General features: G+C 44.3%; 3 protein-coding genes across 12 annotated transcripts; 2 read left to right on the forward strand and 1 right to left on the reverse strand.

Annotated features, from left to right (window-relative positions):
- Positions 1–227: 227 nt before the first annotated feature.
- Positions 228–100,434, forward strand: VPS53 (VPS53 subunit of GARP complex). 9 transcript variants are annotated; one of them, XR_013348235.1, is made up of 24 exons: positions 228–323; positions 6,141–6,221; positions 7,424–7,473; positions 8,334–8,400; positions 30,704–30,790; positions 31,085–31,200; positions 32,461–32,580; positions 38,744–38,822; positions 41,369–41,512; positions 42,183–42,325; positions 43,070–43,211; positions 45,872–45,973; positions 50,456–50,550; positions 56,984–57,226; positions 58,969–59,116; positions 60,217–60,299; positions 64,477–64,555; positions 70,328–70,476; positions 76,443–76,512; positions 82,096–82,233; positions 85,548–85,652; positions 86,067–87,884; positions 92,428–92,527; positions 93,082–93,115. XR_013348235.1 is itself a non-coding variant. In XM_077836402.1 (23 exons), the coding sequence occupies exons 1-22, from the start codon at positions 240–242 to the stop codon at positions 86,235–86,237; spliced, it is 2,496 nt and encodes an 831-aa protein (XP_077692528.1). In that variant the 5' UTR covers positions 228–239; the 3' UTR covers positions 86,238–86,281; positions 87,746–90,280. The 9 variants fall into 9 exon arrangements, 4 of the variants coding, with proteins under 4 accessions (XP_077692528.1, XP_077692527.1, XP_077692529.1 ...); XR_013348236.1 differs by lacking the exons at positions 92,428–92,527; positions 93,082–93,115 and adding an exon at positions 100,385–100,434; XR_013348237.1 differs by lacking the exons at positions 92,428–92,527; positions 93,082–93,115 and adding an exon at positions 90,588–91,924.
- Positions 97,969–102,940, forward strand: RFLNB (refilin B). Of its 2 annotated transcripts, none has more exons than XM_077836405.1 (3): positions 97,969–98,161; positions 100,362–100,494; positions 102,100–102,940. In XM_077836405.1, exons 1-3 carry the CDS (start codon positions 97,969–97,971, stop codon positions 102,428–102,430), a joined length of 657 nt encoding a protein of 218 aa, XP_077692531.1. In that variant the 3' UTR covers positions 102,431–102,940. The 2 variants fall into 2 exon arrangements, with proteins under 2 accessions (XP_077692531.1, XP_077692532.1); XM_077836406.1 differs by having other exon boundaries at positions 97,969–98,157; positions 100,385–100,494.
- A 4,169-nt stretch (positions 102,941–107,109) lies between these two features.
- LIAT1 (ligand of ATE1) lies at positions 107,110–111,062 on the reverse strand. Its single transcript, XM_077836735.1, has 2 exons — positions 110,828–111,062; positions 107,110–107,639 (listed from the first exon to the last, which is right to left on the reverse strand). Exons 1-2 carry the CDS (start codon positions 111,060–111,062, stop codon positions 107,110–107,112), a joined length of 765 nt encoding a protein of 254 aa, XP_077692861.1.
- Positions 111,063–142,687: the final 31,625 nt, after the last annotated feature.

Below are 142,687 nucleotides of genomic sequence, written 5' to 3' on the forward strand. Positions count from 1 at the left end.
CTCCCGTGCTGCCTGCCCCTCCCCCTCTCCGGTGCTTGCACTGCCACCTTGTGCCCCATCCCCCTCACGGCCCTTCCCGCTCCTCGTCACTCGCGACCCCATCCCCGCCCCCAGGCCAGTGCCCCCAGGCCCGCGGCTGCCCCGCCCCCGAGCCGGGCGCCAGCAGGCGGGGCGGCCGCTGGTTGGCCGGAGGCCTCCGGCGTCCCGGCGCTCCCGGAAGCGGCGCGGGGCAGGCCGGGATGGAGGAGGACGAGCTGGAGTGTGTGGAGGAGCTGGAGGCCGTGCTGCAGCTGGCCCCTGAGGTGCAGCTGGCCATAGAGCAGGTGAGGGCCGGGCGGGGCCGGGGCTGAGAGGGGCGGGGCTCCTGGCGGGGCAGGGGCGCTTCCCGCGGGAGGGGCTGGTGGGGGGCAGGGGCGCTCTCCCCTGGGGGAGTGGGGGGGGGCCCTCCCCTGAAGGGGCTGCGGGGCGGGGCCGCTCTCCCCTGAAGGGGCTGCGGGGCGGGGCCGCTCTCCCCTGAAGGGGTTGGGGGTGGGGGGCAGGGACGCTCTCCCCTGGGGGAGTTGGGGGGGCGCTCTCCCCTGAAGGGGCTGTGGGGGCGGGGCGGGGACGCTCTCCCCTGGGGGGGTTGGTGGGGGACAGGGGCGCTCTCCCCTGAAGGGGTTGGGGGTGGGGGGCAGGGGCGCTCTCCCCTGGGGGAGTTGGGGGGGCGCTCTCCCCTGAAGGGGCTGTGGGGGCGGGGCGGGGACGCTCTACCCTGGGGGAGTTGGGGGCAGGGACGCTCTCCCCTGAAGGGGCTGGAGGGGGTGGGGGGCAGGGATGCTCTTCGCTGGGGGGGACGCAGGGGTGCTCTTCTCTTGGATGGGGGCTGAGATTCTGGTGGAATCTTAGATTAATTTATCATCATTCAGGTAGTATTAACTTTCCTAGTAAATGAATGTCTGTCCATGCCTCAGCCTTTCCCCCCTGTTGCTTCAGGCCTGGACTGTAGAGGGAGCCAACCTGGTGTGGTTTTTATCAACCATTATAGGCTTAAGTGAACCACAAAAGAACCCCCTGGCTGATTTGGATCTTGGCGAAATATCGCCCTGTCCCACCCTTTCAAAGGAGGCCATTGGTTTGCAGAGACATGCTTCAGGGCTGTCGCAACCCTTTTCAGTGAGCAGCCCACACAGATCCTTCTAGAGCCAGAGTCCTCAGCCTGTGGTGAAATCCTGGCCCTGATAAATGCAGTGGCAAAATTCACATGGACTTCCCTTGGGCCACGATTTCACCCTTGGTGTCTGAACAGGAACCTGTCATAGGTGAAAATCTAGAGGCAGGGAATGGGAGCTGCCTCACAACACATCACTCAGATGATCCTCTTGGGTGTTAAAGTTAACAAGTTAAGTTGCAGACTTTCTTTGAATGAGCTAGAGGGGATGATGGAGACTGATGCAGCTGCAGGGATGCACGGCACCTATCAATAAGGAAGGCAGCAGCATTTCTTTGTCATTGTTCTTGTGGGTGTCGTTTATGCTGTGAGGTTAATGGTTTTTTTTTGTTTTAAGCAATATCCCTGACACTTTGGAATCTTTTCATGGGATGGGTGGAAGAGAGGAACTTGATGCTGAACAGTTGAACCATTTTCACTGAGAACCTTGAGAGCAGCTAAATTAATCCTGAGGTCTAATGGAAACTGGAATTTGGCTGTAATAATAATACTTTGCATTTCATAGCTTCGTAAATGCTAAGGCCAGAAGGGATCATTATAATCATCTAGTCTGATTTCCTGCATGACACAGACTAAAGAACCTCATCCAATATTCTCTGAGCTATAGCATATTTTTTAGAACAGTAGCCAGTCTGGAGGATCCACCATGTCTCTGAGTTGTTTCAATGGATAGTTATTCTCACTGGTAAAAAAAAATAATAATAATTGCACCTTACTTTTGAATTTGACTCACTTTAGTTTCCAACTACTGGGTCTCGTGCCTTTTTCTGCTAGTGACACTTTAAAGGAACTTAAAGTGCTTACAAGGACTAAGTTAAAGGAACAGTATTAATTCAAATTTGGCCCCACATTTAATTTTTTTTAAAAAAAAGCTCTAAAGCCAATGGCAAATGTTCTTATAAATTATAAAAAGCAGTGAAAATGGTTGTTTTAAAACAAATATTTTGCTCCATTGTTGGAAATTCAATCAACTACAGCACTAAGAACATGAGAATGAAATTGGCTATAAACAAAGGTGCTACTGACTGTCAGTGGCCAAGCTGAGAGTAATGGAAAAAGTTAGCATCCCAGGTAAATAAATTTGTTTATTGCATATGACTTTAAAGTTGAAGACTTCAGGTCTTGCCTGTGATGTATCATAATCCCTATGTTAGAGATGGAGAGCCACCTAGAGACCACAAAACAGCAGACTGTTAATCTTAGTGAGAACTTTAATTCCGTCAGGGTGGTGAGATTTCTTTCCTTTTCCTCACAAAAACATTTTAAATTCTATATGGAGAGTTAAGATGGGGAGTTTTATATGGAGATTGACTTTGGTCTAGTGTCTGGGATCAAATCTGTTCAATGTAATCACAACATAAGCAGAATTTCCCACTGCTTTGGGCCAGTAAAGATTGTTTAGGGAACTAGACAAAGTTTGTAACGTTTTTGTTAAACTGTGCATATGTAAATCTCCACTTTTGCTATAACCATAATATTTTTTTTACATGTTGCTATAGTCAAATGGTTCTAACAGGGAGACTTTGCCAATCTACTGATTGGTTCCATGTCCTACTCCTGGTGGAATTCTGCACAAAATATTAAATTCTGCACCAAAAATTAAAAATTATGCGCACAATATTTTAAATTTCTGCAAAATTTTCCACATTTTATTTGTCAAAATAATGCAATATAATCATGCCAGTTTCAATTATTTTGGCAGTTTATTTAAACTACAATACAATGGATGGAGAATGGGAGTGGGGAGCATTGGAAGAAATCCCCAAACCCCCTTGCCTAATAGTTTTGACCCTTTATTTCTAGTTATTAGTCAACAAATATATGCAGCCATATGCTCAGTGTTACATCACAGGCAACTAAACAGCAAGAGGGGCTTGGAAATCAAACTCACAATTTATATTGGCTACTGACCATTTCCAGAAAGGTAAATACCAAACAATTCATGGAGCACATTTTGACAGGAATTTTTTTCAGTCCAAAAATTTAGACCATTTCCAATCACTAAAGCACCATAGGCATTTATAAAGCCATATTTTCCTTTATACCACTCTGGCAATGTAAAAGAGCCTTAAAACTTTTACATCTGTTTTATACTCCTGGGGGAATTCACAAAAACAATGGGAACAATTCACTAAGCAGGCAGGTTGTTACATTCTGCTCTGTCCCATGCCTACCTCCCCAGAAACAACCCAAAGCCCTCTTCTCCACGCCAAGTGTGCCGCAATAGCAAGCAAGCGGGACAGAGTGCCTCTCTCTCTCACACGCATGACTGCTCAGCCTTCCCGCCCCGTCCTAGTGATGATTTATGTCTCTATCTGCTGCTCCAAGTGCCTGAACCAACCTGCCTGCACTGCCAGGGAGGGGCTCATGACCGCTCTTGTGGGCTTTCCTTTGCTTCCCTGTCAGAAGCCATTTTTCTGTGGGGAAGCAAAGAAATCTGTGGGGGACATGAATTCTGTGTATGCACAGTGACGCAGAATTCCCCCAGGAGCAATATCCAGAACAGTTTATGGTCCAAGGACTGCGTGCAGAATAGCAAGTGACCTTGAGGTAGAAAGGTTCACAAAGTGAGTGACTCTCCTGGAGTGTTTTGAAGGAGGCAAAGGAAAAAGGGTTTAGCAAATATTAATTACAAGGCTGTGCTGGGTGTGGGGGATTGCATGAAAGGAGGCACAGAACCGGGAATAAACAAAGGATGGTCTTATGGTTAAAGATGGGGTTCAGAAATCTGAGTTCAAGTCCCAGCTCTGCAACAGGCGGATGAGGGGTGGGGAAGATGCTGGATTCATTAGCTAATGCATAAATTGTAATGTTGTTAGGCTTGATGGTTCAAGTGGTCTCCTCCAGCACTACCCCTGCATCTTAGTGAGCAAGCCACACAGGGTTTTCTGATGCTGTGTCTTGTAAATAAAAATTTTGATTTGCTGATTTAAAAAAAGTCAGTGTAAACTTCAAAAGATCAATATAAAATAATGATTTTTAGCTCCCCTGGGATTTTTTATACCAGGCACCATTAGCTGTAAAGGCTGATATGAATCAGCAGAGGAGGCAGGCTGTCAGGGATAGCAAGGGAGATTTCACCATTCTGCTGCACTAGAGAATACCGCAGTGAAGTAACATATTCATCTTTCCTGCAACTTTTCTGTAGCGGTTGAGGAAGCTTGACCCAGGCTGCTTCCCCTTCTCTACTGTATTATGACCTCCTGGATATTTAGTGTCTCCTCTCCCCCCATTACCCTTATTACAAGCCAGAGATGCTATACTTTTTTCATAAATATTGTCTTAGTTTTATGTGGAGCCTTTTCATCACCTCTCCACCTCGTTGTCCTGTAGTACTTTGCTGGTCTAGTGCTTAGGGGCACTCAGTTCGATTTCACTGCTCAGTTCATTTGTGCCCCTGCAATGTTGCCAAACTTCACACTCAGCTTACAGTCCTACTGGCTTTTCTCTTCAAATGCTCAGTCAAATATGCTTAGCTGTGTGTCTGCTCAGTTACGTGCCCAACCATAATCCCCTCCACACATCCTGAATATGATGGACATGTTTAAATCTCCCGGAATCTATAACTCTCCTTACAGCCATTGCCAACCTTCATCTTTCATAAGAACTATGGGCACTGTCACTGCTTGCCACGAGAAACAGCAGACGGTAGCAAGACAGACTCAGTTAGTCATCAAACTGCAGTTGCCAGCTAGAGTAGGAGTCTGAGACAAACTGAGTTTTGTGTAGTTTTTTGGCAAGACTATTAGCTATTGCCATTGATCTGTTGTGCTATCTCTAAGTGTTGCCCAGTAGAAGATCAGGGAGTCAAGCCACCTGGCTTTTCTGTTCCTGATTTTGCCACTGATTTGCTGTATGATATTGGAGAAAATCATTTAATCTCCCTGTGCCTCAGTTTCTAGAGTGCCCCAAGTTCCTCAGCTGAAAGGTGGATAAATGCCATATTAATAGTAGTGAGGCCCTCTAAGTTACAATCCTTTCAGAGATACTAGATTTTCCCTTTGAAAAAAAGCATATCAAATTTAGATACTCGATGTGCTAAGCTAGCAAAAAGTTTGAATTGAAGGTTTTGTGTAGGACTTTCTTTGGCCTAATGCAGCTGCCTCTCGCCAGCTTGGAATGACTAGAATGACGCACACGGGTGACACTGCACAATGGCTGATGTGATTTACTGTATGTCCAGGACGTGGTTTAGACTGGGGAGGGAGGGATTGATGGCTGCATGGCATAGAACAGACATGGTAACTGGGAAGGTAATACATCATATATTTATGATGGAGGAAAAATAATTTAACAACCTTACTTGGATCATTTGAGCACCCTCTGAAGATAGATTAGAAAGAGTTGCTGCTCTTTTCTGGGATAATTAGATCATTTAACAGATTGATCCTCTCTCTCTTTTCCATGTTTGCCTGGTGAAATCTAGGTCTCCATGGATCTGGTTTGACCATTTTCTTAATTCATCGTGTTTTATATTACAAGTTTGTGGAAGAAAACGTCTCATCTCTCACCAGATGGCCCTACCCAAGAGAAGGGCATGGTCTCAGCGTGAGCTTTTAATTTCCAGGCAATGATGAAAACATGAACATCATTTTAGATACATAATTAATAGTTTCTGTCTCTTGGGAATTTGTAGCACATGATTGATTGTGCTGGTATTGAATCTCAGGATGTGCATATATATTACATCTGTGTTTACCCAGTCTGATAAATGCAGGAATTTTAATAGCACAAAGACTTCCAGGGGTGTAGTCACAAAAACTATTTATTCTCCATTGAATAAAGGCCTGACTACTCTCCATGCAGACCTGTCAGGACCATGCTGTTAAACATAATCCCATGTCTGTGTTTTAGTTATTAAAATAACAGATATAGTTTAAAGTTACAGATGATCAAGCTGATATTTTGTGTTTCTTTCTCCACTCTCTAGGTGTTTCCCAGCCAAGATCCACTGGACAGGGCAGACTTCAATGCTGTGGAGTATATTAATACTCTCTTTCCAACTGAGCAAGTAAGTCAAATGCTTGGGGTTCTGCTGTCCCATGAGCCATGGGGTAATCTTAATGGTGACTCAGTGTGTAAATCACCCTGCATGTCCATAGGAAGACAGGTTTAAAAATATACCCAGGGCTTCTTTCTAAAGAGCAGCAAAATTATGACTTTCAGAGGCAATTACTTCTTAAACTCAGACCTAGTGACATAGAATGACAGTCTCCCAACGTGCTAGCTGCAGCTTCAAAGATAATGAAAATTCCATTTTGGTCTCTAGAAAGAAACAGTTTCATGGTGCAAGGGTCGGTCTGTTTTTGCAGCTGAATTTCAGATCCTGCTGGATCAATATACTGGGAGGCCCAAAGGATTCTAGCCACACCAGGGATGTTTTGAACGTGAAGCGTCAGAAAGTCCAGTCACAATCAGACTAGATTTTAAAACCATCGTTTCCTTTCAGGGATAAGGAATGGAGATCTAGTGGGGTCAAATCCTTCCCTAGTTCCAACCCACGAACTAGGCTTGGCTTGGGGTTGGGAGGTCTGTTGAGATGGGGAGGTCCCTTCTGCAGCATAACAGACCTTGGGTGAGCTCCTGAAAACTTGCTGGAACTTCCTAGATTCTGCTGCGTTTGGGTCAACTGCAGCAGCAGAGCAAGCGGTAGGATTTTTCCTTTTAGTTGCTTCTGTTCAACTTGTTCTGCTTGGTTTGCTCACACCCAGATACCAGTCAGGCATCCTTCATTGCCAGGTATCCGTGGATCTCAGGCATTCAGGGCCCATTGCATTCATCTGGAGGTTGCTGAAGTTCAAAGTACTGTATGGTTGAACCCTACCATACTTTGATCCTATTTGCTCTTTGACTGCGTTATCCACTAGAGGTCACCATCACCTTTCCCTTTAACTGCTTCCTCTGAGGGAGGATTCGTACAATCGCAAAGAGAAGTTGTAGTTGTACTCAGCGTGTTTATGCATGTGCAGGGGCGAGTTGAAGAGTCATTGGAGTCTGTAGATCTGGCTTCTGTTCCAAGCTCTGTCACTGACCTCTACATGACCTGAGCAAGTCGCCAAATTACTTGGTGCCTCAGTTTCCCTATCTATAAAAGGGGGATAGTGCTATGAAAGAAAATGCCAAGTGTTATTCAAAGGGAGGTTTGATTCTGCGAACTGCGTGTATGTACTGAAAAAACATTTTTCTTTTGAAAAATTGTTTTTTATCTTGCAGTCTTTGGCAAACATTGATGAAGTTGTGAACAAAATCAGACTGAAAATAAGGTAAGTAGCACTCTGTTTCCTTTCATTGTCACATAGATGGGAAATGGCCATATGGTCATTAGACTTAATATATTTCCATTAAAGATCAATCTTTGCACTGCTGCTGGTTCTAACTCATTTTATTTGAAGCTAGGTAGTTTTATGCTTGAAATGTAAATATCTTTGAAGAAAGAGTTGGGCAGAGGTTTAAAAAAAGAAAATATTTCTAGTACATTTTATAATTTAATTAAATTTTACATTCAACTCTTTCCTATAGTGTATGCCACTCAAATAACATAGCTCTAACGCAGTGTTTCTCAACCTCACAAAAGACAACGGTGGGAATCGTGGGGCACTGAAAAATGTGTTACAATGCTAAAGCAAAGAGAAACAAAACTCCCAGAATAACTTGGGTGGCCAAAACCTTCTGTGTTGGTGAGATCAAATGTCGTAGCTGCAGTAATAGTTGTAGTGCACAGACTTTATTGTCGTCATTCTTACGTTTGCTATAAAGGTAAGGATAACAAATGAGGGGGTTGTGAAATTTTGTTTACTTAGAAGAAAGGTCTTGTCTACCTGAAAGCTCTGCTCTAGTCCAGGAGAACCAGAAAGGGAAACTGCCCAGTCTGATACCATTGGCCAACTGGTGTGAAATGCAAAAAGTGAATTGGATTTTGAAACTAATTTTCATATTTTGACAATATTCATTGTTGTTGCTGATAGCCGAGAGACTATCAGGTGTTTATGAAAATGTCAGTTTTATGTTGTCAGCACCATTTAAAAACAAACCAAGCCAGGTACAATTTTTTTTTTTTTTTTGGTGCACTGGTTTTCACAAACTATCTGTTCCTTATGCTGACACTGTCTGCTTTTCCCTAAAGGAGGCTGGATGACAATATTCGAACAGTAGTGAGAGGACAGACAAACGTGGGACAGGATGGCAGACAGGTACATGTGTCTTATATCACATAAAATCCCAAGGCTCTCTTCTCCCTCTGCTATGGCATGCAGAAGTCTCATAGATGCGTGGACTTTAAGGTCAAAGGGGACCATCATGGTCATTAGTCTGACCTCCTGCACATTGAAGGCCACAGAACCTCATGCACCCATTCCTGTAATAGACCCCAAACCTCTGGCTGAGTTACAGAAGTCCTCAAATCCGGGTTTAAAGACTTCAAGTTACAGAGACTCCACCATTTACACTTGCTTAAACCTGCAAGTGACCGTGCCCCATGCTGCAGAGGAAGATGGAAAACCCCCACCAGGGTCTCTGCCAATCTGAGCCCGGGGGGAAAATTCTTTCCCGACCCCAAATATGGCGATCAGTTAGACCCTGAGAATGTGGGCAAGACCTGGGAAAAGATTCTCTGTAGTAACTCGTAGCACTCTCCCATCTAGTGTCCCATTGTAGAGATGCTACTAACATCTGGCACACACATATGTAACACTGTATATACCACGGAGAATGAATACACTAAGTCATATTGAAGAGTCACTTACAGGACAGCTGTTATTACTATCTTCTGATTAGCCTATGGAAGGGGGCAAGAGAGAAATTGAGTTTAACGAAATCAAAACAGAAACATGATGCTTGCAGTTGTCAGTCTTTGAAGTTGATTCCAGAGGTATAGGAGTAAAGCAAATAAAAACAGGCCCGCTGTTAAGTGGGAGTGGATAGCTCAGGGGATTGGTACTAGGATATGGAGCCTTTTAACCAGGTCACTTGTTGGAATGTCCCAGGTCATTACTGTCTGATCGAGTGGCCCCCATGAAATGAGATGGCAGGTTTCAGTTTATTCCCTATTTGACAAGTGTCCATACCCCAATACCCAGAACTTAATAGCAAGACACAGGATATAGTAGCCATGAAGACTGAACTACCTTCTTACCCGTTGATGTGATTCAACGTTGAGGCAGCTAGCAATGTTTCTGCATGTCCTGTAGCTGTTTTATGGGTAAACAGGGAGCTTCCATATCAATCCAGCACCTTCCATGAGCATTACATTTAGTATTAAGAAGAGAAAACAATGTTTAAAAAGTAGTACTTGGAGACGGGACTGCCTTTCCCCCGCTAGTAAGAACTTTTGGATGTATTTTTCAGTTTTTTCCCTCAGTACAGTTTTGTGTGGGTTTGCTCCTTTCCTTCTCACGCACACAGTGACAGACTCTGTTGAAAGCCTCAATCTGAAGTGCACCTGCTTGCAAAAATCTACCATGATGAAAGAATAACTGCATAGCAAATAAAAGCACTTGAGCCCATGTGCTAAGTGATGAAAGATGAGCTGTCCTGCATGGAAAGGACACAGACCACCATGAAAACATATTCAGTTTGCCACTCCCAATAGACTGATCTTCTAGTTTATAGTCACAAATAAAAGAACCTATACAAGTAGGTCTTATGAACTGTGGACTGAGCCCAGAGCTAGGAGCCAAGGACTTCTTGAGTTCTCCTCCTTTTTCCGCTACTGATTCTTGCTGTGGTTTGAGTAAATTATTTAACCTCTCTTTACTTCAGTATTAGCATCTGGAAAATGGGGGTTGTTTACCTATCCCAGGAGGACTGTTTAACATTGGTATGGTTCCCTGAGCACTAAATATTACCGAGTCAGGGACAGATATCATGATGGAGACTGGAGACTATTCCTAGTATAAGAGAAAATGTGAAAGACAGCCTGGGTCAGGAGTGAAGTGGGGGGCCAGCAGAGTGGTCAGGAGAAGGGTGTCAGAAGAAATGAGATCAGAAATACACGTGGAAGGGGAGTTGTTGAGGCTGAGGAAAAGCCAGTGCAGCAGATAGAGAAGAGGGTTGAAACGTGCTCAGGGTGACAAAAGTGGGACAGATGGTTTTGGCAGCAGCTTCTCGGACAGACTGAAGGGTGGAGGGCTGACCGGGAGAACACAGAGAAGAGGAAGAGAGTGTAGTTAAGGAGAGAAATGATTAGAGCATGGCCTAGGATTTTGGCAGGTCCAGAGGATGAATTTGACGAGGGACACAAAATAAAAGGAGCTGTTCCCACATGGTGACAAAAGGCCACAGCTCAGCAGAGTATGTCGGTGCTGAGCATCAGTGGAAATGCTGGCTGTGGAATCCTGTGTAGAGAAACCTTTTGCAAGAACCGCTGGACAGAACTTAAAGAGGATGCTTGGGTTTACCAGGGGAAATGATGACTTATTGGGTGAGTTTCCTAGGCTGTTGGCGGATGTGTACTGTGGAGGTCCAGCACCCTCCATGTAAATCTCTGCCTTATATGTCTCACATCCTTGAGTTCCTTAGAAGGTCACTGTGCCATATTGAAACAGTGCAGGCATTGGCCAGTACCCTGTGCACACTTGAAGGGTAAATATTGTTGTGAAGCCCCTAGTTAGTTTGCCTGTTAAGGGACTAATTAAAATTCCATCAGAATAAAACCATGGAATACTTACATGTGTGTGGCATGTTTATGCAGAGCCCCTTTGAAGTAGCTTAGTGCAGTATTCAGGCATGAGCGTTTCCATGTTGAATCACTTTACTGCTGTTCAAGGTAATAGCACTTTATTTTACTGAACGTAACCAGAGTGTGTCATGTTAAAGGCAGGTACTCATCTAGAAATGCAACTAAGCTTGTAATCCTTTCAAAGAGTTTGAAATACTGACACCAAGAAATTGTTGAAAGCATTATTCTCTCTCAAGGATCTGTGTGTATTTTAAAGGATGTATGCTTTCCTCTCTGTCTGTACAACGTACATGTATATATGTGTGCACACATGTTTTATACATGGATTGCTGGAACAAAGCTGTGTCAATATTGGGAAGGGCAGACCTAGAAGTATAAAGCTTGCAGAAATGTCAGTAATTCCAGGCCTCAGATGTTTGTAGGTCAAAGGGTACTGCAGTTGAGCAGGTCAGATTACAGAGAGAAAGTTGTGAATAGCATTTCAGTTAGAGATGGAATTTTGCATTCATCTCCCCAGAACCCAGACAGAAAGGAAACACAGAAGAAATAATTGCTATTCCTGGCCTCTCCATAGTTCTCTCTTTCTCAGTGGCTCAGGATGCAGGCGAATGGAGAGAGAGGCCATTTCAGATAATGACCTTGTTAATAGTTCGTGTGGGTGAAAATCTTGATCTTTAGCACTGGCTGTCTGTTCTTTTGCTGAAGGGAGCCTTTGTTTGACTAGCGCATGTTCAGTGGAAATATGGATGCTCAGAAATGTTAAGTTTTTTTTAGGGCAAGAGGCCCAGCTTTTCCCTCTTGGATGGAACAAAGGAAGAGTTTAATTTTCCAAAGTATTGTAAGAATTTGTTACCAACAAGTGAGGCACATCTAAGAAAAACAGATGCTCAGCTATGGAGAGAATCAATGCCATTGTAAAGAGAGTGGAACTTTTAAAAAAACAGCAGCATGCTTCAGGAGCAACAGCCATGCTGACCAGGAAACCCTATTTATCCCCTTCTGTCTGGATCCTATGTTCTGTATGTCATCTGAATTCTCCAACAATTATATTTTTCCTGGCAGAAATTTCCCTGTCTGGTGATTCCGAGTGTCTTCTCATTCCTTATCACCCATTTTTTAGTTCATTTTGTCTTTTGGGTTTTGCTGGAAATTGATGCATGTGTAGAACTGGCAGCTACTGTGTAACCTTTTTACTTGCTAATCTATCTCTTTCCTGCTGTGCCTTCTCCTCTCTACTCCCAGAGACCAAGCCGTAGCAAACCATTCCGTGCTGCTTATCTAGAGGAGAGTTTCCCTTCACTGGTGTGTTGTTTTTAATTTACGGTGTGTGGCAGATGCTGTAACCAGGTGACAACAGTCTACTCTGTGGAGCCGGGCTTGGTTTGTGCATGTTGCTGGAGGGATGTATAAATCTGTCAAAAACTTGCTTCGTTCCTGGATTGCGGGTTCTTCTGCATGTGTGTTTGGAGAAAGCATTTAATACTTCGTGAGTTTACTCAGTCTGTAATGTTATGATTAGGGAGACAGAGGTGTGTCTGAGCACAGGCTAGAGAGTCAGGAAGTTGTGAGTTCTAATCCCATCTCTGATACTAATTCACTCTTTGGCCTTGAGCAATTTACCTAGTCTCTCTGCATCAGTCTCCTCATCTCTGAAATGGGGATAATATCTGCCACACTTCCTCTACACTTTTCTCTAGCACATGGGACTGTCTTGCTTTTTTCTTCTCCAGAGGTGGTGTGGCACGCTCGAGTCCGATGATGTGCTTACACTCTGCATTTGACTCCTTTCTGAGTGTCGGACCATTTAAATAAACATAAGAATTTAATAAGTAACATTTTAAAATAACATTCTCTTTATGGCAAGACTCGGTCTCGTAGACTTTAAGGTCAGAAGGGACCATCATGATCATCTAGTCTGACCTCCTGTCTGAGAGCATGACAGGTCTGACCCAAATAAAAACTGTTGTTCCATTTGGACACTTTTGCAGAGTGCTTTCCTTACTAAAGAGGAACTTGGCTGGCAGAGAGTTTGCAATTCACTAATCACGTTTTGTATTTTGAAGCCAAACATTAAAAATATCCACAACAAGAACACTTAAACCTCAGATACCATGTCCCGGTTGTAATGATTTCGTAGCAGCTGAGATGGCCATCTTGAGTTTAGTACACAGCATGCTAGAGTGGCTTTAAAGAAGCCACTCCCATCTCTTAACCGTATAACAACACGTAGGTGACCAGAAGAAGCTGTTCAGGTCTGTCATGTCCACAGAGAGGTAGCCCAGTGTCATATTTTTAGTGCCAGTTGTAGTAACACGGGTTCTGATGCTGCCAGGGGCTGAGCAACTGCTGATTTCTGTGGGCCTGGAGGATACCTTGTAGAATTGAGGGTAAATCACTGTTTATAAAAACACCCTGGAAAGGCTTTGATCTTCTTTCCAAAGAAATATAAACCCCAACAGTGATGCTAAAACAACATGAAAGGTTTTATTTGAGCCAACAAAAGCCAGGAGGAGGTGCCAAGCGGCACTCTGCCCTGAAGGAGGCAGTTCACTGTGGTACGAGTTATTTACGTATGGTTGGGAGCGGGCAGAATTGTGGATACAGAAGTTTATTCTCCCCTCTGTTTTTATTAAGGGGAGTGACATGTACATTGCTGGAGGTGAGAAGAATATTCAGAAATGTAACCGTTGTCTTTGCGTTTCCCATCTCTCTTCTGCATAACTTGGCTGCTGAATGAGGGAGCAGGAGTCTGGAGCCTTTCATTTGTAGGTGGCTGGTTCAGATCCTTTCTATTTCAGTGAGAGGGGCCACTAAAGAGCTGAGCACAAGCAAAGTGAGGGTGCTCTTTTTTATTTGCCAACTGCATCTTCCCCTTCTGTCCAGGAGGGGGGAGCACAACATTGCTTTTGAGAACAGGCTAGCATTTGGTTTTGCTCATCAGCTGGTGGAAAAGAGAGAGTCTGGGAAAGGTATGGTCTGTACAGTGTCTTAGATTTCTCACACGGGCTGCAGAAAGCACAGATGCTCCCGATCGTGGGTCTTCGCCTACAGCAGGAGGGTGTGCTCGCAGTGCAACATCAGGCCTTGAGACAGAGTGAAACACAGGACCAGGAGCCAGGAAGTATGGAGTTCTAATCCCATGTCCAACGCTAAGAGCCTCTGTGCTATAAGCAGGTCACTTAATCACTCGGTCTCAGTCTCCCCTTCTGTAGTACGGGGATAATACTACTGTGCTTCCCAGGGCCATTGCACACATTAATGAGTTTGTCAAGCAGATGAAAAATGCTGAATTTTACTCCCTTTTAAACGGAGTGCCCCAAATGTTTTATATTACCCAAAGGAAAAAAAAATAGTAAGATGGTTGAAAATAAGTGCTTGAATTTAAAATTAAAATGAATCAAATGTAGCATCAAAGGAACCATTTAAACAGCTTTACAGGCTGGAGTGCTCCATCTTCTCCATATAGTATAACATTTCCCAGTTCAAAGCCATCTGCATTTTTGAAGTTTTGCCCTAGAATTTTCTACAAATGCAAAGGCCTTTAAATAGTCTGGCTCATTTGGCTTCCACTTTCTTGTGTGATATTTTTGTGACGTCTGTAGGCAATGCCGTGAACTTCAAAAATTAACTTGCTAATTACCTCTTTATGGGGGAAAAACAACGGCTGTGGGTGGAACGTTCCATAGCAGGGTGAAACTTTCCTTGGGAGTCCCAGACATCAGCTATTTCTGATGCCTTGGGAGAGGCTGGGTATGCAGAAGCTGCTGTGGGTCAGTTGTAACAATACGTAGTTAGGGCTGTGCCTGAATTTTGTATCGAGCCAGTGCTGTAGATCCCCCTTTAGAGTTTTCTCAGATCTGACATGGGAAAGGAGCTTACACTGCCCTTGCTCAAAAGCTAAGTTCCAGTGACTGCACATTTTCATATCTGCCCCAGGTTACGGTATGGGTAGTTCCCATTGCTTTTCCACTAAGCATTTAACATGTTGTGAGTACATTTCTAATTTGCTGCCAGTTAGTCCAGTTTATTACCAAAGCTTCTAAATATGTGAGCTATAATTTGTCTGACAATCACTGACTTTTTTATAATGTTCTTTTGGCCTGAGCTGCTTCACCCATTCCCTCAAACTCCCTTTCTGTAATTTATCCTCTGTGTTTTCAGACTATAATTTAACTCTTTTTTTGTTCCATCTCTGCAGCCAGAACATTTGCAAGCTTGAGTTATTAAAGGACAGGCAACTTGAAATCTAGTCCATTTCAAAATTACTTAGAATTAGTTTCACATCCAAGCCTCTCTGCCAATGTTTGTGGTTTTACTATTGAATTTCTTTATTTAAAATCCTCCCCCCCACCCCAACTTCCTGACCTTCACAAACAACAAGGGATACAAGGAAATTATTGAAACTGATGAAACAGGTTGTCTTTTATAGGGAAAAAAATCTTTCCTTCCCAATCTTTTGTTATAGTGATGATAGGTTTTACTGTTACAACAGTAGATGAAATTTTCAGATGGATGTGTGAATTTGTTTTTAAGTTGCTAGTGTTTTAAATTGCTTTAAGAAAAACAAAACGTAATTTAACCTAGAGGATTTCCTAGCACAATGGGGCCCAGTCTAATTGGCTTCTAGGTCCCAGTGCAATATAAACGTTAAATAATAAGAAAAAGGAAGTGGACCTGTTCTGGACAGGGAACAGCCTTGTCCATTTTTTGGCGGGTGAAGATACTAGTTTGGTAACTCAGTTGGCTTTGACTGGCTCCCAGATCTCTTTTTTTGACTCATAATATTGGAAATATGGTTAAGGAAAACATAGGAGTGCAGGAAAAAAATGGCAGCTGCTGGTGTTAATAAGAATGCAAGTAAATTCTTGCTGTCAAGCTTGCACCCAGCTCAGCAGTGGACACTTTAATTAGCTGTCTGGTACTTTCATAAACAATGCTGCAGATAAAGATAAATGTGTAGCACCCTTGCCGCTGGGGGAAGGTTAGCAATGCCTTCTCTTCCCAAGCCATGTGTACAGTGTAGGATCTTGCTATGTTTAAGCCTGTGAAAGGAGGAAGATGGATGCATCTGGTGTAGAGAAATACCCACAACTCTCTTGGGTTTGCCAAGATCTTAGACTGATGTGCATTGGATACTTACCCTCACTCAGCTATTTCAATTGAGATCAGAGAGGACTTTACCGAATGGATGCAGGGAGGAAGGGAATTGCATATGGAGATTGAGCAGAGGAAGTGAGAGGTGAAAATGATGCAGGTGCCACTAAGACCTCCTGCAGCCTAAGAACGGGGAGGGAGCCTGGAAGGTGAGGATAAGGCCCCAATCTGGCAAAGCACTTAAGCCCATCTGTAATTTAAAGCATGTGAGTAATCCACTGAAGACAGTTTTGCATAGGCTAGTTGTGCCCTCAATCTTGCTTCCTGCCACCTAGCCATTGTCCAATGCTTGTTCCCTCCTTCCTTAAGCTTGGTCCAGCAAAACACTGAAGTGCGTGAATAGTTGCTTTGAAGTCAGTGAGATGGCTAATATGCTTAAAATCACAAATATGCCTAAGTGCTGGGCTTTGGACAACAATTGCCAGGCAGGTAGACAGCTAAATTGGGTGTACAGCTAGGCTAGGCAACAAAGTGCTCAGGTTACTGTCACTTCATCCTCTCTATCTCCCAGTGCCCACCCATTTATTTGTTTTACCCACGTGTTGTGTCTTGTGTTTAAGAAAAGATTTTCGGCATTTTGGGGTAGAGCCTATCTATTTACTTAATGTTTTGTGCAGTGCCAAACACAGTGGGGCTGTGATTCCTGATCAGGGCCTCTAGAGGCTACCAGTATAGCAGGTTAGCTGGAACAAGCAGGCTTTGAAGAGTCCTGTAAAATCATCAGCCTGTTAGCAACAAGTGTTTAAGCCTGACATTTTAAATAATATCATTTGTAGGCTTTTCTTTGGCACAATCGCTTTAATATCTCCCATGCCTCTTATGTAGAACACTCTTCTATCATGAACCATTCAACATTCTTGTCTCCTGTTTTTCTCTACAGAAACCTTTATCCTGATTGTTAGCAGGCAAAGGCGAATATTCAGGATTTTTGTGTGGAGTGTGTGTGGGTTGGGGTGGGGGGAATGCAGATTTAGGGAATGTCTTAAGCTCTGTGTGTAAGTTTAAAAAAAACCAAACCCACATTTCTTAAAACTCAGTCCTTGTGATTAAAGTCACACAGAGTTCTTAAGCTTTTGTAGCCAATGAATAATAAACAGAAGTCAAGCTGCCAAAATAAATCAAACTTAAGATTCATTTAGACTCATTTCTCTAGCAAGTTACGGCAGTTGGATGGTCTCTCTTCCAAGCTGCAGGAACACAGTAAGCCTTTCTAGTCTAAAACACGCTTATTGAAAAGGGTTTTAGGCAAATGGCATGCCAAGAAGAAATACTGTTGTTTATTATCCTTTTGGACATTGGCCATTAAAACTGGCATCTGCAACTACACAAGGAGATCAAGCATAACTTTTGCCATGTGCTGCGTAGCCAAGTTCAGAGGAGAAGCAAGTCGAAGCTTGACCTTTTCTTGTGCTTCGATATCATAAGTGGGTAAATGCAGTTTGTCACCATCCTGTAGCTCAGTGGTTCTCAACCGAGGGTACACTGACCCCGAGGGGTACCTCCTGAAAGACCTCTGCGTCCATCAACTCATCTAGATATTTGCCTAGTTTTACAACAGGCTACATAAAAAGCACTAGCGAAGTCACTAAAATTTCATACAGACAATGGCTTGTTTATACTGCTCCATATACTGTATTATACCGTAACGTGCATATATGCACTTTATGAAACATGCATGCCTTTTATGTCATTTACTGATGCATGCAAACATGTTAATGAGATTGTTGTCATGGTGTGTATGTGGCTGCGATGTAAAAATGGATAGATTTTTTTAAAACGAGGAGCTGGAAGCAATAGAAGTGGCGACAGTGAACTTGTAATTCACAGCCTCCCAGAATGACAAGGCTCACAAGTGAAAAACAGGTTCAAGTATCACACTGAAATGTAAGTTCAATATTTATATCCCAATCAATTTATTTTTCACTATAAGGTAAAAATGAAAGAAAGCAATTTTTTTGTAATAGCATGCTGTGATGTACTTGTATTTTTATGTCTGATTTTTATAAGCAAGTAAGTTTTAAGTGAGGTGAAACTTGGGGGTATGCAAGAGAAATCAGTGTCCTGAAAAGGTACAGTATTCTGGAAAAGTTGAGAGGCACTGCTGTAACTGTCCAGGGTGTGGCTCGGGTCGTGTTTTGTGCTGGCAACAGGCAAACTTCATTCCCAGATGGACCCAAGCCCGGAGTAAGTTACAAAACAAGATCTTGCTGGGTCGGAGCTGGTGCTGTTTGCCTCACGCCAGCTGCATGAGAAGTCCACTCCAACAGTAAAAATTTTGACAACAGGCAGGAGTTTGAAGCTTGGTTTCACCATGCAGTTCCCCTCCCCCCCCCATGGGGAAACGTTTATTCCAGCCATTATGTTCACATACCTAGAGCTGAAGATCCGTCAGCATTTCCATTTATAAATCCCTATTTTCAGGGTTTGTAATGCAGCTGTACAATCATAGGCCTCAACCCAAGAGTGGATTTATTTTACAAAATCTGAAAAGGATTATTTTGGTCAGTTTTTGGACGTACACAATGTGCAAACCAAACATGGCTCTGATTGATCAGATGTGATTTGGTGGGAACAACCAAAATGCTGAGTTCTCAAATGGACTTTACAGGCATATAATTGACAAGGGCCCTGCCCTAAGGAGTTTACAGGCTAGGCAAATTTGATGCACAAGATTGCAGTTCAAATAGGGAGGTGCAGGCCATGTTGGAGTGGAGATCAGGTTTGTTGAATCTGGAGGAGTAATGGAGGTCACTGAGTTCAAGAGATAAGGGCAGCTCTCTGGAGCATAGTGGGTGGAACAAAATGAGGCATGGAATGGCATGTGGGAGGTGGAGACAAAAGGTTTAGAGAGGAACAGGAGCAGCATGGTGGGGGTAAAGACTCAACACGTATTCTAAAAAAAAATTAGATCCAGAAGAGAGAATTGCAGCTTGTCTACACAGGGAATTTATCTGTATCATTATACAGGTATGGTTATTCTGGTAAAACTCCTTGTCTGAAGACTTTTATTCCGGAATAGCGTCCACGTGGGGGTGTTATAGCAGTAGAATTACAGTGGAATATTTAGACTGGTATAGTTACGCTGGCCATTTTCCCTGTGTAGACAAGCCCTCGTCCACAGCATGTTACCTCAGTGGCTCATGATACGTCTACGCAGAAAAAAAAAAAAAACCCTCTGCATTTACGAGCTTGAGCCTTGGTCAAGTGATTTGGGTTTGAGCTGCAGAGCAAAAAATAGCAGTGTAGATGCTCGGGCTGGAGCCTGGGCTCTGAGACCCTCCCTCCTTGCCAGGGCTCCAGTCTGTGCTGCTGTTTATAGCCTTGCAGAGTGAACCCGAGTCAGCTGAACCAGGCTCTGAGGCTCTCTGCCACGGGTGTGTTTTGCTATGTAGACCTATCCTTGCTCTAATAATCTGGAGGAGTTTCCAGTCATTCAGGGCTAGGCTGTAATTTTACAAACAGCCCTGAGTAAGGCGTGGGGAGTAGCCACACCTAAGGAGCAGTCGGGGAGCCAGCTGTGGTTCTGAGTCACAATTCCTCCCCTGCTCCCTGAGAAAGGAATAGGTCACTTTGCCCCTTCGTCTGGAGCAGTTTACTCCCCATCGTGTGCCTGCCTGGCAAGTAGAGGGAGATGGAGCTGCGACTCCACTCTACCTGCTCTCAGTGGGGAGTGATGAGGGAGTAGCCGTTGCAGCCAGTCTCTGACCTGGGGTCGAGTGGGGCTTTGCTCCCTTGTGCAGCTAAGTGTGGGCTGTGACTATCTAGCCCTCATCGCATACTTACGTGATGAAGCCATAATAGTCACTGTGCCCAAATACAGTGACGTTAAGGGCTTTGCCAGGAGCCTGAGGCACCTGTCTAATTGCTATAGCGATGGGCCACAATGTTTCAATCCCAAATCAATGCATGTCACTGTGACTTGGCTTATGTGCGCGTAAGCAATACAGTGTTGCAGGTGAGTTCACGGTCTTGGGTAGCCATGCTTTACCACCCCTTTGACTCATCCCTGGGCCCCCAAGTCAGACGTAAGGAGTCATCGATGCTATAGAAAAGGACAGCTCTGAAAGGCTTTTGGGTAAATATGGGAGTAGAGGTGTTATACCTCATTATGTCGCCCCAAACAATATGGAAGATCGTCTTCTGTTTCAGATCTCATGTGCCTGTCAGTCCTGGCCTGCCTGTTTAACACCCAGGCTAGACTTCTAACCACAACTATGGATTTTCTCTTTTTTTAGGGGGAGGGAAGGGGGTACAATTTGAAGCTTGATTCATTATTAACATAGCTTTTAAAGCTGGTTTGTTGAATAAAGTCCCCTGCAGAGCCCTCTTTTTGGCTGAAAACTGGATTCTGTTTGCAGCAAAAGGACTGACGATAGAAACCCATGTTCTGTGCAGGTGAGATTGGAACTTAGTTGGCTTTGCACATAAACTACAGAATTGTAGTAGCAACATAGCATTTTGTGTGTCCATAGCACCCTTCCCCTGAACAGGCTAGTTTGCTTTGCACCATGTGAGATAAATAGGTACTAGCCCCAATTTCCAGATGGGGACGCTTCGGCATCTAGAGGACAAGTGACTTTCAGAAGGTCTCACGCACAGGCTGTAGATAGCAAGTACTAGAAGCTGGGAATCCTGATTCTCAGTCCAATGCCTTACTCACAAGAGCATCCCTCCACCCATAGATTGACTGTGCAGGTTTTTTGTGGGGTACAGCCAAATATTTCTCAAAGGGGCAGGGGAGAGAGTTATGTTTTAAAGTAGTACATGTCCCCGTATAGTCAGCAGCAACAGGGTATGTGCCCCAGATGGGGGAAGCTTAGATTTTTTTCTTTTTTAAATTTTTTAAAGCGGCTGAAATTATTTGCATTTGGAACGCTTAGGCCGTGTCTAGACTAGGAAAATAGGTAGTGTTTGAGCATGTGTAGGCTGTTTAAAACCTTTCAAAACCATGTCAATTGGTAAGTGGTCACTCCTAGTGGCGAGAGGGCTACTAGGATCAGGTACTCCAGTGATAAAGCCCTAAGGGCTTGTCTACTTAGTGAAAATGACCAGCACAACTATAGCAGAATAGCTGATTCCACTATAGTTAACGCCAGTTAATCTACTTGTGAAGACAAGCCCTGGGAGAGCAAGCCTGGGTCACCTACAGCCAGCTAACAAGCCCTGGGAGAGCAAGCCTGGGCCACTTACAGCCAGTTTTAAAGCTGGTAAACTGAGTCCACGGGAGGTGCAATGTCCTGTTTAAAATCATGTCCGCTAATGCATATTAGCCAACGCGTTTTCCAGTACAACCTATTTTCCTAGACATGACCATGGACTAAGTGATGAGGGGTTTGTGTGTGGAGGCTGAGGTAGAGGCTTTCAGCAGAATAAATTGTAGGCATAAGAAATAAGTGGTCAGAGTTTCTCCAAACCATGCTCCTGTTTTCCCGAGGCTTGACTGTATTTCAGAGCAACTTAATCCTAGATTGTGTTTATCTTTGATGCAATTCTGACAGCATCCTCTAACATGAAATCCTAACAGAGTATTTTTTTGCCATTTCTCAAACTGGAGGGACTTGCAGGTATGAGACCTTAATAGAATAAATTGTTAGCGTGGTCACAGTATACAAAAGTCTCTTTGAAAGTGCTGCAGCTGAGGCTTTTTTGGGTTGTTAGATGGGAATTTATTTTTAACCATGCTTGAGGTTTTCATTGATTTCAATTGTAAGTGTGGCAAGGAATGAAAGAAGACTTAACTCTCTGCAGTTGAACGGGGAGGTTTCCAGAAGTTCAAAGCTCTCAGTATCCCAACCACAGCCCAATTTGTAACATGAAGGATACGTTTGGACTCTAAGAAATTGGGCAGATGTGTCAAGTGTCTATAAAATACTTAGCGCTGGGCAGTTTTCCAATATGAGTAATAACATCCAGTGGAAATGTATATTAACTAGAAGCAAATAAAACCAGCAAGTTTTTATTCCACACCAATCAGCATGTGGAAGTCATCTAAGTATTTTAACCATTATTACTCAAGAGGGGACAGAACAAAGTGGATCCTAGTGGCCCTCAGGCCTAAAGTTTCCTAAGCAAGCAACCTATCCTAGCACATTTTTTCTATCCCCAATTAAAAGTTGTTCTCTCATAGTGCACAGACCTCGTATAGTTCCTTTTGTCTGAGGGTTTCCGAACCCCTAAATATTTAGCTGAGCTCCACAACAGCCCTGGAAGGGTGGGTAGGGGGTGTTCAGAGATCACTGCCTGATCACCACCCCTGAAATGTCGCCACGTCACTGGTAGAAAAGTGGCAGCTGTTCAATAGAGCACAGCAACTCTGCCCTCCTTTTTAGGGTGGAGGTGAAGATGACTACCATGTCAATTTGGAACTGCAAGAGGAATTCAGACAGGTAGAGCGTAATTCCCTGTGTTGGATTTCGGGTAGGATGCTATGGGTAACACCCCTACTCCTGCACATAAGTGCTAGAACATCCTTTAATTGCCATAAGTGGCAAGAAAGTTGGTTTTAAAGGAACACAACCATTCAAAGTTGAATTGATTTAAAAAAGGTCAGTAGTGTCGGGTACTGCTTGACTTCCCCTGCCAGTTATGGTTTTACAATCACATTTTCATCTCTTAAAAATGTTTTTCTGTCCTTCTTTGCTATGCAAAACACCCAAAACCAACTCATTAACAAGGGGAAACAATGTAACTGACTATACTCAAAGTGATCTTATGGTTACTTATAACAGTACTGAGGTCTGGTCTACCCTATTGACATATACCAGTTTCATGCCCCGAGCAACATAGTTATACTGACCTTAACCCCCCGTGTAGACAGCGCTATGTTGGTGGGAGAGCTTCTCCGGGTGATACAGCTGCCACCTCTCAGGCAGGTGGATTAACTACGCCAATGGGAGAGCTCTCTCCCGTCAGCTTAGAGCGTCTTCAGTGAAGCACTACAGTGGTGCAGCTGCACTCATGCAGTGTTTTAAGGGTGGATTTGCTGTAAGTAAACAAATCTTTTTCAGACAGTGTCATCTTTCGTTGTGTGTGTGTTTGTGGTCAGTCTCTCACTCTCCTCCTTATGCACTAACCAAATACTGCAACATTTTGGTTTCAGTTGCTACAGGCAGTCGTTTAAATCCAAACAAACTGTTGTCATCATCATCAGAACAAAGCTTCATGAAAATGTTGTTAAGCTTTGTCAAGCAAACCAAACCTTTATTTTGTGTCAACACCAAATTTTACATCTAAACTACCAAATGGTGCCCCATGACTTAAAAAGCGTGGAACAGGTTTTCACACAGCTTTTCTGTTGGCAGGTTTCTGTGTGTGTCTGAGTGAAATGTTATGTTATCTCTCTTCTTAACTTAAAAAATTTCAGAGGTACAAAAAAAATGCCAAACATGCACAGAGCTCATCAATTAACTAGGTTTTTCTAGGTCAAAAAGAAATATGCAGCCCTCCGGCACCATTGAATCATTCAGAGCTACTACTGTGTTGTTTGAAGATTATGTTTTAAGGGGTAAATGAAGGGGTTTGAAGTAAGCGTTAAGAAATCAAATCAATATTTATTACCAATTTCACTTTGTACTGGTGCTCCTGAAATTTACAACATTGTCAAGTTTTGTTGTTGTTGGGCGGAGGGATAGCTCAGTGGTTTGAGCATTGGCCTGCTAAACCCAGGGTTGTGAGTTCAATCCTTGAGGGGGCCATTTAGGGATTTGGGGCAAAAATTGGGGATTGGTCCTGCTTTGAGCAGGGGCTTGGACTAGATGACCTCCTGAGGTCCCTTCCAACCCTGATATTCTATGATTTACAGTTTTGGAAACTTGTACCTTGTTCTAAAAATTGCAGTATAAAACTTAAACCGAATACCAGCTGCTATTCCTGTCTCTTCTCTTCCCCCACATCCCAACCACATTGTTCATCAAAACAGCAGGAGTCCTGAGTTCTTTAATTCATAAAACAGGGCCAGAGCTCATGTTGTCCAAACTGTGGCTCTCCAGAGCCCTTAAGTAGGTAAAAGTAACAGATGCTGGCACCACATGATGGTAGCTGTTGACCTTTTTTTTTTTTTTTTGGCTGTTAAAGTGTCCGCGGGCAAAATCCTGGTTTAGTTTGGTCAGCATTCCAGTGACAATTTGTTAGCTTTGGAGCTTGCCATTGGCTTCAATGCTCCATCTCCAACGAAGTGCAAAATAATAATCAAGGGAAGTATTTTTTCAAACATAAACCACTTTGATCCTAAAGGTTTTCCCGGTTTAAATATTTGACGTTCTATTCTTTTATTGCTTCTTGTCCCATTTCTGAGACAAGAGGCGCTGGGGTATCCCAGAAGTATGAAAGAGAGAATTTATTGTACATGAGCAGGGAGAAACTCTTTTCAGGGAGTATGCTTTTTCTGAGAATAAAATATGCAACAAGTGTTTGGTGTTTAGTAATTGTGAGTTGACTGGTAATTATTACGGGTACTCCCATGTTCGTGATTGGGAATATTTTCATCCCAATGAGATGAAATGGAAGGGAGATATTTTTATCTCCATGAATGGGGATTTTTATTTATAAACCCCCTTTGAACTGAGATGACGTTATATCCCCCACCATCTTGTTCTTCTCTGGAATCAAACTCTTTGGGATCAAACCAAGCAAGCGATGAGACTCTGCAGTGACAGTTAAAGCATCAGCACATCATGCACTTCTTTGCAGAACACGTTACAAATACTGTCCTTCAAATGAAATAACCTTGATAGATGGTTGGAGGTCTGGGAGTGCAGATTGGAGGCTGTGTGTCAAACCCAGACGAATACTACTGCTCTTACATTCTCTGTCCAAGTTCATGCTTTAAAAACTAGTTATCACTGAACAGGATAGCGTTTCGACAAAATACAGTGTAGGTGTTCGTCCCTTTTCTGGACTGATTCTGTTGAGTTTTTCAATAACTTCCTACTGTTTCAGGGAAGCCTTGATGTATGGTTTATAGAAAATCCCACCCAAGAGACAAGCAGTGGATAACAAATTTGGCAGGAGTAAGGCTAGCTGATCCTGACTCTGAAGGGTGGGTAACCCTTCTCTCCTTTCACCATCTCCTAATAGTGACTAGGTTTGACCAAATCTTACCAAGAGCTTGATAACAGATTTCGATTTTAGTATAAGATGCTGGCCCTTTTCTTGTTGCCTGTTCAGACCTTTAGAAAAGAACCTCTGGTAGCCCCCGCTCCTGCTAACCCTTATGCACATGTTTAACTTTGAGCTAGAGTAATTTGGGGCTATTCACGGTAGCAAAGTTAAGCATGCATGTAACCACTTTCAGAATCAGGACCCTAATGGTTAACTTTTTAGAGAGAGGTCTGGCTATTTTTTTATTTTTTTCCACTGCTTTCTCCAGTTATTTTTGATAACTGAAGTGGACAGGACTTCAAAGAGAAACTTGTCATTCCAACACCATATATTTTGTCTAAGTACCATAGAGTAAAAATAACAAAGCAATCTTTAACTTGGGAGACTGATGGCGAGTAATACTGCTTAGACCTCGCATAGTACTCTACAGCTTTAAATCACCAGCCACACATTCATTGCTAATGTGCTTTGCAGAGGTCACCTTATGGCAAGCTGCCAACTTCTTAAAAACTCGTATCAAAGCAACCTTTATCAAAATACCTCCATGTTAGATGCAAGATGCGATTGTGTGCAAGATGGGATGTTGGCAGGGGATGAAGGCAGAATTAAGGCGGCTTGGGTGGCTGTGAATTTTCCTGCCTTCTAATATTTGTCCTCTTATTATAATGTAAATATGGAATTTTTGGCTTTCTAACCTTGTATGATTTTTGAGAAAATGCCAAAATTCTCTTAAATAATTGATACCTCAGTTTATTGAAGCTTTTTTTTGGTCTGTGAATTTTAAATAATGAAAATGTAACCCATGTGCAATAAGAAAACAGGTAAGGGTTGGATATCGTGCTCACATTGAAAGGCATCGTACTGATTTGAATAGCCACAGCTGGACTACCTGCAGAGTAAGGTGCTACTCAGTTTGAGTAAATGAGGCAAATCGTGGTTTTATATGATGCTGTAAAAGACTTTTAGAAACACTGATTAGTAATTAAGGGCAAGAAAAAATCTTTCGATATTTGTAACAAAAAATAAAGGACTTTCCCATAAAACTAGTTACAAAAGCTCTTTACAAAGCATATCTAGAGCAAATATCATGTACCTTGCAATAAGTTGTGTGCAACCTTGAATGTCTAGAACCTGTTGTACTAAGCATGGGCGTCTGTCAGTTAATGCACTGGGGTTGTCATTTAACTTCATTGTGAAATGTCATTGGTGTTTGCCCATCCCCCGTGATAGCCACTGATGAGGCTCTGAATGGAGCTCAGTTTAGCATCTCCTACCAAATAATTATATGTCCCTAAAGGCTAAATTTGTTTTGGGTGGTCCAAGGTCTAAATAAGTGTCATGACAGTACTCTGAATGGAGTAATCGAGCTGTGGTGCTTCCGTGGGAGCTAATTTAATCTCTTGGCCAGATCTGGCCTCTGTATCTCTTTATTTAGAGCTCTGTTTTCAACATCCCTCTTGGCTTGAAATACCAGTTAGTGGTAGCAGTCAGTGCTGTGCTGAAACAAAAGGAAATGTAACAACTGGCCTCTGTGAGGGACTTTGGGTTGACTTTTTACAGGCCTATCCAAGTCTCAGAATATGCAAGAGCATCACTTTGGTAATGGTCTGTTTAATAGCTGAAGTTGGGATCTGGTACCTATACAGAGACTGTGGTTAAATAAGTTGGAGAGAGAATTCTTTAGTTTTGTTTTTAAACCACATGCTTTGGAATGGATATGGAATAAAAGGCAAGATTTTATTATAAAAAGAAACTAGGGCTAAGAGCCAAACTCTTTTTCTCCTTCTCACACACATGAATAATTAAGCAAAAAAAAAAAAAAGGAAGATGTCAATTGCAGATGAGCAATGTAACTATCTCTGTAGGATGTACATTCACTTCACTAACTGAACGTGTTGGATGACTGGCTAAGGGACGTTAAATAGATAAAAGTTAATGCTCACATGATTCTGATACTTCCGATGAGACCTTTTTTCCCCTCTGGAAAGTGAATTAAAAAATGTTCTCCAACTTAGTCACATTTATTATAAAAAGTAAACCATTCCAGCAGGAGGGGAAAAAAAATCCTTCTGCCAAGTTGGTCTTCCTTTTGATCTTGGAAACACAAGATTTTGATAAATGTATTTGTTTTTTCAAGGAGTATGTAGCTACAATAATATCCTTGCTCATGGGATTCGATATAAAGAGGGGGATGATTAGAAGCTTACTTAACAGCAGAAGTCAAAGGGAGCTGGGGATGGAGATGTTATCAAGATGGAAAGGGCTTATTTGTTGAATTACTTTGCAGGTTAGTTTTAGGACATCCGATCGGGTGGCTTTCTCCCCCTCACATACACAATTCACACCAGTTGTGTTGGGGTTTAAACTTACTTCCTTTGTGTGGTTTGGTCTTATTCATGTAAGGAACTGAAAATACCACACACAATCCAGCCCTCTGTCTATCGAGAGTCATTCCCACTTTCCTTATGGTGAGATATTGAACTACCTGCAACAGTGAATCGACAAAAGATACTTAACGTTTTCAGCATGATCATAAGGAGGTTTTCAAGCAAACACTTCCACCTCTGTGCATAATTTTATATATTCAACTAATTTTTTGTGTGTCATCTTTGAACTGAGATTGCTAGGTTGCATATCCTATCAGTACAAGATATCAAAACCAAGGAAAAGAAGAAGGTAAGTCATTCAACAACCCGTGTACAAGCCATCTTTTTGTTCCCCTTCTCAGCTTCAGCTGCCTCCTCTCCACAATCTACAGCCCACTTACCACTAACCTTCTCCTGAACAACCATATACAGATGAAACTCTAACCATAAATACAATTCAACAGCAGGTGTACACATAAATTTCAATTCTATAACTTGAACATAAAAAATGTAATACCAACTCATGAGTGATCAAGACATAGAAAATGCAGTTTTCTTTGGAAGAGCTATTGTGCCAGATTTGGAAACCAAATTCAGTTATTAAAATGTGAAACAGAAGAATATTAGTCATGCTTAAAGTACAGATCTCAACACAGACTGGCCATGGTATTACCCCTGTAATACAGCAGCAGTAAGGCTAAGGACTTTTACAGATAAGTATGTAGATAAGGTCGTGCCCTAGAGTCCACAGATGGAAGGCTGAGATTGAAAGCAAAGTGACCGAGATGTGGGGTTTTACATTCCTTCATTCCATAACTTTTAAGTTTTCCATTTAGGTTTATTATCTTTTTTGCTAGCACTTCTTTGGAGGAAGAGCTGATGCTTTCCGGCCTTTGGCAGAAGTGTGATTTATGGAGGAAGGGAATTTAAGTGAGGGAGGGTGTGAAAATAGGAATGATTTGAATGAAATTGTTGTAAATGAGCCCTTCAGGTCTGCAGATGATGATGGAATCGCAGATAGCACATAATTACAATCACCATCGGATGCGAAAGGAACTGGATAACTTAGGCCAACAAATGTGAATGCACTTCATGACAGAACAACCCACAATGCTTTGAAAGTAAAGAATTGGTTATGCAGCACAGTGATCAGGAAAAGATTTGGGAGAGATGCCATTGAAACCAGCTGCTCAGTGTACAGTAGCAGCCAAGAAACCTGGGGCAAGTTTCCTCACTGGTGTGAATCAATGTGTATGCTGGCTGAGGATCTTGTCCTCAGGTGGCTTGTTTTGCATAAGACACATGTACAGATGTATTTAAAACCTTAATTAAAAGTTCTTAGAGCTCACTAGGGCCTGATCCTGCTCTACTGAAGTCAAATAGTCTTTCTGCTGGTTTCAGTGGTATGTGAATTGGTCCCTTACTGCATATATGCAGTAGTTGCTTTACAGAGTTACCATACCATGGTGGATTCAATTTGTCTAGTCAAATTCCCAAATGTGATTAAATCATAATGTGGCTGGAAGCGAATTTTTACAGCTGATTTATAAATGTCTGCAAACAGGTTTGTCGTTGAAGTGCTCTCGCACCCTTAACTGTAGCAATGATATGGATGAGAATGCTGTCATCTCTCTCTCTCTCTCTTCAAGAGAGATGCTAATGTATGAGCTTGACTGTGAATCTTATTCTTACCCTGCAAAGAAGCTGTTGCTCCGTCTGCCTCTGCTCACATTTCCCACTGTGGAAATCTCTGAGAAGCATGGAAGGAAGGAAGGAAAGGAGAAATTTCTCTCCTTTCACTATAACGTGTTAAATATTTTGCCACACATTTTTTCCTTGAAACAATGGACAAAGTATGATGACTTTCCCTATGTAATATTACAGTGCAGATCCTGGGAAAGCTCTCTAAGACACGAGGCCCTGTGTGAGTTTAGATTAGGAGGTGCTTGTAACCCAGGTTCAGCAGCTAAGTGGCTTTGTAAAAATAAAACATGGTTTGTTCTTTTTTTAATTTAAAATTTATGGGCAGTCTTGGGTTTTTATGCTGACTACTTCTTTCCTTTGCTGTCAGAAGTCAAGCTTTGTTGTTGTTAAAAAAACCAGGAACCACTCTACAGATAGCTATGCATCCTCATATCTGTCAGTATCACACTGTGTTACTTACAAAAACAGAACGGGAACCTGGAAATGAGAGAGCCTCAATGTGCTTGATGTGTTCTTAATAGTTTCCCTATGTTGCTGTATGCCTCGCTCTGGGCTACACAAATCTCACTCTCCTTGGGGGCTGCACTCCTTTTGTTGTTTCTCTGTTATAGTGCCGTGTAGCATGATTTTGGTGCATTGGCTGGGGGGGGGGGGGTTCATTTTATTTATTATTTGTATGACAGTATTAGCTAGAGCCCGGAACCAACATCTCCCCCGATTGTGCTAGGTGCTGTTGGTACACCTGGGAAGAGACAGTATTGCTCTGAAGAGCCAACATTCTAATTAAACAAGAGTTATAAGGGATAGAAGAATTTTATATTTAAATATTATCCCCATTTTATAGATGGGGAACTGAGCCACAGAGACACTGAAGTAGAAGTCTGTGGCAAAGCCAGGAATTAAACATAGATTTCCTGAGGCCTAGGCTAGTGTGTTAACCACAAAGCCTCCTTCCCCCTTCATTTAGGAGACTTATTCATTTAGCAAACATGGCAAGTTCAGTTCCTCTGTCCCCCTAGGTAACTCACTTGATACCTTTTTCATATCACTTTTTTTGGTAGAGTAGATATTTTCTTCTCCTGATCCACTGTAAATATGTGGATCAGTGGAGGTTTTAAGTGTCTTTCCAGTTTCACTAGATGGGTGGAAAATATTCTGGTTTTCTTAAATAGCGTGACTTTCCAGTTTGTAATCCATAGAGACAAACTCTTAGAGCTCTTAATTCAGGCACTTAGAGTCTGTTATAAAATTCATATTGAGCCATCGACCACAAAGAATAAAATCCTATCCAATTTATTTTGAAAAGGTCTTGGGAAAAATTCCTTGTCTCAGGTCTTTCTATTAAACCTTGGGACAATACAATTGTATATTGGCCTCTGATATACAGATTGAATGTTATGTGTTGTAAAAATGCTACAAAATTTGCACTAGGGAGCAACAGCATAGTTCCTTTGATGATGGAAACTGAGTATGAATCTTTTCCTTCTCTCTCAGGCTCTTGAGGAGGCCCAGAAAGCCATTCAGCAACTCTTTGGTAAGATTAAAGATATCAAAGACAAGGCGGAAAAATCAGAGCAAATGGTGAGTGGCAGTTTCTTCCTGGCCTTTAAGGGGAGTGGGAGATCTTCTTTTGTTCTCAGCATTTGTGGTTTGTCCACCCTAATGGTCGCATATTGGTAGCACATGCTATGGAGAGTTCATTCTGGCTCTAGTTCTACATGCTGTATGTAGGTTCTGAACCCTTGTCCCTATGTTAATGTGGCTGTAGAAGCTAGCAGGGTTCTAATTCCAGAGGACAGGGCCTGTCACATCCTCTCCTTACAATTTGCTGTGCTGGCTTGGATGTTTAATCAGTCTCTTCTTTTTAATCCCTAGGTTAAAGAAATCACACGAGATATCAAGCAACTAGATCATGCCAAACGGCATCTGACCACCTCCATCACTACCCTCAATCACCTACACATGCTGGCAGGGGGTGTGGATTCACTTGAGTAAGCCACAGGAACTTTCACTGGCGCTTTTATAAATATGGGGCTCTACAGCTGTATTGTGGAGTACTGGGCAGCATTCTGAATAGTTCTGCATTAGCCGATTCTTATTCTTCCAGGGACCGTGTGCTCACAGAATTAGCAATCGCTATTATAAATACTGTTGGCAGGTCCTTTCTGCATGTATCTGGCAGGTCCTGCAATCCCTGTCTCATATGAATGGGAACTATTGTTGCACCCTTGGACTCTTGAGTTGTGTCACTGAAATCAGCATTAGAGGACCATAGTTGCTATGTTGGTGAATAATGTTGTTCCATTCAGTTGGATTTCCTAATTCTGAGTGTGGGCTTTACAAATTAGAGCATCCCTCAAGTGGTATTTGAGATTAGTGAAATTTATCTATTTCTTTAGTTGTTTGCATTTCTAAGGTGCCCACCACTACTGTGTGCAGGTGCTGTTACATAAATTATGAAGTATGTTTAATGGCCCTTCAAGAGAAGGGAACCCAGTTCTTCTCTTCTGCCTGCATTTTGAAACTATGCTTTATCAGTAGTAGTCTCTAGTTGGTTTGCTTGAGGAGCATGCTGCTGGGGCAATCCACAGGTTTCACTTGTTGATCAGATGAGTTTTGCAAGCAACTGGAAAGTTGCAAGACAAGGGCTAGGCCTGGTTTGCATGGTAGTAAATTACCCAGATGAGAGCTTGCTGCACAGAACCTCATGTTTCTAGGCACTTATAGTTTAAACCCAGCCTTTCCAGCTGTACAGAGCCTGAAGAATGCAGAAAAAGAAATAATTCAATTTGACTTTTCCATCATTTGCTCATGAAAGACATTAACAATGAAGTCAAGGCCAACCACTTTTCATTATAATTCTCTTCCCTGTGAGGCTCTAACTCATACTCTTCTGGGATGAGAAATAGCTTAATTTGGGTCAATATGACAAAATAACATTTACTGCCTTCAAACCCGTACTGTTAAGTTGATGCATTCAGTAGTTTACATGTTCTTTGCCAAGAGTTACTTTTGACGTCTGTGTTTTTGAAGTATTATTAGCTGTACGCTGTCTCCGTTTATTTTAGCATCAGTTAAAACAAATTCTAATGCTGCAGCGGAATGTTAATGAACGTTTGTGTATTTTAGAAAAATAAATTTCAGTATGCGTTGCTGTGACCCAGAGAAGGATGAGGTAATCTATGGAATTGCCACCCAAGATCTGCCCTTTACACTGAGCCTGGTTTTATAATCTCTGATTTCCTCTTCAGGGCTATGACCAGGAGGAGACAGTACGGGGAAGTTGCCAATCTCCTGCAAGGTGTTGTGAATGTGTTAGAGCACTTCAACAAATATATGGGGATTCCACAGATACGCCAGCTTTCCGAAAGGTAAAATGATCGGTCTTTGTGCCCTTCACATGCCTGCGGGGAAAGGAAGTTAGAAAATGCATTGCACAGGGTAACTTTTCCAAGAATTTAAAGGCTGGATATATTCTTTGCAATTTATATCCAGCCAAAATGGATAGTTTAAAATTGGATGCAACTGGTTCATCTTTTTAACAGTCCATTTTATTCATAACAATGATTATTATGTATACAATTCACAAATGACCTGGGCTTCCCATTGCCTGGCTTTTAATAGGCATAGTAATTAATTTATTTACAGTGAACATCATTTTATGTGACCTCATAGGAATCTGTATTTGTAATAAACCCAGAGCTGATCTTTTCCACCACTTTCTTAGCCTTGTTTCTTTGGCCCAGAAGCATAACACAAAGTAGAAGATATGTACATTTAAAACAAAATAATGCTCGGGGCCGGTTTCTGCCCTGATTTCCACCTGACTTCAATGGAGTTGCACAGAGTCAGGGCGAAATTTTTCCCCATAGTGTTGAGTCTAGAACTTCATGTGCTGATTCCCATTGGTTCATGCAGCGGGAGTCGTCACTTTATTTTCCCCGAAATAACCAAACAAGGCTATTCTGAATCTACTGAGTTTTGTATGGTTTCCACCTGAAATTGGCCCCACTTGGCTCTGAGCTCAGCAATTGAGGTTTGCAGCAACCACCCCATCCAGGAAAAAGATAAATGGACAAAACATGCCTGGTTCTGCTACGAAACTTTTTCACCCAGCTTGGTCATGGTGCTGTTTTTCTGGAATCGATTGAACAACAGAATCCGAACTAGTGAGCTGAGCTTGTGGTCTTTCTCTACACTGCTGCATGGGATACTCGGCCTTGATCTCTGGTTCTAGTCTCTTCCTGAATTAGCAGTGTATCTTGTCACCCAATACCACCGCCTTCTAGCTGATTAAGCATTCATGTTGAGTGACCCACCCGGGCGTTCTTGGGGTGGGATGGCTTCAGTTGGGAATTTGAGGATGGGGCTGAGAAAATGGCTAGGAGACAGCTAGCGTGTTTTACCATCCCCTCACTCCTTGGTGGGGTTAAAATGAACCACACTGTGTACAAAACTGCCTGAGAAGGTGCTAAAGGCAGAGCCAAAGAATCAAATTTAAAAGTGTGCTGTTAGCATTCATGCAGGGGATGGAGTGACAATGTTTTCATGGTAATGTGAACTCATAGACTTTAGCCTAATGTTTGCTTTTTGCATGCATGTGACTGCCATTCTCAGATATCAAAGAGGGGGCTTGGTATAGGAGAGGGGCTTGGCGGAGCTCTGCAGATACAGTGTTTAGAATGGCTTTCGATGGCGTCCTTCCTAGGGAGAGCAACTAGCTGTCCAAGGCAGTATAGGATTGCAGGCAGTATTGATGTCATTGCTTTAGTGTGTCTGAACACTGAAAACATAGAGGTAGAATCTGGCAGCTCCTCTGTACTGCGCTGACCCTTCTGCTAGAAAACCCAGTGGGGATGCATGTGTTCCACCCCAGTACTGCTCCCCTCAAAGTCTGTGGAGACACCTGGGAATAATAGGCATGTGCCCTGGTTTGACAAAGCCCTTAAACACAGGCTTAACTTCAAGCACTTGCTTAAGCTACTTCATAGTCCAGGGAGTTTTAAGCAAATTCTTAAATGCTTTACTGAATTAAGGCCATGGTCCATGTATGTGCTGTACCCCAGAAATAGAAAGCATGCCCTTTTTCTTCTACATTGCTCCTGCTCTGCACAGTACCAATCTGATGGGAGCAGGGAGCTGTGGATGAGACTCTTGCTGGCCATTACACAGCCACGCATTAATGCTGCTTATGCATCTAATATATGTAACTGCTTATGCGGTGAGCCAGAATTTGGCCCATGGTTCCTTTGCTAATGTGCAGCCATTTATTTTATAGTGGCTTGGACTGTAAAATGAAACCTTTTCATAATGCCGGTAGAAGACACACTGGTATCAAGTCCTACCACAAAATCTGGTAGGGGCCGGGAAGAAAACCTTTCTCTGTTTTACTGCCTCTCTAAGATAAGGCTATTAGAAGTGTAGGGAAAGTCTGTTCTTACTATTTTTAAGATCCTGTTTGTGGGATTTTCCTTTCTCTGTTTAGACAGTTACAGATGCACCATCTGGTAAAATTAGAAGTGGTTGTTTGTGGGGTGAAAGAAGAGCTACACCCAGCATGTTGCTAGGATCTCGTTAGTACTTGACAGGCAGCAAATTATTGTGAAATGATTTATTGTTCTGTAATATCTGATCTGAGGTTGATTACACGTGTCCATATTCCAGCATGATTTGGATTTTTCATTTCTTTTCTCTTTCTTGCTTAGAAGTGTTTTAATTATTAACGTAACATTGAAGAAGAGTTGCTTAGCTTTAGCACTGTTTTCATCCTTTCAAGTTATTGTTTTTGGTGTACCTGTTCGTTTGTTCTTTGGATTAACAATCAATGCAACCCAAAGTGGGTTGAGGGGCCTTGCATGTTTGTGAAATCAAGCAATCCCTCTTAAAAGTAGAGTTGGATGAAGAACTACAACAACAATAATAATAATTTGAATATTTTATTTGTTAAATTGCTACATCATGATTTGACTAGCTCTCTTGTTCAGGGTGAATGAGATGAAGCCAAATGTGAAAACTTGGGAAAGAAAAGGGACAGCTGAACACTACTGGGTGGATTGCTGCAAGTAATATGGTTTTAATTTAAGTTCTTGCTGCTTGATGTTGCCAAATTTAATTGTATGTCATTTAACTGTTGTATTTCTACAGTCCTTTGTAAGTAACTCACCAGGTGCTTATAAGAGATTTGACTGGATCCTCTTCTATTCAGGTTCTTGTACCGATGCTTTATATGGATCTATTGAGCATCAGATTTTGCATTCAAATTCAGCTGATATTTTTTCCAGCCATGCTTCTTAAAACAACTACTTATATGGTGTATTAAAGGATTACAGTAAACAGAGATACTGTTATCTCTCATTTCTGCTCTGTTTTCTATCTGCGGAGGGAGAATATAATTAGTGGTGAGAAACCCACCCATGAAAATGGTTTTAAAAGATTTGCAGATAGTGAGGGGAAAAAAGCCTGGAAAATATTTAGAAGAGACATAATTATAAGTCTCCCACAGAAAAACAGGCTAGTTCAGCCTCTTTTTATCTCAGCAGGCTGCCAGGAGCAGTCTAATATTTCTGGTAGCTTTGGCAAAAGGAATTGTGGTTTCTAGTAATTTACTGTTATTTGAAACTTAGTAAAGTTATTTAAAAAAAAAAAAAGAAAAGAAAAGTAGAGGGCTAGAAGAGAAATAAAGTCTTTGCTAATACACATGTAGCCAAAGGTTGAAGGCATGTGCGAGCTGCCATAGCGAAATGCCCAGTCCGTGTTATTTAGGGTCAAGGTGGCTGCTTTGTGGCGGTCCCAGCACTTGCTGGGAATCAGGTAAAGGGAAGTTGTCAGCATAAAATTAGCACTAATAAACCGCCAAAACTGAGTTAAACTAGCAACATCTGGAATGGCTAAAACAGCTGAAATTTTTCATTTATTTATATTTTACCATCGATGCTATTGGTTTCGTCTTTGCATTTCAGCTTGGGCACTGAAACTAGACAAGGCCGTAGTTTTGCAAACATGTGCTCTGTTCACATGCAGATAGGCCTGGGACTGCTAAAATGAGTGAAGTCACTCAGATGTGTAAGTGTAGCAGGACTGAGGCCTCACTCACTTCCTGTTTCCCTGTATTAATATTTTAAGTTTGTCACAATGAGGGGAATGTTTACATAAAGTATCACAAAATCACACCTGTCATCCTTGACTTCTTTTTTTTAAAAGGAAGAGATTTCTGTTTGTGTTACATTTCGTTAAAATCCATTTTAAAGCTTTGATTCAGCAAGGCACATGTATGACTTTCAGCATGTGAGCAGTCATTGGGACTACTCACTTGCTTAAAGTTAAGCACATCCTTAAGTACTTTTCTGAATTAGTGCCTAGAACAATAAATCTCAAAAATGGGTCTATAACTACTTCACAGCCTCTTTAATTCGTTCAGCTTTTTAGAAGCCAGTAGTTCTCCTAATCTGAGGTTCCTTTGTACTTTGTATTTCAGCTGGAGTCAAATGCTGATATTACTGTATCCTGTCAAATTTAAGGAAACGGGAATTACAGCAAACAGGTCCACATGTTCATATCAAGTCTCTTATTCACATGGCTCCAGACATGTTCTGAGGCCAAAAGCTTGCTTATTTGTTAGTCCATTAAAAGATGCTGCTTTCTCAATCCACAGGTTTTTTTTCTTGAGGTTCAAGAGGTCTGATCCTACAGTCTTTTCTCACGTGAATTACTTGTCTGACTTAAGCAGGGTTACACCCACGAGTAAGGGCTGATGAAGTGGGCCTCTCTATTGCTACAATTTCCCCCCATAGTTTTATTATATTAATATAATTCCTTTAATATCTGGACTAGAGCTGGTTGGAAATGTTCTGACCAAACAGAGTCAGGCAGCCCTGGGAAGCAGCTGGCTTAGAGGAGTCCGAAAGCCTTGGGTCTACAGTGCAGCATGGCAATGCTGCACTGGAACCATAGACCCTGCCAGCCTGGGCAACAGCTGACTGACATTGATGTGAATCTGGTCAAGTTCAGTCAGCTGCGGCTGGCATTCTGGGGAACATATTTTGTTTCAGAAACACCTTGAACTGGTGTTTCCAAAAGGATTTTTTTTTTCCAAAATTTCAAGTTCTCAGGAAATTTCAAAATTTGGTGCAAGCCAGAAATCCCAAATTTCAGCCAGCTCTAAGCTTGACCACAAAATAGAAGCATGAATGTAGATCTGAACCTGAAGTAGTGTTTAAACTTTCAAATAGCACTGGACAGCACGGAACATAATTGAGAATTGCATTCAACATTGGAGGTAGAAAGCTTTTTGAAGGAAGATCCATGTAAGTGAATCAGGGAAAAGCAGATCATATTGTGAGAGCAGTACTTAAATACATACACACACACACAAAATCTCACTGTAATTTTTACTGATATGGATTTTTCTGCATTTCGGCACCTAAGGGAAAATGACAGTTAAAGAATCCCACTTTGTTGTTGTCACTTGTTGCATTTCAGCTATTGCTGGAACTGAACTGGGAAGATTAAAGAAGCAAATGCTTCTTAGATGTGGCTGGAAGGTCTTTTTAAACAATCCAAATCCACCCTCAATAAACATTTAAAAAAAAAATCCCAACTGCTCTTACTAACGTATCTGTGTCTATGGAAAATCCACTGTTTTGTATAATCAGTTTTAGTCCTTAAAGCAGTTCCAGTACAGTAAAAAGTGATGGAAGGTTTCAAGGGTTGCAAAGGGACTTAAGTGCTTAGCTATTTACTTTGGCACGCTCCAGAATGTGTAGGCATTTCCATTTCTCTAAAAGAATCAATTAAGCCCTGTCAACTTTTATTTCTGAAAGTTAGAAGCTTTGTTCTCTCAGCTAAGTCAAACAAAAGATGGATCTTGTATATGGCTCTTTAAAGAAAACAAAAGATTGAGTTGTTTAAACATTTCCACCCTCTTCAAGTCCTAGCTCTTTCATTCTCCTAAAGAAATAAAGGACTTATGTGTGACTGTAGCCAAAGGATACTTGAATGGAGGTATTTAACAATAGGTCAGTCCACCTGGGAGCTGTGAATAATTCCGCTCTGGAAACAGAGGTTTTGTGAAGCCTTTTATATCTTAAAAATATACTTTTAATTAAAATATCAATGGTGCCCATGAATATAGAGGCCTAGATTGTCTGCTTGTGTAAACTGGTATAGTTCCATTGGAGTTAAAAGAACTACTGATTTATACCAGCTGAAAAACTGATCCAGAATGACAGCACTAATTTATAGTGGGGGGGGTTTAAAATCAAGCATTTCTTCCATTAGAACTTAATAAACATTGTCACAGCACTAACTTGTTAGCCAGATGTACTTAGCAAAAAAAATAAAAATCCCACCTGATCCGGTTTTGATGAAATAGCCTACATAATGTGGATATGACTTTAAATTATGCCAGGTTTTTGTGTATTTTCATCTAGCTGCTTGGTTTGAAGAGCATGTTTGAGCAACATTTGTAGATTTCAAACATAAAACAACTAGTTGTAATTCCAGGAACAAAGTAATTGTTTGCTCTTTCTCTGGCAGGGTAAAGGCTGCTCAAAATGAGTTAGGACAACAAATCTTGGCAGATTTTGAAGAAGCTTTTCCTTCCCAGGGCACAAAGGTATTGTGGCTTTTTTCTCCCTCTAATGAACAGTCTGTTGTTCAAATGAAATGTCAAATATAATCATCATGGGGTTTTATTTATTATTTGATCTATGTGCGACTTCTTTTGTTTTAGGAGATATTTTAGAAAGAAACCTAGTCTCCTGAGTGTTAGTGTAATGCGTATAGTTTTTCTTACTGTTTTCCATCAAGTAAATGTATGTAAATAGGATGACATTCAATAAGGATAAATGCAAAGTACTCCACTTAAGAAGGAACAATCAGTTGCACACATACAAAATGGGAAATGACTGCCTAGGAGTACTGTGGAAAAAGATCTGGGAGTTATAGTGGATTATGAGTCAACAGTGTTACACTGTTGCAAAAAAACCAAACATCATTCTGGGATGTTTTAAGCAGGAGTGTTGTAACAAGACACAAGAAGTAATTCTTCCGCTCTACTCTGCGCTGATTAGGCCTCAACTGGAATATTGTGTCCAGTTCTGGGCACCACATTTCAGGAAAGATGTGGACAAATGGAGGAAGTCCAGAGAAGAGCAACAAAAATTATTTAAAGGTCTAGAAAACATGACCCATGAGGGAAGATAAAAAAAATTGGGTTTGTTTAGCCTGGAGAAGAGCAGATTGAGAGGGGACATAACAGTTTTCAAGGACATAAAGGATTGTTACAAGGAGAAGGGAGAAAAATTGTTCTCATTAACCTCTGAGGATAGGACAAGAAGCAATGGGCTTAAATTGGAGCACGGGCAGTCTAGGTTGGACATTAGGAAAACCTTCTTAACTGTCAGGGTGGTTAAGCACTGGAATAAATTGCCTAGGAAGGTTGTGGAATCTCCATCGTTGGAGATTTTTAAGAGCAGGTTAAACAATCACCTGTCAGGGATGGTCTAGATAATACTTAGTCTCTTCCCCATTGCCAGTCCCTGGAGCGCTATAAAAATGAAAACTCCACTATGCTGCAATGAGCTGGTACGTTCGTGGATACTAACAAGCAGAAGTCCAGCAATAATTTTGAATTACTGCTTGCTCTGTGGAGAATTTGGATTCCTTGCACAGGAGGAGCTAACTTTGTCTTCCAAAGTACCACCACTGCTCCTTGACCATATACCTAATAAATCATTTGCCTTGTCTCTTCAGTTTCATTGCCCGGGGATGTGACCCATGAATACAACAGAGTCTCATAGTTTCATGGTTTACTTTTAATGTTTGAAATGGGCACCTGAAGGTGCAGTTAATGTACTAGATTTTTTCGTTCTCTGGACGCCTGTTCTCAAATCTGGCTTATTTGTCAGAAACAAAATGGGTCTTGTACTGAGACGGTTAGTCCACATCAAAGATCATAGCAGTAGCAGATCCTGGTAAGAAGCAGTTCACAAAGTGTATTGCAGGTCATGATCGAAATGTGATGGCAAGGCTGTGTAAAGGAAGCTTTCACAGTGACAGCCCCCCAGTCTCTGGCTTCTGATCACTGTTGTCACTATTGCTTTAAAGAGCTCTTATTTTTAATTTAAAAATTCACTTCTAGGGTCAGATCCTCAGCTGGGGTCAGCTGTTATAGCTCCATTGAGACCAGCAGAGCTGCACTGTTTTATAGATCTAGGCCACAGTTTTTATAAGAGGTAACAAAATTGGGACAGGCACTGTCTTTTTGTTCTGTACAGCACCTCCCACAGTGGGCCAGGACTGGCCTGCTAGGCACTATGGGGATGCAAAAGATGGTGGTAATAGATGTAACAATTCTTAGATTTGGCTTACAACTTCTTGCTTATTCTTCCTGCAAAGCCTAGAGTTCCCTGTGAATAACTACCTTGTATTATAAAGCATCTTACATGCAGATGGGCCCCAAAACACTTGAGAAATGTTACTAAGCCCTTGTTCAAGTATAGGGATCGCTTTGCCCATCACTGCACTGGTGGAACGCAATGAATGTTTAAGAACAGGGATTGCACAATGGCAGCCTTACTTCAAGCTCATTGAAATCAATGGAGAGGCTTTGAAAGAGCCCCTGAACAGAGTAACTCTGTGTCCACTTGAAACTCCACTGGGGGATGGGATTTTACTGAAGATGCTTCTAAGCGACTGTGATGTTTGCGGTCTTGTGCGGTAAAGCTGTGGTATGTGCCAATATCGACCAGCAATCAAATAACTTTCTAAATGTTGAAGCTTTGATCAACTCCTGTCTGCTTTTTATTTTTATTTTCTATTTTGGCCCTCCGTGCAGCTGGGAACAAGGTTGCTTGTCCCAGGATTGCTTTGTTAGTCATCATTCTTTAGAGAATTATTCTGTGTATAGTGAAGGGCTTAACGAAAATGGTGTGCTGAGCTGGCTGTGCTTTGCTGCAGGTTGCTGAGAGATATTTCATTGTTCATCCACCAGAAGCCAGATACCTAAGCATCAATAAGCTGGGGCAGCAGCAGTGGAGGGAAAAGGAAACTAAAAGTAGAGGACAAAAACAAGATGAAGCTGCAAAACCCAGTAGATTTTGCAATTTCTCCTTTAGGCTTTTTGGCTAGTAAATCTTTTGTTCTTGTTTATTTTGACAGAGGCCTGGCGGACCCAGCAACGTCCTCCGTGATGCCTGTCTAGTTGCTAGTGTCTTAGATCCCAGAATCAAACAGGAAATCATCAAGAAATTTATTAAACAACACCTCTCGGAATACCTGGTACTTTTCCAGGAAAACCAAGACGTAAGTGGAACACAGCATGCTACGGTTAGATTTTGTGTTGCAAAAGAAATGGATTTTGCTTTGTTGGCAGCTACTAATTTCATATTTTCCCAGCTTGATTTTGTAATATTTGTTTCTGAACTGTGTCAGAGATGAGTAATGACTTAATGATGTGCTATTGAGTGGATGATGATTTAGGATGTGGTCTTGTGCTGTACTTTTTCCTTCTACACAGCACTATCAAGGATCCTGCAGGCAACTGGTGGCCCAAGTGCCAGAGTTGGAAAGCCAGCTGAAAATGGGAATTCAGGAATTCCTGAGTTCTAATCCCACTGACTTCCTCTGGGGCTTCAATTCTCCTTCTCTAAAACGGGAATAATATGTACCTTGCACCAGAGTGCTGGGAATAAATGAGAGAATGGGTGAGATTTTCAAAAGCACCTGAGTGATTTAAGAGCACAGCTGCCATTGACATTCAGTAAGACTAGTGCTATTAAGTCACTTCAGCATGTCTGAAAATCCCTCCTGTATTTAAGCAGTCTGAAGATGTGCTAAGTATTATTTTTGTTCAGTTCCATTTGACTTCAAGTTTCTTAGCCCCACTTCTTCTCTAAAGCCACTAGAATATACTTAGGCAACATGTCTAAATATTAGCAGCTGCAGGCTGTACAGTGTTCTTCATCTCATTCAGGTCGCCTGGCTAGATAAAATTGACCGACGCTATGCTTGGATTAAACGTCAGCTGATGGACTATGAGGAAAAGTACGGGCGGATGTTTCCGCAGGAGTGGTGCATGACAGAGCGCATCGCCGTTCAGTTCTGCCATGTTACGAGGTGAGCACAAACGCAGCTCATCGTGCTTCCTAGCATGGTGAATTTTGCTAAGAGGGCATACTGTAGCAATCCATGTTTTTCGCTGAGTTGATGGCAGATTTGTAAGATTTTAAAATGCTGCTGTTTAAATGTCTTTGTAGAGTGGTTACTGCCCGTGACTTACAAAGAGAAAAAAATGCTGTTTAGGTGATAATCCTGAGAGAGAATTACAGAAATACATTGAATACACAGATATTGATATAAAAGGAAAAGCCAACCTTCCCTGCAGCAGAGCTGTAGATAAGTAACGAGCCTGGGAAGCCTGGGACTGCCATCTCACAGAGCTAGCTCCTTGAAAGCCAATTCCCCCAGGAGACCGAAAAGTATGCGCCAGCCAAGGTCCCCAAAGCATTTGTCCCTGCTGCTGTTCTCTGACCCCAATTATAAGCACTGCTCTCACCAAAGCTTTGTTACTGTAGGGTTTTCTGGCTAAGAACAGTACATTGGATGTTAGGGGCTGGTGTCCTGTTACGCACAAACCTCACAACAACTGTGGGTATGAATTCTGAAACCTAATCTGTATGGGAGTTTAGCAGTTAAATGAGAATGGCTTAGGAATTAACTTGAATTTAGTGACGAGAGCTGGCTCGCTATAGGAACTGGACCGAGTTACGACCATAAGCTTCAAATCTGTTTCTTAATATGTACATAAGTAATTGATCTCTTCAAGCACGAAATCACATCCTTCATTTCCCTCCCTTTCAGGACTGAGCTTGCTAAGATCATGCGCACAAGAGCTAAAGAGATTGAGGTGAAATTGCTTTTGTTTGCCATTCAGAGAACGACCAACTTTGAAGGGCTGATGGCTAAACGCTTCTCGGGGTGCACTCTGGCTGATGGGACCGTGGTAAGGAAACTTCTAAAGAACAGCCCTACAGCCCTAGCAGTTACGGGAAGAAACTCCCATCCTCAGCTGTAACTGGGGCAGTGAGGCGCTATAAAGGATACCTTTTGAAAGCCTCTGCCCAAAAGATGTTAGCCTGGATTGGAGAGCAGAGAGTTTTTGATCCTAGGTACTCCACCTGGGGCACAGAGAACCCCCTTCCTCCCCTACCTCTTGAGGGTGCATGGTTATCCTACTTCAATTCTCCTGTGCCTCTTTAATTAAATTATAGCTGAAGCCCCTTTGTTATGAAGAGCCACCACATAATTATACCACAGTATATGCATCATGACACAAGTTTCTTGCACGCTGATACAACATCATAACTGAACATTTTCCCCTCTTCTCAGTGCTCCTTTCCAATTACTGCATGGAAAACGTCCCATCCTGCCTTAGCCGTGGGGTTTACTCTTATTTGCTGGGGAAAGTGGCTTTGGGAAAGGACCCTGGCAGCTTGCATGCGGCCTTGTCTCATTTCATTGTTCCGAGCTCTGTCTGTTACCAGCATGTCCATTAGCTTAGGGAGTGTTCCTGGGATTGTCACTCTGATTTTTCTGCCTGGAATCTAAGATGAGCAAGTGGAGTGCTAAACACATGCTGCGTAGACAGCACAAATTCCAGATGTGGCTCAAAGACCGCAGGCTTGAGGAGCGCTGCTCCGCAGTGTTAATCTGCGGAGGCCTGTTTGGACTCTTATCTTTGAGGAAGCTGTATAGGTGTAATGGTTTCCATCAGGACCCACTGTGATGGATTGAACCATTACTATTTGCTGTAATGCAGTGGATGGTGCCAATTAAAGGGGGAGTTCTTTAACACTTCCTTCAGTTGATTGATTGGAGAGTTCTTCACAATCTGATTTTCATTTTCTCAGAATATTTATTATCCAATGTGCTGTTAATTAGCTGACTGCATTGGGTTGTTCTCATTCTCCCTTCAGAAACAGGATGCACGGAAGCAATTGTAATTGAAGAACAACAAAAGAGGAGAGAAGGGAGTTTGAAATAAAGAAAATTAATTTCTTTTCCTGGCAGCCTTTCTCTCACTTCTGATTCTATTTAGGGACCATGAAGCCTGGGATTGCTGTCATTTGAACTCTTTTTTAAACACAAAACATAGCATGTAATTATATATGGGTATACGGACAATACACAGTGGAGATGAGTGGCAGAGGGGAGCCGAAATACAGGATTTGCTGCAGCAGTACTGTTCTGTAGTTAACTGTTGTGTCAGCAATTCTGTGCAAGGCAAGACTTGGCCAATGGAGCATGTGGGCCCCTTTTGAATGGTAGGAGTGTAACCAGTAAAGACTCATTCTGGCTTTGCATACTTGGTCGTGTTTCTGTGAGTTACAAGGAACTTGCAGAGGTTTTCTGTCTGAGGGGTGGACAGATGGTGACGCGCCACCTCACTTTCTACTAAGCCCGCTGTAGACCAGTGGGCAGAAACCTTAGCTGGCAGCGATGAACGATGCTGTCAGGAGCAGCAGAGTTTAGTCCCTTTTCTTGGAGCTTTTGTGCACAAAAGATTCCAAATAAACCCAAGAACAGAACAATACATCCCAATTGCTGGAGCCCTTTCTAGCTTCTTAGCCTGCTGCGGGGGAAAGGACACTCGAGCTAGCCATGCCACAGCCACTTGCTCGCTACCTTTCTGTGTCCACCCCCATTACTTACATGGTGGGCAGATCTCTGGGTTACCCCCTCATGCACTGGGGCTTGCTACATTATCACACTCACATACCACCTGTGATTTGCCCCACAGCACAGTCTGTCCTGGCTGGCTAAGCCAGTTTGGAAACCATGTGACTGGAGTCTCACATGGGTATTTCCCTCCCCTGCCCCACCCCACCATCTCTATATTTCCACCTCCGTGTGACCAAGAAGTGCTCTTACAGGGCAGCACTCGAACGGAAGCCACTCTGCTCCCCTTCCCCTAGCAGGCTCTTCACCCTCTCCAGCCTCTTAGTGCCTCCACAGCACCATTCGCTTGTCGGCCAGTAAAGACCACGTTGCCTCTAGCTCAAACGCTGCTTCTTCCCTCTTGAGTGTTTAGCACCAATTCTGGGTTCTGCTTCTAATGCTTGATGGAGCAGCGAGCAGAGTTTGGAGCCCTGAACTGTGACCCGCTGACCACCCAGCTTGCTAGCTATTAAAGATCCCAGGGCTAATTTTGGGAGAGTAGGAATTTGTTGTGGTGGTGTTAGCCAGAATTTCCCTTCCTGGGGTGTATTGGCAGATTGGGGAGCCCAGCACTGGAACAGAAGGGCATGCTGCCTGTCAGGAGTGAGATGCATTGATAGAGCAGTGGAGGAGGATGGGGGAGACTCTAGTTGTAGCCTAGCAGGAGGTCAGGATGGAGGTGCTTGGCAGTACGCCTCACCGTCAGTCTTTCACTTCGTTGAGCTTTGAATTCATTTCTGCGTTTTTACAAAGCAGACCTCTGGCTGATACTTGCTTTCGATGTTCTGTGGTCATCCGTGATCTGTAGATTTATTCCCATAAGACAATCGGGCAGGGAGGGGAGACGCAGATAGGGCTTAGGAAGGCAAAGCGAGAATGCAGCAACGTGGCTGATGTCCCAAAAGGAAACTGTCTCTCCCTTTACTGACTTTCTTCTTTTAACAGAAAAAGGCAGAGCTGCCACCTCCCTCCACCAACCCATTTCTGGAAGATGAAACTGGGACAGAGACGGACGAAACTGTGATAGAGAAAGGCGATATAGACAGAGTAAGTCTTCCAAGTTCCTTATCTGCAAACAAAAGAGTCCCAGTTCCTGAGACTCTCTGGAAGTCCCTAAGCTTTTTTTCCAAATCTATTTGAGAAGTTCATTGTCATTGCCACATGCTGAGCATGATCTTGGTCCAACAAATACTTTACAGCAATGGTCCCTCACTGGACACATCTCCCCATGTGACTTCAGGTCATAGGTGTTCACTTTATTGAAACAAACCCGGTTTTACTCATCCAAGGTAGGGAGAATGAGCTGGGTTCTAGTCTACCTTGCATGTCAGCAACCTGGTCAGCAGCTGAAATGTAACTGCAGAACCCTTACTGACAAAAGGCACCAGAATATAGTTGGGTTTTCAGATCCTAGATGATATTTGCTGTGCTGGCCATTTGAGAATCATATTTTGCTTTGTCAACTGGGCAAATTAAACCTCAAATCAGTGAATGAGAATAAATATGGGAAGCTCATTATGTGTAATTTTTCACTTTCGCTCCAAAAAATATGAGTGGAGGGATTTTTATATCCTGTTTGTTTGTTCTCCATTCCCTCTCCAGGGATGGGAAAGCGAAGCACTTATGTAACACTTTGCATCTTTAGAGCACTATACAAACAGTAAATGAATGTGCTGGAAGTGGTATTCTTTGTTTTAATAGACACCAATCTCAAAGCCAACAAGCCGCTTTATTTTGCTTGATACGGTTGAAGGTTGCAGAGCGTTAATTGTGAGCTGCTTGGGGCAGGGACCATCTTTTTGTTCTGGTCCTGCTCCGTGCCTGGGGGTCACTGAAATGCAAATAATTTAATAATCATAATAAAGAAAGTCCTAAAGCAGATATTTTTAAAAACAAGGATTTGTTCCTCCTGGTGGGATATTACCTTGATGGCCTTGGCTATCAGGAACCTGAGTTTGAGCCCCACCTTCCTGAGCTTGTTAGGGGCAGGAAATGATCTGGAGGTAGGATGTTGTGGGCCAGGGAGGTCTGAGCATGGTGTGTCCTTTGAGAATGGCCCTTTTTACCAATGGGAGGTGTGGGCATTGACTCGTTCCTGTCTACCCTACGCTGGCTAGGAGAAAGCCAGCCACGAGGAAAGGTGTTGGGGAGGGAGTAAAGTGTAAGAAAAACTGAGGGGATTCTCAAGGGCGCCAGAGGGCAGGCGAGGGACTAAATGAACTGCAGAACCATCCCCTGTTTTTAATGAACAGCTGAATGTACTAACTTGTCAGAAGGCAATTCAAGTATTTCTGAGCAGGGAATTGTCTAGTTCCCAGCATACAAGGAAGCTGGTTTCCTTCCTGGCATCAAGTCTGGGCCAGCCCCGTCGTGCCATTCCCTGTAGTGCTTCTTGTGAGGCAGGGAGCCCCACTTTTGGCATTCCCCAGATTACTATCCTTGAGAACGGCACCACGATTGGCTGGAGCTGAGAGTGCACTCAGCAAAGCCCCGCCCAGCTGAGGCACACCTGGGAAGGAGGTTTGCCTCCTAGGCACCACTTGGTGACTAACACTTGCACATTAGTGGCAGAGCCTCGTATATTTCACTCGCCTTTGCTGGCAGGAGAGGAGCAGAAAAAGAAGAGGGTGAAGGTGGAGGGGGCTGGGAGGTAGAAAGCCTCTAAGATATTAGTGCTGATGACTGAGGACATGTGTAAGTGGAAGAGGGCTACTGGGGGGGCACAAGAGTGAGGGGAAAGAAATCAAAGAAATCCACGTTAAAAAGAAACCCTTCTGGTGATCCTAGCAGTTAGATTTAATCTGTTTACTTTGGATAGTAATAAAAGGAAACTGGGCCAGCTGCAGACCTCCTTACTGTGACAACAGTAACCTTTTATTATTCCATCAAACTCCAGGAGGAAATAGCTTAAACATCTGCAGCTCTTGGACAGCATTCATGCACTCTGAAATACTGCTTCAGTGCTACTGTTAGAAGATTTAGTATTCTGTCTCTCTAAGCAATGTGGGGTGCAGGATGATGCAGAGAGAGAGAGAGACAGCACACACAATCTCTGCTTTAATCCAGCTCTTCCAGCCACAGGAACGGTAAACATCACTAGACTAGTGAATCCCTGATTCCCTGATGCACAAGGTGGTCCTGTCAGAGCTCCCGTTCCAGAGACCTCTGGGAATGGTGTGTTTTAGAAATGCCACCCATTGCTTTCTTCCTGAAGCCGAGGAATGTACACATCCAGCTGGATTGCATAGGCGTTGGCAAAGCACAGGATTGGGGGATGCTGGGCAGTTGCTCTCTCCCAGAGTCATAAAAGCTCACATTCCCCAATGTTGTTGTTCGTGAAAAGGTTAATGAAACCAGGTTCATGGAGTGTTCTGGCCTCCATAAATCGTTGGTTCACGTAGGCTTTGCAGCCACACATTATTACTCATTTTTGTGTGCGCTAGTCTTAATTATTTCTCTGAAATGCTGGTGTTTCCAGTCTCTGTGCACATTCCACAGGTGACCCAGTGCCTCCTTGTCTGTTGTTTAGGAAAGCACGTGGGAAAGAGCTCTCTAGTTCCTTTTCTTAGGATGAAAAGGCTTTTTCAAAGAGGAAAACTCAGCTCTTCATTGGCTGGGCATTGAACCTAAGTCTCTGGCAAGGGAGGTGAGAATTCTACCACCGAATCATCAGTGCTTTCTTTGCAGGCTGTGAAATTGTCTGGTTGCTAAGAAATGGAGACAACGGAAGAAAGTGTCAATATCAACATTTAAAAATTCTAGATACGGTACAAATATTTGGAGGCTTTAAAGCCCCAATTCAGCATTGTCCTTAAGCATGTGCAGAATGTTAAACACACGAACAGCCCCATTGACTTTGCTGAATCAGTGAATGAGCTGGGCTTTGGAAATATAGACGCCCAGAAAGGAGGATGTGCCATGGTTATGAGTTGGGCTCGGCACTTAAAAAATATTATATGAAATAAAATGAGAATAAGACAGATGACCCAAAATTGTGCATGTACTTAATGTTGCAAATCTGATATGAAAAATAGTATTATTAGTGATAATTTTAAAACATAACCTCCCTCCCCCATAAAATATGTTGTCATAGTGAAAGAGATCCTACCGTGCTCTGTGCATTGATAATTGCAACCCTGGGATCTGCTTACCTAAATTCCACCTGAGTATAGTATATTTCATGTCTTAAAATGTAGGTATGTGTTCATTGTGCTTTTAAACAGCTGCTGTGCCCATCTCTAATGGGGTTGCCTTTTGATGGTGTTTCCTTACTATTAACCAATCTTCACAACATCCCTATTTATTTGCAAAGTGCTTAGAGATCCTCTGTTTAAAGGTGTTATAAAAGCACAAACTATTCTTTATTGTAAGAGAACTCTACAAGTGAAAAGACAACTCTCTGAAAGACCATACATTTATTTTACTGCAAGCTGGGAGGGGTTGAAAGCACTTGGGAGGACAAGATGCCAGATGCAAAATGTCCTTGACACATTGGAGGATTGGTCTGAAATCAACATGATGAAATTCAGTGAAGACCAGCACAAATTACTTCACTTAGGAAGGAAAAATCAAATGCACAACTACAAAATGGAGAATAAGTGGCTAGGTGGCAGTACTGCTGAAAAGGATCTGGAGGTTATAGTGGATCATAAATTGAATACAAGTCAACAGTTTGATGCAGTGAAAAAAGCTAATATTCAAGAGTGTATGAACAGGAGTGTTGTATGTCAGATGCGAGAGATAATTGTCCTGCTCTACTCAGTGCTGGTAAGGCCTCAGCTGGAGTACTGTGTCCAGTTCTGGGTGCCACCACGCTTTGGGAAAGATATGGACAAATTGGCGAGAGTCCAAAGGAGAGCAACAAAAATGATAAAAGGTTAAGAGAACCTGACTGATGAGGAAAGGTTAAAAAAAACTGGGCAGTTTAGTCTTGAGAAAAGAAGATGGAGGGGGGACGTGAGAAGTCTTCTAATATGTTAAGGGTTGCTATAAAGATGACAGTGATCAGTTGTTCTCTACGTCCACTGAAGGTAGAACAAGAAGTAATGGGCTTAATCTGCAGCAAGGGAGATTTAGGTTAGATATTCGGAGAGGCTTACTAACTAATCCCTGTCACTGGAGGTTTTTAAGAACAGGTTGGACAAACACCTATCAGGGATGGTCTAGGTTTACTTGGTCCTGCCTCAGTGCAGGGAGCTGGATTTGATGACTTCTTGAGGTCTCTTCCAGCCCTACACTTCTATGATTCTATGGACATCTTACGATGTGAAGGGTCCAAACCAGGTTATATATGTTGTTAGCAACACTTTATCTTTCAAAGCAAATAAACCAGGCAAATAAACACAAGAGAATATTGCTAGATTGAGGCAAACCGTGACCCTCTGTACATTGTTGGTTATCTAGCCATAGAGTTCTGGGTTATAATAAAGTTCTAAGGAATGTAGGTCCTGCTGTGCTATTTTCATTGCTATTTTCTGTAGAAGTTTGATGGCAGGTTTCCAATCATTGCTCTAAATGGTTTCGTTGCAGCCCAAGAAGCCAAAGGCGCCAGACAATCCATTTCATGGCATCATTTCCAAGTGCTTTGAACCTCACCTCTATGTATATATTGAGTCCCAGGACAAGTGAGTAAAAAGCATGCACCCTTTTTTTTTTGTCTTGATTGAATGTGTATTATGACGAGGGTTTTCTCAAATTCTGCTTTGCTCGCTTTAGTCAGCAACAGTAGTGCCGCTCCTTCATCTCTTAAAAAGGATGTGATGTACAGAGATGGACCTCCCAAGAAGAGAAACTGCAGAGGGATGTTTGTGACACACACGCCACGTTGGAAAATTCACAATGAAAGGTGGCCAAAATGGGGCCCACCAAGTCCTATAATGCACTCTGTTGCTTCCTTGCTGAGAGATGTGACTCTCAGGCACTACAAGTCCCAGCATGCACCATTTTGACAGTCTGGGTTGCCAAACCACATTGCAGGTTCCATTAATTTTCGCAGCCCTTGCTTCCTTATTTAAAAAGGAGAGTGGCTACCATTGGATGTTTGTGTTCAAATCAGGAAAAGAGTTTAGGCTTCTGGTAAGTTACTAGTGTGGCCTTGGGTTGGGCAAAATTTGAATGCCCCTGATGTGATTGGATCATGGTGTTATCTCTAGTCCCATAGGCTTGGAGCAGTAATCCATGTTGGTTTCTTGGGAAGCAGGCTTTTCTCCTGCAATATGAGCAATGAAGACTCAGAGCATAGTCAACTGCCCCTCCATGATAAACGCTTATCTTTCATCTCAAGTCCTACATCTATAGTTTTGCTTATTAATGTTTTGCAGCTGTCTTATCCTTGCTGTGTGTGGGTTTACCTCTCTGTAAAATGGATGTAACACCTGCCTTAAAGGGGTGTTCTGAGATTTGATTATTTGTATAAACACCTTCACATGAAGCGTGCTATGAATGTGCTAGCTATTATCAAATAGGTTTTCTGTCACTCTCGGCCCACCATTTTGCTTAGTATCTGAGTCACCGTAAACTATTAAAGCATCATCATCATTTCTGTCTCACTGCAGAATATTTAGAGATCCTCTGAATGGAAGATGTTCTAGCCTAGGTCTCTCAAACTTTTCTATAGGCTTGACCACATCTTCATAGACTGTTTCCTGGGCACCTTCCCTCCCATTCGTGATCAAATAATGCCCCCATGACAACTGCAGTGACTGATTACAGGGAAAAGTGATAATGGGAAAGTATTTAAAATAGTTTAGCTTCTTTTAATATAACTTAAGGGTTGGGGGAGCGGAGGAGGAGTCACCATCATGTGACCAGCCAGCTCCCTGAGGGCTCCAGAGGGGAGAGAAATGAATGGGCTTAAATTGGATAGAGGCTTATGATGGTGATATAATTATTATTTATTCATTATTTATTATTTATTCATATTATTGTACCCCCAGGAGCCCCAGTCATGGATCAGAGCCCCACTGTGTCCCAGTTGCATTGAAATGCCAGGTAGCAATCCTGGGTCACAGAGTAACAGCCGTGTTAGTCTGTATTTGCAAAGAGAAAAGGAGTACTTGAAGTGAGCTGTAGCTCACGAAAGCTTATGCTCAAATAAATTGGTTAGTCTCTAAGTGAGCTGTAGCTCACGAAAGCTTATGCTCAAATAAACTGGCTAGTCTCTAAGGTGCCACAAGTACTCCTTTTCTCTTTGCGAATCCTGGGTCAGTTTTTCCATGTCCCATAAACCTTTTATGCTTTAAAAAATATGTGCAATAGTCTGTCCTTTTGGGGCTAGATTTCATTCTCACTGCTGAACAAAGGGAAATGTCTTTTTTTCCCTCTCTCTCCACAAGCTAAACACCAAAGTGTCTGAACATTCCACCCCCCTCCGCCCCCTTTGGCCAATTCAGTCCCTGTTTTCAGTAATCCTACCCCACCCTGCTCCTGCTCTCAACGTTTTTTTCCTCCTGTTTTCTTCCGCAGTCCCCAAGATGTTTTACATTAGCTTTATAGCAGGGAGTTCAAAGAAAAACTGCCACATTAGTGACCCCCCCCCCTCCAAAAGTTTGTTTTTCTGTACAATCTTTTCTACTGGGATTGAACCTTTGAGGGATCTGTTTGATTGATATCTGCATAGGGGATGTTGCTCAGATAATTAATTGGGTATTTGGGCAGCAAATAGAAAGGATGGTGGGACAGAAGTTTTGTTTAGTGTCTCTTAGTTCGTGGCAGAAAGCAGCTGGTTCCTTTTCTGCTGGAAAATTGTTTCCATACCAGTGTGAAGAAACATGGTGCCAAAATCTGTAGCAGTTTCGCAGGAGATACCTGGAAGAAAGCCTTTAAAGATTTGTGGGATTTTTTCAGGCTTGGTTACAATTCAAATATCAGGCATCGGATTGCACTTCAGTCTCTCTGGGATATAAGCGTCTGACTCTGATGCACAATTTATGTGAGCAACATGAATAAATATAATGTTGGAAATAAACAAATCTATATTATAGCAGAGCAGTAGCTCTGTTAAAGTTGAGACTTGCTAACTGTTATCAGCCAATATTTGTAAGTCCTCTAAAATCCCCACATACTCAAACTGTCTTGAAAATCGCTGTGCCTTATTGTAGTCCAGCATAGGGTTAGTGGTCTGAATCTGGGGTCACTTGAGCAAGGAGTTCCAGAGGTATCCAATAGTGTGTTATACCCTACAATTGACCTGGACTACTTCACGTTATTTGCTCCTACTACTGAGATGATGCACGTTATCTAGATTGAACAAACTGGCTTGTTAAACGCCGTGCACTCTTTATTCATGTTGCTTCATGGCTTGATATCCAGCTCTTCTTCATGAAGATTGTGCATCCTCCCATTCATCTAATGAAGAACGAAGCACTAGCTATTAATTCTGTCATTGCTCAGCTGACAGCTGTGTCGTGATAGCACTAACTAGGAACTTGTGTTAATTGCATACTGTCGTAGATCTAGAAAAAAGTACTGACATTCTGGAGACCAGGAGAGAGAGAGAGAGAGAGAGAGAATCAAGAAAGGGTGAGCATGCAAATAGAAGGATTTGAGTCCATTAGAAACAGAGTAAAATTCTGCAGTCGAGTGATTTCATTGCAGTTTCTCTCTCTTACCTCGTTTTGGAAAATCTGCTCCCAGCTAGTATGCCATTGTTTGGAGAAGCTTCCCGTTTGCATATGGAAAAAAAAATGTCCTGTCTGCAGCAGTCTCATTTCCAAAACCTGGATAGGAGAGAGTCCTTTTCTGTTTCTCTCTTACCTTCTTCACACTTCAGCTCCTAATGGTAGGGAACAACTTTTCCCTATCTGGTCCTTCACACTGCTCTGTGGTGCGTTGGCAGAAATGTGCCTATTTGTTCACAGTCCAGCTGCCATGAGTTTGCCAACTCCCAAGCAACAGCTCCTGCAAAGAATTGTCACCATCTCCAGGCTCATCAAGGCCCAAAAGCACATCAGTCCCACATCAATCTGGACAAGAACTCCAGAGTGGCCTGAGGATGAGTGAGGGTGCTCTGCTGACCCCGCCGGCTCACAGCGAAGGTCATGCAGTCCATCAGAAAAGTGACAAAACAGTTATTTGGACTAACTTAAATGCTTTAGGCACTTGTACAGCATTTGGGCCTGCAGCTACTGAAATCAATGGGAAAACTTCATTGACCTCAATAGAAGCAAAATTGAGCTGCTTGTTTACAATAACTTCCAAATGCAAATTGGACCAATGTCCACAATTAAAATTCCTTCAGCACAGGACTCTCCTCTCCACCCCAATCCATCTATCCTCTCCAGCTTGCTCACCGGGAAAAGCCTGAAGGGCTTTGCAATCTGACCAGAAGGCCAGCTCATTCAGCCAGTCTCTGATGTATGAAGGGAGGGGAAGTGAATTCCAGAGTTGAGGATCGTTTGCTGAAGTGGTGATCCATAGTATTTGGCTACCCCAGGATCCCGACATTTGCCTGCACAGCTTAGCCTTAGAACAGGCATGGTACAATAGCATTGCTTTCCCAGCCATTTCAGACAGCTGTTGTTGCAGCTACATGTGCTTGTATTGAGAAGGCTTTGGGGGAGCCAGGGAATACATCTAACTTGCTTTGCATAGCAAAGGAGACTCTGTTGTGGAGATCAAGCATAAGAGGTGTAACCGTGTCTTGGGATAGTAGAAATCAGAACAGTATGGCTGCTGCCTACTCAAAGAGTCAGATTTGTGTGCACACACGGTGCAAAGCACAGTTGCTGGGATAGAAAACCAGCTGTTGAATTTTTAGTAGGACGTTTACTAGGAACAGGCCATGTCAGTTATCCTTTGAGACACTGAAGAAATGCTGCAGGCTACCATATGTGAGCCATCTTTAGTAGGCATCGGCTCAGCTGATGCTGCAGCCATGGCAGGGAACCTCCCTGATTCTGTATCTATTTCTCCCCTCTGTTCCCAGTCACGTCTCCTGAAGGAAGAAAATGGTCATCGTCGTCACAGGTTTGCATAATGCTCTAGGTGTTACATAAACAGAGAGGAAGGTACAGTGCCTGCCCCGCAGAGCTCACAGATCACTGCTCCGACGTAGTTGAGCTTCTGTCTCTGGCACTTTGCTAGGCCTACCCAATCTACAGACACATCGTTGCAAAATTGGTAGTTGGCTCTCCATAAGGTATTTAATTGCTAAAGGGGCTCCACAACACAGAATAGGATCATAAGCCATAGAATCAAGGCCAAGCAGTCATTCCTTCCATGTCTCCATGGCAGGCATATTGCTTGGTTACTTTCGGTTGCTCTGACTGCGCAAATCCATGCAGTTCTTCAACTTCTGCAGCATCAAATTGGAAGTGTCAGGTATCAGGCTCGTCAATCCTTGATTGCAAACCTGGCCGTGGCAAAGGCAGTTGAACCCTGATGCTGACGGTCCAGTCTTCATCTGCAAGAGAAAATAAGTGTATTTTTGTCCTGAGACTGTACAGAAATTATGTTTGGAAAGGTGTTACAGGACTATTCCTGAAGCCCAGCATCAGAAGCATAATGGCAGAAGGGTTATTGTGCCCTTTTCAGGGGATCCCAGTGCACATGACACTCCCAGCCCAGTTAGTTATCTGATTTGCCAGGTCTCAGGCATTGAATGTAGAGCTGGTTGAAAATTTCAGTTGAAATTAGGCAGGGGGTTGGTTTTTTAACGAAAAATTGTTTTGCGTAAACAACATTTTTTGCAGAAAGTGTCTACTTTTTGTGGAAAATTTTGATATTTTGTTGAAAAAAATGAACACCTGAAAGCCCAAATATTTTGTTTGAAAACTGAAACATTTCAGTTCAAAATGGCGCTGCTCATTGTAGTTGAGTTGCTTTATGGTACCATTTTCCCCTATGAGTTGGGCTGGGCTTTCTGGCTGTACAACATCTACCATGATGCACCACAGCCAGGCACTTTTATGATGTATCCCCCTCTTCTTCTCCAGAGGAGTGCATCATGGGAGACGTAGTCTGGCCAGGGAGCCTCGACCATAAAGAAGAATGGGAGAGTAAGGATCCAAACCACAACTCCCATGAAGCACCATGGTGCCATTTTGAATGGAAATTTCAGTTTTCAGCAGAAATATTTTGATTTTTGATATTTTGCTGAAAACCCAATATTTTCTGTTTGGGGAGGGGGAGGGCGCTATTTTTCAACCAGCTCTAATGAAACCTATCACGCACAGACCAGCAAACCCATCCGTACTCTAAGAACGGAACCAGGTATGCTAACACGGAGGTGCTGGTCCTGGAGAAGTGGGACCAAAGGAACCCCATTTGATCAGAAGACTTGTGTTGATTCTGTAGTGCTTGTATCAGCCATCTGCCAAGCTGAAAAGCCTTTTCTCCATGGTGGGCTAGGCAATGAGTGAACTTCGTTGGGGCATATACATCCTATCCCCTGTAGCAATTACAGTTAGCGAAGAGCGGATTAACTCTGGTGCTCCGCAGCTCAACGGGGGCAGCAAAAAGTGCCATGCTTGCATACAATAAGTAGTCAGTGATTAAAAAGAGCTTGAATAAAAAACACACTTTCATGTGGTGTTAATAATTGTTGTCTATTAATAAAGCTTCTTTAAAGGATTTGTGTTTTCTGCACAACCAACGGAAACCATGAAACAACAAATGGCACCAATGCTGTACCATTTTGAGCTTGTCCCTTTAAACCAGCATGTTCTACATGCCCTGATTTGGAGGAGGCTGAGCTGTGCAATACAACTGTTACTTCAACTGGTGCCAGGAATGAAACTTGAGCATAGTCTTTATGCACTTGCATTTAATATGCTGAACCTGGTCCTGGCAGGGTTTGTAATATTTTATATGTCTGGAGAACCAATTGAAGCTGCCATTAAAATTCTGAGTACACAAGGTCATTATTCTTCTGCCCTATTCTTTGTTGTTGAACAAGCTTTGTGCTGAATGGGTGGGGATAGGAGAGGTCTAAAGCATCTGTCTGCTAAGATTTGAATTCACTTGATTGGTATCATACGACAAGACATCTGGTTTTAAGCGTATCTTTTTATTTTTTTACCACCATATTAAAATCTCTCTTTATTTTCCTTGCATTAGAAATCTTGGCGAGCTGATTGACAGATTTGTTGCTGATTTCAAAGCTCAAGGGCCTCCCAAGCCAAATGTGGATGAAGGGGGAGCTGTCCTGCCCAGCTGTGCTGACCTCTTTGTCTATTACAAGAAGTGCATGGTGCAGTGTTCGCAGCTCAGCACTGGTGAACCCATGATAGCATTGACCACCATATTTCAGAAGTACCTCCGGGAATATGCCTGGAAAATTCTCTCTGGAAACCTGCCCAAGTAAGTTTAGTTTCCCAAATGCTAGGCCACAGTCTGGGGATACCGTGTGGGAAGAGATGTGTTGTGATGATAACTGGTTAATAAATCAACACTTGTGAATACCAGCATTGCACTTTCAAAGGAAGCGCGTAGCTGTGATATGACTCCCATACGTAAATACAAAGTACTGTTATATTGAATTGAGAGACAGCAGGAGGGCAAACAGAAGAGCTAGCACTGGGATTTTCAGGAGAGTCTCTGGGAGTTAGGACCCTCTCCCATTGTAATTCAGTGGGAGTCGGATACCGTGCCAAGAACAATAAACACTTGAGATTTGACTTTCAGAACTGCTTGTGTACAGCTACCCCAATGGCCGATTCAGGCCCCAATTTTCCACTGCCCTACACCTTGTGTCACATGCAAAGTGAGTGTGAAACTACCAGATAGGAAGAGAAGCATTTAACACCAACTTTACACAGTGTGAATATCAACACAAGAGGCCAAGATGTAAGGTAGTGAAGAGTCAGGCCCCTTCACGTTGGGTGGTTGTATATGCAAAAGCCCTGACATACACATCTGTGCTAATTACACATGCAAATTAGAAGCAAAGTTGTACAAGCACAGTTTTGAAAATCAGGGCAATCAAGTTGATACTGATGGGATTCATATAATAACGAGTAATAAACGTAATTTCGTTATAGGGTTCTGAAGTGTCTTGATTGGAAATATTTTAGGTAGGGGGGTGTGTATGTGTGTGTACACACAGACATAATTAATTGAACTAAGCTCTGTTAAACATATGTCAATCCAGTGAAGTCATTGAAGTCATGGATTTACACTAGAGTAAATAAGAGTGAAAATTGTCCAAGTGAATTCACTGGGAAATCGTCAATGCTAGTTACAGATAATGTATGCATACAGCTATTTGGTATATCCAGGCTGTCACCCTTTCTAAATCTGTGAGCTGCAGAGTGAATTTCTGAAACCAGCTAAAATGTTTTACATATGGTAGTGGGGTTACATTTAAAAAAATGGAGAGATGAATTTAACGTGTGTTCTCCAGCAGACTTCAGTTGCATTCTTTGAACATATGACTTTTTGTGCTCTATTTCTGCTGTCCAAGATAAATATCACTGTCCTATCCTTTTTTTTAAAAAGGATTTGGATTATAGAGTTGAAATAGGCAGGGAATTTCCTGACTCCCAACTGTTCTGATCCTTTGATTAACTGCTGTGTATCAACAAATGAGTAGAAAATACAGGAGATAATCTCCGTATGCTATTTACTGTCCTTTTAGTTACCACAGTATTTGAAAGGACTGCTAAACTCTGAGATATATGTTGAAATGTATTTAGTGATCAGATAATAAATAACTTATTACCATGTTGCATTATAGCTACTGAGATCTTCCTATAGCCATTAAGCAGAGTATTGGAGCAGTTGACAACCAAGACAGGGTTAGCCATGAAATGTGTATTAAATTTTGGTTAAGGTCTAATACACTGGAATGGGCTGGATTTTCCATCACCAGAAGTCATGAAATAAAAACCGATCTCTTTCTATAAGATTCCCTTTTGCTGAAACAGAAGGGATGGGCTTGGTGTCGATATTATTGGGTGAGATTCTTTGGCCTGTTTTATGCAGGAGGTCAGACTAGTTTCTCCTGGCCTTAAAATCTATAAATAGTGCATATGGTGATGTGTGTACATGTACCAGAAAGCACAGTTGATGGTTGAGCCTCACAATTTTTGTCTTTCCCCCAGAACAACAAGCAGCAGTGGTGGACTGACCATCACCAGCCTGCTGAAAGAAAAGGAGGGCTCAGAAGTGGCTAAGTTTACTGTAGAAGAACTCTGTCTCATCTGTAGCATCCTGAGCACGGCAGAGTACTGCTTGGCAACAACCCAGCAGGTGAACTTCCCTCTGCAATAACCTGTGATATTGTATCCCGTCCACCACACGATTATGCCATGGCAAATCAGACAATGAAGTACTGCACCTTGGTCCTCAGCTGCACTAAGTAATAGCTTGTAATATTTAATTTTAAAATTAAAGGTTGCTACTCATCTAATTAAAAAAGTCAGACAGGTTCTGTGCTGAAATTGGCGTAGTAATTTCTGCTGTGCATAATGCTGGGTTAAGTATGGAAACTAGAACGTTAATTAAAACCATATTTCAAAGACAAGAGAGCGTTGATTTTGCTGCCCTCACTCTATCAGAACAGTTTTGTGTCTTAAATCCTAACTGGTATCTCACTTTTGGGTAGTGTTCTTTCATACTTGATACATCAACTGCTTTAATCCAAGAGAGGGTGAATCATCAAAATCCTTTCTTCCATTATCCTTCAAGTCTTAACTTAATGTAGGACCAGGAATGTGGTTAATCATCTCACCGAGTGCCAGGGCACAGTGAAAAGAGGGGACACACAATGTTTCCCTCAGGCGCCTCCATCATTGTGGTTAACTCGACATTTAACATGCTCTCAGAATGTCTTAGCTTAGTGGATGCCCTGTGTTAGCCTCCATCTTGGCCAATCCTGTGCGGGTTCAACCGGGGACCTCCACACCAAAAACCATGAGTTGCTACTGCTTTAGCTAAAGAACCAAGCCGCTGGAGCTGGAGCTGTAGACTCATAGCCTCTGCACATCTGGCACAAATGGGGACCTGTAACGCATATTCATCAGTGGGTTACACACCTGGTTTAGGTGAGTTAGTACCCTAGTACATTGTCATGTTAGATTTGTGTGCATTACTGGGCCAGAAACTCTGCTTTCACAGCCTTGAAAGTCAATTGCTTCAAGGACACACCACCATTGTGTCTAGAGGTTCTGACAGACAGGAAATTTCTATTCCGGATACTATTACCCACTAAGGAAATCTCAGACAGGTTGCAATAGTCTAGGACCATTTCCTGATTTAACAAGCTGGCTTTTCCAGGAGTTTAGGCAGCTAAGTTATCAATTTAGGTAGAAATCTGATGTCTGTCTGTTACTCATTTTGTCCCCTGACAGCTTGAAGAAAAGCTCAAAGAAAAAGTGGATGCAAGTCTCATGGAACGAATCAACCTGACAGGAGAGATGGATACATTCAGCATGTATGTCCAGCAGGGCATCTTTCCATAATGCTGGCAAATGTCATAGCTGATCTGTTCAGTGATGTAGGCCAGGCCAGTACTAGCAGAACGGCTGGTAGATGTAGGATATAAACTGGTAATGCCACGATGCTTAAGTCTAGAAGTAGGCTTCTTTTCACAGGTGAAAAAACAGTCTCTCTCCTGGACAGCCCAAGAACACGAGTGGTGTCGACCATCGATGTAGTTGTTCCCCATCATTATGGCCAAAGGAACAAAAAGACTGAGAAAGGAAAGGAAATAGTGAGTTCCCATCTGGAATAACATTTGCATTTTGGTAGCTGTCTGAGATTCCTGTTACATTTCAAGAAGGAAGCCATCCTGATACCTTCTTCCTACAGTAATTTCCCAGTGTAAATCAGCAGTATTTTCATTATTATCAAACACCATTTCATGTGGCATAAAATGATCGGTCCAAGATGCAAGATCCTTGCATTTAAAAAATGTAATTGAGGGGGAAATTGTGATCATACATTAAAATGATTTTTATCCCGTGTTAATAAGAAGACCATTGCTGGCACCTTCCATCAGAGGACCTCAAAGTTCTCTCCAACCATCTAGCCAATGAGGGCTATCCCCATCTTATCTTTCAGGTGAGGAACCCGAGACACAGAGTGATTAATTGGCTTGCCCAGGGTCACACACACAGTCCTTGGCAAAGCTAGGAACAGAACCCAGATATCCTGACTCTCTGATCTGTCACAGAACCACTGTTCCTTGAAATCCTAATTGAACAAGTGTTTAATCAAATTGTACACTCTTACTGGTGCTTCTTGCCAGTCCTGGAGCTAAGATTTAGTAAAGATAACAAGCCCATGTTGCTCTGCTGCTACCAGCAAGGCTGTTTTAGAAGCTTTTTCCTGTCTGGCTCCAGCTAAGACTACTCCTCCTCTCTTGCTGTAATGGGCAGGATGACAAACAAAATGCCCACGCAGGATTTTCACACTCTAGGGCTCCTCTTGCTTCTCCAGCCTGGTTTCCTTCTGACCTAAGCAAATTCCCTTTCTCTGTGTTATCTCTCAAATCCTAACTAAGAAGAGCGAATCCCTCGCCTACAGCTGAGGTTGGAAAGACTTTCCATAGCTTGGTTGAAACACCAAAGCAAATTAGCCTGGAAGTGGGAATGTAATTTGCCATTCTGCTGTGTGGTAAAATTCTTCCAATAAGGGCAATGGGACAGTGCGTGCTGCATTCTGCCATGACCTGCTCTTATGAGCCAGCTATTTTGTGTCGCCTTTCAGTTGTGGTTGTCTCACTTAGTGGCTAATGAGATGAGGTTTTGGAAGTTGTTTTGACATACTGTTCACACATCTGCCATTTTACATGCTTTAAAGTTAGACCTTCAGGGCTGATGTGTCTCATAGCAGAGGCTTTTAAAGGCCTTTAAATCAGAGTAGCACTTTGGCCAGTGTCCTGTCGGTGGAGGACATGCCTCTGAACCTCATTTTGAGATAGACATTTTTCTTTAAACAATAAACAAGTCCGTTCTACTGGGATCTGGTGCTTAGTTGTACCCAGGAGTAAATAAAGCCATAAAATGTTGCTGGTAACACACCCCGCCCACTGTTTTACTGAACAAGTCATTAGGCCCAGCAGCTGGTTTTTTTCCCTTCTCTTTGTAATTGCACAAGAGAAGGCAAAAATCACTGGAATGCATGTAAAGAATTTGTATTAGCAATTAGCTGGGGAAGCGTTTGTCATTGGGATGGCTGTGCAGGTCGTTTAGGAAATGACAGGAGCATAACGAACAGTCTTCTTGAGGCAAACTTGGAGGCTAAATTGAATTGTGGTCTGAACATGGAACCAAGAAACTCTTAGGTTCTCACCCCAGCTCTGCCGCTCCTTTGCTGTGTGATTCTGGGCAAGTCACTTCAGGATGGATTTCTAAAGGGTTTGTCCTGATCCTAGTGAGTGGGTATCTAGTTTGAACTTCCTTGCCTCCTTGGAAAAGGTCGGCCTTGGTGTCCCCATGCCTCGGTTTTGCCATCTGTAAAACAGGGAGTATAGATGCCTTTCTCACAGGGGTGCTGTGGATGAATTGGTTAGTTTGTAAAGGGCTGTAAGCTCCTCAGGGGACAGCCCATCTGGGTCTATGGATTGTTTGTACGGCCCCAAGTTCCGCAAGGCCCCAGTTCCGATCAGGGATTCTGAGCATGGCTGTCATGCAGCACTCTGCGTTTGGTGCTGCTCGGTGCGCGCGGTGCCGTAAGTCAGGCACTGCTGCAATCCCGTTGTCCTGTAAACCACTCAGGCTGATCTTTAAAACTCGATTTTTTCCCCCCAACTTACTGTCTGCCGCTCCTTACAGCAGACTCCGTGGCTGGTGACGAAGCCCTAGGTAGACTACGAACATATGGAAGCCAGTCGCGAGCTGCTTGCCTTCTGTCGGAATGGTCGTGTTCCATTTTGGTGCTAAACCACAACTATTTCCCTACATCTCGCTGACAGCAGACGTCCTGTAGAACTCAGACATACCCAAGCAGCCCAGTTCTCTCCATCCCAGCTATCTTGGTATTGCTTGAGCTTGGGTAGTTTCCTTAGGGAGCAAATCATGTGGCACCAACCAGATGGCAGAGAGGCACAGCGGCCAAGTAGTAATGGGCACAAGTGTTTTCGTTTTAGTGCAAATGCCACATCATTTATTTTAAAGACAACAGGCTCTTCATCTCTAACATTTTTCCGGCTTGTTTCTGACAGGCTTGCCTGTCAAGGTCACTTTTCAGAAACAAATCCTTTATTGGACAGGAGCACTCTTTCTATTTAGGGCACTGCTCCTGTCTTCATGTGCTTTGAGCTCTACTGGAGAGATTTGACAGCTTGCATGTGCGTTTGTGTGTGTAAGGGGGAACAATGCAGAGTGAATTGGTAGCTGGTTGATGGTGTCCATCTATGTCAATAACTGCATTTAAATGTCTAAAAGAAAATTCCAACCCTTGAGCTGGTAAGGTGCAGAGCAGCATCTACAGAATTTTACTTATAGTGAGGGTGGGAAAGAAAGTAGAAATCAGGGTTTGTTACACACTCAGCAAGTTCTGACTAGGCCAGCATCATTTGCAAGGCAAATAGCAAAACATGATCATGGAAAATTAAGAGGTCATTCATGAAAGGCTTGAGGCTTGTACTGAGGTTAAAATCTGTTTATTTAGTGGGAAGGTGATTTGCCTTGTATACCTCCTAGCAAAAGCCTGCAGTAAAGGCACTGCTGGGTCACACGTCCATGGGGATGATCCAAGATACATTATTCTTTCACTGTTGTTTTAGGTTAAGCCCTACAGGCCCATGATTTTTAAGTCCAAACTTTAGTGTAATGGGATCAAAAATGGCTCTTAAGAAATATTAGTAATTTTTTTTTTAAAGACCATGGTTTAGCATGTCCTATCATTCTGGAGAAACGAGAACAATGGACTGGTGCTAGACATGCTATAAATGGCCCATCTACTGTCGCCCCGGCAAAAGGAAGACAGACATTCAGAACTTATCCAGATGCACAGTCTTAGCTGCACTATTTAAAAGTCTTATTGTAAGGTTCTTTGGTTAATATGTGAACAACAAAATATCAAGTGGAAGCCATCCCAGTGCTGCATGGTGTAGAACTGCGTATTGGAAATGAAATTTTAATTTTAAAAAGACCGGATGAAGTTTGGAAACAGAATCACAAACAGGCTTCAGGGGTGAGCTCTGCCCCCAGTGCCGGACGGTTTGGTCATTGGGTGTGGTCCATGTACATAGGTGCTGGAACTAGGAGTGCTGGGGTTTCTCATGCACCCCCTGGCTTGAAGTGGTTTCCATCATGTATAGGGTTTTCAGTTTTTAATCACTCTCAGTACCCCCACTATACAAATTGTTCCAGCAACGCTGCCCATGTAAGTGATTTGACACATTACTGGGATCTCATTCCCTCTCTGTATGTCAAGGCATGGTGAAAGGCGGTCTCTGTCTAGATTATATCACATCTGCTAGCTCCCCTGTAAATGGCATGCAATATTTCCTGGGTTCTGAGAAGTAAAAATTCTAACTGTGTATCTCTTCACAATTCAGTACAAATGTCACCTATGTTTTTTCTCCTTTTAACATTAAGAGAAGTCAGTTTTGGCACTGGGTTGCTGAGTACTATCATAATGCCTGTACTTGATTTTTGCAGTGTGATCTCAAACAGCATACAGCTGTTAGTGCAGGACTTGGACGCAGCCTGTGACCCGGCCCTTACCGCTATGAGCAAGGTAGGTTTTTAAAAGAGGTAGCCTTAAGTCATGCTTTGGAGCTGTTGCTCAGTGACACTGTTCAATTTCACTGGATGTTTCCTTTGCCCCATTCTGAGAGTAACTTTGTGGTGCCGGCTTGGTTTTTTAAAGCTGCCACCACTTTTTAGCTCAAGTTGTGCTTCATTTCCAGACGAACTTTTGTGTGACTCCAGTAAGAGCTTCTGTTTGCTCACAGCTAAGCAAGCCACATGAGCAATAGAACGCTGTCAGTGAATATTCATCCCTATCCTTCCTTTTAGCTCTCAATGCTTGTGGGAATCTTTGAGATTGGCAGAACTCTGATTAGCTCTAAATGCCATTTGCACTGTGCGTCACTTTCCTCTCCACACCCTCTGTCCAGGAGCTTTACCAAGCCTTTTCTAATGCTGGCCTGTGAATTGTCTGTCTGGAGGTACCCAAAGGGCAGTATAGGGCTGGGTTGTGCCTTGTCACTTCTCTGATGCTCCCAGTGGCATGTGACACTGTGACTAGAGGGGCCAGAAGCCCGACCTTTCTTTCTGAGTCACCAGCTCTTTTGGGTTATGTGGCAGTTGCATTGTTCTCCTTTGCTCATCAGCTGAAACGTAGAGCTGTGTTTGTCTTGCTACGGTGTTGTGAAAAGCCCAGGTTGCGTTAGGCAGAGGTGAGGACTGTGAAAGTAGATTGAACTATGGGTTGGGTTTTCTCTCAGTTAGAAATATTAAGCATAGGTCTCCATTTTGTAGCATCGACTTACTTCCCAACTGCCATAAGTTTTAATAGCACTCTGGTTCGTGATATATTCCAGCTGCAACTACCCTCCACCCCCATGTTAGAGTGTGAGTTGGAATGCAGCTGCTAACAGAATTTGTACATGTCCCAAGTGGAAAGAGAATTTTTCCAGGAAAACAGCACTATGTGGGGGAGGGGATTAGCACTTCAGGTGTTGCTTATGTGCCCTGTCAGACCCATAGGTGCTCCTACCCCCACTATGACAGTTCGTCCGAATCCCTGAGCTTGGGTTGTTTATACCATAGCAAAACCACAGGACTGGGAAAGCAGCAGCTGGTCGGCCATTTATTTTTGTCTTTGGAACACCAGCAAAATGAAATCCATGTGATGGGAATGATTGGATATAAACAAGCTAAGCGCTGCAAAACTTGCTAAGTAAATACTTGTCGTTTGCACACCCATTCCTCCATTTGCAGCAGGCAGGCAGTTGCTTGTATGCGAGTTTCACTGGAATTTTGAAAGAGCTGGATTTGATGTACGATTTGTTTGTTTTTGTTTTTTTCACTTTCTCAAGACCTATTTATTACCTTTCCAGCTGAATAACAAAGATGTTAACATTTGGAAGAGTAAAATTTCATTCTGTTTCGGAGGGATGAAGGATGTGCCAATGAATCCACTCTTATTTTCCTATAATATGAATACATGTCTGTTCCAGAGCCATTGCTCTTCCTTAGTTCAGATCTTTTACTGTAGATAAACCCTCCGAAATCTGTGAGGCGGACTATTCTGGGTTCTTCTTAATTCTGAAAAATGGCTGTTTTCTTGGGAAAGAATTTGTTAGAAATAGAAGCGAATTATGAAATACCCAAGCATTGAAGCATATCTTGGCTTCATTATTCGTAGAGAGATTTCACATGGAAAATAAATAATGTGAATATCCATTTCAGACAAAAGTGGTCCTGGTTTTTCTTTTATCTTAAGTATTTTGGGCAAATCTTAAGTGAAGATAGGACTCCACCTTCCAAAATATGTATCATCTTTGCATCTAAGTAGGTAGTTAGTTACTTTTAATAACTGCTTCCATAGCTATTGTGGGACACCACTTGCGTTTTATGATGATTTCTCCTGGCCCTTCAGTTTTAGAGGTGGTATTTATAAGTGGAATGCTCCAAGTGTATGTGGTGCTGCAGAAAGGCATAAAGACAGCACTTTCCAAGAGCTTAATCTGCCTTGGATAAAAAAGATACACTGGACTAACAGTTAAAGAGCAAGAATGTGTAGACACACCAGTGGAAGGCAGTCCTTTGGGAGAGTTCAGGCCAGAAGTGGGTTTGAAGGAGGAGAGGGAAGTTGTTGGCTGCAGTTGGATTTGGAAGGCTCTTTAGGTGCAGAAGTAGCATGAAAAGATGTAAAGAGAGTGAGAAAGAGATAAAAGTAGTTTGGGGACAGGCTTAGGATAATAAGGAACATATGGGGCTGGGTGGTATGGAGAGATTTATTGTATCAACCAGAAACAGTGTGTGATGGTAGGTACCTTAGATCAGTTAGACAAGGTGTCTCTGCTCCAGTGGCTGATGGCCTCATTGTGAAAGCTGAAAAGTAGATGGGAAACAGTCTTGAAAGTGAGGATAAGAAACTTGACTTGGATGCAGAAAATGAGAAGAGACTCAGTGAAAGACTTCAAATAGGGAGTGACCTGTGTGAGGAGTTGGAGAGACCCTTTGCCCAAGGGTATGTGCATGTGTCTGCATCGAATATACACTGTCTCTACGTAAAAGAATAAATGGACACAAATCAGATGTCAAGAATTATAACATTCATAAACCAGTCGGAGAACACTTCAATCTCTCTGGTCACGCAATCACAGACATGAAGGTCGCTATCTTAAAACAAAAAAACTTCAAATCCAGACTCCAGCGAGAAACTGCTGAATTGGAATTCATTTGCAAATTGGATACTATTAATTTAGGCTTAAATAGAGACTGGGAGTGGCTAAGTCATTATGCAAGGTAGCCTATTTCCTCTTGTTTTTTCCTACCCCCCCCCCCCCCCCCAGATGTTCTGGTTTAACTTGGATTTAAACTTGGAGAGTGGTCAGTTTGGATGAGCTATTACCAGCAGGAGAGTGAGTTTGTGTGTGTATGGGGGTGGGTTTTTGGAGGGGGGTGAGGGAGTGAGAGAACCTGGATTTGTGCAGGAAATGGCCTAACTTCATTATGCACATTGTGTAAAGAGTTGTCACTTTGGATGGGCTATCACCAGCAGGAGAGTGAATTTGTGTGGGGGGGTGGAGGGTGAGAAAACCTGGATTTGTGCTGGAAATGGCCTAACCTGAAGATTACTTTAGATAAGCTATTACCAGCAGGACAGTGGGGTGGGAGGAGGTATTGTTTCATATTCTCTGTGTATATATAAAGTCTGCTGCAGTTTCCACGGTATGCATCTGATGAAGTGAGCTGTAGCTCACAAAAGCTCATGCTCAAATAAATTGGTTAGTCTCTAAGGTGCCACAAGTACTCCTTTTCTTTTTGCGAATACAGACTAACACGGCTGTTACTCTGAAACACTGAACTAAGACTCCTAATACACATCTGCCAGCGGAAAAGTTGCATACAGCGGAAAAGGTGTGATTTGTAGTGCTGACATAATTCACAAAGCTGAACCTTTCTCAGTAAAAGGAACAAAACTTGCAAAATAAACACTGTTGCAATGAAGTGACCACGTGGCTGTAACATGAACTGCCTTCATTGGAACATTTGTTACAAATTTATATAATAAAAAGCAAGGACTTCTGCAGCTCTAGTTACATAGAAAACCACCCGAGTTTTGCTGGCGGGATTTTTTTTAAGGATCCTTTCAGAACCCCTCAGCACAGTACGTTTTTATCCGTGCAATTCTCAGTTGCTCTTTCCTTATTCTCACATTGTCACATTTCCTCTCTCACACACATATGAGGTGAGACCTTATATTTTTGGTTGGTTATGTACAATACCAGTCAAAAACTATCTGGGGATATCCCAAGATAAACACAAATGGAAAAAACACTTGAGTCCTGAAGAGTAAATTTAAAATGACAGGAGAAAAGTTACCCTTTACCAGAAAAATTGGGTTCATATTTCTGTGGATGACTTTTCAGTATGTGTGCACACTATTCCTTTCGTTACAGCTACTGTTGTCCTATTGAAAATTGCGCGCACCCAGCTAATTTTGAATTTACATTTTTATAAGATTGGTAATCAGAATTGCTTTAGGAATGAAACCCAGCAAAACAAATTGTCTACAGCAGGGGGGGAAAGTGTTGCACTATCGGTAAGCAATACTCTGATGGTTTTTCTAGATGTGCTTTGTATATCCTGACCATGCGTTCATTTTAAATTACCATCGGTGGGGAAGCTGTGGTGCTGGGAATGTGTGAAAGTGTGGCAAGGAAACCGTTACGAGGTGTATTTCTTCAGATGTGGTGGTTGCTGTGAGCAGCTGAAGAGCAGCTGGACTAGTCTGAACAATCCCTCCAATGGGAGGTTGGCAGAGTAAGAGTTATAAACTATTGAACAGGCAGTGAGAAAAATGTCCCTCTTACCGACTGAGTGCATGTGTGTTTCTCTTCAGTTTTGTTAACGAAAAAGGCTTTGTATGGGACGTATATAGACTCCACTAGACACTGGAGATTTGGCTGCTCTAACCCACTAAGTCACCTATGCCCCTCATCATTTGCATGGAGCTGAATCTGGAAAGTCATATGGAACAAAGCATCTGTAATATTAAAAATAGCAGGGATGCCATACACACAGATCTGGGGCTTAGGCAAGCAAGTGTGAAGGTAGATCCTATGCAAACGCATCCCTCAAAGGAAACAAAAATAGTTGTATCTTTCTTCCCCCCCAAACTACGTGCAGTTTTCCATCCTGATTTTCTGTTGTTCTGTTCATTCATAATTCATCTTAATGGCTTCCTTGAACGTTAGGGCTGCAGTGCTAACTGGTTACCTGGAACCATAATGCAACATGGAATCATGAGTGCTTACTGTTACTCATTAAATGTGCATGTTCGGTAAGAGCACTAAGCGGCACTCTCGGGACGGTCTTACTCCGCAGGGGAAATTGCTGTGAACAAAGATGTCTTTCCAGGGACCTCAAGACCTCAGCTGTTCACTTCGTTTCAGAAGGTTTCTGCTGTATGTTTTGAACATTGTCAAAGCAGTCACACGTCTTTCTTACTAAAGGCAGCTATTCAGTTGTACTTCTACTGAAGGTATAGGAAAATGAGAAGGGGGATGGAGTCATTATTCTTTTGCTGGTGTATAGTTTTATATGTGCATTTCGGATGAGCTGGAGTCTTGCATTCTAGCCTTCCACACCAGTAACATTATGAGGTTTGCTGTCAGCTGAGCTCATGTGGAATGTTTGAGTTGCACTGGTTTTTTTATCTCTTTTCCATCTAGCTGTCCTCAGCCTAACCCGTGTTAATGTTCCTGTTTCGATACAGATGTCAAGCCTTTTTCCAATCTTTCAGTCAATTTCTTAAAGGGCCAGAATCAGGATTTATGGGAGCTGTTGAAAAGAAACTTTCAAATAGGCTGGAGTGTCCCCCTGACTTACACCAAAAGCTGTTTATCCCTGTGCTCTACCCATGTACATGTGCACATCCTTCCACCACCCATAAGCATTGGTACATATTCCCACCTCAACTCTGTATTTTGATACATTAGGGCCATTCTAGCTCTTCTTTCTTCACGTCTTCTCTATTGTTCAATGGGCTCCATGGTTCTTAGACCACTAATAACTGTAATTTGATGAGAAAACAGGTCTCAGTTTCTCTGCCAGGGATTTGGTCATCAGTCAGCTGACACAGAGGGCTGCCTGGTTAAAGAATTATGGTGACTTTTTCCTGGAGACTCTCTACAGATCTTTGTAAAGGCTGGATTGGAAAAAGCCAGTGCTCACTTCAGTACTCTACACTGCTGTGTATTTTTACATTGTCTAAAGCCTAATGAAGTAAGAGGTCTTTTTTTTTTTTCTCCCCCCCCCCCCCCCCCTGCAGATGCAGTGGCAGAATGTGGAGCATGTTGGTGACCAGAGTCCTTATGTCACGTCTGTTATCCTTCATATTAAGCAGAATGTTCCCATCATCCATGACAATCTGGCCTCCACGAGAAAATACTTCACTCAGTTCTGTATTAAATTTGCCAAGTAAGTCACTGCCTGTCCCAGGGTTCTCTGGTAATTCTGCTTGTTGCTAGCCTGGTTATGTACCTGCCTTTTAGTACATTATATCAGTGACTTTTGACATATAGATCAAGAGCTTCCCAAGTCTAGAGGAATGGGGTCACCTGCAGCTGTCAGTGAGATTGTGAGGTGCTTCCATTCCTTGTCTTGAGTGTCCCGCTGAAGCAAATTTGCTCAGTTGTCTGCACTGGTTCCTTCTCACATGCCCGGACCAGCCCGTAAACTATTTTAATGATCGTTGGAGAACCGCTTTCTAAGTGCAGAGGTTTCTGGGGTGGGCCTCTGCAAAAGACCCGTTCTGAGTGTCTGAATGTGGAGTCCCAGTGCAGAAGAGGTTGACAATCAGCATTTGGTGGATATTTAAAAGAATACTTTAGCTTCGTTATGGGAATCTCTTTTTTCCTTGGTATAAACCTGTACCAACTCCCAACTCTCATGACAATTCTTCTTCTCCTTCTAATAACACATTTTTTAAACAATCAGCAGGCTGTGAAGCTGCATTTAACTAGAAGTAAACACACAGTGCACAATCCTCCTAGAGCTGCTTATTTGTGTAAAGACAGTGATCAATACGGACTGGAAATGTACTCCAGGTATGTGGAGCCATTGTGATGATCTGCTTCCTGGCCTGTCAGTGCTAGACAGGTTAATTGTGGTTGGGGGATGCAGAGAATAAGGCTGGCTTTTTTGGAGTTAGGGGCCCAGCTCCCACTGATTTTCATTGCAGTTGAGTGCCCACCTCTCTTAGACCCCCCCCCCTTAAAATCCTAGCTTCTGAGTCTTATTTAGAGCCCTGTTTCTTAGAGCCAAAATTACCTTTGAAGGGATTATGGGCAATTTCTTTTAAACTCCCTTTTCTTCGACGAGACCAATCAAACACTGCAAGCCTATGACCCAGGAAAAAGCTGTTAAAGGCCCTGGTAGCTACAGCTACTGGCTGTTGAGTTCTGCATGGCCAGCCCAGCAGAAGGCATGAGCGGGGAACACTGCACGTGCCATATTTCATACTTAAAAATACCTAAACATTGAATTCAGTTCTAATAAGCTAATCTCTCCAAAGTAAATTGTACAGACTTGCAGTTACTGGCTGTGAGAATCAGAGCTTCGGTTTCTACTTCAGCAGAAAAGGATGTAGTGGGATGTCTTGAGAGCCATAAGTTTCTGTAGCAGGGCGGATGGCCTGAGAGTTGCACTCCCTTTTCTGCCTCTGGGTGCTCAGTAGTTTGCATTAAGGAGCAGTTACTGATAAATCATATTATGACACTGCCCATAATCACTGTTCGACACGCTGTCTCTGAAAATTTATTGCGCATAAGCCTCCTATGTGGTTACACTTGAATTTTATATAGCTATCATGGTGATAAATGAAAAATCCATTTACTCAGCTGTTCACGGCACAGTCTTAATACCTTGGCTTAGTTGCCTCCCTTTAAACTTTATTGCTAAGCACATACCAAGTGAATTGTGGATAAAGCACCCAGCTCTCCCATCTGGGATGAGTTCAAATCTAAGCTGGAATGAGTGAGTGGTTCAAAGTTTGTTCCTTGGTAGACCTTAGAAAACAGCAAAACTACCACTCAAAAGACCTCTGAATACAACTGTGGACCTGCTCCAATGTCTCTTTAAGTTGAGAGAAAGTTCTGTTGTCTTCACTGGGCTCTGGATCAAGCCCTATATGTGAGAATTCAGCTTCTTCCGTACTCCTGATGATGTTGATTTTGCCAGTATTTACATTTGAAGTTTTTTGTAAGACTTGCTTCTAAACAGAACCAGTACACTAGTTAATGATACCTTGATCTTTCTCAGCACCCATGTGACGTTTTAATACCTACCCATATCTGGGTGTCTTTAAGACTCTCAATCCATAGAGTATTAATGTTATAGGCTCGTCTGTCTAGTAGACATTGTACCTTTTTATGCGCTACATGATGCTGAAAATCCTGTTTGCATTTTGTGTGTGAACATCTGTATCTTTTTGCACCGGCAGCAACTTCTTAAATCTAATTGTATTGCACTAGGGCTGGTTTTGAGTTACAGGACCACAAGGGAGAGAGAGTTTCTAAAGCTGTTAAACTTAAAACCAGCTGAAGAAATTTGAACCAAATTTGGAGGAAGAAAATTCCTCACCAGGGACCTGAAGTGTCTTTCAGTGTATGCCATTTTTTCCCTTTTGGACCAAGACACTCACGCTCCCTAGACTGGTGTAGTAGAAATTCAAGATGACATTTAAGAGCAACACAAATGAACCCCTCTCTTACATTCTTAATGGTACCTAACTCACTTCCCTATTAAATAAAAAATATAGCACATCTGTATGGACATTTGCTCAACCTACCTTTGGAAGTTGCAAGGAGATTGGAACTGAGGAACAGGGGGGATAGAAACCCTGGCATGTGGTAAGGCTTTTAAAGGTAATCCTCTTTTTCTCTGCCCCAGATTGGCTCTGTGTTAGCTAAGTACAGTAGAATGTTGTGGATAATTAGAGTGCAAATTTAACTAATGACTTGGAGGGACTTTGATCAGGCATTCAGTGAGCAGAATTATGTGAAAGAAGATTGTGACATTCAGGCAGCATATGCTCATGTTGAAGCAGCCTGGAGTAAATCTTGTTGATTCGGAGAGAGCGGCTGATCTGAACTTCAGAAGGTTATTTAAACCTAAGTGATTCTCTATTGCTAGTGACTCAAGAACAGCTGGATGCTTTGAACAACATTCTGTAGCAGGTCGTCATCTCTAAAACAAATGTACTGTGGTTGCATCTCTCTGTCTGTCTTGCTTAGTGAGGTATTGTGTTTAATGCATTATCAGTGCAAGGGATTAGGAAAGCACAAGCTTGGCAAAGCTTCTCCTATTGGATGGGAGCCTTTCAAGTGCTGTGGTTTCTGTTTTCAGGCTCCTAATCTGTCTTGCTCTGCTTTATTATTACCTTGGGGACTAGTCTGCTTGTACAAAGTGTTTTGGATATGATTTTACAACTCAAACTGTAAATGAGTTGTGGCATTAAAATGTAGATCTCTGAGTACAGTGGAGCACATTTTTCAAAGTGCTTAAATCATGAAGAGAGAATATACAGTAGAATAAATATATATTCCTCTTATCGGGACTGCCTACACGTGCTGTGGGGGAGTCGGGCTTTGGAGCTAACTTTAGGAATTGTGCTGTCTAGGTCTTCGGAGACAAGAAGCTCAGATGAGCTGAGATTCTCAGTCATGCTGTAGCACTCTTGATGGCCTCTGCCAGCCAACACATGGAAGAGGGGTAGTGTCACTCATCTTGCCCACCCTGCTGGACATTGCAGTTAGACAGGGCATAATATAACGTAACAGGCAGCATCCGGGGTGGAAAGGTCACTCCCTTCTCCGTTCTGTGCTCGTTGCGGGGAGAGCAGGTGGCCGTTCTCTGACACCTTGAAATTTTCACACTAAGCAAAGCTTCCCCTGTTGAAGATTTTGGCTGGACAACTCAAAGGGGGAATCCTTGGCTCATGTGAATGCAGATTCCCTACCTGAAATGCTGCAGAATTAAGCAATGTTACTGTCTCCCATATGCAATGTGGAAGTATTAGCACCAGACCTGCCCTTGGTTTAGACCTACATGTGAGATCAAAGATGCACGTAATCTTGCGTGCTCCTCCATTTGCAGTGAACTGCTGCAGCCAGAACTTCTACTGATTGTCCGTTTTATAGGCTCACATAAACTCCAGCTGTTCTTGGCTCTCTCTAATTGGCCTTTGGGATTTATTTATACACCTGAAAAATAGACTTATGAGACAGATAACTTTCATCTTTGCCTTAATGCTTTCCTGCAGTAGAAGCTCGTGTTTGTTTTCCTACTGTTGTTTATGCTGTGTTGCCAAGGCTAGTTTCTCATGTGGCCAGACTGAAAGCCATTTGGGGGCAGCCCTGGAGCTTGTTCTCAGTAATGATTTTAAAATTGTTCCCCATTGAGGCTCCCCTCCCATCCAGGCAAAGATTATTCATTGTGAGAAGCCACGGCCACGAAAAGAGAGAGGAGAAAATTCTTCGGTTGAAAAAGCTTCTTTCCTTCAGTTTTTTTGCTCATTTAATGAGTGCTTTGCATGGGCTGCAGACATGTACCTTGTGTCATTCTGACCTGAGTGAGGGCAAGAAGAAATTACCTGGTGAGAATAACTGGTGGCAGGACAAAGAGGGTCTTGGCCAGGCTGCTTCCTTCGCGGGATGGAAATAAATAGCTTGACAGATGCAAAGGGAAAACCAAACTGAATTCCAGTCACTGCAGTAAGTGGAGCTTTCTGCAAGGGGAAAGAAAACAGACCAACTCAAACAAAATACAGGACTGAGCCATTAAAGTCTAAACCTGTCGCTGGGTCCCAGACATGGGACCGGAAACATGAGACATGCAAGTGTTCAGCCAAATGGAGGCCAGGTGAAGGAAGCCAAGTAAATTACAAATGAGCGAATAAGAGGAAAAGGGGACGTTAATGATGTGGTCCTACCAAACTGCTCATCGGGGTCTAGATAACTTCCTTTTGCTTGTGCTAGCCACTCTCCTTGAGTTTGGCTACTGAATGCATCTAGTGCGGCCCTTTGGTTTTATTGGTGAATATTGTGGGCCTGAGTCTGATTTGCTTTAAGGCCCCTTTACATCACTCTGGCAGTGTAAAGGGGCCTTAATGAGGGTGTTACTGCCGGGGTAGTGTAACTGGGTAGTGTCCTGTGTAGCTTGGCCTTTTTGATCGTCAACATGTGTACAATTCAGACATGCATAAAATACTGAAATATAGATGTAATATGTCTTTTGTGTGTGTTTTATTTTTGATACACTGTGGCATAGACACTATAATACCTTAATCATGTCTTTTGGACTGAAGGGTCAACCAGTGAGATCCCACCTAAGCAAACATTTGAGAACAGCTTTTTTCACCCGCGAAACGTATACCCAGATGTAGCCCTTTGGCAGCGTTAGGGAGGGGCCCTAGAATAACCATCCACCTGCTGGGAGACCATCCCTGGGAGCATGGAGCTTCAAAGGGTGCCAGATTGACAAGGAAAACACATTTAACATTGATAAGACTTCCCTTCTCAAGGAGGGGAGAGGAGAGAAGCTCTTTTTCCATTATAAAAATCACCTCGCCCCCCCCCCCCCCAAAAAAAAAACTTAAAATCAAGAAAAAACAGAAACCTAACCCAGAAAATCTACGTTCTATCATGTATTGTTCCGGGTGGGCTTGTGTTTAAGCACTGAACTGAGATTCAGAAGATCTGGATTCAGTTCCCAGCTCTGCTAAAGACTGACCATGTGACACAAACTCTGGCAGCTTCCTTTCCCTAGCTGTAAAATGTGGATAGTAAAGCTGCCTTTCTTCCCACCTTTTGTCTTACCTGCGTGGACTGTAAGGTCTTTAGGACAGGGATTTTCTCTTACTGTGTGTGTGTGTGTGTGTAGATGTATATACACACAGCACCTCACACAGTGGACCTCTGATCTTGGTGGGAATCTCACGGTACTTCTGTAATACTTATTTGTATGTAAATAGTATTTCTATATCCTGTACAGAATAGGTTCTTGTTATAAAGATGTTTCCACTCCATGAACAGTTATTGTCCCGGTGTTTTGATGTTTATTGTGTAGTATGATAACTTACTTAACTGATACTTCAACTGACACTATAATATATTGCTCCATTTTTACAGAAATACTTACATATAACATGTACTTGGCCTCCAGATTAACTTTTAGATCAGCATGGTTAAAGAAAAAGAACTCTACTTAACCTATTTGTATATTTTAAAAAATATTGTATGCTCAGAATCCATTTGAGAGCTGTATGCACTTGCAGTACCATAATGGAAACCCTGATTTATTTTGCACAGGGTTCGCTTAAGATTTTATGTGACTCTGAATATTGAAATTCAAATATGTAATTTTGGTACTCTTCTTCTCCGCAGCTCCTTCATTCCCAAGTTCATCAACCATCTGTTCAAGTGCAAACCGATTAGCATGGTGGGGGCAGAACAGGTGAGAAAAATTAATTACATCCTGCTGTAGAGCTCTCAGCTTCCTGGTGTCTGTGTCGAATTGCACCGAACTAGGGCATTTGTTGCTAAAGAAGTGGGGTGTTGCGGGTGATGCATTGTCTGAATTTCAATATAAGTAAGTGTTCAATGGTGATTTTAGGACTTTCTGATCAGTGATGTCATGATACATTTTGGGGAGTGGGATACGAAAGATTGCCATGCGCTGGTAGGCAGTGTGGTCTAGGGTTAGATCAGGGAAGAGTTCAGGTTCCCGGATTTTGTTTCTAACTCTGCTGCTGCCTCATTGAATGACTTGGGACAAAGTCCCTTCATTTCTCTGGACCTAAGATTATCCTTGCATAAAATGAGGATAGTGAAGTTTACAGTACCTGCCTCACGGTGCTGTAATGAGATTTAATGCTCCTAAAGAGCCTGGTGAAAAGCACGCGCGATGAGTGAAATGTTATTTATGGCTAAAGTACTGTAGGCAGTACAGATCTCCTCATGGGAAATAAAGGTAGTTTGTGTGTCTAGGATCCTCCCTGGGTAACCCACCCAACCTCCCACCACCACCTATTGTGCTGTCCACCTGAGGTCCTGTGAACACAACCAGAGGATGCTCTGTGATTAGCCCACATCATCAGAAGGCTTGGTGCAGAGCCATCCCTGGATAGCTGTACCAGATGTGCCCCCATGCCTCCAAACTTGGTCCAACACAGTGCTGAAATGGTGCAGAGGGCCCTGTGCAATGGTGAATTTCATCTATTATCCATATAAATGTCTGGATCTTGAAAAAGGAATTGATGCAGAAGGCACCAGGGGGCAGGTGGCAGTTCAACTGTAAATGAGTTGGCTGCTGTGGCTTTTCCAAATCCAGTCATTTAAAGCCTGAAAAGCAGCGTAAGAGCAGCCACAGTGGGAGGGCAAAGCTGTTTGCATAGCAAATAGTCTAGAGAGGAGCCAATGCACATTGGTTTGTCAACCTGGAAAAGGAAGCTCAGCTGCAAACATTGCCTCCTTGATGGTGAGAATTCTGAGCAGGTCCTGACATTGCCTCCAACTCAATGCCAACAGCTCAGTTCTGAATAATTGCCCTTGCCTCGTAGTGCCCAGTAATCAGTCAATATCCATAGCAGTCGTATATCCATAGCATTCGTATTAGTTTTTGTTCCTGGTCCCCAGACATGGCCATGGCAAACAAACCATGAAGATGATTGGTTAGGAATGTTGGATTTTCATTTGGTTGTTGCTTTTCTAAGTGCTAGAAGATTTGTAATGATGCGAACATCTGCTGGAGAGCGGCTCTCTTGGTTTCTTTTATTACCGAAATGCAGAGTCTGTCAGGTTTTTAAGTTCGTCGTCTTTTGAGAGAGAAATCGAATCATGATAACATGGCTGGATTCATAACAGGGAAAATATTGTGTGACTTTGTAAAGTTATTTTAGTTAGTCGGTAGAACCTGATTTCTTGAGAACAAGAAGTTTCATTTAATCTTAACTAGAGAGAGAGGGGTGTGTTGATGGTGTTCAGAACAGTTCCTGAGAGACTAGCTAATGTTAAAGGAAAAGGAGGCCGTTTTTATAGTAGCCGCCCTGGCTTTTGAAGCTTCTCAGGTGCACAGCCCCTGACCTGTGTAGGTGTCTGTATTTAGTAGTGGGAGCTGAGGCATGGGGGAATGTTTCACAGTGAAACGTCCAGGCAACACCCTCCAAGTGGCTTTTAAATAATGTAAAAGTTGTAACCCAATCCAGCAGAAGCCTTGGACTCCTGAGTTACAGCTAGAATGAACCCTGTTCTACCAAGGTGCTGAGATCAGTTGCTGATGAACGTGCTGTAATAATAGTAAGATTAAGAAAAATAATGGAAGTGTGAGAGAAAGAAGTTTCTGTCTTTCCTTGGCTTTGTTAGTTTGTTTCCCAGCTAATGTTTTGTTCAAACAGGATGTTAGAATGTGGATTGTGTAGATCCTTGTTTTTATTTCCTTTTATAGCAGTTTGGGGAACAAAATGCTGCACAAAAGCGTGGATTGCTGCAGTAGACCATGACTGACTTTGGAGCTGTGAACGACTTATTGTGAATGTAGTTTAAAGAAAAAACAGCATCCTTTATAGGGCCTGGGGCTAAGAGGTGTAGCTCCCAGCGGTGCCATTTGTGGTTTTTTACAGGTGCTTGCAGCATTCTTTCCAGTTTTTTGCAGCATTTCTCCATCCTGCATACCTGAGCTTGCCATGGAAATTCCAGCTGCACGCATAAGTTAGTGTTCATCTGATGGGTCTTGGCTTTTTATGAAGCTTTTAAACAGGCAGGTGGAGGCCTGACACTGGTCTGGTGGCTCAAGATGGACCAATGCAGCCGTGAGTCAGCGAGAAGGTCTGGTTGGGAAGGGTTTAGGGAAAAGAAGATTGAGGAGTCCTTTTAGATGTTATGGGGCCTGTGATGGGGGAGTGAGACTGAGAGGAAGAGTCTGTGGGTAAGGGAGGAAGATCAAGAGTTCTGGGTGGAGAAAGGAATTGGAAGAGAGAAATAATATTTGTCAGGATGTGACTTTGAACGCCTCGATTTTGAGTGCACCACCTTTAAAAGGTCCTAATTTTCAGAAAATACTGAACTCCCACTTGCTGAAAATGAGGCCCAGTTAAAATGTCTCAGTTTGGACATCCAAAATCTAAGGCACTCAAACTCACTAGTGGGTTTTAAAAATCCTGACCTTACTCTTAATCCACGTGCTTCTAAAACCAGTAAATGTCTGTCTGGTTTGTTTGTTTTTTTTTAACTCTTGTGTAATTAAAAGCAGCCAAACTGTTGTTTTTTTGGGTTTTTTTTAAGGCTGAGAATTTGTGCCAAGTTACAGCCCAAAGCAAATTTGTTTGCATGAATTCGTAACCCACTTTTGTACAGGTTTAATAATGAAAATGCTCAGTGTTGTACATCCCATGGGCTGTGAGTGTGTCTCATCTCAAGCGTAAGTAAAGTGGCGGTCCTGCTGAGGATTCTGATAGGAAATCTGGTGACAATCAGAGATCTCATGGCAGTTTTGTCAGGAGTTGATGTTAAGCCATGTGTCCTGGCTAACTTCCAGTGTGGGCAATTATATTCTGCCTCCTGCAGTTCCTCTTGTATTTCCAGATGGATATGATATTTCTCTCTTTAAAAAACACTCTGGTGTGGTGGTGCTGATACAGGATGGCTGCTGAATGGAGCTTGGCAAACCCTTTGGGGTGTTGCTGGATGAAAAATGCTGTGGCACTTATAAAATGCCTTTCATCTCAGGATCTCCATGTGCTTTACAAACCATTTCAGACGCACCACAGCATCCTGAAGTATATAAGTATTCTCAATTTTAGAGATGGGGAAACCAAGGCACTGAAGTGGTTTGTCTAAGGTCACACAGTGGGGCCAATGGCAGGCTCAGGACTAGAACTCTGAGCTCCTGACTCCCAGTTCTTTGTCTCCTTTCTTCTCTGTATCTTCCCTAGATAGCCCCAAAATTAACAGACAGCAAATAGCAGCTTTAAGAAAGCAAGTGGTTTTGTCAATATCTTTGACATATACTGAAACAGTGAACTTTGATATGTACCCATGTATCAGGGAATGCAAATGACTGGACACATCGGGAGAGTTTGCATTATCTTTGCATTCGGGGTGCAGGTGCTGGGTCTGTCGCCTCAGCTTTTCTATCTTCATACACCTGTCTGGTGGCTGGGACACCACTGCTCTTTGGTTGAAGACGTGGCTTGAATGGGACAGGCTTTCAGATGGGAGAACAGTGAACTTCTGATGGATGTCTTCAAAGCTGCCGGCTGCCAAGGAGTCAGAATCTCTGAGCAACAGGCTTTTGCGAAATGGAACAGGATCTTTCTTTAAAAAATAAAAAGATGTTGCTGTGTTTGTGTAAAGACTGAACTCCTGCTGCTTTCCCGAATAGAAAGCAAGTGGCTGAAGTACAATTCCTAGTTATCTTGTATAATAAACATCATTAGAGACTCCAGGTTGTCACTGGAGCTTTTCTGAATGACCATGTGGTTAAAGTGATTAGCCCATTACCAGCAGTGCATTTGTGTGTTTAATTATTAGGGTAATGGAATAACTTGTCCATTTCAGCTCTCTGATCGCTGTGTTGTCTAATGCAAACTGAACAGTGCAGGTCTGTTAGGCTTTGATCTATACCCTGAATCCATTTCATTCTGAGTGATGCTTGTTCTCTTGGAGCTGGATTGACAAAGATGGATAGGCACTTAGTGAGATTTCCCAAAGCACGTGCGTGTGGTAGGTGACTAACTCCTATTGATTTTCAATGGCAGTCAGGTGCCTAACTGCTCTAGGCACTTTTGAAAATCCCACTAAGCCCCTATCTGCATCATTAGTTGTCTAAAGACCTTTGTAAATCTGGCCCCTGGTGCAAACGTTACCATAATAGTGCTGCTTTTTACTGCCACTGCTGATCTCTGAAGGGAGTTTCTCAGCTATTTAACAGCAGTTGCATTCAAATCCAGGCACCAGTACCATGTTTGTGAACACGTTTTTTTTTATTATGTGGAATCCTGTCCCCACTGAACTGAGACCATCAATTCATCTCTCACACGCCTTGAGACAGCCATCGTAGAGTGTCCCTTTTTTAATCTGGTCCACATTTGAGCTGGTGAACTTGCCATGGCCACTCCCTTTGGAATCAATATCCCAAGTATATTAACTAACGTCCGATAGCCTTCATATGTTAACTAAATTCTGTGTGCTTAGGACCGTAACACAAACGTCCTTAACTATTGTGGGGATTTTTGCAGCACTGGTAAGGTTGTGGGGAGCCCACTTCCACCTGATTCTAGCCCCTTTGCAGGAATGAGCTGTGGATCTGAATACCCAGAGTGTTTCCTGTTCCATGTTAACCAATCAAATTGTGCTCCACTTCTGGTTAAGCAGAAATACAGCCCAAATGACTCAGGTCTCTGCTCCGCGGCTGGTCTCCATCCTGCTTTCTAATTCAGACCTGAAGGATTTATGGTAATTAAGCTCTGGCTGAGGGCACCTTTTCCAGTTTAGCTATTGCTGAGCAGCAGCCCTTTTCCCATTATGCTGCCTGAAGTGTTGGTAGAGGCCAGTTTAGTGAAAGTTCACATGCACTGTACGGAGAGTGACACTGAGTCAGTGAGTGCAGCGCGTTAGGTGCGTAGCTGTCAGTATAGGTACTGTTCTGTAGTTTTACTAGTGTTTGAGTGAATGCAGAACAATGGATAGCATTGGAGGCTGGGAGGCAAAGGGATCAAGGTGTTACTGAGTTGGACTTAGGAACGAGTTAACATTCCAGTTTACAAATGGGTGACATGCTGTGAGCCAGATCCTGAGCTGGCGAAAATCACCATGGCTCCATTAAGGTCAGGGCAGATCTGCTGATATACCCCAACTGAGGGGACTAGTCCTTTGAGGCTCCATCACGGTGATTCATTCCTTCTGTGCCAACAGTGATGTAAATGCCAAGATGTTCTGGGATTGTAAAGAGTTTAACTTTTAGACTTTGTGGCATTCTAGCTGCTAATGACACTTAGTAGCTGGGGACAGTATAACAGCAGAGTGCGATTAACTATTACAGCTGCTGTTGGACACTCACTCTCTGAAGATGGTTCTCTTGGATCTGCCTTCCATTGGGTCCCAGGTGGTGAGGAAGGCTCCTGCCAGCTACACAAAGATAGTGGTGAAGGGCATGACGCGGGCTGAAATGATCCTGAAGGTAACTCTCAAGATTCTTTATTTTGAGTCTGCTTGACCTGGAAACTCGGAGTGTGACTGCCATGGGGCCATTTCTTTGGAACCCGACGTTACCGAGAACACATGCGCATATGTGCACATTGGTATGGTGTGGTTGGCATTTCCAGGACATCAGGGAGTTGGGCACTCAAATCCCATTGACTTACAATAGGGTTTGGGATCCTAATTCCCTATGGCACCTTCAAAAATCCCTCCCCATATGCTTCAGAGCAAATGCTACCGCTAAAATTACTTGGAGACTTTCACGCATAGCTGTTGGGCGAGAGCCAAGTGGGGTGGTGGCGGCACCTGTTTGCTGTCTAGCAGGAGAGCCAGTCCAGACACAGCTCCATTACCTTGTTGAGTGGGGTCCTCTTTCGCTTTTTGAAGCCCGTGACTGTAAAATGACCCAAGAACAATTTTTGTCATACTATAAATGAACAATTGATGTGAAAACACCAGAGCTTGTTGGATCCTTGGAGTAATATATCAGATTTGAGGCTGAACTAATACCAAGGGCTGGCACAGCAGTGCTGAAGGTCATGACCTCCCATATCTCCTGTGGATGGTGCTGTCTTCTGTTTGTTAACAAAATAGTGCAGATGGTTTTGTGTGCGAGAATCCGTGGGAGCTGGGATCAGTTATAATGTCCAAGCTAAGCTAACACAACAATGAGGGTCTAATTTAAACTAGGGAAGAGGAAAGTGAGTGGATTCAGTTTTAAGGCAGTCGCTTTGTCCTCAGCCCTGTGCACTTCGGTGCTGCCTGCTGGCTCAGAGAATTGGTTTGTTCGACACATGCTTGCCAGGCTAAGGGCATGGTAGGAGTTTTAAATCTGAATTTCCTTTCTTGTCAGAGTCACATGGGACAGTAAAGACTAGAAAGTTTAAAACAATAGTATTGAATTCAGAAAACAATTGAACCAAAAGAAAAGACTACTAGTTACTGTATGACAGCGACACCGCACGTAGAGGCCCCAGCTGAGATCAAGGCTCCATTGTGCGACCACAGGACCATAGTAAAAGCAAATCCCTTCCCCAAAGAGCTTATGCTCTAGATAGACAAAACAAAAGGTTTTTATCCCTCCTTATCATACTGGTGTGGTCAATCATGCTGTGAAGCCAGTGCAAGTGGTGAGACACTTGTATTGACGTTGCAGCAGATCCACAGATCCTCTGGGCAATGCATGATAGCAGTGCAACTATTCATGTAATGCAGAGACCTTGCATTAGTCGCAGGTCTGCTTTTCAGACAGCACAGACTGTCAGTGCTAGTGTGTAAAAATACTTTTGCTGACGCTGAGGGCGTCCTTTAGTGCCAATGGAACCTTTAGCTATTCTCCCTCTAGTCAATATTTTCTTTACCATATTTCATACCACCACGCTCACCAGAGTCCCGCTGTGAGCCCACAGGCCCGGTAATAAACTGGTGACCGGACTAATTGGTTGGCTTATGCCCCCAAAACAATCCAATCGTCACTGGTTCCTGTTCTTTTTTTATTAATCAGTCTCCTCACATCCACGAACCTGGCATCTGTGCTCGGGCACTTAACTTGTAAGTGGTGTTGATGTGTTGGAGTGCTGTGAGGGAGTTTGCACTCCTCTCCTACTGGGACTTCTTATGGAGAAGTGTTGCATACAGATATGTCCAGAGAGCCTTGTCAGAGATAGAGGGGCCATTAATGTCAGTAATGTAATAACATGCTCTGGTGTGGAGTGACTCTGGGTACTCAGAGACCATGGGGTTAAATGTCAGATGCCTTCGAACAACCCACCAATGCTGATATCCGTGGCTCACTTCATGGTATGTAAAGCAACAGTAGCCTGGTCAACTAATGGAATTGGGCAAACCTTCCAAAACCATGAGAAACTAGTCTGCTTCAGGCACCAGTCCTGACCAGGAACATGAACCTAACCCGGCTTTTGAGTGAAACCTTCTTTTTCCCCCTCAGATGGTTTCACTGGAGATTTGGTAGCTTTGGGACAATGCAGCTCAGGAGGTGAACTCGTTAGCTGGAGTTTCCCCACAGTTCTGCTCGCTGATCCCAATCTATGGGGGTGCCACTGTCCCCATGTTGACCCTAATCGTTGTCTCAAGTAGCTTCCTCAGGCAGCCTAGCTCTGAAATGGAGTGACAAGCAGGCCCTTGGTGTGAAGCAGTGACCCTAAACTGTGCTTTCCTGGGGAGATGAATGATAGAGAAGTAATCTTCTCCTGCTACCCCGACGGGATACTGTGTCTGCTCTGTACAGTGGAAAGGGAGCTTGGGTAATAAGCAATTCAGGTTAGGGTTGAGGCTCATTGATGGGGCAGCAAGGGGGAACTCTGGGCTCCCACTGTGCATATGCTGCCTGTCCTGAGCAGAGGATGTCAGCTGGGGCTTTTCACCAGTGCCACGTTCATGGCTCTTCTCCCGGTGGTATTGAAGAGACTCATGCTTCCCAGGTTAATAAAATGAAATTTCGAACCCCACCCCAAGTGGCTGCCAGCCCACAAGCTGGGAGGGAGAGCCCTACAACAGCTTCAACACAATACGCAGTCCCTGCAGCCTCTCGGATCTGTCAGCTTCTGAGAAACAATTGACAATTCATAAACGGGACCCATCACTCCTCCCTGCTCTGGGATTCATCACTGCTTTGCTCCTACTAACTTGCTCGCACCTTTCAGTAAAAGTAAGCGTGTATGGCCTCTTTTCCGTTCTTTAGCCATTGTAGGTTCCACTGGTTTGCAGAGATGAGACGAGACTGTACGCTGTTGTTCTACATGGATACCGCAAGCTACCCACAGCAGTGTCTCTGGCATGTTGCCCAGACAGTTCCATTGTAAGACAACTCTGCTTTGGGCTCTGGGTGAAAGGCCTTGGAAGTCTGTGTGGAGACTGTTGGCAGGACAAAGCACAGGGAGTGAGCAGGAGACTGTTGTCCTGAGCCCTTCATAGCTTTGCTCTTTTAAAGCACAAAGATTTATCCTGCTGTTTAAAAAGAAGAGTTTGCCTTTACTCAGGTAAAGTTGGAGCAGGACTTTTGGCTCTTGTAAAATGTGCATCATTCCCCTCCTCTCCAGAATCCCTCTGCCTGAATCTAGTTTAAACTGTAACAGTTCTTCATCCTTTGCAGATGCCAGGTTGTGTAGGGGATAATTCAACCTAATGAATTTCAGTTGGGCTTTTAGAAGCTCCACTTACATGTCAGGAGAAACTTCTCCATCCACCATTGTAATGGCTCTTCGTATAGCTGGTTGGTGGGTTTATATGTTCATAGCTTGTGTCTGATGCCCCCCCCCTTCTCTCTCTCTGCAGGTGGTTATGGCCCCTCATGAGCCACCTGTTGTGTTTGTTGACAATTACATCAAACTCCTTGCTGACTGCAGCACAGACACTTTCCAGAAGATATTAGACATGAAGGTTAGAACCAACCCAGCAGAATTTATTGTCCTCTAATAAAGTCCCCCTCTGGAGAAATCTGAATGCCTTGGCAACCGTTTCAGTAGAAATGTGTGGGGCTTCTGAAGTATGAAAAGGCAATTTACAGAACAAATGCATCCTCCCTGCTCTGAAAGCCTGGAGAGCTGCTACTGATTGATGCCACTTACCCTGCTTTCCCTTTACCTACTGACTTGGGAGTTCAATCCCTGGCTTCAGGCTTAGCTTTCCTTTGTCTAGAACAGTGGGGTGGCTGTATCCTGCCCTTGCAGGGGAGGAAGAGAAGACTGAGATTTGAACCTGGGTCTGCAGTAGCTCTTTTCCAGCATCCACTGTCCAGGTTCAGTAGTGCTCTCACTGTGTATTGTAATTCCACTTTTTTTTGTTTCTTAACAGGGCCTAAAGAGAAGTGAGCAAAGCAGTATGTTGGAACTGTTCCGCCAGAGGCTTCCCACCCCTCCCTCTGGGGGAGAGAACACCAGCTCCATGTCCCTGACGGCTCCCACACCTGAGCAGGAGTCCTCCCGAATACGAAAACTGGAGAAGCTCATCAAGAAGAGACTGTAGATGGACAGAAGCAACATCTGCTGCCCCGAAGCAACTTTGGCCAGGTCTTGTGCAGGCTCCCCATTATCCTACACTTCATCACAGAAAAATAGCTGCCGAATCCATGCCACGCCCTGAGAGGCATTAACCATATTCTTCTGAATGGAGAAGCAGCATGATTTTGGCAAGGGATGAATCTTTCCAGAGCTCTGTGCCCCAGGGATAGATTAGCCGAGGGAAACCTGTCTCACTGGGGCTTCTCCAGGCCCACAGCTTGGAGGAGATGCAGTGAGTTGGAGACTGCAGGCTATGAAAATGCTTTGATTGAATTACATCCAAAGTTCGCCAGCTGCTCATACAATGCTACTTTCTCAGCGTCTAGCTGCAGTTCCCATTTGGGGTCTCCCAGTGTTGGACTCTGCCCTGAAAGTGACAAGACGACATTCCTTCCCCATCATAGAGCTGCTTGTTTCTTTAAAAATAAGATCCCCTTAAATCGCTGGCTCCTGGCCCCCAGGACTCTACTGAGCTCCTTTATAAATGCCCAGGACAGGACGCTGCAATGTCTCCCCTGTGCTCCGAGGGCAGGAGCGTGTGGTCAAGCTATCAGTAAAACAGCAAGGAGAACCCTCTGTGGGAAGCAAGGAGGGGGCAAAATCACTGCATTCACAGGTCAAATCACACCTTACTGTTAACAAGCCAGTAGTCTCTGTTGCTTTTGCTGCTTTAAGGCCAAATTCTACATCTGCTGAAGCTGTCTTCAGCTTCTCATTATTTTCTCACGTGCACTGGGCTACCCCGCCCTCTCTAACCCACACTACACCTCTCTCCCTCCTCCACAAAGGGCTGTTCATGGAATAAGGCCTTGGAAGCCAAGCACCAAATGGTACTATCCCACCATGCTTGTGGCCGCCTGTTTCATGCCAGCTGGAGTCCAGAAGATGGGTGTGCCACTTTGGCACCATTGCTGCCCTGAAGGCAGAGCCGCTGGAAATGTTAGTTTTAATCATAGGCCTGCTGCTGCCAGGATTTCTTCACAGGATGGAACCCTCTCACTGGCTTTAAATTTAAAGGACCTGGTTCTCCTCTCGCTTACGCTGTTGCAACTTGTATTGAGTGGCTCCAGATTTGCACTGGAATATCTGAGGGGAGAATTGGGCCCCAAATCTCACAACACAGCTTGTTTTAAAGTAACCGGAGTTGCAATCCAGTTCCCATTGGAGTCAGCCACAAAATGCTCCTTGATTTCAGTAACAGCAGGATTTGGGTTGATGGATCTAAATTGTAAAGTGTTTGTGTGAAAAGTGCTCATCTTGACACATGCTTGCCTGAGAAGCCTTAACTGAGTGACACAAATCACCTCATTATCACCACTGGATTTCTTCCCAAACCCCCTGGCAATCTCTCCACCTAGTGCTAAAGGTGTGTTTCAGACCAGGTGATGATACAAGACTACAGGGATTTCGGTGGCAGGAGAGTTCATGTGCAGCTTCCGTATTGTAATCCATGCTTTCCTACCCATTCTGCAGGAGGCACATGCATGCGGTGTTTGTGTCAGGTGAGGAGTCACTGCAGCTGACTAGCAGTCGTCTCAGGAGAATCGCACTCCACGGCACTTCCAGCTTGCTTCTCATTATAATATTGATTTGGGACCTGCTGTAGATACAGGTTGGTTAGTGTTTGCAGCCACTGTTCAGGGATATGTAGTTCACTTGCGGGAGAGGGAGAGAACATTCCAGATCAAGTACAGATTTATTTTAACCAAACTCCACACGCACAGACCTGTGTCTAAAATTAAAAACCCTCCAGAGTTCCTGTGACACTCAGGAGTGGGGGCCACCAAATTAGAAATGTCCTTGTTGAGACTAAAAATCTGGCCTGACACTAGCTTCATGTTCATCTTTTTGTGCTGTCCTGTCCCCTCTCACTCCACCTGCTCCTTCCCATGTGCGAAGGGAGAGAGGGACACACACACACACCCCCACCCCCTCTATCCTGGATTATGGCTTCCGTGCTCATAGCTGAGGAGACTGGTGGTAGCCCATGCAGTGGTGCGGGATTTGTTTCGATCCTGTTACAAGTAGGATAGAGATCTGTTAAAAACTGGATGTCATAAAACAAAAACCTGAACCAAACGCTGCTCAAATAACTGATAACGGTTGCAATACGTGCAATATTCTGCATTACTGCATTTCCTTTACTGATAGTTTACTTGATGGGCCCTAAATGAAGATAACTATTCATGTTACTGAGCATTAATACTCTCCTGTCCCTCCTCAAAAGACCTTTATTGATGTCTAGGTCTTGAACAAATCTAATATTCATGCTCCATCCCTGCCTTGTTTCCTTTGCCATAATTTGCTAATTTCCAGCATGTGGTAAGGCAAACTGCTGAAGTTCCTACCTTCTCTGTATCTGGCTCATTCCCAGCATTCAGTGGTTGGGGTGACCATGTTTCTGTCATAGGTTTTTAAAAGTGGAATCAGATATTAATGTTTTGGAAAAGGTCCCATAACTTTCCTTCACTTCCCTTTAACATTCCCCAAGTATCATTCTCATATGATTATAGGCCAGCTGCGAACAGTTCTGTTGGAATAAGAAGTTTTGCTATTATTTTTATTTTTTTTGTATTGGCAAATAATATATTAAGCCTGCATTTTCCAAAGTCATTGGTGATTTTTGGATTTCTGGCTTGAGACACCTTCAGTGGGCCTGATTTTCAGAAGTTGGATGTTTAGTGCCTTTGGAAAATCAGGCCTCTTTAAGGTGACTCGAGTTGGGCACCCAATCACTAGTCATTTTTGAAAACATAAGCTCCAGTGTTTTTCCCGTATCAGCCCCGTGTGAGTGGGACAGTAGATTCTGTGCCTGGGCTAGTAATAGTGATTTTTCCAAGACTGATAAATCAGCCTGTGTCCTAATAGTTTATGAACTGAGAGACTGATTACAGTAGAATTGGTAAATCAGCAGATAAAATCATTTGTATCTGACCAAAACTGTTAAAATAAGTACTGACACCTAAATGAAAGTTGAGATATTGTAACACCTACATTAACCTCGTCTACACGAGGAAACCTTTACAAAAAACTCTTACTATTAAACTGGTTCGAATGGTGTGCTGGTGTTAAAATGCTGGGAGTCCTAGTGTAGACAGATGTTGGAGGCAGCCAGACACGTACACTGGGGAGTCCTCTATCGCTGAGCATGCACCTGAAGCAGTGTTAGCAGTGGTAGGAATTTCTGTAAACTTGGCTAAAAGGGGTGACGACAAGCTCCAATTATGTGAACTTCTGAAACCTTATCAGAAAGCCTCTTGTTGGATCACACCACTTCCTCTAGGTGCTGATTATTGTTTCTGACCCTTCTGCTAGTTTTACAACCTGCATTCTCAGGGAGTGGTGTTTGCACTTCTTACTGATCAGTTTACAAAAGACAACCTAAGAAAAGAGGGTGTGTAGTCTGCCTTTCCTGCAGAACAAATAATTAAACTCAATGTGGGTTGTTATTATTATTACCAAATGCAGTGACAAGCCATATGGGAATGCAGGTTGTTTGCATAGATTCATTATCTGCGTGCTGGACTAGTAACTTCACTTTAAACTATTTTTTTCCTCCCAATGAAAATTAGCAATAGCGTGGTCAGTGCTGTAATATACTTTGTGGGGATGAAATCTGAACTATTTCCATGTTTCTTTACCCTGGAGACTCCTAAATTGTCATTCTTTGCCATTCAGAATTCTAGAGATAAAAGGAAAGGTTAACAAAAATAATAAACAAATCAGAAGAACGTTAGAAACCCAGGTGCATTGAATTGTACCCTGTAAAGGACATGTTTGCATTTGTCTTCCTTGATTTGAAATTTTCTTCTCTTGTTCTTTGGTATTTATCAGAGTGGGCTCTTCTGAAAGTGTAAGTGTCAGCTGGCTGAGTTGTACATTTTCTGAGGATAAAGAAATTGTGTTTCTGTATAAAATACCTTTTAAAGTTTTCTGTGCAGGAAGTAATTTCTTGATGTATATTGGAGTGTGACACGAAAGCCAATTAAATCATTACTAATGATCCTCTTCTAGCCTGTGTTTTGTAGCAATTTATACCGAACAAACTGGATCCGATTTGCCTTTGGGGGGAGGGAATCTGACAGCTGTGTGTACACGTGCCCATACACACACACCTGCACTGCACAGAATGCAGCCTTTGTCCTGAGGGCGTTTGCATGAAGAATTATATTCCTATCTTTGTATCCACCACCGAGTGTTACCTGATGTGTTTTAAAATCCTCTTGCGTGGTGCTCATGGTATAGTATGACACATGCTGGCCTTGTAAACTTTTACAAACCTTTCTGTATCTCATTTCTTCCCCTCTCTTAGCAGATGGAGTTTCCCTCTTATCATCTTTCCACCTCGCATATCTCTATGGCTCCAGCAAAGTGACCTTTCACAGACAGTATTTGTATTAGTAGCAGCAGAGCCAATGGGATTCTTCCCTGCCCAGCCCAGGTGGGAGGCAGTCCAGGAAAGTTAATCTTGTGTTAGTCAATAATTAGATGATGATTTGTAATGTCTCTGCTGTTTACCTTCCAGAAAAGACTTCTCGGGGAACCTCCTGTTTCCATTATTAATAATGAAAAGTCGGTGACTTTTAGAATACAATAAATATTATTTTATTTTAGTCCACTTCTTTTGCTCTGAGAGTCAGTGGTTCATTTCTCTTTCCAGTATGTTTCCCTTTGCTCTTCCTCCATCAAGTGATCAGCCAGAAATGTGCACCTCTTTCACCAAATTTGCAGTGATGAATGTGACTCTCTGGGTTATATCATGTGAGTTATAGTGAGTTTCTCCTGATTGCAGGTTGGGAGGGGTGACAGAGGTGTTCCCGTCAACAGGCAATTTAAGACAGGTTGGCTCTTTAACATGCTGTACTTTACATGAGCTGAAATGTTTTATTTCTGGCTATATGACAAGTTGTTTGAACAAAACACATTCCTCTGTGAGTGAGTTGGTATAGGTGGGGCTGGTAGCACCACCTATTGGCTATCATTAAGGTTGCCTGACATTTCCCATTATAAGACCCTGTTTTCTATTCCTTATACCTTTGCCAAATCCTAACTGTTTGGGCTGAAATTTTTCATGCCCAGGTGTCTGTCTCATCATCGCTCTGCTGTAAGCAAATGTCTATGAAACCCAGCAAAGTGTCCTGTATCTCTCTAGAGCTGTTCCCAATAAAGGATGACAGCCTACCACTGCTAGTAGTTACTCCATTAGCTCTGTCAGGTGGATCTAAAGGTTCCAACCTTACTGACGACCCATGTGGTGTTGATATAATGCTTCATAATGGATTTTCTGTTTCTTCAGTTTGCTTTTTTAAAAATCTAGGAAGTTACACACCAAAAAACTATGTTAAAATAACATGAAGGTTGCAAAGTCAAGCTCTCAAAAGTTAGGAAATGCCAGGACTAATTCTTTTTCTGTGCAACCTTAATTCAGCACCCTCGTGTGTGTGTGCAATATGATACAATCTTTAATTCCGTGATCCCTTACTATTTTTTCCAGAGACAACCTTAATTCTGGCGTTTCCTAACTTTTGAGTTCTTGACTTTGCAACCTTAATAATGTTCTTTGTATGTAGTTGTATGTGCAATGTTGTGGTAGCCATTGGCTTTTATTAATAAAAGCATGCACTGCAGAACGTCAGCTGCAATCCTCCCAGTATTGATATTATATATTTTCCAAGACAGGCTTGCCCGAATTCAGGTAGTACAAGATGAACATTTTTTAGTGTTCTGTTGGTTGATTTGTTAGCTCATCAGGCTGCAAATAAAAAATCCCTTTCCTGTTTGTGTTGATTTTGTTCTGTCCAAACCACCATGAAACCCATTTTCTAACGCTGCAAAGTGATCTACGCTGATATTGATGAATATGTCACTGAGTTCAGTTACAGCACGAGAGGACGTGGACTGGTTCAATGTTTTGACTCTGTCTTGTCTTGTGTTGAGATGTTCTTGCACTGGGTCACCTCGTAGGCTCTCAGCAGGTTGTGCATCTCGTGACCTTGTTAAAAGGGCCATTTTCTTGGGGATCTTTTCTTCTGGAGTGCCCAGGAGGATACAGTTAATAAAAGGAGCAGTAATTATCATTCAGGGCAGGAAATAGTGAAATGGAAAATATAGCAAACATTTCTGTTAATCTCACCAAACCCTTTGCTTATTTTCAGCTTTATTGCAAACAGAGCTCAGTTTCCTGCCTGCTGGTAACGCTTAGCACGTACAGAGCGCTTTACAAATGTTAACTGAGCTTCCCAAGCACCTCTTGAGGTAGGTGAATGTTATGTCAATTTTACAGAGGGGAAAGGAGAGGTACCAAAATCTTGTGACCTGTTCAAGACCACCCAGTGAGTCAGTATAACACAGAGGAGTTTGTGGCTCCTGGCTCTGTGCTGAGATGTCACTAGACCACAGTGCTTTCTTCATGTTGGTTAAAAAGGGGCCATATTAGGCAGCAAACAGAAGTGAACCTGTTGGGTGCCGTGAGGAACTAGATCCAATTGCTAAGGGGAAGAGTGAGCCACCTGCCAGAATCCCAGCTGCTACCAGCAACTGAGAGTGGAAGAGGAGTGCATCCTCCAACACAGGGTTTAATGTGTTTGGAAAGGTGCTCCACCCCAGCAATGACACAGCAATGATTCTGAGCTGTGCAGCAGAGGGAACTGCTGGAAACTGATCAGGACTTCTAATAACCAGAGTTACATGCAGTTGATGTTCATGAATTTAGTCTGCATCCCAGTGAAACAAACATTTATAGAGCACATGTTAAATCACCTGCCTTGTAGTTTAACTGAGTGTGATTCAAGCACCTTATGTTTTCACAGACCGTGCTGGGGTGAGAAGCCTGGAATTTCCCATTGTTTGGAAATGATTTTTCCATCATTATCAAATAACTCAGATTGCTCCTGTTGTGTTTTCTCTCTCATTGATTTCTCCTCTGGACCAACATCAGTGTAGCTATTGTGTGATGACTGATTAAGCTCAGAAAGCTGGGCCTGTGTGGAAAGTCCCCTGTGGAACAAGGGTCCTGATAAATTACTTGTATCCTGGATGCATGCAGGCATCAGTGGAGGCAAATGAGATGGGCAAACAAGCTGTTACTTACACACACTGGCAAAGATTTTCAAAAGACTAGTGATTTTGGGTGCCCACCTTGAGATGCCTTAAAGGGGCCAGCCAGGCTTTCAGGAGGGGCTGAGAGTGTGGGCTCCTTTAAGGGATCTCACAATGGGCATCTAAAATCACTAGTCACTTTTGAAAATAATTTCCCTCCCATCTTACATGGAGCGACAGGAGCATTTGTGACCCACACTGGAATTGCACACTGCACCCACGGTCTCACAAACCTCTTCCTCTTTGGTTGAAGTTGAGCAGTAACTTGGTGCTGTGTCCCATCAGCTCTCAGTGCTGGGCTGGGTCAGCCCTTGGATGGGAAATGTTCAAAGACAACCAAGGCACTTGATGAAGGAGGGGATAGTGATTCAGGAGACATGCTCTGAATCAGTCCTGAAGCCAGACCCCCATATACCACTTTTGTGTCTTTCAGATGAGGGGTAAAACCTAGAACCTGGTGACTTGTAGTTATTAAAGTTCCCATGACATTTTTCATAAGAGAGGGTTCTTTAACTTGCATTATCAGTTGGGTTTGATGTTCTTTACCGTCTGTTCTAAGTTAGAACGTAACATTGCTGTGCACTGTCTAACAGTTGCCACATTGCAGTGGTAGGTGAATGGTCCCTGAATGCAGCTTGTGGAAGTGCTTCGGGATTCTTCAGGGTAAAAGGTGCAATATGAACATGAGAGACTCTTGCTCCAGGCTGTCAAATCAGGTTTAGCATTTGATTTAGTGGACTTCAGTAAAGAGAAGGCAATAAACACAGGACACTGAACTCTTTGGCTTTCTGCAAGGAGTGACGGCTTTTGGGACCATGACACTGGTGCTTTTACTAAAGCTGTACAGAGAGGAGCGATCTGGTGTGTTCCTGCCTCATCTCCATTTTAGCTCTTTATGGAAGTGTTGGCCTCTGCTGAACGGACCAAAGTTCTAAATGAAATAAATCCATCATCTTTTGGCAGTTTTAGCATGTTGTAAATTCAGACTTCTTGATAGTGGAAATCTAGCTTCCCCCACTGCACCCCCATTACATTTCTCTAACTACATTATCAGCTGAGTGGCCTCTGATCTGAGGAGCTTGGTGGCAACTCTGAAATAATAATCGTGTTAGCTTGGACATGGCTCCTTGAGCCTTTCGGGGCCTCTCATTTCATAAAGGGTTTTTGATGGGAGATTTGGAAGTTAAAGGTGATCTGCTTTCCCAGTGTTAGAGAGACCAAAATGTCCGGCCTTGGGTGTATTTAAAGCAAAAGCAACAAACCACCTGTCTAGCACTTTTGCTCTGACTCCGCTGATTTGATTCAGGTTTTTAATGTACTTTTTTTAAATCCACATTTTTCAGTGAAGACAAACAACCTAATAGCATTTCTTCAAAGGAATGTAAATTCCTTTAGGAATAAGTATCCGGAGTTCCCAGCAGTACATAGCTGCAAACCACAGACGCCTCTGGCTGAAGGCTCTGTTCTGGTTTTAATTTGGGGGTAGCGAAGGAATTCTTTTGAAGGGTTTGGGTTCACTTGTGCTGGGCCCATCAGGCTAGATTGTGTGTTACTGTACAGCAATGTGTTTGCTTTGGCTGCCAGCAAAGATTTTCTTTCCCCTAGAGGAGTCTTCCCCATCAAATCTGATGATGCTGCATGATTATTTAATTAGGATTTTCCAAAAGCCATTCCATTAGCCTTCCTAGTACTACAGGAATCTGGAGACCTTTCCCTCTGATCCTCTGCCCTCTGCACCCCCATCAACTTTGCCTCAGTAGCAGTGGCCATTCAGAAATTCAATTAACCAGCCAAGTGCTATTTATTGGGGCAAAATCATAAGTGGAAGTTTGCCTTGGAAAGGACTATGGCCTATACACAAAGTTGCATCGCTTTAATAAAAAGTGTGCCTTTAAACTGAATTAGTGCAACTTTGGTGTGGAGTCACTCATATCAGTTTAAACCTGGTTTATAGTGGTGTAGCCTGCCCTTATAAATTTACAAGGGCAGGCTAAGCTGCTAGACAAAATGTATTTAAGACAATATAAGTGTGCGCCCAGAGGGGTTTGCCCCAGATTAACTAAATCATTTTTAAATAGCATCTTTAAGGCCTGGCCTACACCTAAAACTTTGGGTCGACCTAGTTGCATCACTTGGCTTGTAAAATTTTCACACCCTGAGCTCCATAGTTAGGTCGACCTAACGCCCTGCTGTACATGGAAGGATTCCATCGACCTAGCTACCTTCTCCCAGAGAGGTAAATTAACTACACTAAGAGAAAAAACCTTCTGTCAGTGTAGGAAGCGTCTACACCATTGTACTGGTGCAACTTCTGTGTGCAGGCAAAGCCCTACTAGGCCTTGATCCCACAAACCCTTAACACGAGTGCCTAACATCATGTGTGTGACTCCAGTGGGACTACTCCCAGGAGTAAAGTTAAGCATGTTCAGAAGAGTTTGCAGGATAGCAGCCTGAATAAGGAGCTCAGGTTTTAGGCTCTGGGAACGCGCACTGCTGGCTGCTCTGAATAAACACAGGGACATTGCCAGAGGATCTCGGAGGTTGCTGAAATTAAAGGAAATCATATCCACTTGACCCCTTATAAATAAACACCCCCCCACCCCCTGGGCTCTGACTGAATTATGTAGCCACACCTTTTCCCCGGCAATTCTAGATGGAGTAACAGCACAGCCATATTTTCCCCCTCCCTCCCAAGCAGTGACAATCAGGTGCTCAGAAAGCTCTGACTTCGACCATGGCTTCTTAGAGCTCCTCCCGTGTGTGCTAGGGCAGGGGAAATGTAAATCTAGCTCAGGGTTTGCTGCTCTGAACTACCTTGGCAGCGCGGTTTCATGTTCCATGTGGCTGCGTTTTTCATGTTTCTTCTGTGGTCGCTGAGATTTTTCTCCAGGGTGAATATAAACCGTTTAAAGCTGGAAGGAGGGTCTAGGGCAGCAGCCTGTCTTCAGACCACCTCTGGAGTACAGTACACACGTGCCCTAGCTAGGTACCAAGCCTCTGTTTTATGATCTGCCTTTATGAGTTTAAAAAATGCAGTGACACCAAAGATAAATAATCCCTCAGCAGTTATATTTCACACTTGCACATGGTTTCAGTAAATAGGCTGCTCCCCTGGAGTCACAAGATCTGAAATATATAGCCAAATGAGTGCTCGGCTGTTTGCGTTAATAACTAAACCTACTTCCAAGCTGATAAAATCAGGGGAGTGACTTTGTACAGGGACAACGCGGAAGAGTGTCACTCCCGGCTTCAAAACTGTGACTCAGCCCTCTCTTGGGGTGTGCAGGATGTACAGTCATACACTGTGGGACTGGACAGGGGTGAATTTGAGTTAAATGAGGGGATGTGAAGATGTTTACACCATAAATTATGCAGGTTGCATTTGGCCCAATTTGAAACCGTTGGAGGCAGGGAGTGCTGGCTGCTGGAATGTGACTACAGTGAAGTAGGGGCCACTAGCCCTTTAGGTCCCCAGTAGGCCAGTGTAGGAAAATCCATTTGTTTCCTCCTCTGAGGGAGACCGCAGGCAGATAAATAACGTCCTGGATTAACAGTACCTTTGTTCAGGCAGGCAGAAGGGTTAGTGTCAAGCTCTGGAAGGACGGGCAAGGCTGTGACCCTGATGGCTGCCTGGCTTGTGTAGACAGGAACAGCACTAGATCTTACTCGTCTTCATAACAAAAGCCAGGACAGACTCATGGAGTGGTACTGATGGGCAGCTGCATCAGCACAGGATCTCCACTTCCACTATTGTACGGATTTGCTGTCTCTCTCAGCTCAGCCGTCTAGAAGTACTGACCCAGTGACTGGTGGGTGGAGATGCTCTGGGTGAAATTCTGGCTCCGTTGAAGTCACTGGGAGCTTTGCCATTGACTTCGGTGGGGCCAGTGTTTCACCCCTTATTCCTAAAGTCCAGTCAAGCAGAATTCCTTGCAAATTTAATAACATATAACAATCTGAGAGTCACAGACCAGAGTGGTGTCTTAGCTCAGCTGGAGTGGGACAGAGGCGAGCTGGGTGCTACAGAGCAGTACGCGTGAGTCTCGACCACTGGTCTGCTGGGTAACCTAGGGCAAGTGACTCTGCCGTCCGTGCCTTTGTTTCCCTACCTGTGAAAGGGTGGTAATGCCAATTCCCTGCTGTTGTGAGGCTTAAAGTAAGTTTGTGACCTGCTCTGAGAACCTTACCCGCAAGGCGCTAGAGAAGGGAGAGCGCTGTTTAGCCCATAATAGGGCCCCATCAATAACTGGCATTTTTGTCTCCATGTGCTGCACCGGAGCCACGTAAAGCAGAGGCGAAGCAGGCTCTCGCTGTAGGACCGAAACAACCAGAACCTCAGGGCTGGGTGAGAACCCCCCTGCCCCAGTGCTGGCGTGTCTGGAGGCTGCATGCGGCGCCTGGGGATTTCAGAGGGGCAGGGTCCCCCGCCCCTTCCCAGGCTGGTGCCCCGGCCCCGGGCGGCCCTCTCCTTACAGCGGGACGGGGCGGAGGGGTGGGACTCCCGGGCCCCGCCCGCTCCAATCCCCGCGCCCGGGGGCGGGCCCTGCTGCCCAGGAGCCGGCGGCCCGGGAGCGTGGCCAGTGCTGCCGGGCCGGGCCATGGTGGGGACGCTGGCGCTGCCCGAGGGGCCCGAGCCGCTGGACAGGAAGCGGCGCGGCGAGCGGGTGCTGGACAGCCCCGACTCCGGCCTGCCGCCCAGCCCCAGCCACTGGCTGCTGGCCGCCGGCCCCGAGCGCGCTGCGGCCCCCGGGCTGCCCGAGCCGGACGCCGCGGGCCAGGCGCCGCCGGTGAGTATTGCACGGTCCGGGGCAGTGCCGCTCGGGGCGCTGGGCGTGCACTGAGTTGGGGGTGCATGCCCGGGGCTGCCAGGGGGCGCATGGGTACGTGCACGGGGCAGGGACCCGGGGCTGCCAGGGGGCGCATGGCTGCGTGCACAGGGCAGCGGGACTCGGGGCTGCCCGGGCAGGCATCTTTGGTGGGGGGCGCCGAGGGGCGCCGGGGCCTATCGGTGCATGCCCGGGGTTGTGCTGGGGGTGCTAGGTTCGGGCTGTGGAAGTTTCCCTTCCGGATGATCGTGCATCCCCAGCAGGGCTCGTCCCTGCTTCACCCTTCGCAGTGGCTGCACCTCCCGGTGTGACCGAACGTGGGTGAGGGCAGCACAAAAAGTGGCTGGCTCTGGGGATCCCTGTGCGCACCCCTTCCCCCCTCCGCCTGTCCCCTCTCCGCAAAGATGCGGGTCCTACCTGCGGAGCGATGCGATTCTTTGGCTCTCCTGCTCGGCAGAGTAGACAGAATCACAGCCGAGCTCACAAATCCTCGTGTCTCGTCTGCTTGTGGTGTGCAGAGATGCCCTTGGCCAGTTCTCTCCCCTCTGGCTGGCGGCGCAGCAGCTGCTGGAAAGCGTGATCCCTTTGCTGACAAGTCAGCGCCTCTCCGCGGAACGGTTTGCGCATCTTTTGGTAACGTCTCCCTAAGCCAGAGGGCAGGGGGCAGGTGTCTGCCATGAATAAATTGTAAAGGAAAGGCTGGGTTGTTTAGCTGGCTGTAGATTGTTTTTATTTAGATTTTCGTCTCAAATCACACAAGACGGCATCCATCCAAGCCCTGAGCATACATTTAAAAACCCAGTCGCATCAGCGTTACAGTTAGAACTGGTACAGATTTTCACCTGGAAGAATGCACCTGGACAAGAGAGAGGTCGAAAACAACTGACCTGACTTCCCTTCCCCTTCACTCAGAACTGCTGCTGCTTTACTGTTTAATTTATCTGTGCAGGGGCTGTACCCACAAAGTGCCCAGCACACTCTTGCCATGATGGAAGTACAGACATCAGTAACAGTGGCTGGTGGCGGAACTGTAGAATCATGAAACTGAGTTATTCATTTACAAAACCTCCCAGCTTTCTGCCTGTGACAGGAATTCCATACGGCCTGTCACTCTTGCACTCAGACTGTCTGGAGTTGTTTTCCACCAGGCCTTTTTAAAGGTCTGTCACACGCTCGGGTCTTGCTGGAGTGAAAGCCGCAAAGTGGCATCAGCAGGATAGTGCCCTTAGAATACCAGCCTGGGCTCTGGGGGCTGAATTCTGGGGGCTGATTTTTTTTCAGAGGTGCTGAGTACCCGCATCTCACTAATTTCCCTTGGAGTTTGGGGTGCTCAGTACCTCTGAAAATCAGGCCTTTTATTGTAGATAACGGATACCTCACTGGCTTACCTAGATCAAAGATGTATTTGTTAAGATGGGAAAAGGGAGAACAGCTTAGACATGCCAAAGATCAAACAATAAGATTCTCGTAACGTCCAGGGGTCTTAAAGGAGCATTTCCAAAGCTGTATTAAAGAAAAGCAGAATTCGCCTGCTTGGAGGTGCTGTGCTCGCCTCAGCATGTGACCGTGCTCCTCCTTCCCAGCTGGGGGGCCTTGGCAGAAGGGAAAGCGTCTCACAGTTCATATGGTCCCATAAGGGACCAGACGTGCGACTTCTTCATTTCATTCCTGAGAAACCCCAAGCTAGAAAGAGTTCCCTCTTTCTTGAAGTGCAAGTACATACTGGATGCAGCTGAGTTTGGGAAATAGGAAGCTGGGAAGGCTCTTCGGAAGTTCATGCAATTTAATAACCCATGAAGGTTTCTGTTGCAATTTATGTACAGAATTGATGGATGAATCCAGTGCTGAGAGGTTTCATACACACTTTTCAAAATATTAATGATAAAAAATCCCAAACATAAATCCCCGAAGCAGTGACACCATACTATCCATGGAGGATGTACTGACTCCAGCCCCTCATGGTGGGGAAGGACCTTCTCTGTATGAATGCCCCAGAAGTACCAGGCAAACCTATTGTGTAAATCCGTTGGTCTCCATGGAAGTCCATGGAACTGTCAGTCATTTACAGATATGTCTGTTTTGGGTAATGTTAACCTTGTCCTTGACTTAGGGGGTGACTAAATAAACATCCCCTCTTGGGATTGTACCGAATTGCTATATTAAAGGCGCTCTCTTTGCACTTTTGCAGAATGCTGTGTTCTCCCCCAACCCTCTGCTCTCCAGCTGCCCTGCGAGGTTATGCCCTTTATCCTTTGGCGAAGGAGTTGAGTTTGACCCTCTGCCACCAAAGGAAATAAGGTAAATACAGTGTTATAATCAGTTAGTGTTTAAACTTCGCCTTCCCAGGGGCATAGGAAGCAGTAAAGGTTTAACAGAGGTACTGTGCAAAGGAGCAATAGCATTTATCAATTTGTGCCCGAGATTCAAGCTCAGTTCCACCCAGCCAGTACATTCCTCCACTTCTGCCTTCAACCAGCCCTTTGCAAAGGAATGTTCTGTTTCCTTTAACCACCTCCTAGAAGAATTTTCAAGGGAAGGCTTCCCGTGTCTCTTTATTATGCTTCTTAGTTCATTGTACAGCTGCTAAATCTTGGGTTCTGTTTAATCACTTGAAAGGTAATCAGGAGCAAAGATCTTCAAAGGGAGTAGCTTTCTAAAGGGTTGTTTTATTAGCAGAAAGGAATTCCACTTTCTTAAGCTGATGGTTTTATAGCAGAAGGTTCTAACTTATCAGCAAGAGGTAATCCTGTGAACTGGAGGGAAAAACTAATATTTTGAGATATGGAATTTTCTTAATACACTGCCTTAGTTCATAGCATGTGAATTGTTCCTTTGGACATAATTTTGCAGTAAAAAGGAACAAAGTTTCCCTTTCTATAGGCATAAGTAGAACAATTGTATCGCTCAAACAGCATGCTGATAGATAGAGGATTTAAAAAATTTTCACTAGTGTTGACAAAGGACCCAATCCTGAGGTTGGAATTGATGCTTGGTACCATGCAGGATCAGGCCTGGTGTGTAGCAGAGGGGGAAAATCTTTTTCGGTACACACAGGCTTCAAGTCCCATCTCATATGACAAACCCAGACATTCCTGATATTAATTTTCACATCAGAAATGCTCAATACACTAATTGTATTATTTTCTGCCAGTCGAGTCCATGGTGGGTTTTCTCATGGAAACAAGTGGGTATAATTGCATTTGCCTTGGCTGATGACCCCAAGGATGGGGAAGGATAAAGAACTCCCACAAGACCCGTGATGGATAAGAATACAGAAAACAGCATCTGCTTCCATGGAAGCTCCAAGGGGTCGACAATTATGAAAATCAGGCCACAGGGAGTCTAAATATGGATTTAGGTGCCTGGCTGTGCTGCCAGAGTCTGAAAATGGTTGTCTAGGCCCCACCAGGCTAAGAAGATGATTACACTGATGGCATTTCTGGAAATTCCAATAGAAAAGGAGATCCTGCCTAGAGATTGTGCTTGGACAAACAATGAAAACGCCAGGCGTGCTACAAACAGAAGGTGGTTTTCCTCTTCCCCTAAATGGAAAGAGATATCAATGGGAGGATGTGTATATTTTAAATAAAAAAAGCCTTTGGACTAGGAATCCTAGTGTTTATCCGGCACTTTTCATCCATGGATCTCAAAGCACATGACAAAGGAGATCAGGATTGTCAGCCCCATTTTACAGATGAGGAAACTGAGGCCCGGAGAGAGGAAGTGGCTAGCCTGAGGTCATATTGCAGAGCTGGGAATGGAACCCATCGAGTTCTAGTTCAGTGCCCTAGCTAGGAGATCACCCTGCCTCCTGTAGTGTCTTTGGCTAGCTACATCTCCCAGTGAGCACTGGCTGCTGGAGCAAAGTGAGATTCACACTAGGGTCTCTCTTCTGTGTTTCAGGTACACCTCCTCAGTGAAGTATGACTCAGACAAGCACTTCATCGATGATGTCTATATGCCGGTGGGGTTAGGCGTTTCTTCATGCAGCCAAACGGTCGTCTGCATCCCTGATTGCACCTGGCGCAGTTACAAAGTCGAGGTCCACTTTGAGCCTCGGAACAAGCCTCTGCGTTTCACCAGCACCACCATTGTCTACCCAAAACACACCAAAACTGTGTACACCACCACTCTGGATTACAACTGCAGGAAGTCCATGCGGCGGTTCTTGTCCAGCATAGAGCTGGAGTCTGCAGAATACCCTGGGAACGATTACCTCCTGGATGGCTGCTGACTGACATCTGCCTCTCTTGCTATGATCCATCCTAGTCCCTTTCTACTGTACTGTACTAACTCTCCACTAGCTAAAGTGGGTAAAAAAAAACCCTAATTGCCCAGTCACTCTAAGGGAAACTTACCTGTCGCTACCTCTGTCCTAGCTCATAAATTCAAAATGGCCTGCATTTAATTTTCTATGGGAATTTAGCTTTTCGAGATATCAGTTTATCCTCCTTTAGAGCTGCTGATTTCCTTCCCTGCTCCCACATTGCAGTATTCAGGTGAAAATAAGGGAAATGTTTCCAAAGAGGAAAAGTTAATTGCTCTTTCACAGATAAGGGAGAGTCTGGGACAGTGGAAAAATGTAAGATTCTTCATGCTGATGTGTAAAACCAATGACAATTCTCTTGCTGCAGAAAATTTAGCAGATAATTCAGCGACTTGTAAACAGAGAGCCATAATTCATGTCAGCTTTGGTCACAGGACCTTGATAAAGCAGAAAGTGCTGACATCCTTTGGCATAGGCTAGCTGATGGGAAATCCAGAATTTTATATTTAAACAGATGTTTTTTAATCTCATTCATGCCTGTTTTTAAAGATGTTCCTTTAAGGCGGGGGGGGGGGGAGGAGGTTTGATTAGAACAAGAGTTAAATTGCATTTGGGTAGGCATAGAAGGAACTGGGTTATCTTTCTTCAGGCTCCCCTAATCTTACAGAAGATCTTGTATACTTTTCAGTTAGTTAACCCAGCCTCAAACTTGTGCAACTATTTGTCAGTGCAGCAGATACTAGAATTTGCAGGCACTGTACTGTAACTTGTGAAGACTATTACGCAGAAAATTATCTCTGAGGGGTAATTAATTTTGGAAATCCAAGTGTAGACATCCGCTAGTTTCAAACCACTAGTATCTGGTATGTGCTAATGCTGGCACTGTTTCTCACTCAAGGGGAGCTGCAACAGTGGAAAAATGTTAGGAAATCCACAGGGTGGAAGTCATAAGGTGGAAGCAGAAACCTGGGAATCCAGCAGCATCACCTAGGGGTATGTGGGAGTGACTTGCCAAGGAAGGCATTGCAACAAAGGGAATGCAAAACTGTCAACTGGCTAGATCCACAGCTATGTATGTGCTTTCCCTGTTGGACTTCACAAAGATCATTATTCTGTCTAAGTTTTCGATCTGATGGTGTTGATGATTCCACTGGGGCAAGGGAGGTCTTCGATACCCGGAGCTTCCTGAGTAGCCCTGCAGTAACAAATCAGAGTGCATTTCAACTGGAGATCACTGGGGGTTGGGGAGTGGGCAGGAGAGAGGTGGTGAGAATAATCACTTCAGAATAACCTGCACCTTAACATTGTCTTTGTCTATCATGCACTTTGACCAACCAGAACGTGTGGCTTTCTAAATCTCCAGAATTGTTGTTTCTTTGTTGAAAGAGAGGAGAGCAGCATGGAAAGTGGGTGCTTTTGAAGATGTGGCTTATACTCTTTGTTGGTGTAGTACCGGTATTGTGGATGTTCCATAGAAGCTGGCTCTTGTCTTTTTTTATATATATCTCCCCAAACTCACATGGGACAAAATTCATCCCCTGTAGAGCAACAGCCCAAGACCACCTCTCAAAAGGGGACTTATGCAGGGCATAGGGACAAGGGAAAATGTCTCAGTGGAGAGCGAGGAATGTAGAATGTGTCCTAGCTGGAGATTATTATTGGGGCTGCAGTAAAATAGATCCGGCAGGTGTTACAAATGGCCTGTGTAGAGGTATATTCTGCAATGTGGTACTAGTGTGAGCTGAAATGATTCAAGAGACTGAAAGTGTAATGGAAGAGGGAATTTGTTGGGTTTTTTTGTACCTGTTTATTCCCTTGAATCAGTAGTTTCTTTGTTTCCAGCCCACAAACCCAGATGTGCTAAAACATTTCCAAGGGAGACTTGGAATGCTGAGTTTAAATAGCCATCCCCATAAGAGACTATGGGTCCTGGAATTCTGACAAGACCTTTGACCCCACTGAAACTATTGGAACTGCCTGGGATGTGAATCAGGGCCAGAACTACCAACATGAGTAGCATAGCGTAGTACCAATGCATTGAATCTAGTCTGTACTATTTAAGAAATGCTCATTACATTCCCACTAAGACCATTCCTTAACGTTTGCCAGAAGTGCACTTACGACAGGGCATAAGCCACCCTCTGTTTGTAGGGGTTTCAAACATAACTTCTCTGTTGGACAGGTTATTCCATTATTGCTAGTTTGTACTTTCCTCCTGCCACTGTAGGAGACACGATACTGCACTAGAATGGATGCCTGGTTTACTCCACTATCACTTTTCCCCTGAGTTCATTACAAGATTTTGGAGAGAAGTTTTATTTTAAAATTGTAACCATGACCTGTTCCAAGTTAAATTAGAAATAACTCTTACACTATGGTCTAGGACACAACACATGCTTTAAAAACACAGATTTATTGATGTTCCTCTTTAAAAAGATGGTAACTGATAGAAGATGCTTTTTAAAAAATTCAGGTTACTATATTGCAACACCTTGGTTCTCACTGTGCAAGATCCAATATGTTCTGCTCTCTGTGACATGATTCCTCCCCCAAAAAAAGTTTCAATTTGCTTCTTCTCATTTAACTAGTAATAAATTATATGAAAACCATAATTGTAGGGAAGTCTCTTTTTAATTCAAGCCTTATTGGTGGTTGTTTGGTCTTGAATGCAAACTAGAGTCACAAATGGCTGGTTCATCTCTACTGCGTTAACTCTGGCTGGCTGGGAGTTATTACTGAAATTAGTGGGTAAGTACTATGTGGAAGAGTTGGATATCATTTATTACATGATTCACTGAGAACTAAAGACTTAATATATTCAACTGATCTTAGATCTTCTGTTTCTTTTATCAGACTTGATTGTTGCTAAATTCTCTAATAAGCCATATCAAGTATAAAATTCCCTATAAAAATATAATACAAATGCTATGGCTTCATGAGTTTAGTAAGACACTTGAAGAAGTGCTTTTAAGACCATTGGAAATCCTCTCCACGGCATGTATTTCACATCTGGTACCATTTTATTCCTAATGAGCTAGTTCTGGTTTCTGATATGTATTTTGGCACATACTGCAAACAAAGCAGTTGTTGTTTTCAAATGAACTGAGTATTTAAACAGACAAAACTCTCTTTTGATTGTGGATTTAAAAGTGGGGGGGAGAGTTCAGGTGCTCAGATGCCACAGTGATGGGCACGGTATATAAAAAGTTACTAGAATTTATTATATATTAAAAATTTTTTTTTTGATTTGTGACAAGCTGTTCTTGTCAGAGAACTTATGTGTCTGGATGCCTACTGTCTTGTTAAATGCTTCTGAATTTCCAGGCTTATGGATTTTATTTTTAATATCAATAGAAGGGTAGGAATTGATGCAACAAAATACCAATTCTTTAATTCCTAATAGAGTTTTTTGTTTACTTTTTTTGCTGCTCATTTGTCCACCCCTTTGCAAAAGCACTTGGTTTTCAAATAATGACGTTGGAATCTAGTCTTGAAACAGAATATATTTATAAAGAACCAACCTGCCATTGCAAAAGTGCCAGTGGCATGCAGCCAATTAAAGGCAATAGGATTAGAAGATCATTCAGTGATAAAATATTACAGAAAACAGAGGAGTCCTATGCATATAAGACAATAGTTGTTAGAAAAGACCAATGCATACAAACAGGGTTTAAGAAGTGTTTTAAAATCAAAGGAACATATTTCTGAGCAGGTGGAGGGAAGTTACAAGAACTTCTTGTCTCTCTCCTTTCAGATGCTTGGTCTTTTTTTCCCCAGAACATCTCCTTTTGTCTGCCCTTGGCTATTTTAAAATATTCTAATATTGTAAAAGTATTCTGAGGGAGTTTGTATGAAAGACGTGTGTGATGAAAAGCAAGGGCATCTGAGAGGCTGATGGATTGGGCAGGGAAGCCTATTAAGTGAAAGACTAATTTTTTTTTTAGTTCATTTTTGTCACCGATGCACGTTGCTGCAGCAATCACGATACTGACAAGGACAATCCTGTCACTTGAGAAAAGGGCACTTTTCAATTTAGTACACTTTGTTTCTGATTTAAATCTCCAAGTTCACGGAACAATACAATACGTTTTTGTAACAGAAGAAAGTAGTATTGTCTAGCAGTTAGAGAGCAAACCAGGCACTGAGACCTGGATTTTAATCCTGATTCTGCACTGTATGTGACCTTAGGTAAGCCTATCTGCATGTCGCTTACCCTCTACGCACAGTATCAAATCACTTAGCTACTTACTGCCTCAGTTTCCCCATCTGCAACATGGGCTAACACCTGCCCACTTCACTGAGGTACTGTGAGGCTTAATGCATTCATGTTTGAAAAGCAATGAGATAATCCAGTAGGACACTACTATTTATGAATAACATATAAGCAGTAAGTGGGTACTTGAGGGCAGAGTAGTAGGATGTAGAGAACCTTTAATAAAACCATCAAAATAATTGTTTTATTGTCCACTTTCTATGTAGTGTTTTATAAAAGGTCTGGCAGAAGTAAACAGAATACCCTGTTAGTATGGGGAATTAATCCCACTAACAACGTGGCCGTGAACAAAGGTATATACAAAGTTTAAAAGTAATGGTTTTGTTGCCATTACTGTTTTAAATACAGATATAAAATAGAGAACAATACTGGTTTACACAACTTCCTGAGAAATATTTGGTAATGCTGCTGGTTGCAGTTCAGACACTTTTGTAGCTAGCTCAGCATTCATGACCTCTTCATCTTTATTTTCCTGAAAATAAGGACTGGAGCGATCCTTTTGACATGCCGTCTGACCACTATTTGTGTATGGATCTTTGTTTTGAAGTAATGGGAAATGCTTGAGAGTCAGACGTGGCTCTGCGGGTAGCTGTTGCTGGACATATAACCTATAGCGTTTCCTTCTGTTCAGTTTATAGATACGCAGTCTTTCTTCCTCAGCAGCAGGATCTTCAAGAATCCCATCCCATCGAAGGCTCTCATTGATCTGATCAGAAATGTCCTGCTCTGTTTGGGTAGAGCCTGAAGTAGTGGAAGCTGATAATAAAAGCTTATTAATTTCTGCATCAATGTGAATCCCCATTACAGCACCTTGTGCTGGGTCACGATCGTTCCTGAGGCTTAGTATTTCAAGTAACTGAGCAGAGAGGGTCTGATGCTTCTTGCTTTTGCTGTGATGTTTATCTGTTGCAATGATAAATATTATTAGCAGAGAGCTTATATGGCATCACTGTCACCTCTGGCTTTACTGTTCACATGGTAATGAGAAAGTTACAGATAAAAAAATCATTAAACATAGCACAGACTCACTGTCAAGAAACCAGATTTGTTAACAAAATATCTATCACATAAAAGCTCATTGTTGAGGGGAAATATGTATTTAGCTCAATGACTGATGCCATTTATAGAACAACTGTACTCATATAAATGTACTTAGGAATACGTACTCATAACACTTTGATACAAGCATCATGTCCATTGGACCAGTATGACTATTGCGCTTTTGTAAAGTAGTTGTGTGCACTTTAGTGTTGTGTTTTTTCCAATGTGAATGTTAAACATTTGAGTTAAAAGAATGGCAGAAATTGAAATGAGAAATTCTGGCCATTATTTGAACACCACCTCAGGCTTTTAATGCTCTGCCAACCAGGGAAATGAGATGGTCCCTGTGCCAAAAAGTTTACAGTCCTAAACGAGAGAAAGTTTTCATAAATCCTCCCTCAAAAAATCAGATTGAGAGTTTGTTACCTGCTACAACTAGGATTAATTTCAGTTTTAATTTGTCTCTCCAGTTAAAGAGCTAGTGAAATGATACCACTGAGAAAAATTTCTCTTGCAATCTGTGCTGGAGCTATTTTTTAAAGTCTTGCTCCATTTAGGTCTCAGCTTCCACCAATGGTTATACTAACTAACTTTTGTCATTGTAATAAATTAATCCTGCTCCCTTCTAAAGTTTAACTTCACAAAACAGTCAGATTTTTTTTAAATCCCTGATGTTTTAATAGTGTGAGTAATGTTATTTTAATAAGATGCCTGACATAATTTTAACAGGCGTTCTACAATTGTACTGAACTGAATAGTTCTGTTTCTTTACATGATTGAAGAAAACCTCCCCAGTTAAGAAGTTTTGAAATTAACCCCCACTCTGTTGCTGTACCAGCAAGCCAAATACTGTTTGTTAGAGGTCAGATAGATTTTGACTTGCATCAATTAAATGTTGAACATTCAACCAACTGCAGTTCAGCTCTGTGAAAGAAAATCTAAAATATATCCAGCTATCTCAAATCTTGCTACAGTTTTGTGAAACTACCTGCTCTCAGACAGATGTCCTATGCCTCCTACAGTCCACATGAGGGAGCTACATGTACTTCCAATAAACCAAAAAGAAAAGGAGTACTCGTGGCACCTTAGAGACTAACAAATTGATTTGAGCTCAAATAAATTTGTTAGTCTCTAAGGTGCCACAAGTACTCCTTTTCTTTTTGCAAATACAGACTAACACGGCTGCTACTCTGAAACCTTCCAATAAACCATTTGTTTAAAAAAACAGAAGGAAAGGCTACAGCAAGAAGTACTAACAGGCTATAATTCTAGGTGGAGGTTCTAAAATGCACAAGATTCCTTCTCATCAAAAGCCCAGATTTATTTCCTGGGATCTACAGTAGCCAATCTCTTCTTTTTTTCCTATGATTGCACTGTAGTGAAAAAGGATGTCTAATTATCCCAGTATAATAGTAGTTTTCTACACTATGAACAGGTACGTAAATAGGGCCAATCTCAGCTCAAGACTGTGTGAGCTTCTATATTTATAGCTACCCATTCCAAAAAGTATGCACCAAAAGTGGTGTTATCTGGACCGATGATCTGCTGGGTCACTCCAATCCTCGACTCTGGGAGCCAGCGTTACCCTACTCTGCTGTGAGAACCCCCACTCCTGGGCTGTTCACGGACAGCCTCTGGCACATAAACTGCTTGGATTGTGCAACTGAATGACACTAGCCAATATCTCTGGTCCCAGACACAACTCTAGGAATCTCCGTCTTGCAGTGTCCAGTTATGCCTGCTGGACTCTGCAAACTTATATGAGTTCATCAATTTAACAAAGAAATTGATATGTACCAGGCTTGTTATCCCAAGGGGAGTTTCTGACTTGCTTCAAACCAAACGCACTCTTTCAGGTAGAATAAACAAACACATTTATTAACTACAAAGAGAGATTTTCAGTGATTATAAGTTAAAGTACAAGAAGTCAGATTTGGTCAAATGAAATAAAAGCAGAATGCATTCTAAGCAGATCTTAACACTTTCAGTGCCCTTACAAACTTAGATGTTTCTCAGCACAGGCTGGCTGGTTGCTCTTCAGCCAGGCTTTCCACTTTGATCAGTGCTTCAGCGCTTGGTGGTGATGTTTGTAGATGGAGGAGGAAGAGCATGGCAAACGTCTCCCTTTTATCATGTTCTTTCTTCCCTCTTGGCTTTGCCCCCTCCCTTCAGGATCAGGTGAGCATTACCTCATCGTAGTCCCAAACTGACCAAGGGAAGCGGGGTTACGCACTCAAGAGTCCAACAGGTCCTTTGTTGTTTCCTAGGCCAGTGTCCTTTGTTCCTGTGAGGCTAGGCTGGATTTGTCCCTTACATGCCATGATGAGGTGTGAACTGCCTCTCTGTTCCTGGAGAGTTTTGCCTGGGCTTGTTTTAAGCCATGAGGACACATTTTCAGCCTCATAACTATATATATGAAATTACAACCTATAACATTACTATAACAACAATGCTCAGTACATCATAAGCCTTCCGAAGACACCCGACATGACAAACTTTGCGTTGGATACTACACAATCATATTATAAGGATGAACATGGGGGTGTAGGGTGTTTCCCCAAGATTCAGAGCCTCACACCCTCCAACATACACACACGGGTATAGCAGGCAATCTGTACGTATGCTGGCTGATCAGTAAGCACAGTCAGTAACTATACCCATAACCTCTAAAGGTGATAATGCACTTCCCTCACAAACAGCAGGGACAGCAAAGTGGAGACAGACTCGATTCTCCACTACCTTACCCTTTGTGTGGTCATGTGCACCGGGCAAAGAGGGCATAAATCTACCATTCTCATTTGGTAGCATGTTCCGTTCACTGTGCTGGTGTAAGTGATGGTCCAAGGCACTGGAGCACTGGGCCCACTGGAGCTAGCAATATGTTATGCAAAAGCCAACCTGGCCGTAGCCAGAAGCAGTGTGGCCTTTGAGAAGTGACAGCTGCTTTCCACCATGCACACCTGCATCCCATCCACTTCTTGCAGGCTGTGCCCCCATCCCTCAGGTGCTGTGCCCACTGGCACCCATTGCTATAACACAGCTTTGCTAACCTGTCTCCTCAGAGGTGGAGGGGCTGCTGCCATGCCCGCTGCTCCTGGAGTTACTGTCATCCTGGTCTGCTTTCTTTTTCTTCTTCTTTGGCTTCTTCTTGCCTGTGGTCTGTGGTGGGGATGAGGACAGCATAGGGCTTAGGAACCCCTTAGCCAGCTTCTTGCTGCTGGCCTTGCCTCTCTTCTTGCCAGGCAGCAATTTCTGCACCCCTTTGCATCCTTGGCTCTTCTGCATGGGGCACACCCTGGCTGTCACACCAAGCTACTGCTGAGCCTGCAAATAGGGGGAAAGACTTGTTGAAGGGCCTTTCGGTGCCCCCTTCATCTGCTGCACAGTCCACCATCTTCCTAGCAGAGGGCCCACACAACCCCCCTCAGCCTCCCCCCCCCCGGCACCTAGTCCACTCCGTTCATCTCCCACCGCATCACCCTTCCCCCAAGTCTGTCCTCCTGCATCTTACTCTCCAGAGCCCCCAGGACCTGATGCCAGAGGCCCCCCTGCAGAGTCCTCAGTCCCTGCCCTGTGGACCCTACCCCCCAGAGCCCTCAGTCCCCCCAATCCCTGCCTCCTTGATCCTACTCTCTAGTGATCTCTCTTATATCTCTACCCCCAGTCCATGTCGCTCTGGCCTCTACCCCCCAGGCATCTGCCCCCAGAGACCCCTGTTCTCCCCAGGCCCTACCCCCTGGATTCAGCTCCCCTGAGGGCCCCCAGCCCCCCACTCCCCAGAGTCCCTCCCCCAAACCCCTATTCTCCAGAGAGCCCCAGAGACCCTGCCCTCGACCCTACTCCCCCATAGCCCCCCGTCCCTGCTGGCCCCTGCTCCCCAGACCCCTAGTCCTGCCCTCACAGCGCTCCCCCCCCCGGGGTGCCGGAGCTCACCTTCCCCCCCGGAGCCACCGCCTCTCCCCAGGGCCCGGTCCGCGCCGCCGGCTCCCCCCCCGGTCCCCTCCGGACGCGTCTCCATGGCAGCGACTCAGCGCCAGCGCCCGCGCCCTCCGCGAGAACAAATAGTCCGTGCGCCCCCGACCCCCGCCTCGAGCGCCGGGCCCCGCCCCGAGCCGGGCGCGGACCCCGCGCTGCAGGCGGGGGAGGGCGGCAGCGGCTCGTCAACGGGCTGTTCCGTCTCCAAGGCGACGGGCCTGCCGCCCTGCCCACCACAGCCCCCAGGGGCCCGGGTCGGGGCCCGCCACCCCGCCAGCCCTGACGGGTGTGACCCGCGCCCTACCTCAGCGCCAGAGCCCATTGCACGGCCCAGGGCGAGCCTGGCCTCTGTTACCGAGCTTGTCCGAGCTGGCTTGTGACCGCTTCGTGTCACAGGCCGCTTGCCCTCCTTCTCTGTGGCGCGGCGCCGAGCCCAGCAGGCCCCCAGCAGGGTCGATAGCAGCGCGCGGGACGGCTCCGAAGGCACGTAAGGGGCTCTCCAGTAATGCCCTGCCTTTGCTCGGGTCCCTGGTTAGCCCTCGCCAAAGCTCTGCTGGCTAGGGTCCGTGACTCTCATGCTCCTGTACAAAGGGTAAATGGGAGCAGTCCTGACATTGCTACAATTAGTCTCCCCTGGCTGAAAGGCAGAATGCCGGTTTTTCTTTCCTTTCCTTTTAACAGGTTTAATAATTGTGTTGAGATGATGTTGAAGTGGAAAGAAAACGGGACAGAGTTTAAGCATAGAAGTTTCTGATTATCAGGGAATAAGGTACAGATTATCAAGGGGTGCGAAATTCGGTTTAGGAACCGATTGCCTACAGAACATAATCTGCAGTCTTCCCGATTTGGGGTAAAAGGTTAACGGGTCAAAGTACAGACATTGAGATATGGGGGTATGTTGTTCATACAATGGCTATGTTCAAGTGTGGAGTATAATGAATGGATACGATGATGAGGATGGATTTACTCCCATTTGGTGGGATTTAATGTTCAGGGAGTTTATGATCAGTACTTCATAGGGATGATGCTCAAACACTGTAATTCCTCTTGCTAACAGGAGTTCATAGACTCTGGTGGTGGGTATGGTAGAAGAACCTGAATAGAGTCTCTGTTGGTGGCCCTGATCCTGCAGAGATTTGTACATGGGCTTAATTTTATGCTCTGTGAGTGTGGAAAGGTCACCACATGCTCATACTGGGTGTAAATTGAAGCCTGTGCCTAAGTCTTTGTAGGATCAGGGACTAACTAACTCTGTTATTATAGTTTGCTGCCTGTCACCCTGCAGCTACCTGTCCCATTTGCAAAGATCTCCTGCAGCCTTTGCCCAATCGCCTGGTGTTTTAAACCTCTTATGCCTGTTACAAAATTTTCATATACCCGAGTTAGTTAAACCTCAGCCTCTCTTAACCACTGCCACAACCCCTTGCCCTGTAGTGACCCTGTAGCTCTGCTTCTCTACGCCCCATCATTCCCTTCACCTACTAGGACTTTTGCTACACAAATTCCCCTCCCGTCCAGGGCTCTTGGGCCAAGGTCCTCCTGGTCCATGTAGTCACAGTGTCCTAACGCGAATGCTGGAGGCAATCCTAGCAGATGTATAGTGACCAGGGGCAAACTTGGCAGGCTTTCAGGCACTCACACTCTCCTGTGTGTGGCCTGCCTGCTCCTCTGCTGCTAACAGGTGCTTTGGGAAGGCTGTTTTGTCTCCCCTCTGCTGAGTAATTGGTTGGATGGGAGGGAGGAGAAGAGCCTGTTTGCAGCAGCCTGTCAGCAAGAGGGATGATTTATGCAATGTGGAGAAGTCAGGAGGTGACACAAGTTGCCATGTGAGCCAGAAATTCATCTCCATAAAGGTCTGTAAATGATGCATGATTCCTGAAGTCCTAAGAGAGTAAATGATCCTCCTGTCTATAACTCATTACCTAACATGGGTTTTCTCCTTGAGAATCTCGGGCTAAGCCACATGAATTCAGGTGTTACTCAGTTTTCTCTTCCCTTGCAAATACGAGTAGAATTGGACCAATAATCATGTGTTGCAATGATGTGTTTAGTGCACCGTGTTATTGTAGAGTATTATTTTGAACTAGTCTCTGTGCCTCAGTTTCTTCACCTGTCAAAAGAAGAGAATAAAGCCTTGCCTTCTGGGGGAAAGGAGAGTGATGAAGAGGCTTGTGGGGGGCTTAGTTAACTAGTGTGTATGCTGGCAGGCACTGAGTGTTGGCCCCTAGCATTTGGAAAGTGACAGAAGTGTTTACCAGTCACTCTTGCAGCTCTCAGCAGAAAGGGCTGAAGCATTCCTAGTGTTACAAGGGAGAGGTATTGTCAGTACTAAACAGAAGTGTGTTAGCAGGGTATTGGAGCCAGAGACAGAGGCCACTCAGTGAGTCAGTGGCAGAGGTGGAAAGAGAAGTGCTGATGGCCAGCCAGCCCTGTGCTCAGTCCACTACTCCAACCTCACAGGGCTTAGCTGGAGAAAGGAAGTGGGGCCTGTTAGGGAATGACCCCTATGCAGTATTGCCGGTTCTCACCAGGTTATCAAAAATCTTGCGACTTGAGTTTTTTTGGTCTTACCTGTCTCCTGAAAACCTGCTGAAAAGCGCCAGCCTACAAATGTTTGCTTTCTCCTGTTACTGTCAAGGGGGCTGACACCAGCAACATGGCCGCTGTTTTCCTGCAGTCGAGCCACGTGTGGAAGTCAGGCTGCCCTTAGTAAAGCTGGCTGCTGCCTCCCCCTATTTTCAGTGAGACTAAAGCCAGCCTACAGGCGAAATGCGTGCCGCTCCATCATCCGTGGCTCAGGAGACTGGATGCAGGAGCTGGGAGGAGCAACAGGGACACTGTGAGAAGGGGCAGGGAGAGAGAGGGGGGAGCAGGAGACAGATTTATGGGGTGTAGAGGAATGGAGGGCGGGAGAGAGACTAAGGAGGGTGCTGAGTATTCAGATGGCAGCTCTGCCAGCCAAGGGGGGAAGCAGCCATTGTTGATGTGTTGCCAACTCTCCTGGGCTGGCCGCGGGCCATGGGATTTTGTTGCCAGCAGGAGGAGCTGTAGTGATGAATTTTTCCCTTCCTGCAGATTGCAGGGCTCGGTACGTGGGCAGAGCTCTTTGTGAGAGCCTGGGGGCCTAAGATCGTAGACCAGCCCTGCCACTGATCACTCCCTTTATGTATGATCCTAGAGCAGAGAGGGGATCTGGGGCAATGGGAGCTGGGGACTTGGTGCTGCTGGGACCCAGGGATAGGTGAATTCCCAGGTGGGAGAGTCAGGGAAGTGCTTTTTCTGACTCCTAGGTAGAGATGTCCCCGGGCAGCAGGATGCAGAGACGTGTTGCTGTTCGGGCAAGAGAGTCACAGGAAACGACTGGCAGTTCCCCTGCCTTAGAGCTGAGCAGGGTCAGTGGAGACTGTCTGAGCAGCCAGGGATAGGCAGGCATTTCTGTGTGCATTAAATGTTGACTTTTCAACCAGAAATTCTCACACACCCATTGGCAGGGGAGTTCAAGGTAAAAGACAGACTGAAAAACATGATTGAAAAAAAATCATATTTTGTGTTGAATGTTATTGTTTTGGGTGTCAGACTCACCCATGTTGCTGGCACCCAGTGCCGAGAGGCTGAACAACAGCTTGAGTGGTTCGTGACCCGGTGTGCTGCACCCAAGAATCACAACGGGGTGGAGAAGCAGAAAAGTTTATTTGCAGCTGCAAAAAGCTACAGGGAGAATAAAATCTCAAATCCTGCACACAGAGCAGGAAGTTACACAGGCTTTTATACATCCTTTTTCCCAGCATACTTATCCAATAGCAAGCTGCCCCAAGTATCCATATAGCCAGCCAATCCAGTTCCCAGCTAGTTCCCTGATTCTCTGTATCATTTGTTAAACTATACATAAAGCTGCTTTATTCAGCATTGTTCTTCCATATCTGCCCTGTTTGGCCTTGCTTAGTTTCAGGCAATCTGACTCTGCAACATATTGTTGCAGATCCTCAGCATAACTGCTGTGTGTGCCTCCAGGCGGGGGGGCCAAGGACACTTGGGCCTAGTACGCAGAGCTGCTGCGAGTGCCTCCAGGCAGAAGGGGGGGCCAAGGACACCTGGGCCTAGTGCGTGGGGGCTTCATCGACACTCATGGTCTTCCATCCCCTCGAGTTACCTAGTGGCCATGCCCCAGTGTCCCCAATACTGCCTATTTCTCTTCTCCCCCCCATCTCAAAGCAAAGGGTTTCAGTGATGGTTCGTGGAGTGAGGGAAGAAATGCATAGCACACCTAAGCAAATAAATATGAGATGTTTTTGTGATGTGAATGCTTGTGCCTTAGGAACAGGACTGAGACCACGTTCCAGCCATCCACCAGTGATGGTCAAAACTCCGTCTGGTTCAGGGACTGCCAGCAGGCTCTGCATCCCTCCTTATTACTGAGCAAGCAGCAGCACCAATGCCATTGCATGGGGCTGGCAGAGCTGGGCTGAGTCTCCTTTACAAGGAGATCCCTTCAGCGGCACTGGCATGTGAGGAGTGGGGGAAACAGGCAACACTGGTCCCAGTCTGACTCCTTGGGAAGGACTTAAAAGCAGATTTCCAGCAGATGAAGCACTTTGCAAAAGGTTCGAATTATCAGGCGAAGTCTCCCATGTCCCTTCTTTTCAAGTGTCCCAACTTGAGAAAACCAAGCAAGTAAGGTAGACTATGACCAACTCAGCCAGCACTGGCGTTTCTCTGCAAGCGAGCCATGGCTCAGCTCCGCATGCAATTTCCAGTGCTGACACTGCTGCATGCACCCTGCAAGCAGGTGAGGCTTTGCCCAGGGCTGCAATCTGCACCTCGTAATGCTCTTGCAGCAGTGGGTGACCCCTGGGCCCAACTCTGCACGCACGGTGACAGTTAACGCCTGGGCTCGTGCTCCCAGCTCTGCACAGCCCTGGGGCTGCCTCCTGCTGGGATGCTCTGATTGGCTGGGCAGGAGCCGGGGCTGGCGTGATCTCGCCGCTTCCCGACTCCCGCTTCCTTGCAGTTGTCGCTAGAGGGCAACGAGGGTGCATGGAAAGGGAGCAGCAACCAACGTGTATGCACGGTAAGAGGGTCGGGGGACGTGGTTACTTGCAGCCTCCAGCCTTCAATTAAGCAATCAGTGAGCGCCAAACACAACAGCCACACTCGCAAAGAGAGCGTGCCTGGTGGTGAGGATTAGCAGCATCTCCTGTTAGATGTGGTCACGGGGTGCGGGCATTTTTCAAACAACCCCCTCTCCCCCGCAAAAGAGGAGCTTGCTGAGGAGGGGGAATGTGGTTGTATTTAAATCTACCAGTGCAAAGTGTTCGTTGTTATGGAGTGACTGGGAGCGGCTCGGGCTCAAGCCGCTTTTGCAGGAAGTTTTTGTACTTCGCAATTCAGAAAAGAAAACAAAATAACCCTGGGCAATAATCGCTGAGGGTGTGCCAGCCTCCTGGGACAGTGTCACTCTCTGCAGCAAGCAGGGTGGGTGGGTGCGTGGGGTGGGACAGCCGTTTAGTTTAGGACGGTGGAGCAAAACCAGAGACAGGCTGCGGGGCGATTTTTATTTTTTTTTCATGGTCTGTGTGTATAAAAACATCTTCTGTATTTTCCACAGTATGCATCCGATGAAGTGAGCTGTAACTCACGAAAGCTTATGCGCAAATAAATTTGTTAGTCTCTAAGGTGCCACAAGTACTCCTTTTCTTTTTATGCACCATGTTAACGTGGATATAAGCAAAAGGGTGAATTGACCTTTCCCACCCTCCTCCCAAAAAAGGATCAACAATCAGTTCAGGATTAGAGGCGATGAGGATCCGTCTGTTAAAAGGCTTCTAACCCTGGTGATAAATCACTACATATACTCTGGAGTTGGTTCAATGCTAGATCTCTCTGCATTTGGTTTTATGGCATATGAACAGTTTGCAGGGGGAGCGGGGGGGGGGGGGGGTTTGTATTTTTTTTAGTTGTTTTTTTTTAAAGCCGAACTGCTTGTGTCTCTAATCCAGAAGTGAACCTGGGTGAAAAGCATTTACAATGTAGTTACTGAAGCAAAAGCAAAATGTTCTCTCACTTCCTTGACATGAAGGGGGATTGAGTTGCATTCTGCTGATTTCTCTCTCTTTCCCCCACTTCCGGAGATTGAGAGGCTTCAATGCAGAGCTGATGCTAGCCCATTTGGGGGCCTTAAACAGGAATATTTTGCCTCCCCATACTAATAGTTAATAGGGGCCCCCCCTGAGCTGCTCAGGGCTCTAAGCAATTATGCCTATTCCCAGTTCTGTTTAGATGCAAAGTTTGGCAACAAGTGTTGTGCTCAGGCAAGTTGTTATGAAATCAGACTCCCAGGAGCTTTCTCCTAAAACAGACCTCGAGCTACAGGCAGCTGTTCTCTGACAACAGTTAATAGTTTTGTTCTAGTTTCAAAATGTCAGTAGCAGGGATTTCTTGATGATGGGTATTCCTGATGCTGCACAATAGCTAATAGTTCCCTGTGGGATCAGAAGGGGGAAGGGGAATGGAAAACAGGAGCAACTGCAGTGATCTGATATATTCTGAGTTATTTTATAAGAGTTTTGTGGACTGTGTGGCCTACAGAGAACTGGCTATTGCTGTTATGCTTGATGTGCATGACAATAAGGTCTGGGGACTCCAACCAGGAGCAGAACTCTGTTGTACTTGGTGCACACACAGCAAGATGACGGTTCATCTTTCTGACAGCTTCTCTCCAGTGAGCTGTTTGTTCAGTCCATCTATTCCCTGCCATCTTAGGGCTGGTCTACATTAGAAAGTTAGGTCAACTGAGCTACATCACTCAGGGGTGTGAAAAATGTAAACCCCTGAGAGACATGGTTAAGCCGACCTAAGCCCTAGTGTAGACAGCAGTAGGTTGACAACAGAATTCTTCCATTGACCTAGCACCTGCCAGTCGGAGAGGTGGATTTACTACCGTGATGGAAGGAGCCCTTCCATTGGCCTAGCACCTGCCAGCCGGAGAGGTGGATTTACTACCGTGATGGAAGGAGCCCTTCCATTGGCCTAGCACCTGCCAGTCGGAGAGGTGGATTTACTACCGTGATGGAAGGAGCCCTTCCATTGCTGTAGGGAGTGTCTAAGCAACAGTAGTGCTGCTGCAGCTGTCCCATTGTAGCGTTTCTAGTGTGGACAAACCCTTGGTATGTATTTGCACTGTGCTATCAATATACACTCCTAAGCAGGATGTGGGGGGGAAATGGTTAAAATGTTTGTTATTTTGGTTAAAGTTTGGGGGAGAAGCTTTCAGAGCTTATAATGATGATAAAGATTGTGGGGCGAAAGGACTGTGGGAGATACAGAATGAAAGTTGGGGAGGCTGCTTTCAGTCATTTTGGGGGAAATGACTACAGTATTATTATACTCTACTTCTAGACTTGCTAGGAATTACTTAAGCAAAGCAAGCAGTCAAGGGATAAGAGTGAAGGTCCTCTCATGGATTGGTAACTGGTTAAAAGATAGGAAACAAAGGTTTGGAATAAATGGTCAGTTTTCAGAATGGAGAGGTAAATAGTGGTGTTCCCCAGGGGTCTGTATGGGGACCAGTCCTGTTCAGCATATTCATAAATGATCTGGAAAAAGGAGTAAACAGTGAGGTGGCTAAATTTGCAAATGACACAAAACTAGTCAACATAGTTAAGTCACAAGCAGACTGCGAAGAGCTATAAAAGGATCTTTCAAAACTAGGTGACTGGGCAACAAAATGGCAGATGAAATTCAGTGTTGAATAATGCAGAGAAATGCACATTGGAAAACATCATCCCAACTATACATATAAAATGATTGGCTAAATTAGCTGTTACCACTCAAGAAAGAGATCTTGGAGTCATGGATAGTTCTTTGAAAACATCCACTCAGTGTGGAGTTGCAGTCCAAAAAAGCAAACAAAATGTTGGGCATCATTAAGAAAGGGATAGATAATAAGACCGAAAATATCATATTGCCTCTATATAAATCCATGGTACGCCCACATCTTGAAAACTGCATGCAGATGTGGTCGCCCCATCTCAAAAGAGAGACATTGGAATTGGAAAAGGTTCAGAAAAGGGCAACAAAAATGATTAGGGGTATGGAACAGCTTCCATATGAGGAGAGATTAATAAAACGGACTTTTCGGCTTGGAAAAGAGACGATATTAAGGGGGGATGTGTTTGAGGTCTGTAAAATCATGACTGGTGTGGAGAAAGTAAATAAGGAAGTGTTATTTACTATTTCTTATAACACAAGAACTAGGTGTCACCAAATTAAATTAATAGGCACCAGGTTTAAAACAAACAAAAGAAAGTATTTCTTCACACAATGAACCTGTGGAGCTCTGCCTGAGGATGTTGTGAAGGCCAAGACTATAACAGGGCTCAAAAAAGAGTTAGATAAATTTATAGAGGATAGGTCCATGAATGGCTATTAGCCAGGATGGGCAGGGATAGTATCCCTAGCCTCTCTTTGCCAGAAGCTGGGAATGAGCAACAGGGAAAGGGATCACTTGATGATTACCTGTTCTGTTCATTCCCTCTGGGGCACCTGGCATTGGCCACTGTTGGAAGACAGGATACTGGGCTAGATGGACTTTTGGTCTGACCCAGTGTGGCTGTTCTTGTGTTCTTATGTACTCTGCCTGCGGTTTCATCAGTCTCATAATAAATGTAAATGTCATAGGATTGACTCATGAGTAAGGTAGTGGATTTTGACTCTGGAGAAATGGGCTCAGTTCCCATGCTGCCTTTGATACTTCTGTTGAATTCCTGCTTGTAAATGGGAATAATGGTACCCCTTTCCCCCATCTGTTGTCTGTCTTGTGTACTTCAGGCCCTGTTCCATTCAGTAGGGCTTCATGCAGGTGCAGTGATCGGCTTCAGCCTGGATGCTGGAATCATGCAGAATCAGGTCCTTTGATTGTAAACTGTGAGAGGCTCTGCCACTGAATTGCTGGGTGACCTTGGACAAGTCCTTTCTTCTCTCTGTACCTCTGTTTCCCTCCCACTCACTCTGAATCTTCCTTGCCTATTTAACCTGTAAGCTCTTTGAAGCAGGCAATGTCTCTTAGTATGAGTATATACAGCGCCCTGCCCAGTGGGACTCGATCTCAGTGGGCCTCTATGCACTGCAATAATACAGATAATAAATGTTCCTTAATCCTCGGAGGGTTTCAGCGTGTATGGGTGCTCTTGAATACTCATTTCCCAGGGTAGATCTATAAAATGTTGCTGAGTACAGAAAGAATGCACTGCTGTAATATTTTTTTGACCACTCGGTATCCAAGACAGATATGAAGATGGTCTGGCAGATACAGTGTAAAACCCAGATTAATTAACTAACTGCTCATCCCATGTTTTCCATGTATTCATTGAGTGTTGGGTTGTTTAGCTAAAAGACAAACTAACATTTCTATAAATGGATGTTGATTTATATTAATCAAAATGAAATATGAAAATAAAAAAAATACCAGTGATAGAAAAATAAAGTTGGTTCTATAAGAGAGTTTGCAGGGTTTAAGTGAATGCATTTAACAAAGGGTGTTAAAATTTACCAAGGTGTTATAAATCAAATCCCAGTAAATCCAAGTTTTATTGTAAACTCATTCTAATCTTCTGTTCTGGAGCAGTGCCAATATGGAATTATGGATCCTTAATACTGGTCCACTCCTTTATCAATATAAGGGTAATTTCACTGTAACTAATCTATCAGTACTATTTGTAATATGCTTATTGGTATATGTGTATGTAATAAATATTCAGGTTGTGTATATTTTACATGGAGGCATAAACGTTTTTAATAATTAAGATTTTAAAATACTACAATTTAAGATAAAGGCCCATTCCTTAAACCTTGCTCTCATGAGTAGAATCACTCAAATCAGTTGGAGGACTAATGGGAGTAAGCATTACTAGATCAAGCCTTAAATTTGCTTAACTGTTCCCACTGTCTCCTTTAATCTTAGCTGCCTGCATTATTAATGTAAAATGAAGTAAAGGTAGCAATGTACTTGTCCTCTTTGAAATAGGGTTGTCATGACGACCTACAGTTCAGTATGAAATCTGATGAATGCAACAGGCCGGTACCTCTGACTGTGGAGGTTTGTGATTAATTCCCATATCCTGATTGTTTGTAAAATTAGTAGTTTTTCTGCCCGCTAGAATTGTTGCTGCTAGGGAGAAAAAATTGAAGACCCTTCATCCACAGCAGAGTGGAAGTACAATCTGGCTTTGAAAAGTGACTCCTCACAGAGACCATGTGTGTGTGGATGTTTTATTAGTCCATCGAATCAGTGACTTGGGTGAAGGCCCAACTATTTTAAGCAAGTTTCAGAGTAAGTGTGTAGAATATTTAATGTAAACTGGTGCGTGGATGGTGATGTTTGCTGAGATCTAAGTATAGTAGTATTTCTGTGACCAGTAAGGAAAAACCATTCCAATTACTCAGAAACAACAGCACAGTCTCTCATTGCCTTAGTTAGATCTGCTGCATTAGGGTTCCTGTGGTAGCTGAAGTCAGTGGCAAAATTCCCAGTGGCTTTAATGGGATGGGGATCAGCCCTTTAATATATTGTAGTAGCCAAATCAGACTTCATGGTTGTTGCTATGACCATTTGGTCCTTCACAGGAGCTGCAGGTCTTACTGCTCTAAAAACAAGGGTTCTGAACAAATGAGATCCAAGAGAATCTCTGCTTGCAGTACAGGGCATATGACACATTTGAGCAGTTCTTGTATCTGTCCAGTAGACGGCGGTTGGTAGGGTAGTGAAATGCAGCCTTGCAGAACTGGATGCTTGCTAAATGGCATCCCAGTTGATGTCCTGGTATTGAATTGTGGTGGTGATGTTGTGTTGTTGTGATCTGATGTATTAGTGTGTTTACTGAGCATCGCAATGCAGTGGGCCAAAGTGTGATCCAACGGGCAGAATTTCACCCTTTCTTAATGCAGGAAGTCAATGTACTTCTCAGCTTTAGATACAGCCATGCAGAGAAGTCACTTTTGGATTTCTCCTAAGGGTCCAATTCAAACCAAAATAGGTCTGACTTCTGTACTGCAAAAGTGTGGGAGCTGGACTTAATGTTATCAAACTGAGCCCATGGAAAATCACCCTATGAAATGTTTAAAATGCCACTACAGACCAATCCAGATTATGGAGGGGAACATGAAGACTGCGATAGCTGGAACTGAAACACATGTAAAGAAAACAGTGGATCAGAGTGGGGAGTTGTTTTTTTCAGGTGGTGAAAAGGGAGATTTGTTGGCCAGGAAACCTAATTGCTTTTTTAAAAATTGTTTTGGCGTTATTACATTTTCCGGTGGGCAGGATGAGTTTCTTTCAGGTTAGCGACTGAACTGTCTATCTCTTTATGAAAAAAAAAAAAAAACCCACAGTTCTCGGGAAGAGTAAAAACTGACTGGCTGACAGCTGAAAGGATCAGAGTAACATTTTTGTAAAAGGGCTGTTTATGTGCTATAAAGCAATTAGCTTAGAAGGGATGGATCACATTAGGAAGGGGAATGGAAGTTCAGAATGACTGGTGGCTTATAGCAGCATTCACCAGTTCTGACCCTCAAGCTTTGTAGAAAGTTCCCAGTTTGTCCTTTGGTCGATGATCAGTGTAAATCGGGGAGAATTAATTATCTCCCGTTATTATTTGTGTTATAGCAGTTCCTTCTGAGTTCTCTGGTGCCACTGACTCCCTGTGTGACCTTGGGCAAGTCACTGCACCCTTCTGAGCACTAATTCATGTTTGTTTGGCGCTTTTGAATTGTAAAGCGAAGTGTGTGTATTGCAATGACCTGCTAGGGAGTGGAGACAAAGCAACAGAAATAGATAATATAAAAGGAACCATTCTCAGCTTTTGCAGACCTGTGAAACAGACCAGCTGAGTTAATATTGGCCTGTCGTGTACACGTACTTTGGGTATGAAACTTTACCTGGTTTACAGCCCTTCACACAAACAAGGGCTCCTATTGACGTGGAAAAGCTGTAGGCCAGTCCTTTTATAGCATCAGTGGGATCCAAATATTCTTTTACTCTGTTGCCAACAATCCAGGACAGGAGGCAAATCTTCCCTGTGCTTTCATCTGTGTAGTAACTGCACTTTGAAAACTCCAACTGCTCCTGCATGGGAAGAATTCTGTTTTTTAGAATGGGGCCCTCTGTTGTTCAGTGGCTAATTTGCTGGTTGAAATATTTTTTTCTTGTTATCCAAGGATTTCCAAGTATTTTACAAATGTAACTGAGTTCTTACAGCCTACCAGTGGCTATTTGACAGAGATACAAAAATGACCTGTGCAGAGTCACACAGGATGGCAGCAGCTGAGTTGGAAATAGAACCCAGGAGTCCTGAGTAGCAGTCCCCTGCTTTAACATCTAGATCTCCCAGAGCTGGAACTAGAACTTACAGGTCGTCCTGACTCCTCATGCTTTATTTAACTTCTAGATCAGGGGTTCTCAACCTTTTTCTTTCTGAGGCCCCCCTCAACATGCTGTAAAAACTCCAGGGTCCAATGGTGGGCAGGGACTCAGGACCCAGGTCCGGTGGTGGGCCCTCAGGCATAGAGATAGTTTGACTTCTATTTTGGGGGGGCAGGGGCCAGTGCGTTTTGGACCAGCTCTTCACAGCAGTGTCCAGGAAGGCAGCGCCACCTCCACCCCCTGAATCACCTCAGCAGACCACCCAGTCTGTCTGGGTTGTGTGTGGTGGGGGTTCAGCTCAAAAAGTTTGAAAACTGCTCAGGATGTAGGGAGGGTTTAGCTAGGGGCTGTGTGGGGGCAGGGTGCAGCTAGGGGCTGTGTGTGAGCAGGGGGTAGCTCAGGGTGCAGGGAGAAGGTAGCTGGGGCTGTGTGCAAGCAGGGGGGTAGCTCTGCATTGTCTGCCTGCCAAAAAATATACTATGGATCCAAAGTATAGTCCTGTGCCAGCTGTTGCTGCTGTTCCATAGAACGGTCATCTCTGATGTACTGTCTGAGGGTCTTAGCCATTTCAGAAAAGGGGCATCTTGACTGTAGCCCTCATTTTGTATGTGGCCTTAAGATGAAATCATGAAGTAAGCTGTACTGATGGTTGCCTGCATGCAGCAATGCAGCCAGGGCCCTGGCTTCATACCTAATCGCCTGGGGAGCAATGCCCGCTGGGACCGAAAGGTTGGAGGCTGGCATTGTTCGGGTCGCACCGGTGATGATACGAAGGGCAGAGTCCGTCATTGAGTCCAACTTGCCACATTGATGACTGGGTCCTATGCTGCCGCAAGGCATTTAGCAGGTGCAGGAATTAGGGCATTGGTAGATGTCCATAGAGTTGCGTGCTGGTGCCCCGTGAGTGGCCAGCAGTCTTGGAGAGGAGTCCAACTCTCGACTGGATTTTAGCAAGGGTCTTCTTGAAGTGTTGTCAGAAGGACAGAGTGCTCGCTGTCAAGTTTTATCCGCAAGTATGTAGAGGGCACAGTTAAAAAATGATTGGCTGTTGTAGTAACTTAATGTTATTAAAGGGTGGTTTTTGCTCTCGTTTCATTCTGTTGTTGTATTACAGTGGTGCCACGGGATCCCAACTAAGATCAGGGCCTCACTGTGCTAGGTGCTGTGTACACAGGTAATAAGAGACAGTCCCTGCCCTAAAGAGCTTAGCGTTGAAATAGACAAGACAGACAAAGGGGAGGGGTCTTTCTTTCTCTCTGTAACCTTCTCCCCATTAAAGCAGAGTGTACATAAACCAAGCCAGCTCACTCGCTCTCTGTATTGGAGCGGTCTCTTGCCTTGCATGTTTGTTTGACCACTGCCTTCTGTTCGTGGTTGATTTGTTAATATCAGTATCTGATGTTATGGAAAAATCTTTAAAATGACCAATCAAAAATGTCTGTGCTGTGTGTGTTTTCTCTGGTCACCTGGAAACCTGGGCTGCAACGTATTAAATCTTCTGCTGTGTGCTTGGACCTTTACCATGCGTGGTTGCTGCCTGGCCTTGGGTGATTGGCAGGACGACACAGAGCTGCAAAGTAATGGGATGCAGGGACTGCTAATAAAGGGCTGACGAGACCAACAGAATACATAGGATCCGGTCAGTCAGTACTGTGTACAGTGGGCCATTAGACCATGGGGGTGAGGGGGAGAGTAATTTTGGTCCCATCAGTGCCTCTTAGAGAATTGTCAGGTGTGACTGCCTGCCTTCTGATGAATGAAATCATCAGAGGAGAGGGGGTTCCCTCCGAGGGAGGGAGGGTCTCCCCGTGCCGAGCACTGGAGAGAAATGCCCCTCCGCTTTCTGCTCGACATGCAGTTCTTGTACCAGTATAACCATTTCAGTGAGGAGTGGGGTGGTTTTTTTTAATGGATATCGTTATACCAGTGCAGATGCGGTTATACCAGTGTAAAGGTGCTTTAGCGGGGGAAAGCGATTCCTTCACTAGCTTTGAGATCAGCACCTTGATAGCAGTGCACTTGCGCCTATGCTTGGGGTTGGGGAGGAGGGGTTTGTACTGGTTTCACTGTACTGGTATAGTTAAAAGAAAAGGAGGACTTGTGGCACTTTAGAGACTAACCAATTTATTTGAGCATAAGCTTTCGTGATGCATCCAGTGAAGTGAGCTGTAGCTCACGAAAGCTTATGCTCAGATAAATTGGTTAGTCTCTAAGGTGCCACAAGTACTCCGTTTCTTTTTGCGAATACAGACTAACACGGCTGTTACTCTGAAACCTGGTATAGTTAAGGCGGTACGACTGCTGTATGTAGACAAGACCTTAATGACTCCTGATTAGTATCCGTAGTCCAGCTCCACCGTAGCTGCAAATCCAGGCCTTTGTTTAGCTCCAGCTGTACAGTTCACTGATTGCTGCCACATATTTATTTAAGGGCTGAGTAATGCAAGTTGTCTAGAATGCACCTCATGTTGCCCGGGAGTACACAACAGCTGCCTCGTCCGACAGATGAGGACGCTGTCCCTGCCTGCGGGAGCTGGCAGCTAAGGAGCTGTGTGACCATCTCGGTGGGCATGGTGAGTCTCACCGTGGGTCTTCTCATTCTGAGTTGGCCACTCTTTACTTGTGTGTGCAGAAAGAAGATCTTAGTTAGAAATCCAAACACCCTGCTTTGCTCTTTGTTGTTTCCCCGTGGGCTCTCCCGAAAGGCCTGTTGTTTCCTGTTGGCTCCCCTGAATACCTGAGCATGTTCTTCTACACAGAAAACCACACAGTGTAGCCCTGTTGCTAGTACTAGTGTTAATGGGAAGCATACTGCTGTGCACAGTGAAATAGCACGGACGCCTTCAAAGCCCTGCTGACAGTGGGATAGAGCTGCACACTGGAGTAGCTCATTTCCTGGTGGGTTTTGATCCCTTGGCCATGCCTCCTATGTGAGTGTGAGAGTTTGTAATGGAGCAAAACAAGCAGAGATGGTCTGCGAAGCGTGTGGTAGGAAATGCAGTAGCAGAGGGAGAAGTCTGGAGCTGCTCACAACTTCCATGTTGCTCCACGGATTTTCCCGAGTGATTTATTATTCTTTGTCCCATATTTGTTCAAAATGTAGAGAAGCAAAGATCTGTCACCAACAATAAAATCCAAAGCAGTGCAGCAGAGCTTGGTGCTGCAGGGAGCTGAGCACTCTGGCCCTGATCCAGCAGAGCACTTGAGCATGTTCTTAACTTTAAACGCGTCATTAACTCCAATGGGTCTCGTGCTCAAGTCTTTTTGCTGAACTAGAGACATAGGATCGACCCCTGAAAGAAGGAAAAATGGAACTTCTGATAGATCTTGTATATGTTGTTTTGTGTGTGTTCATATGGCTCAGGCCCGGAGCCTGCAGCCACTAGAGTGGCTTTGTTGAAGTTGCCTGTGTGAACAAGATCTTCTCCCAGGAGCATGACTTGCAGGATTGGGTCCTTGATCAGCAGCATCATCCAGGCTTCTTCTGCCAGCTTCTCTTGACATGAAGAGTAGAGTTTCTTGGCTCTGTAGTTCACCAAAGCAGGCGACTGGAGCTTGAAAGGTCATGTTACCTATTGTCGAATGAAAAGCTCTAGCCAAAGCTGGGAATTCCAATATTAGCTACAGACTTTGAATGTTTAAAACTAACTAGTTATCTTAGGCTGTCCACTTCTCTCCATCCTCAGGGCTGCTCATAATATAGCATTTCAGTGAGAGCATAGCAGGGAAATCCTAGAGCAGAAGCAGAGCCCGCTGCATGTACATTACGCTGTAAGGTCCTGACTTCCAAAACTCAGCCAGGCAGGTCCCTCAGCTGTCGTAGGCTGCCGTTGCTCCATAATGGAGCAGTGATGATTTACACTAGTTGTGGATCTGTCCTGAGAGGCTAAGATCCCATGTAAAATGTGTGTAGTTAATTTGCACTGACAGTTATCATGGTTGAACACGAATTGGATATTTGCAGGCCCAAAAAACAATTTAATTATTTGTTTCAGTGTGTGCGAACACCTCATCTGCATGCGCGGTCATAGCAACTGCAGTTGCATGCACATTTTTGACTTCTGCCTTGGACTTCTGGAGTTTAAATGTTTATTAATTAGACTTTTACTATTCACATCACATGCTCTAGGCTTGTAAACTGCGAGTCACACCAAAGCCAAGCAGATTGGTTACTTAGCAAAGCTCTTTTACCGTGTGTATGTGAACTTGGCAGCTTGGGTGTAATGATTACCAAGTGTGGAACTGGCCTGTAGTGAGATTTCCAGATCCTTGTGTTAAAGAAACAAATAGTCCTCAGTTCCAAAAGGAAGAAACAGGACCTGAAAAGCAGATCAGCCTGTGATCAACTTGGCTGTGATCACTTCATCAGTCCTACAGCTATTTTCCTCCATAGCTTATTCAGAATTAATTTAAAGTAGGCCAGGTATAATGGCTGATCCCCATTAATGGGTTTGTATATTTGCTATATAAAGCTTCAACCCCTTTCTATATGAATTCATCCTCTGCCCCCAGCAGTATTTCATGCAACCCTTTTGTGTCTTTGAGAGATACTTGTTTCCATTCCTGGTCCCATTCAACTGACACCCTTTGCATGGGGGCAGAGCATGCTGACTTTCTAAAATTCAGAGGACTCTTACTTGGTTTTGGAGTCTGATGTGTTCCCCGCTGGTTACTTAAGGGGGGCTGCAGTATACAGCATGATGCTCAAGTGACCAAGACCTGTGACTAATTAAAACATTACTGAAAATGTTCCAGTAATGCTGCAAGGTGAATTGCATCAGGTTGAGCTTGTTTTCTGGCTGCTTAGATGGGTCTTAGCTTAATTAAATTAACTGACCACAAATGAGAGGATTTGAAACAACTGCATGAAAAATAATAAGTAAGGGATCAAAAATGGCACCGGTAATCTGAATGTTGGTGAAAGTGGCATGTTCCCCAGGGCTCTTGTGCCCAGTCATTCTGAGCCGTTTTGACACTGTATGGATGGGTGTGTATCATGGAGGAGCCATTTAGGGCACATCTGCACTGCACACTAAGCCCGAACTCTGACTCGGGTCTAAGGCCCACTTCTGTCCACACACAAATCGGTCTGAGTTGGGTCAGCAAGTATCCAGGTTCTAGGACCCTGTGGGGGCCTGGGTCAGAGCCTGAGTCTTGTGGTTACTCAGGTCCAAGCCCTGTCATTTTGCAGTGTGGATGCAACTCAAGCCACAGACCCAAGTCAGAAGGTTTGCATAGGGCAGTATGGCTGTGAGACCCAGGTCTAGCAATTGTAAACCCAGGTTTATGATGCAGTGTGGATGCTCAAACATGGGGTTGGAAACACTGGGGGTACATCTGCACTGCAATAAAAATCTCCCCGCGAGAGGGGTGGGTCTTAATGCCTGGGCTCCAGCCTGATCCCAAACATCTACTCTCCAATTTTGTAGCCCCACAGCCTGAGCCCCGCGAGACTGAGTCAGCTAACCTAGGCCAGCCGCAACTGTGCTGTGCGACTTCTATTGCAGCCTAGACATACCCGGAGTCCATAAGCCTGGGTCCCACAGAACCAGGTTTACAGTGAAGTGCAGAGATAGCCTTAGAGCCAGTGGAGCCTTGCTAAGGGTTCCCAGAAACTGTGGTGATGGGCAGCTTTTAAATGTGTGGAGCAATAGCTTGCACTGCACTCAACCACAGACTTTAGTCCCGGATAGCCCACGTTTCTCCATCAGTGCATGCTGCAAAGCTCTTGCCCATAAAGAGGTGGGTGATGGGTGATGTGTAGCTAAGTGTGTGAGAATTAAATGTTGTTGCTAGAGTCTCAGGGTAACTGATGGATCTGTTGGTTTAGTGCATTTTTGAATGATCACCAAGGGAGCCCCAAGGTTCTCATGTAGAGTAGAAATAATCCAAATCAGTAATTCATTCCCCAAATTGCCCATGTCTCATCAAAGACCTAACAGCCAAGTGGTGTTGTGAGGTCTAATTACAAACCCTAGGGTTCTGAAAGGTGCTGGAGATGGTTCATCCTTGGCTGGGCTTGAAGTTAAACTACTAGGTGCTGGTTCATGCGGGCCTGCTGTCAGTAATGGACATGCTCTTCCTGGTTTAGACAAGGCTCCAGGTGAAATAAAGACCCCGCGAGCGCTCCCAGCCAGCAGATTTCTGGACAAGGCCTGCCTATTTTGCACACTCCTGCACTGGTCCAACTCTTTCTCAGAAACTCGAAGCTAGTCTGCAGCCTGGTCAGTGGGTTCTGCTGACCTCCCACAACCCAAGGGCCCCTTGGATTCATTAACATATCAAAACAGGGACAGGTATCTAACTGGAAGTTTATAGGCTAATTAGCATCTCCTGAGCTTTCCCCAGAGAAGCCTGTTCACCGGACATGTGACTGGGAAGAGCAGAGCATGATGCATTTGTGAATGATTTACTTAGCATGAATACACCTGACCATAGTGAAGCAGGGCCAAGGTCTGAGAGATGAGCTTAGTAGGGACAAGTCCTGGGTAGGGTGGAACATTGCAGCAACTCTCCTTCTCCTTGAACCTCAGGGGTGTCCTGTAAGGACCCTTCTGTTTGGCTAATGGAAAGTTCTTTACAGCATGACCTTGTTGGTACTAACAGAAAAGCTGTACGGACGTGTCTACTGCTTTCCCAGTGGAGCTCATTGCTCCTTGGCTCTGATGAGATCCTTGTGTGTGATTTTGCCCTTGGAAAGTCGTCCTCATACTGAGCATATCAATCAATGGCTTTGACCCTGTTGGCATGCTGTAGAGAGTGAAACCCCTGACACTCTCAAAGAGAGTGACCCTGGGCTCCATTTGACATCAGGGGCGTTTCTGCTTCCGGTTGGACATGTGAAACTCTTTATTTTGAAGTGTGAATCAGCCCCAGGGTAACAGACGCTGCAGGGATCATGTGGAAAAACGAACACCAATGCTGTGTAGCCAGAGAGTAGCATGAATTGTGTGTCTGTTAGGTGGCGCCTCACATCATCAGATTGAATCCATTTTATGCATTTGGTTCTGAGCAGTTAGATTACTAAAGAACAATCCAGGTCTCCATTAATGTTCAGATAATCTGGGTATCAATAGGGGACTAGATACCTTGGAATTCTTGGTACTTCTCTGTGTGTGGAAGTCCAGTAGTAAATCATTTGATAATGAAAATAGAATCCCACCCACCTAGCAATGGGTGATCCAGGTGGCTCCCTGTGGCAGCTCTGGTAAAGGGACATGCTAGAATTGAACCCGCTCATGATATGTGGTGTGTCCCAGGTGCTGCATTGGAGCCCTTTATCCTCCAGCTGGGACAGAGGATGCTGGGTTGTCAAATCCAGTCTTCAGTGTGGAGTGGTACCAACCTTTTTCCATCCATCTCACCTGGGTCTGGCAAATCCCAGTGCATTTAGCTCAGTTTTGTTTGATGTTCTTGGGTTCATTTTGAGCTTGGAACTAGAGCTGGACCCAACTCAGCCCCTGGATTCAAAGATCCTCTGAACTTTGCATGTATTTGCTGTAGACCCAAACGTCATAGCTGACCAGTGACTGCAGTGGGGCAAACCAACCCATATGCGCCCCTCTCCTCTCACAGATCCAAACTTGTCCAAAGTTTAGGGAAGTTTGCATCTGATCTCTGCAGTCTGGACCCATCTCAACTCAGAGCTAAAGGTCAAGCTCAGCTCTTGTGACCCCAAACCCATGGGCTCTGTGTATTTCTTAGGTGGTGCCCTGCACAACGCAGATCCTTTGATTTAAAACCCTCTTGAATGTCCTAGTGGCAAAATATCTCTGATCAGAAATGAACTGTCGTGTAAGCTAGAAGATGATGTTTGTCGGAATTTCCTCTGTGCACCTCCTATGCCACTTATCTTCAGCCTGATATGCTTGTCCACCCACTTGGGTATTGCCTATATAAATGCACTGCCTCTACCAATGCAGCAGATATGAGGGAACCGAGACATAGTACGGTTCCTGGCACCGTGGGTTTGTTTTCACAGCCTGGGGTTGGGAGTTCTTTGCAAAGCTGCTAGTTCGGAGATGAGTGATGGCAAAGAGGCCTGCTTTTATCATGCTGTGTCAGGTTCACTTAATATCTCTACTGTGTTTAGTGTACAGTTGGGGCCAGTTATACAAACTGGCTCTTGGTGTTCAGACCATGGTGGCTGGCAAATTTTTGAGCCAGCCCTAGCTGTACATTTTGACTCTGGATTCCCAACCCCCCCCCCCTTCTTTGTGGAAGTATTTGTAAAACTGCATTTAAAATAAAATAAAATAATTCTTGTTCATGTTGCACAGTTTCCATACAAGGGATGGAGGAGCCAGAACAATCATATACTATTCTTCATATTTAGTGCTTACCATCCATAGATCTCAAAGCAATGTGCAGAGGAAGGTGAGTATCACTATCTCTGTTTTACAGATGGGGAGACAGAGGCACAGAGCAAGGCAGTAACTTAACCAAGGTTGCCCGGCAGTCCAGTGGCAAAAGCAGAAATAAACACAGGCCCCCAGTCTGGTGTACATTTGTCTGGCCCGTGCTGCCTCAGCTTGTTTTGCCGTTAAGACCAGGATCTTGTTTCCTGTGGAAGTGCTGCGGTTCTGAGTCAGGCCTGTAGAGTTAATTAGGTGAGTGCTTGGTTTATGGAGTTAATCATGCATGGATGTAGAGGTCTGTAAAGCCTTCTTGTTATTAGGTTTTACAGATCTTGGCAGTGTGGGTTACTCCAAGCATGTAACTTCCAAAGGGCACCAGCACTGCAGCCTCCTAGCTACATTTGAAACTTCTCAGAACCAGCATGACACATGAGAAGTTAGGGTGGCTGCATGCTCATATCTGGTTCTAAGTGTAACCTAAATGACAGCCAGTGCTAGGATGCAGTAGTATCGCACAGAGCTGCGAGTTACATTGAAGCAGCTGAGCTGTGGCACGTTGTGTGCCCTGCTGATGTGCAGGAGGGATTGCTCTGGAGATGTGAGGACACAATGGTTATCTGGTTTGATCGCTTTGGAGACAGCTGTTAGCTGTGTTCTGTAAACCAACTTTTGCCTGCCAAGTAAGGTAGTGGGAGGTAGGGTTTGGCATGTGGGAGGGACTGTGGGGTATGCCCTTTTAATAGGATGATTGTCTCACAGCAGGCAAGGCATGGAAGAGTTGTTATGAGGCTCAGAGGAGTGATAATGAAAAATCAGCCTACTGCTGGAATAGCTGCAGCTGATGTTCAGAGAGATCCTGGTCATGTCGTTCTGTATGGATGCAAGGAGTGGGGTGACTTGTTGTCTGATGAAGGTTCATAACCATGTACACACATCCTGTGAGTGCAGGGAGGGGGCACAGGGGCTCAGCTTATAACTGGAAGGTTTGCAAGTAAATAAAAGAAAAACCTTAATTGGGGCTGCTTAAATCAAGTCATCATTGTGGGAGGGGCTTTGAGGAGTTTAATTTGACAGTGGTTTTCTAATGGGATTGACTCAAACTTGGTGAGGCTTCCATGGAGGTTCATTGGTCCGGCGTCTGGCTGCACAGCTCTCGTTCTCTGCTGACTGAAAAATGGAGTGTGAGTGTGTCCTAACCCAAAAGCACCTGCATAATGTTAGGGAGATGGTCAGTCCAGTCCTAACGGCTTGCACTAGCATTGGGGACTATTGTTGATAGGTACTTACCGTCATGGAGGCCAGCTGCATGGCCAAACAGAAGAGAGACAGGCCCGTTTATGCCAATCCTACCTGCCCCACTGCCCCTCACAATAGTGCATTCTGACATTATGGAACTTCATCTAATCTGACTGCTTGATTGGCTTGAATGTCCCTGGCTCTCCTGCGAGCTAAGAGGGCACTTCCTGCTGTTGTTGGGCTGTTCCGAACTCCTGTCAGCTTGTCGTGCGACTGCTTGCAAGCTGCTTAATCCCAGGCTGGCTTATTTGTAAAATATGGACACTTGCCTGTTTCCCTGGGGGGTGGGCTGAGATTGTGTGTGTGTCTGAAGTGAGATCCTGGGGTGTGAGTTGTTGTATTAGACTCTGGCTCAGTCAGGTACTTATGCGCCTTGGGGCCTGGGATTTAAGCACGTCCTTAAAGATCAGCTTTGGTGGAGTGTACTGTCATTAGGCACACTTGCAATTTTAAGAATTTGGGATTAATCTATTGTTGCAAAGGCCCTGAATTTGGAAATACTGCTGTGATGCCAGGAGGGGAGAGACCCAGGTCTGCAATACACGCTGTCAGTGCTGGGAGAGAACAGGAGGCAAGGATGTGGTTTAACCTTTTCTTTCTTTACTAGTCATTTACTTTCTGTTATAGCAACTTAGTGAATGTTTGTTCTTGTTGCTAAGGTTTCCTCGGGATAATGGGTGCTGGTGTGTGGCCTCAGAGACTAATTACACAGCATCACTGAGTGAGTAGGGTAAAACTGAAACCAGGGTAGAACTGCACATGAGCTGAGCTGGTGGTCCTGGGGGAAGCAGGGCATCCCCCATAGGTAGCTTGCTGAGCAGGCGGCCTGTTAATTGCATTAGCAGGGCAGATGCTGCAGACCAAGAACTTGGCTCAGGCTGGCCCCTTGTGTCTTTTAAAAAAATAAATTATGAATTGCCTAACTAATTCACGAATTTGATATAGGTGTGAGACTGGTTAGCTAAGCTGATTAGCAAATCAAAGCCCATCAGAGATCTCCTGCAGCTTGCTTGTATGGCCATATAGGACATTTCTATATGAATTGGCCTGCTAGGATTCATGCTGTGTTGGCCAAACTACATGTGAATTAGTTCCCCCTGAAGGCCGGCTCAGGCTATGACTTCACTGCAAAGGACGGTCTGTTTCTACATTAAGGTAGCTATCTCAATGTAAAGTCCTAGTGGAAAGAAGGCCCAGATAGGTTGGACCTCCATGTACTTAATTGAGGTCAGTCTCAGATGTGGAGCGGTATGGGACTGACCTGGACCAGAGACTGAAAACTACAGTGTCTTGTCTCCAGTTGGGTTTACTTTGAGCCAGCTGCCACCTTGTAAAAACACACCTTTCTTTGCAGTGAAGACACAGCCTTCGCCCTTCTGTGGAGGGCCTGGTGTCCGAGGCTATATCACTGTACATTGCCTATGGCTGCATCCCGCACCATGAGGTATGAAGGTGGTGACACATCCCCCCTGCATTCCCAGCTCTCATTGGTAAGTAACACCTTGGTTCATCAGAACACATTTCAGGAGCTGTCTCCAAGTGCCTAACCCACGTAAGTGATTCCAAAGCCACGGCGTTATGCTGAATGGGGGACATATGCAGTGCTTTAGAACTGCCTGGACTAATTGCCTGCATTTAGGAATAAAGAGGGCAAAAATCTCTCTCTGTAGAATAAACAGGCCGTGACAGAGGAGTGAAGTATTAAGCTGATTCCTCTTGAAGGCTAGAGGCCTGTGACACTTAACGTGATCACTATTAGTTGTAAACTGAGAGATGGCTTCGTTCTCTACGAGCACTGCCAGGAACAGAGAGAACTATTCTCTCCCCCCACATCCCGTCACAATATCTATCTGCAGCGGTGGCCTGAAATCCCAGTCGTAGAGCTTCCATTTGCCCTTTGTATTCTGGGCCAGCCTCTTTGCGTTTTGCAGGCGAATTGTTTGGAGTAGAGGGGAAGCAACAGGCCAGTGTGTGATGCTTAACGCCCAGAGGTTCACTGGCCAAGCTGATCGGAGTGGAGGGCGTCTGCGCACTGAGTCCTTTGTGCCCATTAGCCCTATCCACTAGCGATAGGACCTGCTTCTAACAGATGCTGCAGTGTTAGCGAGGATGATTAGCTCAAAGAAAGATTCCAAGCAAAACCCCTTGAATACAACATTCTTCTCCTTTGTTTCCTGAGCCTTGTGATTCTGCTTTTTCTCTAGTAGCATAGGCCCACATCCTTAAAGGTATTTAGGTGTCTAATTCCACACTGAAACCATTGGGAGTTAGGCACCTAAATACATTTGTGGATCTGGCCCATAGTCCTTGCCAGGCTGGATCCAAGCCAAAACCAATTTGGTTCGGTCTCCTGTCTTTCACAGTGGCCTTGGAGGAAAAGCATATGAACCCCACGGTAGGCAGGTGTGGGTGTCATGGTTCCAGGGCTGACTGCACCATCCATTGTGGTCTCTTTGAATGCACCCCCTCTGGTGTCAGGCCTCATGCCTTCACCTCTTCTGGGGCAGAATGCCACCATTTTGCTACTCCTACACCAGGCCTTGGGTTCAGTGCCCTGGGTGTCTATCAGTTGTGCTTACCCAGCAGGTCTGCCTGGATGCAACACCTGGCATTGCTCTCTTTGGCAGTCTGTGATCAGAAGATACAGCGACCAGGCAGCCTCCTTAAACCAAAGGATGGATTATTTCAACAGCAGGGGTGGAACATAGAAAAAGGGTTTTAAACCCCTGCCAATCTCTCTTACCCAAAGGTTTACCATCCCCTGATGAGAGCCTTGGCCAGGCCTGGCTTTTCCAGATGTCCTACCAGGTCCTGGGGGGTCAGCCGTGTCCCCACAAACATCTCCTTTCCCTCTTGAGAGGGGGATCCCTTTGAATGTCAGTTTTTGGGCTTTTGCCATGCACAGCCAAACCAATTTGGTAAATTGGCTGGATCCAGGGGCTAGAATCTGCAGAGCTTATCGCTGGGGCAGGGTCTCTTAACAACCCTGAAGTGTTTACCAAGGCATGGCTTATTCTGAGCTATTGCTTTCCTTCTTGCTTACAGCCCCCTAATACTAAGCCAATATGTTCATGCAGTAAACATCCCAGCAACCCGATCAACATACCGTATCCATATGACACTAGAGAGCAATTCCAGCTTTGTCACAGGGGGATAATCTACCCTCTGTGCAGGTTTCTTCCCATTGCTCAGAGATTGGTCTGCGCCCTAAAGGCGGCCACTCTCTTCACAGACACAGCCGCTGCCCCACAGAGCGTACGGTTGAAACTAACAAGACAGACACAGGGTGGGAGACAGGTGATATTCCTGCTAGTTTCCTCTTGAGGTTCTGCATAGGTAACTTCTCTTAATAGGTTTACATTGAGAGGGCCCAGGAGACATTTAATAGCCTCCCCCTAGCCACCTTTCTCTAGTTGCTCCCCGCTTCCCAACAAGCAGCATGTTTTATGTTTACCTACAAAACCGAAAACCTTTTCCTCCCTGCCTGAGTGAGATCCTACCTTCTGCCATGTCACATCTAGCTGCTCAGCGTGGCCCTGTGGTTTGTCTTGTCATACGCAGGCTTTCCCCAGGCTCTGCCTGCTCCTGCAGAGATGCATGTCACCTGCACAGCACCTCACCATGGTGCGTGAGATTTGTTTGCACCTTGACAGTCATCGGAAGGGTCTATGTGTTGCCGGGGATCCCTTCCTGTCGAAGGTCTGCTCCCTTCCCCTGTTTCTGATGGAGGCTTCTGTGGCTCATCTTTGGAGAGGCATGTGCAGAGTTACATAGAAGTCTCTTCTAATCTAGACTTGGTTGATTGAAGCGCTCTGTGCAGTCTCTCGCATGAGTGACTGCCTTAGCAGGGTGTTGTCTTCACGTGGCCTCCTGTATCTCTCTGCTTTGGGCTGTCCTTGAACGGCTTGGCTAATTGAAAAGAATCTTTGGCTCTTTGCCGTCTGATGGGTGTTCTGCAGGGAGTTCGTCTGAAGTACAGATTTTTAGCACTGTGCGGTGTTGCTCACTGATGCATGTGACTCATCTGGAGCTGTTCCCCACTCCTACACACATGCACGCGCACCCTGGGTCCAGCCTGATTCATGTTCTCTAGGCATCTTATCCTGTTGCCAGCTGCGCCGGCCATGTCTGCTCACCGAGGAGCAGCATCTCGCTGGTGGCTCTGTAGGTGGAAAAGGGCTTGGATCGTACATACATAGTGCATTCCCAAGAGATTCACAGAGAGGAACCAGATTTAAGGAAGTGAAATTGTACTATAGGCAGAATGAAGTTTCGCCATGTAAGGAGCAGGGCCCATTTACGCAATGCATGAGTTCTCTCCTGGCTCTCAGTGTGATCTTACCTGACCGTGTTCCTGATGAGCAGGCTCTGTTGTACACCCTTTTGTGCTGAGATACTTAGGTCTGAGTAGTGTCCCAACACCTCATGGCTTCCCAGAGCTAATCCTGTCTCTATGGCAGCGTACAAACCTGAGGACGTGCAAGATACCAGACTAAGTTCTCTCCGTGCTCCCTTGCTTCGCTGCTGGAAATAGCTGTGTCAAACCATGTGAGGTCCTTCGTGGATCTGATTTCTCAGAGGGAGAGGTGTTGAGCCACCCACAACTACAGGTGAAGTCAGTGGGAGGACTAGATCCTCGGTACCAGTGAAAAGCCAGCAGAAATAATGAATCCACTTCAACTAGTGTATAGAATAATCCATCTAAAGACTAGTCCTGGGTCTTGGTGAGTCCCCTGAGCCATGTCCCTACTCCCTTCCCCCACCCCTTCTCTCTCTGCAGGCAGTGTTCAGAGAACTGTGGGGAGCCAGACAAGCGTTCCGGGTAATGAGAAGCAAAAGAGCGTGATGCTATGTGTTTTGATCAGTCATGCTGGGAGAACATTCCTTATTTTCTCTGGTGTGTCTAGAGAACATGCTCAGATCTGTCCTGATGAAAGCCTTGATCGAATGCTGCTTTATTCCAACCTGTCATCATCAATACCAAAGGAGCTAAAGCTCCAAAGATAAGGGGCTTATGGGCCTCTCCACCCTATGGAAAATACAACTGCCAGCAGAGGAGGCTTCTCTGTCCCACCAGGAAGGACTGAATCCCAGGTCTGAAGGGCATTATGCTCTTATGGGCTCAAGAGTTGGTCACTGCATATCAGTGTTCCGTGAAATCAGTGGAATTACACCGGGGTGAAGTTGGTCCCCTGTGTCTAACAAAACTTGCCCCCTTAGATCTGTTATTCTGAGTGTGAGTATAAAAGGCCTGGGAAGCGAGATCCAATAGGCTGCTGCTGCGTGTATCCTCAATCTGCACCTCCCTGGTTGACCCAGCAGCCGGCATAGGGGAAATGTGGGTGAACTCCACCATACTCCAGCGCTGTGCCTTTAAACCTGTCACAGCCCAAGAGTTGGCTCTAAAACAGGATGTTTTTCTGCTGAGAACAATTGTCATGTGAGCTGCAAAAGGACATAGCCAGCTTTTAGAAGCAAGGGAGCAGCAGCTCTAGTTTCTGCAGCAGTGTCAAGTTCAGTAGGTTAATGCAACAGTGATGCAAGTTGCCCTGGTCTGTGTATTTACACAGAACTCCTGTGAATTGAGAAAGGGAAGTGACACTGGTTTGGATTTTAGAAGGAACCAGCTAAGGTGGTTTTCTCCCTTTGCTGCAATGTGCATGCTTGTTACTTCACTTGGTCTGCACAAGGCCTGACGGTGGGAGTGAAGTTGCTTTTAGACTTCCCCGAATGTACGACAAACCCTTAAGGAGTAATCCCATTACTGACTTCTTCAGGCATCCCTGTCTGAAATCAATTGGCCAGCACAAAGTGGAATAATAAATCTCAGATTTAGTTTCTAATTCTTATCCCACAATACCTTACACAATACAATGTTCACTTCAAATTCTTAAATTTTATTGCACCGTCAGTTTCACACGTGGGAATAAAGAGGCAGGCTGAGGTTTTCAAAGCTGTCTAGGGAATTTGGACACCCCATTCCCACTTGTGTCTAAATCCCCTAGGCAGCTGCGGAAAACTCATACTGGATTTGGAAGACTCAGTCGCTGCAGTTGGCTGGCCTGCGTTTGGATGATCTCTAGGGCAGCAGATCTGATAGTTATAAGAATGTAGCAGGGGAGGAGGAGTTGGCGCATTTCCTTACTTTCTGCTCCCTTTCACCATGCAGGGAGCATTTGACAGAGATAAGTTGCGTCACTGACCCAGTGCATATGCAGCATCTGATTTATGATCCAGCTAAGGGGCTGTAACTTCCCTGAATGAGCCAAATCCAAGCTTTAGAGTCTAGTGTGTTGAATGCTATATTAATGAAGCCTCCTCTCACTCATCACGCTACTCATGATGCTGCTGGCTCTGATATTTTTTTTTCATGTGTTTCATGTAAGTGTAGCATATCAGGATACTGCGAGCAAATGGAAGAGCATCCAGCTGTCGTTGCTGGGAGTTCAGGGACTAAGTCTGATCTCTGTTATGCTGGTGTTAATCTACCATCTCCAGATTTGCACCAGCGTAGCCCTGGTTCAAAGCTGGCATGCAGGCCCTGATTGAGCAAAGCATTCAGCAAAGCACGGAAGCAGGTGACTTCTGTGGGACTTAAGCATGTGCTCTAAGTGTTTTGCTGAATTTGGACCGGAATGATTAGATTTGGAGCCAGTGGTCTACAACAAAGCAATTCCTGGGGAGTTCTCTGGCTTGTCTGAGAGGGCTTCTAGGCTTTAGTTACCACCTTTTGGCTACGTGGGCACCCGTTTGTTCAGGGCCCCTCCTGCAGCTGTGGGCAGATGGATCAGCCCTGGGTCTGATACCCTTGATCTGAATAGAATAAGACAATGGTTTTGTCCCAGGTTCAATAGCATTGTTTTGGACCAGAGCATGCATACAAAATAACATCAGCCAATAAACATCTGCTGCAGCATCTGCCGTCAAGGGCATGTGATGCCCTTCATAACATCACCATGGGACTGTCGCAAAACAGCTGGTTCTCAGACTGATTCTAGCCGTGACGTGCTGAAGTGACATTGGGGTTATTTTCTGGTAAATGTAGATGCAAATCAGTCTTGACTGTTCTAGACTTCTGCCTGGCTTGGGTGGCTTTGCAGTACGTTGGGGCTATGGGAGCCGAATCCATGTATCTTGCATGTTGGGGTCAGTCTGGAGCCCTCAGTATTAGCCTAAAAATATTTGCATGTTTCTGTAGCACCTTGAACTGATCAGACTTACACCAGTGGGAATTGGATGTCTGGGCTGTGTTATCTTTCAGGTATGTAGAAATGTAGGGAGTACATGTGGTGTGTCTGGAAAGCTGTTTAAAGTGTGTGCCTAAGGGAGACAAAGCATGCACACGATACCTCTCGGTGTATGTAAGCCTTGATCGAATGCTGCTTTATTCCAACCTGTCATCATCAATACCAAAGGAGCTAAAGCTCCAAAGATAAGGGGCTTATGGGCCTCTCCACCCTATGGAAAATACAACTGCCAGCAGAGCAGGCTTCTCTGTCCCACCAGGAAGGACTGAATCCCAGGTCTGAAGGGCATTATGCTCTTATGGGCTCAAGAGTTGGTCACTGCATATCAGTGTTCCGTGAAATCAGTGGAATTACACCGGGGTGAAGCTGGTCCCCTTTAAAGATGTGTCCTAATCTTGGAAAACATCTCCACTCTTCAAAGCCAGGGGTTCTGTAATCCTGATTTAAAATTGCAGGTTTGTTTGCTTCCCCACTCCAGGGATTCTAGGTGTAGAAGGTTTGACCGCCCCCTTTGCGTGAGCAGGCCAAGTATAAAAAGTATACAAGGCCCTGCTCACCAGGCCCTCTAGGGTCATTAGGAGCTGTAAAAGAAATGCAAGTGTTACAAAACAATCAGGATAAGTGACCATGCAGGGAAAGTGCCCAGTGATATGAACTTTAAGATTAGAGCGCTCATCTTTGTCCTATCATCTCAGATACCAGGATTTCATCTAGTAAATATCACCTATTTTTTTTAACTGGGTCATCTTTTTGATTAGTGTAATGTAATGAATAAAATCGCACAGCATTTCTCTCTGTCTTCCCTTCCTGGCTTGACTTCCTGAGGTCCAATCTTGCAGCTGAATAATTGTTGCAGTACCTCTCCCAGTGCTGGGTGTGCCGTGGGATCAGACGCAGCTGATGAGTGTTATGCTGTGTTGGTATAGCCTTCACCCTGCTGTCCCACTCACTGAGCTTTTCCTAAACACCTCCTTCCTCCAGCACCAGCAAAAATCCATTCTTTTCATCCCTTGTTGTTCCTACACTTGTACTGTTGGGTAACGAGTCCCAGCTCAGCTCTGGCAAGGAGGAGAGAATCCACTGGTTGACTTGAGTCCTTATTATTTAGGTTCGCAAAGGTCAAGGAGAGTTTGGAACAAAATAACTGTTCTGTCGCGTGGCTGGTATTCCTGTGCCTCGAGGTGGGAGTGCTGTGAAGTGCATGAAATACTCAGCCAGTGCTGCACTGGTGAGCTTAGTGCAGGGGAGTGATCTGTTTGCTCAAGCTGTGTGCTTTTCTGTGGAAAAGGGCCAAGGCCATGCTGCTTGTGGCGCATCTGTGCCTTGCATGGAAACAGCAAGCTGTGTGTATCAGCAGCAGAAAGGGAGCGTAGGCTCAGCCAACTGAACAGCAGCGTGTCGGGGTAAGTGCGCTATTTATGGAGACTGGAACATGTGTTTTCTTGGGTTTGCTGCACTTTTTGTTGGTGATGTGACTTGTTTGGTAATAACAAATGGCAGATGAGTATTTGCCCATCGTTCATACATTTAAATAGCCAGGTTATCTCTGCCCAGCAAGTACAGTTTTAATGCTAGGAAATGTCGCCACCAGGGCAGGTAAATATTGATATGTGTGAATCT

Source organism: Eretmochelys imbricata, chromosome 17, assembly GCF_965152235.1.
Source record: "Eretmochelys imbricata isolate rEreImb1 chromosome 17, rEreImb1.hap1, whole genome shotgun sequence".
Classification (NCBI taxonomy): Eukaryota; Metazoa; Chordata; order Testudines; family Cheloniidae; genus Eretmochelys; species Eretmochelys imbricata.

What these genes read in the sequence shown, in the direction of transcription:
- RFLNB (XM_077836405.1), top strand. Translation starts at nt 97,969, where the DNA reads ATGGTGGGGACGCTGGCGCTGCCCGAGGGGCCCGAGCCGCTGGACAGG. An exon ending in GGGCCAGGCGCCGCCGGTGA is followed by an intron (nt 98,162 to 100,361) that starts GTATTGCACGGT and finishes GCTATATTAAAG; the next exon opens with GCGCTCTCTTTGCACTTTTG. An exon ending in CTGCCACCAAAGGAAATAAG is followed by an intron (nt 100,495 to 102,099) that starts GTAAATACAGTG and finishes TCTGTGTTTCAG; the next exon opens with GTACACCTCCTCAGTGAAGT.
- VPS53 (XM_077836401.1), top strand. Translation starts at nt 240, where the DNA reads ATGGAGGAGGACGAGCTGGAGTGTGTGGAGGAGCTGGAGGCCGTGCTG. An exon ending in CTCTCTGGAAACCTGCCCAA is followed by an intron (nt 57,227 to 58,968) that starts GTAAGTTTAGTT and finishes TCTTTCCCCCAG; the next exon opens with AACAACAAGCAGCAGTGGTG. An exon ending in CCCTTACCGCTATGAGCAAG is followed by an intron (nt 64,556 to 70,327) that starts GTAGGTTTTTAA and finishes CCCCCCCTGCAG; the next exon opens with ATGCAGTGGCAGAATGTGGA.
- LIAT1 (XM_077836735.1), bottom strand. Translation starts at nt 111,062, where the DNA reads ATGCAGAAGAGCCAAGGATGCAAAGGGGTGCAGAAATTGCTGCCTGGC. An exon ending in CTCCACCTCTGAGGAGACAG is followed by an intron (nt 107,640 to 110,827) that starts GTTAGCAAAGCT and finishes TCATTGCAACAG; the next exon opens with ATAAACATCACAGCAAAAGC.